Source organism: Catharus ustulatus, unplaced genomic scaffold, assembly GCF_009819885.2.
Source record: "Catharus ustulatus isolate bCatUst1 unplaced genomic scaffold, bCatUst1.pri.v2 scaffold_109_arrow_ctg1, whole genome shotgun sequence".
Taxonomy (NCBI): Eukaryota; Metazoa; Chordata; class Aves; order Passeriformes; family Turdidae; genus Catharus; species Catharus ustulatus.
The window spans coordinates 1-101,003 of record NW_024879456.1 but is presented as its reverse complement, the minus strand read 5'-3'; the positions used below and the strand labels follow the sequence as shown (position 1 = coordinate 101,003).

Genomic DNA, 101,003 nt, shown 5'->3' with positions numbered 1-101,003 from the left:
GACATTGAAGCCAGCAAAAACAATGACCAAATAGAAACAGATCCTCACCTGGTTCGATGCCCCCATCTCTGGCTCCTCCTCACGGGGGTTCCCTGCTCCAGGGAGGAATGTGCACACAGCTCCCGAGACCTGGGCTAAGACGCTGTCCCTACCAAGCAGAAGACAAGGGGTTAACAAAGCTTTGGACACATTCTGGCCTCAGAATAGTTAGACAAAACATCCATCAACGTGGATCTTTAATAAGGACAGCTTGCACCTAGGCTTGCAATAGACTTTTGTGTGCTATTTCCTCAAAGTCTCTGTTTCAATACGCTTTGATATTAGAAGTGCTTAAACAAGATTTACCGTGAGCTCTGCACCCTGCCACGCTCCAAGCCCTAAGGAAGAGCGAGATATCCTCACACTCATCCAGGCTGAGGCAGCTCTCGTGTAGGGAGGGAGATGCAGACAAACATTTCAAAATCACCCCTGCCCTGAGAGTGTCCAGACGCACATTTCAAATTTTTGCCCCAATTTCTCCTCTTTTAGTCCCAAATTTCCCATTTTCACGGCAAAATTCTCTTGTTTTGCTCCCAAACTGGGATTTTTGGACCCAAATTTCCCATCTGGGTGACAAAATTTCCATTTTCACTGCCAAATCCTCCCTTCCAGGCCTCAACTTTCTCCTTTTTAGCCCCAAATTTCCCACTTTTGGTCAGAATTCCCTTTTTTAACTCCTAATTTTCCCAATTTTAGTCCCAATTTTCTGGCTTTTAGGTCCAAATTCCGCATTTTCGGTGCCAAATTTCTCTGTTTAGACCCAAATTCTCCTTTTTGGGGCCAACATTCTCCTTTTTTAGCCCCAAATTCTCCCTTCCTGGACCCAAATTTCTACTATATTTTTGCCCAAATTTCCCATGTTTGCTCCAAAATTTTCCACTTTTGGACCCAAAATTCTCATATGGGTGCTAAAATTTCCCTTTTTTAATCCCAAATTCTCCTTTTTTCATCCCAAATTTCCCTTTCCCATCCCAAATGTCCCCCTTTGGGTCCCATTCAATGCCCTGCCTTATCCCGGACTCCATTTCCCGACAGCCACCTCGCCCACTTCCGCTACAAACCCCGCCCATTTCCCTTTTCTTCTCAGGCCACTTCCGCTCCTGTGTCCCGCTGCCATCGCTGTACTCCTGCAGTTCTCCTTTTAACCCCAAATTTCCCTTTTTCTGTCCCAAATTCTTCTTTTCAGCTCCTAAATTCCCAATTTTTACTCCCAAATTCTCCCCTTTTACACCCCAATTCCCCATTTTAGACCCAAATTCTGCTTTTTGCACCCAAAATCTCCTTTTTCACACCCAAATTTCTCTTAGGGGCTCCAAAGTCCCCCTTTTGAATCCCAAATTTTCTTTTATACACCCAAATTCTCCCTCTATGGACCCCAATTTCTCTTTTTTCTCCCCAAATTTCCCATTTTTTAGCTCAAAATTCCCCTTTTTAAGACATAAATTTCCTTTTCTGATCTCAAATTCTCCTTTTTTATTCCAAAATTTTCCCTTCCAGGACCAAAATTCCCATTTTTGGTCCATTTCATCCTTTTTCGGGTCAAAAAATTCTCCTTTTTTATCTTCAGATTCCCAGTTTTGGACTCAACTTTCCCATTTTTGTAACCAAATTTCCCATTTTTGGGCCAAATTTCTCATTTGTTCAGTCCTAAATTTTCCTTTTCAATCCCAAACTTCCCATGAAGGCGCCCAAATTTTGCATTTTAGTCCAAATTTCTCCTTTTTTAGTCCCGAATTTCCCATTTTCAGGTCAAAATTCTCCTTTTTTGCTCCCTAATTTGGCTTTTTGGACCCAAATTTCCCATCTGGGTGATAAAATTTCCATTTTCAGTCCCAAATCTTCCCTTCCAGGACCCAACTTTCTCCTTTTTAGCCCCAAATTTCCCATTTTAGATCAGAATTCCCTTTTTTATCTCCTAAATTTCCCATTTTAGTCCCAAATTTCTGGGTTTTAGGTCCAACTTCCCCATTCTTTGTGCCAAATTTCCCTTTTTTAGATTTAATTTCCTTTTTCACTGCAGAATTTCTCTTTTTTATCCACAGATTTCCCATTTTTTGGTCATAATTCTGCTTTTTTTTTTTCCCCCGATCTTCCATTTCGGATCTCGAATTCTCCTTCTTTATTCCTAAATTCTCCTTCCATAACCCAAATTTCCAGTTTTGGTCCAAATTCTCATTTTGGGGGCTAAAATTCTCCTTTTTTAGCCTCAAACTCTCCCTTTCTGGACCCAAATTTCAATTTATTATTCCCAAATACCCAATTGTAGGTCAAATTTCTCCTTGTTTACTCCCAAATTTGGCTTTTTGGACCCAAATTTCCCATCTGGGTGACAAAATTTCCATTTTCAGTCCCAAATTCTCCCTTCAGGGATGCAAATTATTCCTTTTTAGCCCCAAATTTCCCATTTTATGTAATAATTTTGGACCCAAATTTCCCTTTCTGATCCTAAATTCTCCTTTTTTATTCCCAAATTCTCCCTTCCAGCACCCAAATTCCTATTTTTGGTCCATTTTCTCCCCTTTGGGGATGAAATTCTCCATTTTTACTCCTAAATATCCCTTTTTGGACTAACATTTCCCAGTTGTTGCCCCAAATTGCCCATTTCTGTTCAAAATCCACCTTTTTAGCTCCTCAATTTCCATTTTCAGTCCCAAATTTCTGGGTTTTAGGTCCAAATTCCCTTCTTTGGTCCCAAATTTCATAATTTTGGCCCAAAAACCTCCTATTTGGAACCAAATTTCCTTTTTTTAGTCCAAATTCCTCCCTCCTTGCACCAAATTCCCCCTCTTGGACACAAATTTCCCTTTTTCAGTCCAAAAATTCCCCATTTTAGCTCAAAGTTCTCCTTTTTTGCTCCCAAATTTCCATTTTTGGATCCAAATCTTCCCATCTTGGCACTAAAATTTCCATTTTTTAATCCCAAATTCTCCCTTTTTAGGTCCAAATTCCCCTTTTACTCCCGAATTTCTCTTTTCCAGTCCCAAATATTCCTTTACTGAACTCAAATTCCCATTTTTTTCCCAAATTCTCGTTTTTCAGTCCCAAATTTGTCTTTTTTATTCTTTAATTCCCAACTCTAGGTCAAAATTCTTCTTTTTTGCTCCCAAATTTTGCTTTTTGGACCCAAATTTCCCATCTGGGTGACAAAATTTCCATTTTTCAGTCCCAAATCCTCCCTTACAGGACCAAACTTTCTGCTTATGTATTACTTGTGGATAGTCTCTCCGAACAGTGGTTGAGAGACAAAGGACACGGGGATAATATCAGGCTGGTTAAAGTATGAGCAAAGGTTGGGGCAAGGGCAGGGTGCCTTTGCGGGGATAGAAGAGGAACAATAATAAGGGAGTATAACAGCATGGTATGGGAAAAGTACATGAAGAGAAACAGCTGTAACTGCAAGGCTTTTGACATGCATCAAAGGGCTGATAAATATCTGTACCAATCATGAGCTATCGTTTTGCAATATGCATGAGCTTGATTATTTACCGTATAAAAGGACAACAGCATTATAATAAAGTTGAGACTTGTTGATCATGATAGCTTGAGACTCATCTCCCGCGTCGTCCTGCAACAATTGGTGACCCCTGACGTGCCTTGCCCTTTTCGGAACCGGGGGAGGACGCCGGCAGCCGTGAGGAATACAGGCGACGTGTGGGGTTCGGGTCCTGCACGCACAGGGACGGCAGAAGGGCAAGCGGGGCCCCGTGCCCGGACCCTACAGCGGTGGGTCTCGCCGATACGTGCCACCGAGACTTAGAGAGGCTGCAATAGCGCAAACGTAAGTATGGACAGGCAAGCGGCATATGAGTTATTAACAGCCACTTTGAAGCATAGGCAGGTCAAGGGGATAGACTTGAGTAAGGACCTTCCTGCTTTGCTACAGCACGCAGTATCCTATGGGTTTTTTGTGAACCCCCTACTCGGTGCAGACACTGGCTGAGTGGCGGAAGTATGGGGATAAGTTGTGGGAGTTAACCCTTGAGGACGATAAGCCGGCAAAAAGGTACGGGAAGCTGTGGAAGGTTGTGCATAATGAGCTACTTATGATGTAGGCTGAGAAAAGGGCTGCAGAAGGGGCATGTAGTGCACAGGAAAAGAACAAGGACTATGGTATAGACTGGGGTGCAACGAACCCCCCCATGTTTAGTTCCGTTACCCTGCCTTCTGCTATGCCTTCTGCGCCCTCTGAGGAGGAAATGGCGGAGCGGCTTGATCCGCCCGCCCAACCTCGGGGCGGGACGGAGCAGCTTAGTCCGCCCGCCCAGCCTCGGGGTGAGAACCCCTTCCTCAATCCACCTCCACCGCCGCCTCTGAGGCCGTTGGGTCCACCCCCGGATGACAAATCCGATTTGGGGGGGACTGCGGCCAGGGAACGGCAACAGATGTGGAACATGCTTGCCCGGGAGGCTATGGATAAGGGGGATGAGGACATGGTGGAGGCAGCTAGAGATATGTTGGCGTTCCCTGTGACTTTCACTCAGACCGTGGGCGGGCTGCAGGCTAACATTACACCATTGGATTGGAAGTTGCTTGCCCAGTTCCGCCCTACCATAGGGAATTACGGGGTGGCCAGTGAGACAGCAAGGCAGATGCTAGATTATATGTTCTCTGCATTTGTGCTATTGCCCACTGACATCAAAGGCATAGCTAGATTGATGTTTTCAGCGCACCAGAAATTATTGTTTGAAGCCCATTGGCAGCAGGAAGCTATAAAATCGGTGACCACTCCACGTGGCCCTGCTGACCCCCTTCGTGGCATAACCCTTGACGAACTATTGGGTTTAGGTGCATATGCTCGGGTAGAGGCTCAGGCTCTGATGGGGCCATAACGCTGTAGGGAGGCGATGGCTGTGGCCAGACGGGCTATGGATAAGGTTAAGGCCCCAGGGGGGTTGCCTATATATATGGGCATAAAACAAGGAAGAGAGGAGCCGTTAGGGTCGTTTGTGGATAAGGTGATGGAGGCCATAACAAGGGCAGGAGTACAGGAATTTATGCAAGAAGGGTCATTGAAGCAGTGCGTACTGCAGAATGGCAATGCCCACACACGCTCCCTCATTAGTACCATGTCTGGGGATTGGTCTATAGCTGATTTGCTAGAAAAAACATCCTCACTGCCTGTAGGGTCGCAAGCATTTCTACCTAGTGCGTTAGATAAATTAGGAGAAGGGATGAAAGCGCAAACCGCAGCTCTTCAAGAGCAGACCAAAGCAACTCAGAGTCAGGTGTTAGCTGCCCTTGCACCTCTCCAAGCGGCTACAGCAGGCCCCCGCTCCCGACCAACCAATGAAGGCCGTATGAAATGCTTCCGTGTGGGAACCCAGGGTATTCCCCTGGCTTCCCTGGAGCCTGTACAGGGGGCTCAAAAGCCTTGGCAAGGTGCCAGAAATCTCTGTGAGTTCGATCTAAGTCCCTGGGAGAAATTACCATCTTTATATACAGAATTACAGAGTCACAGAAATAAGTAGAGTGTAAATTGATGTGTTAGAAGGTAGAAAAATAAGGTTTTAAAGATTGTTTATATTAAGGGGTTTTTGGACACAAGATGGAGGATTTGTGGCGTAGTAAGAAATTCTTCTTCTTCTTCATGGCATCCATCTTCTGGGTCGGGATGCCAACTCGGGATTGGTGAAGGGAAAACTGCTCGGTGTAAAGTGGGTATAAAGTATTGGTGATTAATTGTAAATAAAGTAGACGTAAATTAGAGTATAAAAGATAAGTCCTGCCCCGGAGGGCAGGAGAACAGCCTTGGATGAGTTGCAGAGTGGACCGCTGTAAGGTAGACAGAAAATTCCTTAGATAAGGAAGAATAAACGACCTTGGAAACCTCAGAACAACAGCTCTCGAGTCTTCTTTCGTGCCCTGCTGCGCCCTGCCTGCAAAATAAGAACTCTTAGACCACCCTTTACTGTACAGGTAAGCGACCTCAGACCATAAAAGAGGTCGCCGCCTGCCACAGTTTGGCGTCCCTGGGTGGGCACACGAAGTGGGCTCACGAAGTGAGCGACAAGCAGGTGTGAAGAGGGCCAGCACGAAGAGGGCGAGAGCGCAGTGAGCTGGAGGTGGCTTCACAAAGGTGAGCACCGTCGACAGAAGATATCCCAGAGGCAGAGAAAGCTGCAGGGAAGAGATTTTGACCTTCGCTGAGAGGAAGACAGCTCCAAGCCAGAATCGGAAGGGAGGAAACCCGGGACTCCTCTCCTGTGATCTGCTGGCCAGAGACCAGGAAAAACCATCCGGTTCGACTTAGAGGACTTGCTTTTGGTAAGACAGGTCAAAATTCAGAACATGGGGGGTGGATTCAGCCAGGAACAAATCAATCTCCTAGCTACCTTAAAAGGAGAGATGTCAGCTCATCCCATGCCCATCCCAGATAAGGAACTTAAAAATCTGCTTTTATGGGTGAAGCTCAAGTTTCCAAGTGCCGAGGTGGATTTATTATTCGAGCCAAATTTTTGGGAACAGATCAATAGATCTTTGTACCACTTAGCGACTCAGAGAGATAAAGAGGCGTTAGAGCTCTTGTCTCCGGCACGGGTGATGCTGGAAGTTATTTCGCACAGAAGTGCAAATTTACAGAGTTGCCGGAGGGCGATTCTGGGTCCCTCGGGAGCAGAGGGAGGATCCCACTCTAGCCAGCAGCTGGGGGAGGGAGATCTTTTGCCGTCTGGCCATCAGCCAGCGGAGGAATCTTGCTATCAGCAAGGGGCTTCAGATATAGATGAAGGACCCGAAGAAGGTCAAGGTGTATCCCTAGAAACTCCAGGACCCCCAAGAATACCTAGAACACCCCATCCCAGGAAAGGAAAGCTTAAGCTAGAAATTTTTCCGAGTGAATTGGAGGATTTAGATTTCTGTTTTTACAGCCTCTCGGACACCTTGTCCCCAGAGCGCGGGGGGGCGGTACAAGCACCTCTAGGGGGAACGGGTGGGGCAGAGGCGGAGACGGGAAAGTCAAAAACTACCGCGGACACAGCGGGGAAAAGCGCGGATCCGGTGCGCGCAGTCGCGGGGATAGGCGGGACTCAGCCAATCGCGGCGGCGGCCGGGACGCGCGGGACGGGCGGGGCGGCCGGGGTACGCGGGCCAGCCTCAACCCCAGGAGCGGGGAGGGCTGCGCTGACCTCCAGCCCGGGAGTGGGCGGGGCGGCGAGCTCCATGCCGATCGCGGGAACGTCGGACGCGGCATGCGCGGTTAGCGCGGGCGCGGTGGCGGCGGCGGGTGGAGCAACAGTCCGAACCGTAGCGGACACAGAAAAAGCAAGTGCGGTGACCATAGTAACAGGGACAGCGTCGGGCGCGTGCGCGATGGCAGCGAAGCGCGGTGGGCGTGCGCGCGGAACGCGAAACACGGAAGTGTCAGTTATAGGGGCGGAGAGTCCGGAAGCGAAGAGGGGGCGGAGCAGAAAACAAAGTGACAGCTCAAATGAGAGCGAAGTAGGCGGGTCTAGCTCAGAGGGGGCTGAGACAAGCGACAGCGAGGGAGATCAGGATACGAGAGGAGGCGTGTCCAAGGGCAGGGCTACGTCGGTGCGAGCAGTGGGGAGGCGTGGTCAGGATAGAAGCGGCCACACCCCCGGGGCTCTGCAAGCGGAGACGGGGCGTGCCCAGGCAGGAGGCGTTTCCCTCCGCACAGACACAGTTAGTCTCAGCAGCGGGCCTCCGCTTCCATGGCAACCAAGTAGACAGTCTCTCATGAAGGTAATAGCTGAAAGTGTCTCACAGAACTTACACGAACTGTGTGAAACTTTGAAGAGATTCCCAGACTCATCAGAAAAAATAAGCAGCAAAAAGGTGAAACAAAAAGCACAGTCAACCCTAACGGGGCAAACAACTAGTGGTAAAACCTTAACAATGCAAGACTTTTTTCCAACTTCTTACAAAAAATCCTCTTCCAAGAAAAAGTTGCAGGAAAGTCCAAAAGAACAACAGGGTGATACATTGTGTATCACAGCGTCGGAGGGGATTCCGGCATGGGCAGCAGGTGCTAGTGCATCAGGCCAAGGACAATCAATTATGACTCCAAAAGAAATTATCAAAGCTTTTTTGCAGCACATGGGAGCAAGCTTGGAATCTTATCCAGAGATGAGGACAGAATTTCCGCAGATTTTCCGGACAACTCAAGAGTCGCAGATCGTTATTCCACAGCCAAGACCAGAAACAGCACAGAGAATACAGGTACCAGCCATTCCGGTGAGTGAAGCGGCATGGACCCAGACACAGCAAATAGCCCCTTTCTACAGGTCAGTGCCAATGGAAGCGCAACCATCTGCACCGCAGGCAATGATATATTGGGCAGACATAAGAAGAAACCTGGCAAGAGATAGATCATGTCCAGTGATTGGTACAGGGGACATTGCAATGCCAGTGGCTTATGACGCCCAAGGGCAAAATCCAAGATGGGAGAGATTAACTCATGATGTGATCAAGGATTTGATCAGAGCTATAAGAGACAATGGACTGGGATCTTCATATTTTAAACAACTTTTAAAGGGCACCCTCAATATGTATAATTTAACTCCATTTGATCTCAGGTCTCTTGTGTCATTGATTCTTACAGACACACAAGCACTCATCTGGGACGGCAGATGGAGAAGGGCACTGCAGGAGCTGAGAACAAAGTATCAAGGTGGGCCAAACGCAGCTCTCACCTTGGCGCAGCTAGCAGGTGATCCACCGGAGGATGACCCAGCTCAGCAAGCAGCGAGACTTCCACGTGACGTGTTGAGAGACATCAAAGAAGCTGCACGTAAGGCAATTTTACAAATTGCACCAGCAGGTATGCAGGACACAATTTTTACAGAGATCAAACAAGGTGCTTCAGAGAGTTACTCCTCATTCACAGATAGGCTCACTCAAGCAGTGGATAGGCAAGTAACTGAAGAAGCAGCCAAACCGCATTTGTTGAAAAGTCTTGCATTTGCAAATGCTAATCAGGAATGCAAAAGGGTCATCAGTGCAATTCCAGGTCAACCCTCTTTAGCAGAGATGGTTGAAGCCTGCAGCAAGGTAGGCACACCACAACATATAGTGTCAATCATGGAAGAAAGTATGGAAAAGATTCTCGCAAACTTCCAAAAACAAAGGAACCCCACAGAGGGACAATGTTATAAATGTGGAAATTCTGGACATTTTAAGAAAAACTGTCCTCAGCTTGCGAAAACAGATAAGTCGTCGGGGCTCTGTCCGAGATGTAGAAGAGGAAGGCATCATCCAAGTGAATGTTATTCACGAACAGATGTGGATGGAAAACAGTTGGCCGTTCCGGGAAACTACAAGAAGAGCGCGAATCGTCAACGCGCGACGACAGAAGTAATGACGATGACACAAGGAACACCAGTGTTCCAAACAGGACAATTATTGGGGAACGCCAATCAGACGCCCTCTGCAGGGCAGTCGCAGGCATCCCCTGCGACCCAGAATTATTGCCCCCCGGAGCACAATGTTACTTGGCAAATTCCAAAGTAATATGTCTCCTATGCGAAGAGCTCATAGCAATACCTACAGGAGTCAGAGGGACATCCTGGAAGAGGCAAGACTTCTTAATTTTAGGCGAAGATAGGAACAGTATCTTCGGATTAGTTATTATTCCTACGGTCCTCACAGCAAATTGTAATGAAGAATTAACAGTCTTAGCAAAAGCTCTTCGGCCACCACTAACAATTCCAAAAAATACACGGATAGCAAAAGCAATGGCTTTGCCACCTCATCCATTGGAACATAAGGTGATGGCGGTGATTGATTCAGATCATCCTTCATATAATGATCATGTAGAAGTTCATGCTACATGGGTGCAACACATAGGTCGTGACTGACCAATCATCGTTTGTCGATTGACATATGGTGAAAGATCACTAGAGATCAAAGGATTAGTTGATACAGGAGCAGATGTTACGCTCGTTTCATACATCTTTTGGCCGAGAGAGTGGAATTTAAGAACACCATTGGGTCAAATTACAGGTGTAGGAGGAAGTTCTGTTTGTCTGCAAAGTGAATATGCAATAGTAGTCTCAGGACCAGGAGGAAAGCCAGCAGTCACTCGACCTTTCGTAGTGCAAAGGCCAATCACAGTATGGGGAAGAGACCTGTTGTCACAATGGGGCATGAGACTGGAAATGGATTTTTAGTGGGGGTCACTGTGGCACTCACCACTCCGAAATTAACCTGGAAAACTGATAAGCCCATTTGGGTGGATCAGTGGCCCCTGGAGAGAAAGAAACTGAGTGCTTTAAAAGGTTTAGTGAAAGAACAGTTACAAAAAGGACATATTAAGCCGACAAATAGTCCCTGGAATTTTCCAGTGTTTGTCATTCGGAAGAAAACTTCTGGACAATGGAGATTGCTTCATGATCTCAGGAAGCTGAATGAAATAATGGAAGAGATGGGACCACTTCAACAAGGACTCCCTTCACTCACAATGATCCCAAGAGAATGGCCACTTGTGATCGTTGATCTCAAGGATTGCTTCTTCAGCATACCACTTCATCCAAGTGATGCTCACAGAATGGCATTTTCTGTTCCAAGTCTAAACAGGGAAGAGTCATTGGAAAGATATCATTGGGTGGTTTTACCACAAGGCCTCAAGAATTCGCCAACAATTTGTCAGTGGTATGTGGCGCGAGCTTTAGCTCCGGCGAGGAAGAAATATCCGGAGGCAAGGATCATTCATTACATGGATGATTTGCTCATTGCAGCATCGACACAACAAGAGCTACAGCAAGTTCGTGGTTGCGTGATTGAAGAAGTGCAGAAGGCTGGATTGGAGATCAGCACTTCCAAGATCCAAGAGATCGCACCCTGGAAATACCTCGGATGGAAAATCACAGAGCAAACAATAAAGCCTCAAAAACTAGAGATCAGCTCAAAGATCAACAATTTACAAGATCTACAGCAACTTCTTGGAGAGATAAACTGGATGAGGCCAATCTTAGGAATCACAAATGAAGATCTTTCATCGTTGTTCAATCTTCTGAGAGGAGATAGTAATATTAAATCTCCTAGGACTCTCACACCAGAAGCTCAAAAGGCTCTAGAAAGAGTTGCAGAAATTATACAGCAAAGACAGGCACATCGTTATGTAGATTCATTACCCTTTTGTTTAGCGGTGTTGGGGGAACAGACACAGCTATATGGCTTGATCTTTCAATGGGACGTGTCTCAAAGAGACCCACTTCTAATTATAGAGTGGATTTTTTTATCTTACAGGTCCCCAAAGACAATTCTTACAAGTCTAGAAATGATAGCTCAGATCATAATAAAAGCAAGAACTAGGTTGCTGACAATGACAGGCAAAGATTTTTCAGTAATATATCTACCATTAAAAAAGCAATATTTTGATTGGGCAAATCAGAAATCACAAGATTTAGTGATTGCATTGTTAGATTATACAGGTATTTGTACAATTCACTACCCAAGCCACAGGATGTTAAAGGCAAAACTAAGTTTTAGGGAGAAACCAAAAATAAGTGAAGAGCCATTGGAGGGAATCACGGTATTCACTGATGGTTCAGGGAAGACTCACAAATCAGTCATTACATGGCAAAATTCTGCTACAGGAGAATGGGAGTCAGATGTGAAAATAGTACAAGGTTCACCACAGATTGTAGAATTAGCAGCAGTAGTCAGAGTTTTTGAGTTGTTTCAACAACCTCTCAATTTGATCACAGATTCAGCATATGTAGCTAATGTAGTTAAAAGATTAGAAGGATCACTTTTGCGAGAAACAAGCAATGAAATTTTGTATTCATACTTATTATGTATAAAGACACTGCTGGAAAACAGGGCACATAAATACTTCATTACACACATCAGGGCACATTCATCACTCCCAGGTCTTTTAGCGGAAGGGAATGCTCAAGCAGATAGACTAACTATGTCAGTTTTGCAAACATTGCCGGACATCTTTGAGCAGGCAAAATTGAGCCATGCATTTTTTCATCAAAATGCAAGAGCATTGATAGAGTCTTTTCACATTTCAAAAAGTCAGGCAAAGGAAATTATTCAGTCATGTCCGGATTGTCAACTTGTGCAACCACCAGCCTCTACAGGAGCAGTCAACCCGAGAGGATTGCAAAGTCTTCAATTATGGCAAACAGATGTAACAAAGTATCCATCATTTGGAAAGTTAAAAAATATTCATGTGTCAGTAGATACATTTTCAGGAGCGATTTTTGCGGCATTACATACGGGCGAGACAGCACAACATGCATGTAGACATTTCTTACAGGCATTTGCATCATTAGGAGTTCCACAAGAAGTCAAGACAGATAATGGTCCAACATATATTGGAAAGGTACTGGACAAATTTCTGAAGAAGTGGGGTGTCAAGCACACATTTGGCATTCCACACTCTCCCACAGGTCAGGCAATCATAGAAAGGACCCATCACACTTTAAAAACACTGCTAGACAAACAAAAAAGGGGGGAGGCAGAGGCTACGCCTCACATGCGATTAAACAAGGCTTTATATGTATTGAATTTCTTAAATGGTTCGTTCTCGGAACCGACTCCACCGATCATAAGACATTTTACAAACGATACAAGGGCAAAGCTAAAGGAAAATCCTTTAGTGTTAATTAGAAATCCAGAAACAAGCCGGATTGAAGGACCTTTTAGACTAATTACTTGGGGGAAGGGTTTTGCTTGTGTCTCCACAGAGAGAGGGCCGAAGTGGGTGCCAGCAAGACACGTGAAACCGTATCGGGCTCAAACACAAGCAGATACCATCCCTGAACGTGAAGAGGAGAGCTCACGGACGGAACCAGAAGCAGAGACCGTGAACTCCTCTTCGGACAACACACAAAGAACTTAAGGACTGGGAATTGAAAATGTTCATTCCAATGGTTTTATGTCTAATGATGCTGTCTATTGCATTAAGCAATGGGGCGGATTTGCCAATAATGCAACCAAGGGAGAATGTTTGGGAGAATTTAGCTCATGCGGCGGGTTTAGACACCATATGTTTAACGCATTCCAAGCCAAAAAAGCCATTTACAACGTGCTTGGTGGGATTGCCGGTGAAAGAATGGCCAATTCCAAAAGGCATCCCTCCAAAGGTGTTGCAGGTTGTGTCGACACCTGTGGATGGATGGAATGTGTGGGTTCAATTTCTTCCAGTAGCTCCTTTCGAACCTCAGGAATTGGAAATTCTGGGGTCAACAATGATGGACTTTTGTATAGAGTTTAACATTTCGGGAATAGCAGATAATAAGACATTAGCTGTCACTCTGATTCGCGATGTATATAAGAACGCTTCTTTTTGGTGTAACTATACTACGGTGTCAAACAAACCATCCTTTCGAGTTCCAGCACAATTGCCAAGAGGAACATTTTTCATATGTGGGGACAGAATTTGGCCAGGTATCCCTGCAAACATAAAGGGAGGTCCATGCAGCATTGGGAGGCTTTCGCTTTTAACACCAGACTTGAAAATTTTGAAAAAGTTAAAAAATAGAAATAAGAGAGCAATTCAACAATATGGTCAGGATTGTGATGATAATGTCTACACATGGAACAAGGCACGGAGAATCGCAGCAGCGATTTTCTCACCCCAGATAGCTTCAGGGGCGGCCTTGTCACAATTGGATCATATAGGTTGTTGGCTCAGCAAACATTCTAAAGCAGTTTCACTTGCACTGAGTGACTTGTTAACAGATGTCGACAGTGTAAGGAGAGCCACTCTTCAAAACAGGGCGGCAATCGATTATTTATTGTTAACCCATGGACATGGATGTGAAGAATTTGAGGGAATGTGCTGCATGAATCTATCCGATCATTCAAAATCAATTCATGAAGATATAAAACAGTTACAAGAAGGTGTGACCAAACTTGGAGAAGTCACTGGACCGTTGTTGGATGGTGTGTTTGATTTCTTTAGCTTTTCACCGTTGTGGAGAGAACTTTTAAGGATAGGATTATATGTATTAGTAGGACTCGTAATTCTGTTGTTTGTTTTGCCATGCGTTATTCAATGCATACGGCGGGCTATAGACAGGGCAACAAAAGAGGTTCTTTTAGTGCAAACAGAGGGGGGAGATGTGGGAACCCAGGGTATTCCCCTGGCTTCCCTGGAGCCTGTACAGGGGGCTCAAAAGCCTTGGCAAGGTGCCAGAAATCTCTGTGAGTTCGATCTAAGTCCCTGGGAGAAATTACCATCTTTATATACAGAATTACAGAGTCACAGAAATAAGTAGAGTGTAAATTGATGTGTTAGAAGGTAGAAAAATAAGGTTTTAAATATTGTTTATATTAAGGGGTTTTTGGACACAAGATGGAGGATTTGTGGCGTAGTAAGAAATTCTTCTTCTTCTTCATGGCATCCATCTTCTGGGTCGGGATGCCAACTCGGGATTGGTGAAGGGAAAACTGCTCGGTGTAAAGTGGGTATAAAGTATTGGTGATTAATTGTAAATAAAGTAGACGTAAATTAGAGTATAAAAGATAAGTCCTGCCCCGGAGGGCAGGAGAACAGCCTTGGATGAGTTGCAGAGTGGACCGCTGTAAGGTAGACAGAAAATTCCTTAGATAAGGAAGAATAAACGACCTTGGAAACCTCAGAACAACAGCTCTCGAGTCTTCTTTCGTGCCCTGCTGCGCCCTGCCTGCAAAATAAGAACTCTTAGACCACCCTTTACTGTACAGGTAAGCGACCTCAGACCATAAAAGAGGTCGCCGCCTGCCACACTTCCGGTGTGGCAACTTTGGCCATATACATCGTAACTGCGAGGCAACTGGAGTATGGTGCGGAAAGTGTCAATTGAATACCCACAACACAAGCGCCTGCCGAAGGAAGTCGGGAAACGGCAAGAGCAGCGCGAACAGCGGCCGCGCGGGGACACAAGTTGCAGCTGTCACGTCAACATGCGATCACTGCAGCCAGCCACCGCAGGGAGCCTCGGCCTGGACCTGGCAACCGCAGTAGACGTCACCTTGTTGAACAACCACCCTGTTAAAATACCCACGGGACTTTATGGACCAATCATTGTTGGGGAACAGCCTGCTGGCGGACTGCTGCTTGGACGGTCATTGGCCAGCATGCAAGGTTTGTTCGTGTTGCCCGGGGTAATTGACTCTGATTATACAGGGGAACTTATGATAATGGCGTACACTCTCCACCATTTACAATAACCAAGGGCGAGCGCATTGCCCAGATTATCCCACTCCCTCAACTGACTAAGGGTATCGCTCCCCTCGATCAACGGCCACGCCAGGATAAAGGTTTTGGATCTACCGGGGGTCTGGCTCTCCTTACACTGGATCTTACATCACGGCCCCGAAAGACTTGCAAGATCACGCTCCAAGGAGAAAGTATCACTGTATCTGGACTTTTGGATACGGGAGCAGACACCTCTATCTTAGCGCCTGAACACTGGCCAACTGAGTGGCCTACGCTCCCTTCTACTACAACTGTCACTGGCATAGGCAGCATGACCTTAGCTCGCCGCACCCCCGTGGCGCAGCTGGAGGTAGAGGGTAAGACTGTTCCTGTCAAGTTCTCCATCGCACCCCTACCGCCAGCGGTACAGTGCCTCCTTGGGCGTGACATACTGTCCCAACTGGGTTTAGTCCTCACAAATGACCACCCTTTAACGTGAGTGCCATTGCTTGGGACTTCCCGCTACCACTCACGTGGAAATCTGAATCCCCCGTGATGGTTAAGCAATGGCCACTAAAGCGGGAAAACCTCCAACAAGCTCACCTGCTGGTGGAGGAACAGTTTCAGCAAGGACATTTAAAATTGTCAACCAGCCCATGGAACACACCCATCTTCGTCATCAAGAAAAAGTCAGGAAAGTTTCGACTTCTGCATGATCTTCGGGCCGTTAATGCACAAATGGAACCCATGGGGGCGTTGCAGCCAGGGTTACCGAACCCTGCCATGCTTCCTGAGCGATGGACTTTGCTGGTAATCGATTTAAAGGACTGTTTCTTTACAATAGCCTTACATCCCAGTGATACAAAGAGATTTGCATTCACCCTGCCTGCTTTGAATCGAGGTGAACCGGATAAACGATTCGAATGGACTGTGTTGCCCCAGGGTATGCGCAACTCACCCACACTCTGCCAGCTATATGTCGATGCGGCTCTACAACCATTACGCCTACAAATGCCAGGGACTATTATATACCATTACATGGATGACATCCTTCTCGCGCAGAAAGAGCAGTTCACACAAACGCAGATCGATTTCATCATCTGGATGTTGGCAGAATTTTCGCTAGTTGTGGCCCCTGAAAAGGTACAAAAATCGGCACCGTGGAAATACCTTGGGTGGACCATCACAGACCAGAGAATTACGCCTCAGAAATTGGACATTGCAACAGAGATTTCCACCCTACATGAAGCTCAGAAACTTCTCGGCGATCTCCAGTGGCTTAAACCAGTGGTAGGAATACCCAATGATCTGCTGAGTGACCTGCGCCCCCTACTCAAAGGGACTGACCCCTGTACGCCCGTAGCGCTCGACGACCACCAGCGGCAGAGCCTAGACAAGATATTGCACCGCATTGCTACTGGTTTTGTGGCTCGATGGGATCCGACAGTTCCCCTCGGCCTCATGCTTTGGGCATCACAACAGCATTTGCTTGGCGCCATAGTGCAAACAGTAGAGAAAACGGGGGAGATACGGGTACTAGAATGGCTAACCCCGCCTCTTCAACAGAGACGAACAATATCACCAAAACTTTTACAACTGGCGTCTTTGATCAAGAAGGGTCGCATACGGACAGTGGAAATCAGCGGTACCCTGTGGGTCCCTTCCTGGTGGCCTCGACCAGCTAGTGTTCCCGGCAAGCACTGCCAACCCTGAACTGAACCTCCTGCGGAATAAACTGTGTCTCCAGCATTGTGTGGAAGAGCTACAGAGTCTAACCAAGACACCATTGAACTGGGACTGGCAAAATCCTGAGTATAACATCGCTAGAGGCGTTTTGGACAGGTGTGAACATGAGCATTGGACACTAGACACATTTAAATGTTTATCATGCCGGGGCAAGCGTTGTGGGGGTAGGGCGCTGGTGTTAATGATTTGTGGAGGTTGCGGGAGAAAGGTAGTAAGGTCACAGTGGGGTTTTACGCTTCTGCTTTATCACACGTGCGCGTTCCGTAAGCAGACAGAATCGTGGCAGAGAGACGCCCAGCAATTGACAGAGACTCGTTCCCTTAGGGAAGCCCTGTTGCTTTTTGAGAACAGAGAGGACTGGAATAGGTTACGAGTCAAGTGGGCGGTCCAGCATACAGTGAAATACATAAAACAAAGTAGAACTAGTCAGATTCTTGCCTTCTGTTGTGAGGTACCCTCATACAGGCCAAACCCCCAGGAGCTAGAGACCCTCCCTGACAGGAATCCAGAACTAGTAAAAGCCCTGTTCAAATTATCAATATGAGCCCTGTAAGTGCCATGATACTCCTTATAATGGGAGGAGTAGTCACCCTAGCCCAGACAATCGACACTTGGGCCCCGGCACAACCGAGGGACAACGTTTGGGTGACATTAGCCAATCGAACAGGCCAAGAGGCTATTTGTCTGTCCTTGTCCTCACCTGGCAACCCCTTTTCCACCTGTTTGGTGGGGTTGCCCTCAGACAACCTACCTTGCCCTACCGAAGCAGCATTTTTCTGCCAGGCCAATGAGTCGCGGTCGTACGCCGACCGATGGGATCAGGTGGTCCCATATTTCCCACGGGCAGCCCTGGAACCACAAGAGCTAGGAATTCTGGGTACGGTAAGGGCCGATTTCTGTGTTCAATTCAATTGGACTAGTGTCTACCGAGGGCTCGGAAAGAACCAATCACTACCGATTAATGTCAATTCGAGTCTTAAAATGTACCAGAATGCGTCCATGTGGTGCAATTATACGAGTCCAAATGTCTCAAAATCCTCCAATACACCCATACAGTTACCTCAAGGAACATTTTTGATTTGTGGAGATCGAGCTTGGCCTGGGATACCCTCGAAGTTAGAAGGTGGCCCATGTACTCTAGGGAGACTAACCCTATTGTCACCAAATGCATCTATGATTATCCAACGATATAAGAAACATAAGCGAGCCAGAAGGATGGTGCATGCTTTCCAACCTGAGTGTGATGATCAGGCTCAATTCTGGTCACCAGGGGAGAGGGTCCTGGGATCCCTGGTACCAGGGATAGGCACTGCACGTGCCTTGAAAACCTTGAATAAATTGGGCTGCTGGTTGGCGAAACAGACTAACGCAACATCAACCGCTATATCTGGCCTCCTGACAGATGTAGACACAATCCGTCATGGCACATTACAGAACAGGGCCGCCACAGACTTTTACCTACTGGCTCAAGGCCACGGGTGTCAAGATTTTGAGGGGATGTGCTGTATGAACTTGTCAGATCACTCTGTGTCGATACATGCCCAGTTAGATAAGTTGGCTACTCTAACGTCACACTTACAAGAAAACACAGGGTTTGGGCTCAATGACTGGCTAAAGGGTCTAGGTCTCGGACCCTGGTTGACTTCCCTTCTTCAACACTTGATCACTATAGGGATAGTTCTTTTTGCACTTGTACTGCTTGTGCCTTGCTTTTGCGCGTGCCTTAGAAAGGCCCTAAATAGAATGATCCTGGACAGCACAGCCACTGCTCTGCTAGCGCATAAAGAAAACGGGGGAAGTGTGGATAGTCTCTCCGAGCAGTGGTTGAGAGACAAAGGACACAGGGATAATATCAGGCTGGTTAAAGTATGAGCAAAGGTTGGGGCAAGGGCAGGGTGCCTTTGCGGGGATAGAAGAGGAACAATAATAAGGGAGTATAACAGCATGGTATGGGAAAAGTACATGAAGAGAAACATCTGTAACTGCAAGGTTTTCGACATGCGTCAAAGGGCTGATAAATATCTGTACCAATCATGAGCTGTGGTTTTGCAATATGCATGAGCTTGATTATTTACTGTATAAAAGGACAACAGCATTATAATAAAGTTGAGACTTGTTGACCATGATAGTTTGAGACTCGTCTCCCACTTCGTCTTGCAACAATTACTAAGCAATAATTCTTGATTTTGGACCCAAATTTCCCTTTCTGATCTCAAAATCTCATTTTTTATTTCCAAATTCTCCCTTCCAGGACCAAATTCTTATTTTTTGTCCATTTTCTCCCTTTTGGGGCTGAAATTCTCCATTTTTAGCCTCAAATTCACACAGGCCCCCAACGTTTATGTGTTCAGAAAAGTGGGATTCTCACATGGGATTCTCACATTTCCCTGCGAGGGTACAGATTCTACACCTGCACCATTGGGATCAGCTGGATGAAGGGGGTATGAAATATGGGATCAGTAGATAGACTGGAACAGGATCGTTCCCTTCAGCGATGAGAACCATTCCACATCTGGGCCAGGATCGAGGTGCTGCTGGAGGAGCGGGAGCAGTACTGGTGCTGGGTACAGCATCACTACTGGGGCTTTCAGATAACCCAAAGGTGCTACAGGACAGGTTTGCATCCTGGAGGGAAGCTCAAAGCTCGGCAGGAAATCTCAGGGAGACTTCCAAGTGTCCCAATGATGGCATTTAAGCAAGAGAGATGGAGCTCCTTCCCAGCCTGCACTGAGTTGCCCAGCATTGCCCACAGCCAGGCACTGGGGACATGTGACACTGAGCCAGCTGTGCCCTCTCCCAGAGGCCCCAGTGCCAGGCAACTGCTCCCAGACCTGTGCTCTGCAGAGGGAACTGGGCCCACGGCTGCAGAGCTGCCCCAAGGCTCTGCTGCAGCTCTGCCTGCACAGGAGGGGCTTCAGGCCTTGGACCCCCTGCCCTGAGGGCAGAGGCTTGGCTGGGGGACAGGAGGGAGGGGGCTTGTTCAGAGGGAGGGGCTGCACTGCAGGGGATCCTATGGCGATCTCTAAACTCTCCCTGCTACAATATTTCTGGGTTTGTTTTCTCTCATTGTCATCTCTTCTCTCTGCATCCCAGAGATTTTCTTCCTGAGGGAGTTTCCCTGTGCCTAATGTCTCCCTGCCAGCACTCACAGCCCTGAAATCTCTGTGCACTCTCCTTGGCCCTACAGAACCCTGCCTGTTTGCAGGGCACTGGCTGGGGGCAGGTTCTGTTTGCAGGTGGGAGAAAGGACAGGTCAGACTGAGCGTGATGAGTCCAGCAAAGGGATGCTGGTGCTGTCCTTGGGCAGAGGAGCAGCTGAAAGCACTTTAGGAAACTCCTGCAGAGCACTCAGAGTTGCAGTTCAGTGCCTTTGGCATTTTAAAAATGAGGAATTTGTGTATCATTTCTCAGAATGTTTCCTCCTGAACTTGTCTCAAACCAAGACACCCCTCATTCATCAAGAGTAGGAAACGGAAAACAGAGACTCAGGAAATTTCATTTTTATAGAAATTATTGTCTTGGAAATATTCCTGGACTCAGCTAAATCTCTGAGCATGTCGTTGTGCTTCACACTTGAGATAGTAAAATAATGTATTTACAGAGTCTATAGACAATGGGATGTTCCAGCTTTAGGAGATCACTGCAGGAGCTGCAGCTGCCTTGTCCTGCAGCCAGAGGCTTCCTGTGTCAAGTGCTGGGAATGATTCTGCCCCAGCGACTGAAGCTCTCTGTGCCTCTGTGCTGTGCCCAGGGTGGCTGCAGGCAGTGCCCCAGCCCTGCTGGGTTGTGCACAGGAGCTGCTCCTAGGCAGAGCTGTCTCTCTGCAGCACTGCCCTTGCCAGGAGCCCAGCCCAGTTCAACAGCACAGACACAGTACAAAGACTTCTCTTGTGGGTTGAGTGCTGAGTCCCTGAACATCACTCCCTGAGAGAGAGTTGAAGAAATCTCTCAAGAATTCAAAGTCAGACTCAAACTCCAAAGTTTCTTCAAGTTTTAATGGGTCCCACTGTAGGACACGACTGAGAAAATGTCCCCAGGTTCCAGTTGGAGCAGAACACTGGAACAGTGATGACAGGTGGGGACAAACAAGGGAAAGGTGTCTCTGGTGCTGAGCAAACCTTGATGTGTTTCAGGAATGCAAAGGGCCAGGGCCTGAGCCCCAGCCCCTGGCATGGCAGATCCTGTCCCTCCCTCATTGCTCAGGGCTCTTCCTGGGCCACTGGACTCTGGGGATGTGCAATGCCAAGGGCAGCACCATGGGGCGGCCCCTGCCAGGCTGCTGAGCAGGGACAAGGAGGCAATGAGGCCCCAGCACAGCAAGGCTCACTTGTCCTTTCCTGCTGGCCTCAGGCCCAGGGCCAGCAGCCATGGCCAAAGTGCTGCAGGAGTTGGCTCTGGCAGGGCCTTTCAGCTGCTGCCCATCCCTGTGCCCTGTGCAGCCCAGGCTGTCCTACGGTGTCCCTGCCCTGTGCCTCTGTCCCTGCAGGCTGTCGTCATCCCCCGGCTGCCCCACCTCGCTGGCCCTTCCTTTGCTGACAGCTCTGTGTCCTGCCTGCCTCTGGCTGGCCACACAAAGCCTTGGGCTTTGTGGGCTTTGGGCTTCTGGGGAACGTATTACACCACAGTCCTGCCCTGGGACAGAAATTCCATTCTCCTTGTGTCCAGTCTGGACCTCCCCGATGATCTATGTGGCATTATTTCTTTCTCAGTCTGTTTCATACAATGAAGAAGAGCTCCACCATCTCTGAAACCACCCTTCAAGCCCTCTCAGGCCACTCCTCTTCAGTCCTCAGTCTTCACAGCACTGAGCCCAGGGCCCCCAGTCTCTATGGGTCGTGCTTGATGCCTCCAGGTCTCATCTTGGGAGATTTTTGTGTCCTTTTAAGGTCTTTTCAGATTAAAACATTGTGGTCATTCATAGGCAAGAAAATCATAAAAAGACTGGGCAGGACACTGCTGAAACTCACTGAGGCACAGCCCACAGATGTGGTGATGACTCTCCTGCGTGTGGCCCCATCGTGTGACAGGTATGGGGCCCACCTGCTCAGAGGGATCAGGGCTCACCAGCCCATAACCCTGTACTGCCTGTTCCAGGTGTCTGACCAACAGAGAGTCCCAGGGCCCTCTGGCTGCTCCCTTTCCCAGCCCTGCCATGTCAGCCCCCGAGCCTGCTGCCATGCTCCCTCCCTGCCCCTCAGGGCCTGTCCCCCACTGGGCTGGGCTGCCTGGTGAGGGGAAGGAAGCAGAGGGAGAGCTGGCAGCCAGCTCAGGTCCCCACTGCTGCCCAGGCCATGGTACTGTGTCTGACACTGCCCTGAGACAGAGCTCTGACCCCACAGAGCTGCAATGACCATGTGGAAGACGATCTTGTGCTCGCCCAGGACCGCGAAGCCGGCGTGGCTGAGACTCCTCGATGTGCTGGGGAACTGGCCAGAGCACAGCACATGCACCTCTGACGGGGACAGAACTGGTGTCTTTGCCCTGGCTGTGAGTTTCTGGAACTGGCCTTTGCTCACCCCAAGGCAGCCTCTCCACTAGCTCTCCACCCTCCTTCCCCCACTGCATCTCCCAGCCTCAGGTGCTGGGCTGAATCCTGGCCTAGGGGCAGCTTCAGGGGCACCAGGCCCGGTGCTCCCCCTGTGTCTCCCCTGGTCTCTCCCTGCCTCGCTCAGGCTCTGCTGCATGGACACCTCGGCACTGAGTGCTGTCTCGGGGTGCTTTGTCCTTTGCAGGCAACTGTGGTGATGTAGAAGATCCTCCAGGTTCCCTGTGTCCCACATACAGTGATGATGTTTTTCCCCTGCCTCTTTGTCCACCTGCTCTTGCAAGTGCTTGTCAGCACTCTAGATACACCAGAGGAGATCGATAAATTCTGGAAGGGATGCCAGGAAGAACACGGCTTTGCTGCCAGCCCAAACAGGTTCTCCATCCCAGTCCTTCTGTCCCTGACATGTCCCCAGGGCAGGAGTCAGTGCTCCCAGCATGACCTGAGCTTTGTTCTCCACACAGGTTTGCAGTGGAGATCCTGAAGTCCCTGCTCTGCCAAATGTGGTACGACAATGTGGTGATGGCAATGGAACGCAAGTGTGGCTGGGACGCGCTGCTGTCTCCTGACACCCAGCACCATGCCACGGCTCTGCTGGCCAGGTGAGACACCCCTGCTCTCCAGCGCCTCTGACATTTGTGCTCTGTGCCCAGGGTGCCCCACACAGTCCCTGTGGTCACAGGCTAGAGGGTCTTGTCACCGAGGGATGGCCGAGCAGACCGGAAAAGGCTGAAGAGGAGGGTGTCCACAAGGAGCTGCCTCCCAAATGGTCCAGGCTCCCTTCCAGGATGCTGGGCAAAGACCAGACCTCTTGGGGCCAGTCCTGGGAGAGGTTTGTCACCCTGGCTCACTGTCTTGGTTACTTTTACTCCTGCCAGGGAGATGTCCTGTGTCTCCCTACACTTGCATTCCTGGATCTTTCGCCACCTTCTCCGGCTTCTCAGTACACAGGAGCCACGTTGGGATCTGCCTGCCCTGGCATTCCTATTGGAGGTGAGCCTGATGACCAGCATGGCCTCACTAAGCTGCCTCCCAGCTCTCTGCCCTTTTGTAGCCACAGCTGCCTGGGATGGTGTCTGTGCCCTGCGCTGCTGTCTGGGCCCAGCTCTGTGTGGTTCTGGGCTCCTGCTGGCCAGGTCCCCTGTCATTGCCCTGTGCCTTTCAGGTCCTGAAGTACCAGGACTTGAGCAAACGCAGTGGTAAATGTGTCGTACAAATCTTGTCAGGGCACCTGCGGAGCGAGTGCAGGAAGAGGCGTTACCTGGCGCTCAGGGCTCTTCTTGAGCTCACTGATGATCCCTCGATGGTGAGAAGGGGGCAGTGGCTGAAGCTGCACTGGGGAAAGCTGTCCCTTGGGCTTGTCTGGGCTCCAGGTGCTGGGGCAGCTGCTCCCAGCTCTCCTGCCTCCCGGTTCAGCTGCCCAAGTGCTTCAGGACATGCCTTTGGCCTCTGGGGCCTGAGGCAGCAGGATAGCCTTTCACAGACTTGTGTTCTGCATAGACCAAAATCATGTGGAGCCTGACTGAAAGTCTTGTGGAGCTGCTGCGGGACACAGATGGGGAGATAGTCAGGATGACTATCATAGTACTCAGCTTTATAGTCTTGGAAAATGACACGCTGATACCCAGGCCCATCACTCTGCAGCTGGCTGAGGTGCTCCTGCCACTCTTTGACCACGTAAGGCTCTGTGCCCCAAACCACAGACACTGGGTGCAGCCCGCACACTTTGTGCCCTGTGCATTTGCAGGCCAGTACCCAGCTGAGCCCTGGGCAGCCGATGCTGAGATTTTTTTTTCTCTTTCATACAGCCCAATAGCCAGGTGCAGCAGGTGTCCATATTACTCTACCAAGCATTGGTTACTCTTCCACTGGAAAAAGTAAAAAAGGCCCTGAAGACACACATGCAGCAGAGCCTGCTCCCACTCTTCATCCACTGCCACAATGAGAATGCACATGTGGCACAGGTGAGGACTCGTGGGCTGCAGGTGTCCCCCCTGGCAGGGGGCTCAGCTGCCTCCTGCTCTGGTGCCTGGTGGGCTGCAGCCTCCTCCAGGCCTTGGCACAGGGACGCGGGTCCTGTGCCCTGGGCTGTGGGACCATCTCCGCATCTCTGCTGTTCTCCAGGCCTCTCAGGAAACGCTGATTTGTGTGGCCAAGTTCCTGAAGAGAAGGACTCTTAAGCAGCTGGTGAAGAAGGAGCAGCTGTCCAAGTTTGCCGAGTGCCTGGTAAGGATGGCCGGGAAGCGGCAGGCTCAGCCTGGAGAAAGCCCCCTGCCCGCGGTGCTCACTGTGTGCGGTTGGCAGCTGTGGCCCTGCCCAGTGCTGACCCAGGGGCCGCACGGGCTCTTCCCCAGGCTCCTGTGGGCCAGAACTGGGTGCCCATGGGGCCCCGGCCCCGGGCAGTGCCTCGCAAAGGGGCAGAGCCCGCCCCGACCCTTCCCTGCCGCCGCTCTCTGCAGCTGGCCGAGGACAGGAGCCGAGCGGCAGAGCACCTGCACCAGGCCCTGCCATACCTGCAGAGCCCACAGGAGCCCCTGCGAGAGGCGGCCATCAGGTTCATGGGTGAGCCCAGGCTCCCTCCCCGTCCCGCCGCAGCTCGGCCCCAGCCCCGCCTGCTGCCCCGGCAGCGCCATCCGGGCCCAGGCGTCAGCATGCGGCAAGGGCCCGGGCTGAGCCCTGCCGGGCCAGGAGGGTGAGTGGCCACAGGGCTGGCAGCGCTGCTGGCAGGGAGCTGTGCCACTGGGGCCGTGACAGGCTCTGTGTTTCCCAGGATGGCCGGGCGGTACCTGAGGGGGAAAAAGGAAAAGCTCCAGGTGCTCAATCAGGGTGAGTGAAGGCTGTCAGCGGGGCCTGGCAGGAGGAGCTACAGTCCCTGCCCCGGCTGCTGAGGGCTCTGTTCCTTCTCTGGATGGGGGGCAGCATGGGCAGAGCACACAGAGATTTCAGGGCTACGTGGGGGATTCGTGGACAGCAGCCTCGGGCTGATCCCGTTGGTCCCTGCTCCCTACTGGCCATGGCTAGAGTTGTCTGGTATGACCCTGGCACAGGGACCTCAATTGTGTCATCGAAATTGTGGGATCTGACCATATCTCTGTTCTTCTCTCTTCCAGCCCTTGAAGACATGGAAGGCACCAGCATTGTTGTTGGAAGCCTAAAAATTGAATCTTCGTTCATCCGGAGGGCAGTAGAGCAGCCTCCAATCTCCATATTCCAGAGACTGCAAGATCAGCTGCACCGGGCATGGAGGACACGGTCTCGTGTTTTGGGCCTCAGCTGGCTGTGCTGCCTGAGATCTGTGGAGGGCTGATCTGGGGGAGTGGTGTCTGCTGGGCCACCTGAGCCAGTGGGATTTTCTTTTTCCTCAAGATTGCTAATTTCTTCTTTTTGTTTTGCCTTAGTATTTAAATAAAGGATGTGTTAGAATAGACAGACTCCCAGGGTCTTTCTTTTACTGCCAGGGTCTGCAGGCCATCAGGAAAGAGGGGGAGAAGGGTGCTTGTGCTCAGCAAACTGCCCGTGTGTGCAGTGTTGCAGGGAAATTGGACAGAAGCCCCTTGGCCTTTGGTGGTTCTGCTGAAGCCTTTGTGCTGGCGACAGAACAGGTGGGCAGGGGTTGGAGCTGCAGGGATCCCTGTGAGACCGGTGCCTGGAGATGGCCACGACCCCTGTCCCAGCCAGGAAGTGCCATCGGTGTCCTCCTGCCCAGGTGTTAGTGGCTGGATTGCTGAGGGCTCGGTGGTGCTTCTTGCGCTCCTCTGGGATCTGGGATCATCCTGCTGCCGGGCAGGTTGGCCAGGCTGGGGGAGCCCGTGAAGAGATGAGGTGCTGGGAGGCCTTGAAGGGATGAGGCTGTGGAGGCCCTGAAGGGACAAGGCAGAAGGAAGGCATGAGGGGGATGTGTGAGGGAGTGGGTGCCAGGAGGCTACATGGGGACAGGAGGCACCTGAGGGGCCAGGGCAGTGGGAAGCCCTGAGGATCTGAGTGTCAGAGGCCATAGGCAACCCCTGGGCAGCTGCCTTGCTCCTGACACCCAGCTGCCTTGGCGCTTTCCCAGTGAAGGAGCAGGGGCTGTTTTGCAGCCATGCCCAAGAGAGACTAGAAGGGTGCCCTCCCTCTGGTCTCACTTGCTTGGCTTTCTGACTGGGTCTGAGGCAGGGGCTGCAATTCCTCACTTGTGGGGACCAGAACCGCATCCAGGATCCCGGCACTGCCTGACAGCACTCCGGACACTGCCATGGTCAGGCATCCAAGTCTCGGGCACTGTGCTGCTGCTTCATGTGCTCTTTGGCACACCCAAAGCTCTCTGTGAAGCCCTGCCCTCGTTCCAGTGTCTCTGCACAAAACACAGCATGGAAGAGAACAGCAGGAGGGGCCTGTGTGTCCCAGGGCTCCGGATTTGTGCCGCTTGAGCCCCAAAGAGATGCAGGCAAAGTGGAGAGGCCAAACTGTTTATTGATGGAAGGAAAAACAAAGGGATGAGCTGGAGGGCAAAAAAAAGGGATGGCCATAGTCTCTGGGCTGGAGGGAGGGAGGGGTCAAAAGAGACAGAGTAAGGTGGAAGAGAAAAAAGGGATAGGCACAATCTGGGGGATGGAAGGAGGGAGAAGTCAAAAAGGAGGAGTAGTGAAGAAAAAAGGATGGGCAGTGTCTGAAGGCTGGAGGAAGAGAACTGTCTACAAGCAGGGAGAGGGCTGAAGCCATGTGAGCTTCCACACGCTCAGCCGTGCCTGCAGCTCCAGCTGGTCTCTTCTGGTCTCATAACCTCATCTTCCACGGCACCTGGAGGTCTTAATGGGATGCTGGTTCTTCGGAGCCTGCAGATGAGCATGGCTCTGCAGCTCTTTCAGTGAATAGCTGTTGAACAACTGTGCTTGTCTGGGAAGGGCTGTCATCTCTCCTCAGAGCTTGAACGGCTGGGAGACAGAGAAACCGAGCCACGATCAGAGCCCAGATCTGTGGGAATCCAAGGAGATCTTCCTGCCAGGGCCATCCCAGCCAGCTCTTGCCATGGCCACAAGAGAGGAAGGGCCAACGGGATCAGCTACAAGGTGCTGGCCATGAATCGCCCACACATGAGTCCCTGAAATCTGTGTGTGCTCTGCCCACACTGCCCTTCGTCCACACAGGGAGTGAAGCCATCCACAGCCAGGGCAGGGATTGCAGGGGTGGGATGGGATGGGATGGGATGGGATGGGATGGGATGGGATGGGATGGGATGGGATGGGATGGGATGGGATGGGATGGGATGGGATGGGATGGGATGGGATGGGATGGGATGGGATGGGATGGGATGGGATGGGATGGGATGGGATGGGATGGGATGGGATGGGATGGGATGGGATGGGATGGGATGGGATGGGATGGGATGGGATGGGATGGGATGGGATGGGATGGGATGGGATGGGATGGGATGGGATGGGATGGGATGGGATGGGATGGGATGGGATGGGATGGGATGGGATGGGATGGGATGGGATGGGATGGGATGGGATGGGATGGGATGGGATGGGATGGGATGGGATGGGATGGGATGGGATGGGATGGGATGGGATGGGATGGGATGGGATGGGATGGGATGGGATGGGATGGGATGGGATGGGATGGGATGGGATGGGATGGGATGGGATGGGATGGGATGGGATGGGATGGGATGGGATGGGATGGGATGGGATGGGATGGGATGGGATGGGATGGGATGGGATGGGATGGGATGGGATGGGATGGGATGGGATGGGATGGGATGGGATGGGACCAAGCTGGCGGCAGCTATCAGCCCTGTGCCCAGCTCTGCCACTCACCATCCTCCATTGGCTGGAACTGGTCCAGCTCTTCAGGGTGTTGTGCTGGAGAAACTCCAGGGCCTTTCTTTTCTTTTCCCCTGAACACTTTGAGCAGGCTGAGAAATCTGCCCACCATGTCACAGTTTGGCCTCAAGGGCACCTTAAATAGAGATGCCTTAGAAAAGCTGTGGGGCAACAAGCCGTGCAGTTGTGCCTTGAAGACACCCATGACAGAGAAGCCTCAGGAAGGCTGCAGGACAGCAAGTCCAGCACTCTGGTCTTGAGGGCTCCTGCCACAGGGACAGGAGACTCCTCATAAATGATTCAGGCAGGCAAGTCCCATGGTCTGGCCATGAGTGCACATGCAAAAGAAAAGCCTTGGGAACGCCATGGGCCACCAAGTCCAAAGACCAAACCTGTTGGAGATCATGGACTAAAACTGAAATTCACTCATAAACCATTAAATTCATATTGCATTTCAGTGTCCTCTTCATTGATTGTACTGTCCCTGCCTTCGATGTTATCAGCCATGTAACACTAATAGGAACCACAACTAATTATATCAGAGTCAGGGATTGCTGGCTTAGCAGAGAGGTGCAACAGTGGAACCTTCCCTTAACAGGGGCACCATCAAGCAATTGGTCACATTTGAACCCCCAGAGCTTACACCACACTAGTGCTCAATGCAGACAGGCAGGATCTTCCTTGGGAAATCCCTTTTCCCATTACTACCTATCAACAAGTCACTCACATACACAGGGCTGAACAACTCTGGAGCAAATCTCAGCAACTTTTCTGGTAACACAACTGGGTGGGTCAGTGTCACTCAGCCTACATGGGCAAACTGTCTTCTTGATAGACATAGCAGGAGTGAGTCTGAGAGGATTAACACCAGCTGTGACCTTCCTGATGCATCTTGGTGCCTTTGTGGGAATGGAATAGGATGAAAACAATTACCAGGTTACTGGACTGGCCAATGTACTGTGGGATACCTTCTCCCTCAATTGTAGGTTACAAATCAAACTAATGAAATTGCAGGTGGTGTTCAAGAACTATGGAAGAACAGACTACAACAGCACCCAATAACCCACTGGTGTGATACAGCACCAGGTTTCACAGATTTGTTAGGGCATTCCTCCCAAATTTAGAAATTGCACAACTGGAAAAGGCCATTTCAAGCATCTCAGCCAAAATAGAACTGATTGCTAATTCAACAACAGATACCTTAAGACTACAAACTTAAATAAACTCACTAAAAGAAGTAGTCTTTCAAAACCTCATGGTTTTAGATATGGTAACAGCCAAATGGGAGGAGTTTGTATTCTAATTTATACCAGTTGTTGCACTTCTATAGATCAGTCAGTGCAAACAGCAGAGGATATCCATAGCATTTGGCAACATGCAAAAGTACTCCCTGAAATGACCAAAGACATTGCATCTTGGAGTAAACATTTGTGGGCATTTCTAACATCTTGGCTACCTAATCTGAAATTCTGTAGGAATTTTAGGAATTGGAATACCAATCTCAGGAACCTGCATGACAAGCAAATGTTCTGTATGGTATTGTAAACAAACTGCCATCACGTACCATGAATGGGAACAAAATAAAATGAGAGAAAGGATTGAAGCAGGTATTTTGAGACCACACTAAGACTGTAGTTGCAAAATAAATTGCAAAGGATAAAAGAAAGGGCAGAATTGGTGCCTAGGCAATGAGATAATGCTTGAGCTCCACAAAGCTGTACCTGTGCAGAAAGAAGGAGTTATGTTGTAATAAGGCATGTGAAAGAAGCAGTTTTTGAAAATCAGCAAATTGAGCAGAACAAGCTAACTGCAAAAGCTAACCACTGGCTATTTGAGCAGACAATCCTAGAGAGCCTGCCCAGGAAGCAGGGGTGGAAAGTTCAAGCCTGAGGAAGACTTCTGAGCCTTCATCCAAAATGACCAGCCCCTGAGCCTCATGAGGACCTGGTGCAGAAATCACGCATGTGTTACAAGGGCTCAGGTCCCCGCTGCTGCTCAGGCCACGGTGCTGTGTCTGAGACCGCCCTGAGACAGAGCTCTGACCCCACAGAGCTGCAATGACCATGTGGACAACCATCATGTCCTCGAGCAGGACTGTGGAGGCAGTGATGCAGATACTCCTGGATGTGCTGGTAGACTGGCCAGGGCCCAGCACATGCACCTCTGATGGGGACACAACGGGTGTTTTTCCCCTGGCTGTGAGTTTCTGGAACCCTCCTTTCCCCACTGCATCTCCCAGCCTCAGGTGCTGGGCTGAATCCTGGCCTAGGGGCAGCTTCAGGGGCAGCACCAGACCCAGTGCTCCCCCTGCCTTTCCCCTGGCCTCTCCCTGCCTCACTCAGGCCCTGCCGCACGGACACCTCTGCACTGAGTGCTGTCTCGGGGTGCTTTGTCCTTTGCAGGCAACTGTGGTGATGTGGAAGATCCTCCAGGTTCCCTGTGTCCCACATACGGTGATGATGTATTTCCCCTGCCTCTTTGTGCACCTGCTCTTCCAAGTGTTCTTCAGCACTCTGGATATGCCAGAGGAGGTCGAGATCTTGCAGAAGGGATGCCAAGAAGAACACGGCCTCGCCACCGCCCCAACAGGTTCTCCATCCCAGTCCTTCTGTCCCTGCCATGTCCCCAGGGCAGGAGCCAGTCCTCCCAGCGTGACCTGAGCTTTGCTCTGCACACAGGTTGGCAGTGCGGACCCTGCAGTCCCTGCTCAGCTTTCTCCAGTGTGAGGATGTGGTGATGGCCATGGAGCGCAAGCGTGGCTGGGACACGCTGCTCTGTGTTGACACCCACCACTATGCCATGGGTCTGCTGGCCAGGTGAGATCCCTGTTCTCCACTGCACCCAGCATTTGTGCTCTGTGCCCGGGGAGCCCCACACAGTGCCTGTGGTCATGAGCCAGAGGGCCTTGTCACCGAGGGATGGCCAAGCAGACTGGAAAATGCGGGGAGAGGAGGTGCCCACAAGAAGCTGCCTCCCAAATAGCCCACATTCCCTTGCAGGATGGTGGGGAAAGACCAGAACTGTGTGAGTCGATTGTGGGAGAGATTTTTTCTCCTGACTCAGGCTTTGGTTCCTTTTTCCTCCTTTCAGAGCAATGTGCTGTTCATCCATACCCTTGTGTTCTGGGATTGCATTGTACCTGCCCAGGCTGCTCAGCATGGAGATGCCATTCTGGGATTTCCCTGCCCTGGCATTCCTATTGGAGGTGAGCCTGATGGCCAGCGCTGTCTCGCTGAGCTGCCTCCCAGCTCTCTGCACGGTGCCCGTGCCCTGTGCTGCTGTCTGGGCCCAGCCCTGTGTGGTTCCAGGCTCCTGTGGGCTCGGTCTCCTGTCACTGCCCTGTGTCTTTCAGGTCCTGCAGTGCTCAAATGTGACTGAATATGGGCCAAGCCTCCTGGAAATCATGACAAAGACCCTGCAGAGCGAGTGCAGGGAGAGGCATCACCTGGCCCTCAGAGGCCTCATGGTGCTTGGCCCCACGAATCCCCCCATGGTGAGAAGGGAGCAGCTGCTGAAGCCCTGCCAGAAGCGTCAGGCTGGGGAATGCAGTCCCTTGGGCATGGCTGGGCTTCGGGTGCTGGGGCAGTTGCTCCCAGCTCTCCTGCCTCCCGGTTCAGCTGCCTGAGTTCTTTGGGACAGGCCTTTGGCCTCTAGGCCCTGCAGCAGCAGGGTAGCCTTCCACAGAACTGTGTTCCATACAGGCAAAAAAAAATGTGGAGCCTGACTGAAAATCTTGTGGAGCTCCTGCAGGAAAATAATAGCTTTGTGGTCAGGATGTACTCTTATGTTTCTTCCTGTATAATGGTGCCCCTAACACAACCCTATCGCCCTGCAGCTGGCTGACGCCCTCCTGCCACTCTTTGACAGCATGAGGCTCTGTGCCCCAGGCCACGGCACCGGGTGCAACACAGACACTTTGTGCCCTGGGAATTTCAATGGTGGTGCCCAGGTGGACCTGAAGGAACCAATGCTTAGGTCTTTCTTCCTTCCTTTCACACAGGATGATAGCTAGGGGCAGCTGTGTTCAAAGATTGCCTTTCAAGAGTTGATGGATTTATTAATGGAAAAGGAAAGAAAGCCTGAAGCCACATGTGCAGCACAGTCTGCTCCCACTCTTCATCCACTGCCACGATGAGAATCTACATGTGGCAGAGGTGAGGACTCGTGGGCTGCAGGTGTCCCCCTGCCTTAACTGACTAGCAAGTAATAGTGTGAATTTTGCCATCAAATTCTGCACAGCTTTGCTTAATATTCAATCTGTTTCTTCCTGATAAACTTGCCTGTGAATTTTTAAGCAATCTCAAACACTTTTTTTGTACATTGGAAAGCAGAAGAGTCATTCCAAAGTGACAAGTTTAATTGTCCATTTTATTACTCTTCTATTTATTTCACTCTAACAAGCCAAGCCAAGGATTTCTTGAAGGCAGAATGTGTGTGGGATGAACTAGGGTATTATCCCACAGCTCTGAGCTGAAGGCTACTGTTGTGGGCTGGGGAGGTTTAGAAATTTTTCCCATTATTATGTTAAGCTGGCCGGGCGGCTGCCCTTTTAGCCATTAAGTGCTCAAGACAAAGGGATGGCTGGGCTGGCCCTGATTTTTGGATTGCGGAAGGTGGAGTGCTGCTTTGTCCTTCGGCGGGTGGGGGGACACTCACAGCTCGCCGGCCAAACTCGGGGAGAGAGGTTGCTTTCTCCGTAGTGGGACCAGGCCCCTGGACTCCGACTGCTAAAGCTTCCTGCTTCTGAGAACAACGCTGAGAACCGGGACGCCCACGGTGAGCAGTTCTTCCCTCACCCTTCTCCCACCTGGGACGGCGCTGCCGCCTCGCTCTCCTACTCCTGCAGCAGCCACGACTGAGAAGCTGCCTGCCCTGCTCCATCGCGACTGTGCGGAAGAGGAAGGGCATCTGTGACTGGAAAAAGGGACTGAGACTGAGTTTCGTTCTGTTCTGTCACTGTTTTTTTTTTCATATAGCTGATGCTGTTTTTGTCTTGTAAATGTATCAGTAATGAACTGTTATTCCAAACCCATACCTTTTGCCTGAGAGTTCCTGAATTTCCAAATTATGGTAAACTGGGAGGGAGGGGATTTTCACTATCCATTGGTTTTTTTTTTGAAAAAAACCTCTTGCTTTTTCCTGGCAATACTGTCCCTTTAAACCAGGACAGCTACCCAGGAGTATAAATAGATTTGAGGAACCCTTGTCACTTGTTGGCCTCACAGTCCACTCATCCTTCTACAAACAAGTCACAAAAAACTCTGTGGGACTGCTGCCCTGGGTAAATATACATACAAATGTCTTTTCCAAAGCAGTGCATCTTTTCCCATGATCTGTCTTACTATAGACACATCTGTGAGCCAGATCTGTGTGAGATTGCAAAGGAGCAAAGCTTTGGGATTTGGGCACACTTCTCTTTGTTTCCTTGCTCAGGCCTTTTGTGAGCACAGAATACATCCAGGTTGAAAACTTATGACTTTACTGGATCTGTTGGATCCACTGTCCCCCAAACATATCACTGAGTGGTCCCATTAGATTGCCAAGTCACAAACAGCAGCATAAATGACACAAAGAAAACACGGCAAAAGAGGAAGAGGAGAGGCCCAGCGAGGAAAGGATATGGTGAGACACTGGCACACTGAGTGAGCTGCACTCCCATAACCACAGTACATCTCCTCTAGACTAGCAGGTCCTGGTCTCAGATTCTCTGCCTGTATTTTTAAATATTTAGTTTATTTAAAATTAAGAAAAAATGCAAAACATATCATCAAAATAAAATATATACAGTTAAAAATATCGAAATGTTAAAGATGTAGTGAAAACCAGTTTATTCAAACCTACAGCTAAATATCAGAACATATGTACATCTGTAACTATAAAGCCTAATGCATAAATCCTATTCTTCTATCACTCTTCAGCCAGGCGGCAGCTCCTTCCTGAGCTTGGAGGAAAGAGCTCTTCTGGACGGGAGGCAAGGACTTTGTGGGTAAGGGCAGATAGGAAGTGTCCAGAGAAAACTTCTTGGCAAGAGAGTAGCCAGTCAGGTCTGCAAAACGGAAACAGAAGTGTTAACAGTGGTTGCAATGCAAACCTAAAGCATCTCAAGCTCCATGTTTCATGGTTACATTTCCTGGAAACTTCTACATAGCTGCACAGGGAAACACGCTCTGCCAGCAGCCCCTTGAGGTAGCCCAGGGTCACACCCTGAGCCCCTTGCACAGAGCTCCCAGGGAACACCCTGGCCTCTGGGCTGCCCTGGGACAGCAGGGAGCCCAGAGCCCTGTGCTTTCAGCAATGGCTCAGCTGCACATGCAGCCTCCTGCTCCTCTCCCTACCCCACAGCTCAGCAGCCCTACAGCTCCACGGGGCACTGGCAGCAGCACAGCTCATGGCAGGGGGCACCTGCAGGGCGGAACTGTTCCCTGCCAATGTGCACAGGCTCTCCAGGCTGCCACAAGACCCTTCCTCCCACCAGAGAGCTCCCACCTTACCTCTGAGTGAGGTTGAGCCATGCTCACAAGGGAACAAGTGAGTTAGGTGAACTCCCTCCTTTATCCCACCATCAACACATCTAATGGTTGAGGCACTAGAGGGATTTTTGAATTTTTGAGAAAATTTCTTTGGTTTTATTTTTCATTGAATTAGCCTGTTCATAATTCCTCTGAACACCATTGAGTTAGGAAGTCTGAAGGGAAAGGTGGAAGGCTCCAATGATAAGAGGGGAGAAAGGATTTCTTCTTGACATTGGCCTTCTGTGCATACCCAGGAAAGACCCACACCGCTGTGACTGCATTTTCTGCAAACTACAAAGAGTTCTCAGCAAGCAGGCAGGCCTTGCTGGTGTTTTTATAGCACTGTGATATCATCCTCAGTGTTGGAATCAATCACCAAGCAGAGGAAGAACAGGAAATTTTTCTGTACTGAGACTCAACATTGATGGCAAAGAAAGAAACAGGACTTGCATCTCAAGACTATGTCCGATTTGTGGTCACCTGTGGTCACAGTCCCTGTCCTGGTTGACACTATGAGTGATTTGGCTACTGTCAAACAGGAGGAAGCAGAGTAAACTAATGACAGAACGTTGTGATGCCATGGGTGTCCTCGCCAGATCACCTGTAGCTGTCAGCCACCAACTCTGACACAGCCCGAGATGACCACCATGGACCAGTTTTCCCTGAAAGCTGGTGAGATTTTTTTCCATTTGGCTCAGGCCTTTCAGCTCCTTCCTATCCTCACCTTTTCCTTCTGTGCTCTTTCCTTTTCCGGTAAAATCCATGTTTGAACCCGTGCTTCTGTCTCACAGAAGTATCTGGGGTTGAATTTGGGAACTCTGTCTCTGCAGACAGCGATAGGAGCTTGGTGCCCAGCCCTAGAACAAGGTGGGTGACTCCAATCGCCAGCAGTCGGCACAGACAGGCAGAGCCAGACACATCTCCTGCTGCTGTGTCTGTGTCACCCACAACCTTCCCAGCCCCAGTGCGGGGCTGCCTCTTTGTGACGCGCTCGCCCGTGGTTCTCTCGTTCCCATGGCCACAGAACCCCCACCCCAACTCCATCCCTCTCCCTTCCCTTCCCTTCCCAAGGGTAGCCAGCCCTGGGCCTGGGCAGGCCAGGCCTGAGGGTTTGACACTGGCTAGGAAGTAGCTGCTTTCCAGAGCTACTTCTCAAGGCCTTTATTTCTGTAATTCCCACTCACTTCTGGACTGCAGCTTGTTCATTTGGGATTTTGTTTATTTCTCTTCACAACAAATAAAGGGGTGGGACACAAACAATACACCAGGCGTTGGAAATAAAAGAAGCTTTGCACTCCCCAGTTGATGACCCCTGATTTCTGTTGGCCAATATCTGTAGGGAGCAAACTGATCATCCAAAAGATCTACCTTATCTCTGCTTCATTGCTTCAGGGGTTTATTCCCTACTTTTTTATTGCAGAGATACTGAAACCCAAAAGCAAGAACAATTTGCCTCGAAACATTTCTGAACTTGGCAGTTCCTGACAATTCAGAATATTCTTAATGGAAATAGCACGGGGCAGGTCCTTCTGAAATACCCTCCAACAGAGCAGATAAAACTAATCATGCTTGATTTGGCAGAACTGAGCTTGAATTAGAGGCCAGTGGGTCTGATCCCTTTTCCTTCATCAGGAAAATTATATCTTCAAGTCTCATCTCTCCTATCTATTCAAAGAAGATTTGCACTCTGCATTAGAAGCCCCCTGTGTTCCCAGGGCCAATATGATCAGTGTATCTGTAGGGTGTAAATTGGCCATGCCAAGATTGTCCTTGGTTATGGCTTGGGTTTACTCCTGCTTTCTTTCCTGCAGACACACCCCAACCAAATACTGCAATACCTGCCTCAAAAGCATTCTCATTTTGACTGTCCCTGAAAATTCAGAACCATACTCAGAGTGTTTCCCTGCTCCCAGGGACAGGCTCCAAGGCTGAGCTCTCACTTGCATGGAATGAAGGAGAGCTGCTGCACTTGCCAGTGGCTCCAGGGTTTTGTGGTCAGTGCTTTGAGTGCAGCTTTTGTGCACACTCTGCCTCCCTGAGCTGAGCAGCATTCCTGGGCATGGACACCCCTGCTGCAGCCAGCATCATCCCAGCACAGATGCAGCAATGAGATTGCAGCAAGTCCTGGCTGAAGGAGTCTCCAGGCTGCTGCAGCCCTTCCCCTGCACTGGAATCATCTTGTGCTGCCATGGGGGAGCAGGGGGGGTGACGGGCTCTTTGCAGATGAGGGTCTCCTCAAGGTGCTGCTGCTGCTGGCTGGGCCTGATTCAGCTGCTGGTGCCTTCCCCCACAGCTGTATCAGGAGCCTGCCTGGAAAAATGACATTGCCAGTGCAAGTGACAGCCACTCATCCATGCCATGCCCCAGCCCACAGGGCATCCTGCCTACCAAACTGCTCCAGTCAGGTCATGTTAGACAACAGAAAAATACATGGAAACAATACATTTTCCACATTCTGCCAAAATCCTGGCCATACAGCCCACATGGTGGGGGCAGACTGCTGTCAGCAGAATGGGGGAAGCCCCAGCAGCTGCTCTCCCCGTGGCTGGATGGCCATGGCAGCAGAGACAAGTCTCTCACCGTGCCCACTGCTGTGGCACCTGGTGCTCTGGAGTTGTTCCCACTGAACTCAGGCTGCTGCTACAGCAGCAACATCACACATTTGATAACAAAGACTTGGAATGGCATAAAGGACTTCCCCCAAGAGGCGTTAAAAAAGAAGGGGAGGGGACTGTGGAGTTAGAATACTTCACTCCATTCTAATACAAGAGTACCTGGATTTAAGCAGCAACATTGGGCTAATCTTACTGGGGACTGACTTGAAATCCTTGTCTCTAGCAATTTCCACCAGTCGGCAAGATTTTTTCAGGAGAAAGGAGTAAATAAGATTTCACAACATATCCATGAACAAGTCTGAGCCAGAACTCAAAGGACAAGACAAATACTCCCAAATCTGCCACCCATGGGTAAAGGAAGCAGAAAACTGGATGAAAAAAGTGCCGTTGCTGCTAAGTTGTTTGCATTTATCCCATGGTCCAACCTTTCTGTACAAAAGCACCTCAATTCAAACACACACGTAAAGGACAAGGAATAAAAGTGTCTCAAGAGCATTAAAAGTCTGATTCCCTTTCTTTTCAAGGAAAGATTCTAGAAACACAATTCCTTAAAAACACAAATGTAGGTCTTTTTGGGACTGCATCCTTCAAAACAAGGAATGGAGGTTGAAAATTGCAGACCTGTTTCCATTGGAAAACACCTTTAACACCAGAGAATCCCCCCAATAACCTGAGACCGCTGACACTGCCAAGGCCACCACTAAAGCACATCCCAGGCTGGGATGTTATTGGCCTTCTTGGCCACCTGGGCACGCGCTGGCTCAGGTTCAGCCACTGCCAACCAGTACCCCCAGCTCCTTGTTTGCTGGGTGGCTTTCCAGCCACTCTGCCTCCAGCCTGTAACCTCCCATGGGGTTGTTGTGGCCCAAGTGCAGGACAGGGCACTTCACCTTCTTCAACCTCCTACAAGGGGCCTCAGCCCATGATCCAGCCTGTCCAGATCTCTCTGCAGAGACTTCCTACCTCCCAGCAGATCAACACTGCCTCCAGCTTGGCGTCCCCTGTAAACAGGCTGAGGTGCCCTTGATCCCCACCTCCACATCATTGATGAAGATATGGAACACGACTCGCCCCAGTGCTGAGCCCTGGGGAACACCACTTGTGACCAGTTGCCAGCTGGATTTAATTCCATTGAGTTCCACCACGCCCTGGGCTTGCCCAGCCTGACAGCTTTTCCCCAAGGAAGAGTGCATGAAGTACTTCAGTATTTTCCTCATCCTTTGTTCTGTGTTTATCCCCACCTCTGATAAAAGACAGAGATTCTCCTTAACCCTGCTTTTGTTGCTGATGTATTTATACAAATATTTTTACTCTCTTTTTCAAGTTTCTAGGAAGAAATTCCTTACTGTGAGGCTGCTGAGGCACTGGGAACAGGTTACCCAGAGAAGCTGTGGATGCCCCAAGCCTGGAAGTGTTCAAGGCCAGGTTGGACGGGGCCCTGAGCAACCTGCTCTAGTGGAAGGTGTCCCTGCCCACAGCCAGGGCTTTGGAAGGAGACAATCATTCAGGTCCTTTCCAGTCTAAATCATTCTGGGATTCTAGGATTTCACTGCAGTAGCCAGATTAAACTTGGGCTTTGTCCCTTCTCATTTGGTCCCTGCATAACCTCACAACAGCCTTAGAGTCCTCCTGCACTGCCTGCCCCTTTCCCCAAAGATGATAAACTCTCCTGTTCCTCTGGTTCCAGCCAGAGCTCTCTGTGGGACCCATTGGGAGTGGCACCAGTACAGAAAGCAGGGAGTCAGGTATATCTGCCTAGGCCTCATTTCATAGGAATAATAGCTAGGAAATATGTCACAGGAAATTCTTGGCTGGGTAAGATCACCCTCTAAATGAAGAGGACCATGCCCCACCATCTAAGGTATTAAAAATGGTCCAGTGAAAGTTAAATACCAGAAATTAATGGATAAAGACATCTGCCTCTGCAATTGGCTTTCCTGCAATGAACCCAATTAATTGTCCCCAAAAGTTTTTGAGCATCATGCAAAGTGCGAATGTTTGTGTGAATTTGCAAAGGCTGAGGAGAAATAGATTGGGTCCTAATGCGCCAGCCAAGGTATTTCCAATGAGGTAGTTGTTGTATTTTTTCTGAGGTAAGACTAAGTCCTGCCTGCGTTACAGCAGCAATGACAAGGGCTAGGGTTTCCTCCATCACCTCCTGCTTTTCTGCTGCAATTAGAATGTCATCCATGTAGTGATACAACAAAGCAGCAGGCATTTTTTGGCGAACAGGACTGAGGACTTTTGCAATGAACCACTGGCAAATAGTAGGGCTGGTTTTCATTCCTTGTGGAAGCACAACCCAGTGGTATCACTGCAAGGGAGCTTGCATGTTAGTGCTAGGTACAGAAAAAGCAAACTTAGGAGCATCATCAGTGTGCAGAGGAATATCAAAAAAGCAATCTTTTAAATCAATGACTGTTAAATGCCAATTTCGAGGGATCACGGTGGGGGAGGGAAGGCCGGGCTGTAAAGCCCCCATTTGCTCCATCACAGAATTTATTTTACGGAGGTCCTGGAGCAAACGCCACTTGCCAGATTGTTTTTTAATTACAAACACAGGGGAATTCCAGGGTCTGGTGGACGAGACTATATGTCCCTTTTGAAGTTGTTCTTAGACAAGGTCAGTGAGTGCGCACAATTTAACTAATGGCAGGGGTCATCGATCCACCCAGATGGGTGTTGTGGTTTTCCAGGTTAGTTTCAGGGTGTTGTGCACCTCAATGGCCCCAACTAAAAGTCAGACTGAATTTTGAAACCCCATTGAGAAAGTACATCATGTCCCCATAACACCATAGGTACAGACAAAACAAATGGCTTAACAGAAGCAATAAGACCTTCTGGTCCTGTGATTTGAATGAGATTTTGGCTTTGAAAGCTTTTGCTGACCCCCCCCTATTCCGGTGAAGGCATGGGGTACTTCAGTGAGGGGCCAATTAGAAGGCCATTTATCTTGAGAAATGACAGTTACATCAGCCCCGGTATCTATGACACCAGTGATTATTATTTTTTGTCCCTGTAGTGACAGGGTGCATTTGCAAGTGGGGCACTTATCAGAAATTGTCTGTACCCATAATATTTGTGAAGTTCCCGTAGGATCAGACTCTCCCTCCACCTCCCCTTTTTGTTCCCCAGCAGCAAGCACTGAATCATGTGAGAAAGGGATTAACTGTGCAATGCAGGTTCCCTTAGGGATACTACAGGGGGGAAAGGGTGTAAATGTCATGATTTTTATTTCTCCAGTATAGTTAGAGTCTATTACTTCAGGGAGAACAAAAGGTCTTGCAGGGTTTCTTGAAGCTTTCCCTATCAGCAAAACGCCTTCTCGCGGTCCAGGTGATACGAAGATTCCTGTAGGGAGTAAATTAATAGAAGAATCAAGTAACATTACTGTGACTGATGAGGCCAAGTCCATTCTGGCACTACTTGTGGTTGCTGGTCGAAGACTTGAGGAGACGCTACGTGGGACACCTGCAGTGGTGGCACTTGCGATGGCATCTGTGGAGGTGGCCGGAGTTTTTGTGTTGGAGTGCGGCAGCGCCGTCCCACGCTGTGGGACCAGTTTCCCTGGATCAGAAGACCTTCAGAATCATACTTAGAACGACATTTGTTAGCAAAGTGCCATCCCTTTCGACATCGTGGACACAAAGTTGCTGCTTTTTTCAGAGCCAAGCAGTCTTTCTTAAAGTGGCCAGGCTTGCCACACCCATAACAGACTTCTGCAGACTCAGAGGGACCTCTTATGGCAGCAAGAGCTTTGGCCATAGTTTCGTATTGGTGTTCTAAAGTCCCAATACGATTACATGCCTCAATCATTTCTGTTAAAGTTCGGTTTTGATTTGGCAAAGACTTAAGGAGTTTTTTGCAGTCTGTGTTAGCATTTTCAACAGCAAGTTTCAAAAGTAAGATTTCACGATCTTCTGCATTTTCAATTTGGCGTTCGAGTGCTTGCTTAAGGTGGTCCACAAAATGCATGTACGACTCTTGTGCCTCCTGAGTGATGGAGGTAAAAGCTTTTTGGGGTCTTTTAGTATCAGGGATCTTAAAGAACGCCTGCTGAGCTGCCTCCCGGGTTTCATCTAAGGCTTCCCTCAGGCAGTCTCAGGCTTGGGCAGCAGGATTGGTATGTGGCCCCATGCCCATGAGCTGTCTGATCTGATTGTGAGGTTTGCCAGAGCCATATTAGCATGACCCACATAAGTAACAAGCAAATTCTGCACACCTCTCTCCCACTCTTTCTCCCATAAAGCAAATTGGGCAGGTGTTAGCAGCAACCGAGCAAGCATCCTTAAATCATGTGGGGTCATTGTGTGGGCAGCAAGCACAGATTCCAGAATGCTCATAAAAAATGGAGAGCCAATGCCATGATCAGTAATTGCCCATCGGAGCTCTTTAATTCCTTGGAAAGAAAGTGGCTCTCATTGGGCTGTCCGTTTTTGCGTTCCCGAATAAACAACCAGAGCAACAATATTTTCAGCAGTGTCCAGATCCCCCTGTATTAATGCTTGTTGTTTCAAACGAACCCAGTTTTCATGAGGGCTGGGGGGAAATAAATGTGGCTCGTCATCAGGATCAGAGGGATCCTCCTCTCCTTCTTCTTTGCTGTCCTCTGGGCCGTAGCCAGCAGCAAAAGCCCCAATGGCTTGTGAAAAGCCTTTCACCCTTACGGCTGGGCCAGTGGGGGCTGCGAGAGGGGGTGCCGTGGGTTGTGCAGAGAGAGATGGAACAGTCTCTCCTGTCTCTTTGGATTGTGAAGAGCTCTGAGCATCTGCGGCAGAGGGGGTGGCAGCATCCCCCTTATTCTGAGGTGGTGATTTTTCTTGGGTTTTTAAAGTTTCAAAGATGACCCTCCAAGAGGGAATCATATTTGCAGCCGCTTTGTCTCCCTTAGTTACAGCATTCCAAAGTTTCACTCCCACTTCATCCCAAAGATTGTGGTTCGGGAAACTCCCGGCAGCTTTAATGATGTCTATTTTAATAAAGTTTTTAACTGATTTGAAGGCAGGTATCTGCCATGCTGCTGTAACAGTTTTAGCATAAGTTCAAAAACGTCCCTTTCATCTCTGGACATTGCCTGTCCCATGTTTCCCCATAGCAAATTAGAATTCAGGGGAACCAGCCCCTGTGGCTCACCTCTTCTCCAGAGGGGTTGAAGACTTGTCGCTGGCCAGCGTCTCCCGCTTCTCCCGAGCGTCTCTCGCTTCTCTGAGCGTCTCCCACTTCTCCGAGCGTATCCTCCCTCCTGCTCCTCCAAGCGGAGTCTCGTCCTACTGGGGACTCCGCCGTCCGGTAGTGGCAGTCCTCACACGGGGCACCATTTGACGGCAGTGTAAAAGTTCTCTTCTATCTTCACCTTCACCATTTGCATCCTCTTGGGAAAATCTGCAAATTCGTGAAACTCCTCCCATCTTTACAATCTTTCCAGAGCTGTGTTATGGATCATCTTAAACTCATGGGATATTACTTTTAAGGGCAAGCTGTTCAAAGGTAAAAGTTCTCTTCATCTCTTTTTCTCATCAAATGTCTCTGTTAGTCTTTTCACTTTCCAAACCAGAGACCCCCCCATTACCTCCAGGCAAAGGATCCTTTTCTCAAGCACTTCAACCCCCACATGTTTTCTCCACAATTTATAGGAATTTTCAGTGTAGTCCAGTCTATCCCATAGCTTACAAAAAGATTTTTTTCAGCCAACATTCACGGCATCTTCTCAATCTCCTGCCATTCTGGAAAATGGGCTCTTACTTCACTGAAATCTAGAAATCAAAACAGAGCTTTGCACTTGAACCGAGAGCATTCATGGAGGAGAAGGAACTTTTGAACTGGTTTGCCAGGCTGTCAATTGTTAAATCAGCATCCCGATTGGTCCCAGCAACTCGCAGAGGAAGTTCTCATCCAGAAAAACCCCGGGGTGTGTGCGTGTCTGTGTGTGCTCTCCTCTCAGGTAACTTCTGTGCAAAACCAGCACAAGTGCTGAGTGCAGAAAGGTGTTAAAAAATGACTTTGTGAAGAGGGAAAACCAGCACAGCTGCACCTGAACAGCTCCAGGCCCTGGTGATGTTTCAGCAGACAGAAACTGAACTCCTTGTCACCCTTCTGCTGCTTTCATCAAAATGAAATGAACCCTCTGCAATTCTCAGCTCCCTAGGATTATTGGCAGCCAGAAAATGAAACAGAGACCTCAGGCCTGTGCGTGAATCTCAATGCAGATCCTTGTGCTACTGATTCCATCTCTCCCCACTTTTCTAAGTTCTTGATGGCAAGTTCCCTTAGGTTAGACAGCTCTCAAGCAGTGCTCCTCTGTTTTTCTACACAATGAACACAAGTGAGATGACATATCCTAAATCTGTGTTCCCTTATTGTCAAACTTGCTTCCTCAAATATGACTGTATGAGGCAAGGAGCTCCAAGAGAAGATTTATTGTAAAAAGCAACTTTAGTTCTATCCCTGAGAAACATCTCAGCCACACAGCATGCTTTCAGGTGTCTGAACACACCATAAGCTTCAAAGTCCAAATCAACAACCCCAAGCAAGAGGTTCACAGAGTATGACAAAAGCTGAACAGCCTCCAGAGCTTCTTCTGAGCATACAACACTAACCCAGACCAAAAGTGCAAGGAGAGCTTGTGTAGGAAGGGACTTGTGCAGTCTCCCCATGCAGGCTGATTCCCTCCCCTGCCTGGCTGCACAGCTGATGTGCAGAAGCCCAGCCTGGGCAATGGAGCTCTGGGCTCCTGGCCAGCTCAGGGGCCTTGGCCCAGGAGCCCCGGCAGAGGCAGCTGAGCAGCGCTGCCCCCAGGGTCACTGCCAGGGAGGAGGACAAGGGGAGGCCCAGCAGGGCTCAGCCTCACTCAGAGGGAAGGTGGGAGCTGGGCCACTGTCTAGTGGGCACCCATTGGATGAGTTGATTGTCAAGGTGTGCTCTCACCTCAATCACTTTGTCCCTTTTACCTGATCTGTAACTTCTGATTCCCTTTACCCGGCTCAGAAGAAGGCAAGGAGTTCATCGAGTGTGGCATGCTCCCTGCACACTCTGCAGCTTCATCTGACTCTGCAACAACAACCCAGCACGGCCGGCAAGGACAGGGACACGCTGGAGCAGGAGCCCAGGATGGACACAGAGATGCTGCGAGGGCTGGAGCAGCTCTCCTGCAAGGAAAGCCTGAGACAGCTGGGCTTCTTCCGCCTGGAAAAGAGACTTAGGCTTAGGCTTTACCCAACTGTAGCCTTCCTGTACCTGACAGCAACCTAGAAGAAAGCTGGACAGCGACTTTGTACAAGGGCAGGCAGGGACAGCACAAGGGGGAATGGATCCAAACTGAAAGAGAGCAGGTTTACATGAGGGATTCAAAAAAAGCCTTTCCTGGAACAGGTTGCCCAGACAAGCTGTGCATGCCCCATCCCTGACAGCGGACGGGGCCAGGCTGGATGGAGCTCTGGACAAGCCACTGCAGTGCAAGGGGTCCCCAGCCACAGCACACGGGGCTTGCAACAATGGGATCTTTCAGGTCCCTTCCCAGCCAAAGCATGCCATGACTCCATGATTCTGGGATACCTCCCCTCCTCATCCTCTGGCACAAAAAGGAACTTGGCACCAAGTTCCACATTGCAGACGACGGCTTTTGGCAGCCTGCAAGTGTCTTGAAAGAGAATGAAAAGAGATGACAATACTGACACCATTTCTCTTTTCTACCTGAAATTTAAATGCTCCGCTCCTGTCCACACTGGCAAAACTGTCAGAAGAGGCAATTCTTCTCCACAAAATGCTTCATCTCACCCAAAGAAGAAAGCCACAAGACAGCAGTCTTCTTTATTCCTACATTGCTTTATTTGGTTATTTCGCTAAAGGAATTCACTTCGCTTTTCATTTCTTTCTTTGACCGTTTGGTTCCACGGGGCGCGTGGGGCTCCTCCGTTGGGTTCGCGGAGGCCACGGACGAACGTCCATACGCTGCGGCAACTCAGCAGCAGCAGCAGCAGCAGCAGCAGAAGCAGCAGCAGCGCCTTTGTCGATCAGTTTTCTGCTCGACTTTCTGCTCGTTCTCCGTCCCCTTCTCCCTTTCACATCCCTCAACTCCAGTCCTTACCGTGTTCGCCTCTCCCATCCGGGCCATGCCGCGTCCCGCAAGGCGCCCGTGGGGGAGCCGGCCCCCTGCCCGTCCCTGCCGGGCCCGCCGCTGTGCCGCCCCCGCGGGGCTCTCTCCCTCTCGGCTGTGGCACCTTCTGAAGAGTCTGTGGGAGAGCTCCTCCCTCTGGTGGTGGTGGTGGTGGAGCAGCACCAGCTCTTGGCTCCGCCTGACGAGGCCCCGGCCCCGGCCCCGAGCGAGGCCCCTCCCGTGGCTCCCCCCGCAGCAGCCCCGCAGCCGCCCGGCTCCTGCCCCATCGCCGGCAGCTTCCCCTGTCCGAGCCCCGCCGCCCGTCAGCTCGGCCGCCGGCCCCGAGCCGCCGGAGCCCGGGGCGGCTCAGGAAGCAGCAGCGCCCGGGGCGGGCGGGTGCCCCGGGCAGAATGGCGAGAGCGCGGTGCCGGCCGCACGGGCGGAGAAACCTCCCCTGGAGCAGCTCTACCGGCTGGGCCCGCTGCTGGGGAGCGGCGGCTGCGGCAGAGTTTACGCCGGGACCCGGCTCGCCGACGGCGCCCCGGTAAGAGACGGTGCCGGCTCGGAGAGGGGAGGGAGGCGCCGGGTGGCGAAATGAGAGCTGAGAGCTGAGCCCGCCACTCCCCTTGGCTTGCAGGTGGCCATCAAAGCAGTGCCCCGCGATCGCATCTGGGAGTGGGCGCGGCTGGTGAGTGAGCGGGGCCAGCGGGAGCAGCCGGCGGGGCAGGACGTGCCGGGCGGGGCTAAGGCCAGGCCTGGCAGGGTGGGAGCCGGGACGCTGCGAGGGGAGCGAGCGTGGAGGGAGCGGGGGCCGCGCAGCGTCCCGGGCCGGGCAGTGCCGAGCTGTGGCAGGGCCAGGCACGGGGGGCCGAAGGCGCGGCCCAGCATCGGCCCCGCTGACGGCATCGCGCTCCCCCCGCAGCACGACGGCGCCCTTGTGCCCCTGGAGCTGGTGCTGCTCTCCATGGTGTCGTGCCCTGGCTTCCGCGGCGTTGTACAACTCCTGGACTGGTTCGAGCTGCCCGACGGCTTTGCCCTCATCATGGAGCGTCCGGAGCGCTGCCGGGACCTCTGGCACCTGCTGCACGCAGGGGAGTTCCTGCCAGAGCCCGTGGCACGGGGGGTGTTCCGCCAGGTGCTGCAGGCCTTGCGGCACTGCACCAGCCGCGGCGTGCTGCACCGCGACATCAAGGCCGAGAACATCCTCGTTGACCTGGCCACCGGCGACGCAAAGCTCATTGACTTTGGGTGCGGCACCATCCTCCAGGACACCTTGTACACCCACATGGCAGGTGAGCCCAAAGCCGGGGCCCAGCCGGGCAGAGGAGCTTCTCCCCTTTGGTGGCACAGGGGGAAGATGGAGGGAGGGAGGGAGGGGGAATCCCTCTTCAGCCGGCTGCAGCCAAGTTGTTTTATGACGGGGGCAGGGGCTGGCTGTTGTGGAGCTGGCTGGGAGGGCGGGAGCAGCATCGGCCTGATGAGCTGTGGCCGTGTCCCATAGGAACGCGGGAGTACTTCCCACCAGAGTGGATCCTCTTCGGCCGCTACCACGGCCAGCCAGCCACCATCTGGACCCTGGGCATCCTGCTGTATCAGCTGGTGTGCAGGCACCTTCCCTTTAAAACCAGAGAGGACATCGTCCGGGGCCAGCTCTTCTTCCCTCCCCGGGTGTCTCAAGGTGGGCATGTGCCTTCAAGGCAAGGGAGCAAGAACAGGTTTGGGACTGGGCAGCTGGCACATAAGCATCCTGCTCTTGCAGCTAGGGAGGAGGTTGATCTCCTGGGCTTAGCTGGAGGACGCAGCACGTGCGCTTCTGTGCTGCCCTCCTCCAAAAGGGAGGATGGATGGGAAGCTTTGGGTGCAGCTCCGAGCACTCCTAGTGTGACGTGGGCACCGTGGAATCTGGGAGAGCATGGACAGGAGCTGACCAGCAGTTTCTGGTTTCTCCCTGCAGAGTGCCAGCACCTCATCAGGTGGTGTTTATGCATGGACCCTGCAGACAGGCCATGCCTGGAAGACCTTTTAGAGCATCCTTGGCTGCAGCAGCCCCACCTGGCCCATGAGACAGCAGAGATCCATCCCTCTGCACAGTAGGATCCAGGAGCAGCCCAGCACGTACCAGCTGCTGGCGTCTCATGGCGCTCCAAGAAATGCCCAGAGCGTTTCCCTGTGGCCGTGGCACAGAGCGGAGAGCACGGCCGAGGAGATGCTTCTGTGGGTCCCCGGCGAGTTGTGGAGGGAGCGGCTCAGGGCTCCCCGTCCTATTGGAGAAGTCATGGCACAGTGCGGTGAAGTTACCATGGACTGGAGAAGGGGAAACATCCCCCTGCAGCTCAATGGCATCGTGATGTCCCCACAAGCCGAGGCACAGCTGGCGTGTTCTTCTGCAGCACGACGTGGAGCCGGAGAACGTCCTGGAGCTGGTCGCTGGAGGGACAACGCCGATGGGCTTTGCTTCCAGTCCCTTCCTGGAGGACACGCTGTGCACCCCAATGAAATCAAGATGAGTCCCCAGCCGGTGCAGGGTGGGGGGAATGCTCATGCTTCCAGGTACAGCAGGGCTCGGCCTGGCCACGTGCTGGAGGTTCCTGGCTCTGCAGCAATGGGGAATAAGAATATCTCCGCCACCGCCCGCCCAGCTGCTTTTTGGCGGCACAGGGGACAGATGTGGAAGGGGAGCCAGCTCCTGGCCTCGCTGACAGCTTGTGCCAGCATGCCTGGTGCGGGCTGGGGTGGGGGCAGCCAGCCTGACAAAAGCATCCATCCATGTGGATGGGGAGCGGCAGAGGGGGACGGGTTCTGCAGCCCTGCCCCAGCTGCTCTGCTTTGCAGGCTCTTGAGGAATGGATGGGCTTACGGGCAGGAAAGGTGGGGCTTTTCCCCACCCGTGGACAGGTTTCATTCTCTCATGGAGTGGTCTGACCCTCCCCAGGCCTGTGAAACGCTGATAACCTTTGGCCCTTTTTCTTGTTTCCAGGTCTTGTTTTGAATTGACTTTCATGCAATTGTTCTTTGTTTTTTCCAGGAAGATTGCACCTGGTGCCCGGACCGGCTGGGGAAGTGCCAGCACCGTCTGTGGAGTCCGTCCAGTGCCGGCATTACCCTGGGAGGGCCACGGTGTGCGGGGACATCCCCTTCAAGAAGGACGAGGACCTCGTGTGGGATCGGCTCCTCTCCTGGCAGCAGGTCTCCAGAGGTGGGTACCCGGTTCCAGAGCACAGATGGCAGAAGGGCTTGGAGCAGACGGCAGTGGGCACATGGGAATCTCGCTCTTGCAGCTGCTGAGGAGGTTGCTGTGCCGTGCTTAAGCGGAAGAGGTGGAGCACGGCCTGCCATGCTGCTCTCCTCTAAAAATGAGAGCATGGGTCGGGAGGTTTGGGCTCTGAGCACAGCCAGCAGCCTGGCCCAGCACAGGCCATGGTGGCACATAGGGGACAGGAGCCTGCTGTGACTGACCGTGGCTTTCTGCTTTCTCTCCCCAGGCTACCAGCACCTCATGCCCTGGAAACAGCACCGCTCAGCCTGCCAGTCTGGGAGGGCTGGATGGCGGCAGCTGTTCATTTGCTGTCAAAAATAAATCTTTTTCTTGTTATTATCATCATCATCCGAGTGTTTCTTTCATCCTTTTCCAAGCTTTTGGCCTCCCTTCTTCCACGGAAGTCTTTTTCTGCCCTTCCTCAACCACTTGGTGGCATTTGGGATGGGGGCTTAAACAGCCTGAAAAATTCAACAACGGCTCCTCTTGCCAACTGCAGTATCCCCTTCAAGAACCCTGAGCTTCAAGCAAGGTCTGCATGTGCCTTGCTGTCCTAGTTTAGGGCAAATTTGGGGGAAACCTCCGGAAGGAGCCCCCAGAAAACAAAACCCCCACGACTCCTCCCCCCACCACCAGGTTTGGGAAGAATTTCCTCAGAGGAAAAGTGGAAAAAACCTGTTCATTTAACAAACAAAACACTCCCCAACACACGAAAAGAAAATGAACAGCCCCAGATGACAAAAAACTCTTTCACCGCTCTGAGAGGATGGCAAACTCAGAAAATCTCTCCTGTGCAGTGGTTGGCCAGTTATCGGTCTCCAGCGCTGGGGATGACTGCTGCAGATCACAAATTGCAGATTCCCGGTGTTCCTTGGTGTTTCCCAGGTCCTGGTCCAGAACAGGTTGAGATGGTATACAGAAAGAGAAGGAAAGGAAGGAAAGGAAGGAAAGGAAGGAAAGGAAGGAAAGGAAGGAAGGAAGGAAGGAAGGAAGGAAGGAAGGAAGGAAGGAAGGAAGGAAGGAAGGAAGGAAGGAAGGAAGGAAGGAAGTCCGGGTAAAGAAATTGGACTGCCTAACTAAACTAACTAATAAGCAAAAACAAAAGCAAAAGCCAGCAGAGCCAAAGCCAGCAAGCCAAGCAAAAGCAAAATCCAGCCCAAGCCAGCAAAGCCTGCAAACCTAGCCTCCCCTAAACACAGATGATGGGGGAGAGGAGCCAACTGATAAGTAGACAAAACAAACCTTCACTTAAACAGAACATATGATTGGGGATACAAGCACCATAACGTCACCCCAGGACATTCCACCCCTTATTTCCATATCGTGAGTATACTACTAAACACCATGTAAAAACTTCATCAAGTAAAAACTTCCATCTCACTTGCTCAAACCTTCGACACTAACACATTTCCTTCTATCTCACATGCTCAGACCTTCGACACTTACACATTTCCTTCTGTCTCATGTCTGTGTGATCTAATGTACAGACAATGGTGGTAACATTCAGCAAACAATCATATTTGTGTATGTGTCTCACCCCACAATCAGATCTCCCTGAGGTACACATCGTGTTGTTCCATCTCTCTGCATTACCCACCATGTACAACCTGGTCCTTGAGCAAAGACAATCCCACGAATAGGCTTGTCTGTTCTCGAGGCAGAATTAATCCATACTGTCTTCCCTAACAAACCTCTGACATGTGCCACTGGGACTTTATCTCCATCTACTATATTAAGGGACTCAGACTGGGCAGGGCCTGCTCAGTCAGTAGAGCACCATAACGCCACCCCAGGACACTTGCAAAAGGGAGTGGCTTGCAGGGATGGAGCTGTCAACCCACTGCAAAAGCTGGGAGGAAATCAGAAGCGGCAAAATGCCCTTTTGGCTCAAAGGCCACCCAGATTCTTTATGTTTTCCCTGTACTCCAAGCTAGGCAGGCAGGGCTGGACTCCAGCAAGGTTCAAGTTCTGGGTGCTCCCTGGCATCAAAGGGATCAAGTAAACTCTTGTATGCAGTGATTCCTACTGAAGGCAAAAAGCAGACGTCGCGAGATGGGACATCCTTCTTTTCTCCTTTGTCTCCCCAGGAGCCCCTCGGAAAGAGAAATGCCCTCATGGGCTTTATCTGACCCTTCCCAGGCAGCCCTTCCCTCATTCCCGGGTCTCATGTGCTCCGCAGGCTCCACTAGCTCACTAAACTCAGAGGAGCTCTTGTAATGGAATGTGCTTTGTTGTCAAATCCTGCTCAGTAAGTGCTTACAGACCCTGAGTGCAAAGGTTACTCGTTAGCACCTCTTCCTGTTGAGTAAACAAAGAGGAGCCCCCACAAGGCTACAGAGACAGAACAATACCAGAGGACGTGCTGGGAAAGACCACACCAGACCCTTATCAATTCCCACCAGGAGGTGGAAGCGACCCCCGAGCAACTCCTCGCCCCTGCTTGCTAAAATCGCAGAGTACACCAGCAAATCAGAACGAGCAACCGCAAGAACCGTAAAATAGACTGTATAAAAACGAACTAAAACTGCTTTTTGGTGCGAGCCATTGGCGGAGCAATGACTCCCTGGCCGCCCAGAGCTGTTTTGCTCAGTTATCGCTTGCTAAATTTGCTTACTAATAAATTTTCTGTGATTAATCCAAACTGGCTCCTCCGATTTGTCACGAGTATCTGTAACACTTCTGCTGTCACTTCCTTATGTACCCGTCCCTGGCCCTATGTGGGAGCAGATTCCAGCATCTGTTTGTACAGACCCTTTGCTGTTGTCCCTCCCATGGGGTTCCCCCGTTTCGGGGCCATCCCCCCTGGAGCAGGGTGTCCCCGCTTGGTGCAGCCCCGCCCCTGGGGCAGCGCTCAGCCAATGAGAGCGCGCGGCGCTGATGACTCAGCAGTGTCCAGGCAGACCCGCAGCTCCCAGCGTTCCCCACCTGGACCCCACCTGCGCCCCCCGGGCCCCAGCGCCCCCCGCCAGGGGAATTTGGGGAGGTGGGAGGGGGGCAGCGCCAAGGCCGGGCCCCCCCGCGCTGTGGTGGCGGGAGCGGCTGCAGTGGGGACCGAGTGCGGGCGGGAGCGGCCGAGAGCCCAGCGCTGCCCCAGGCCGAGCTGCCCCAGCTCCATCCCTGCCCCTCGGCTGGGATGCTGTGGGTTTGGGGGCAAGAGGGAGCCGGCACTGGGTGCTGGGCCTGGGGGCAGCAGGAGAAGGGAAGGAGAAGCAGGGTTGAAGAACAGAATGGTCAAACGATGCACGTGGGAGGAGTAGTTGGGAATGCGCAGGTGAAGGAGGAGTAGCAGGAAGAAGAGGAGTGTGAGGAAGAGCAGGGACACAGGAGGTGGAGGAGGGGGAGAAAGGAGAAGCAGAAACAGGAAGCAGCGCAAGGTTCCACCCCTGCCTGTAGCTGCTACCCGCCCCCAGCCCCAGGAGTGTTACTCCCCGCCACTTGCGGCAGGTGACTGTAGAGGGGGATCCCCCATTTTCAGAGGGCTGCATCTTGATGTTATTGAGCTTTACGGGGATAAACGTTCTTGTGTTGGTGTTCTGCTGGGCTGATTGTATTTTGGAGGGGGTTTTGGCTACGTCTTGCTGTCTGGGAGGTTTTTATCTGTGTCTTGATGTTTTGGGGATTTTTTGGCTCAATCTTAGTGTTTGGCGGTCCTTACAGACACATGATGCCCAATGATGAACTGAGGCAAGGAGGAACCCCCAGCTGAAGGCCCTCTCCTCTTGTTTTTTCCCCAATCCAGGATTTTCATTCCCAGTCTGTGGGTGGATGGAGGAGGAAAAGCCCTCGGAGATCCCTCATGAGGAAGGGCTGCAAATCCAGCCCAGGGAGCTGTGAGGAGGAAAGACCCTCCCTGAGCCAGGAAGGTGGCTGGAGATCCAGGCAGAGCTCAGAGCTGGTGGAGAAAGCCTCCTGGAGGGGAGAAGCCCCACAAGTGCTTGGAATGTGGGAAGGGATTTCAGCTACAGGCTCCAGCCTGATCCGGCACCAGAGGATCCACACTGGGGAGAAGCCCTATGAGTGTGGGAAATGTGGGAAGAGCTTCAGGACATTAACTCATCTGATGGTGCACCAGGTGACCCACACAGGAGAACGGCCCTACACCTGCTTGGAATGTGGGAAGAGCTTTGGCCAGAGTTCCACCCTGAGAAGACACCAGCTCATCCACACTGAGGAGAGGCCCTACGAGTGTCCTGAGTGTGAGAAGAGGTTTCACACCAGCTCCCATCGCCTCAGACATGAGCGAATTCACACAGAGGAGAGGCCCTTCCGCTGCCCCGACTGCAGGAAGGGATTCAAACGCAAGCTCCCATCTCATCAGGCACCGGCGCATCCACACCGGGGAGAGGCCCTACGAGTGTCCTGAGTGTGGGAAGAGCTTCTCCAGGAGCTCTCACTTGACCCGACACCAACAGAGCCTCCACTAAGGGAAGACCTGAGAGTGCCCCGAGTGTGGGAAGAGCTTCGTGCTCTGCTCCAGCTCCATCCCCCATGGGAGGATCGGTGTTGGATGATCCCCAGTGACCTCCGTTGGGCAGAGCCCTGGTGATCCGTGCTCCTGGTGGTCCCTGTTGAGTGGAGGGGAAGGGGTTTTAGAAATTTCTCTCCGTTCTCCGTGTCCTGCTGTGATTTGGTTGGTAATAAATTCCCTCCCCGTGCCCAGGCTGGGTCTGTTGTTCCCGTTCGGTGCTCGGGGCGGGATCTCTCCTGTTCCTGCTCTCAACTCCCGGGCCTCTCCTCAGCCAATCAGACAATGCGATGAAGAAGATTCAGCCAATCAGAGAGAGCAGCTCTGATGACTCACCGGTTGCCGGGCAGACCCGCAGCACCCAGTGTTCCCCACCTGGACCCCACCCTCCCGCCCAATCACGATCCCCCCGCGGGGTCCCCCCAGGTAATGGAACTGATCTGCCCAGTCCCTCTAGTAAATGGAACTGGGTCAGACTGGGAAGGTTTATTGGGAATACTGGGAGCAGCTGGGCTGGTGTAGAATTACAGCAGGACTGGCGGGACAGATGACCATCCCAAAATCAGCACGGGGGGAGTGTTGGGGGTCCTGGCTGGGCCTGAGGCCACGGGGAGGGGCTGAGGCCGCTGCGGGCTCGGGAGCTCTGTGGGTAGAGAAAAGGGGGTGACAGTGGGCTGGGGGTTCCAGGGGGAGCACACACGCTCTGAGGGAGGGGGTATATGACCCTTGGGACCCCCCTCCCTCACTTTCTGTTAAAAGCCGAGCCCCAGGGCCAGGAAGACAAAGTCCAACACGGAGTCCCGATCTCCATCAGCACCTTGCTGCAGGCGGCGTCCGGTGGCATCTCTGGGGGTCCGCAGGGTTCAGGATCCCCCAAAATCTCTCCCACACACCCCAAGCCCCTCCAAGCACCCTCCCAAACTGCCTCTGGCTCACTCAGGACCCCTTGATACCTCCTCCCAATCTCTTCCCAGCCTCCCCAGGACCCCCCAAAACCCCTCCTGTCCCTCTTAGGATCCCATAACACCCTCCCAGTTGCCTTCCACCACCCCAGGACCCCCAAACCCTCTCCCAGTCCCTTCCCAGTCCCAGTGGGACTCACTAAGACCCTCCCAGTCTCTTCCTAGCAATCAACCTCATTCTAGCCCCTGCTTTCCAATCCTCCATCTTTTTCCAGCCCCTCCAGGCTCACTCAAATTCCTCCCAGTTACACTCACAACACCCAAAGCTCCTCCCAGTGTCCACCAGGACCCCCGGAAGCTCATCCCACTCTCCTCAGCCTCCTGCAAACTCCTTCTCAGCCATTCTAGACTCCCAAACGTCTCCCAGTTTATTCCAGGCTATCTGAAACTCCCTCCCAGTTACTCCCGGCACACTTCAATTCCTCTCCAAGGTCTCCCAGACCTCCATCCTCTCTCCCATTGCCCCAATCCACTCCACTCTCCCCCAGTGTTTCTTCACTCTCTCCAAATTATTTCCTAGCTCCTCTCAGTGCCACACCAGTTCTCTCCCATCTCTTCCAGTTCCCCTCAGCTGATCCCAGTGCCCCACAGCGGCCCTTCTCCCACTCCTTCCCCATCCCTCCCCCATCCCTTCTTTGCCCCTTCCTCATCCCTCCTCTTCCATCTCTTCCTCTGCTCCTTACTCATCCCTCCTCCTCCTCGTCCATCCCTTCTCCCTGGGGCTGGCCGGGGTGGTCCCGGTGCCTTTAGGGGCTCGCTGGGTTCCGTGCTGGGGTTCAGGTGCCATCCCAGAGCAGAATGACACGGGGGGACACATGGTGTCCCCATTCCCGTTACATCCCGGGGCCTGTTCTGCCCCCACCCCGAGGAGTTCTCCCCAAGTCCTATCCCAGTGCCCCTTAAAAATCAGGACCGGGGTGAACTGGGAAGATTTATTGGGAACACTGGGAGCAGCCGGGTGGGGGCAGAATGACAGCAGGGCTGGGGGGCGACACGTGACCCCCAAAATCAGCATGGGAACGGAGCGAGGGGTCCCAGCCGGGCCCGAGGCCATGGGGAGGGGCTGTGGCCACCACCGGGAAGGGAGCGGGAGGGAATGTGAATGGCTGGGATGGACTGGGGCAGACTGGGACACCAGGATGCACTGAGACCTGGACTGGGACTGGGCAGGACCAGATTTGGGGCACCAGGGAGTACACTAGGATATACTGGAATACACGTGGACCACGTTGAGGGCTACTGGGAACACGCTGAAGGCAACTGGGTGCTGCTGGGATTTACTGGGCATGGTTGGGTTCAGACTGGGACTGACTGGAATCGTCCTGGGAGTGACTGGAACCATGGTAGTGGTGAAAAGACACAGTTGGAAAAATGCAGGATGCAGCTGAGATCATACTGAGAGCAGCTGGCCCATGCTGCAGTCACACTGGGATCATACTGGGACTGACAGGGTCATACTTGGAGTGACTGGCATAGTACTGGGAGTGTGTGGAAGTTACTGGGATCATACTGGGATCATGCTTGGAGAAACTGGCACCATGATGGGGGCACATGGTATCCTAGCAGGAATGACTGGGTTCATACTGGAAGTGACTGGGGCCACACTGAACTCCTTCTGGGAGGGACTGAGAGTAAATGGAGCCATACAGGGCATGACTGGGAGAAACTGGGACCATGTTGGAGGCAACTGGGACCTTATTGGGATTGCCTGGGAACATAAAAGCTTGAATGGAGTTTTTATCCCATGACATTCCCGGGGAGCAGTGGCAGCTCCGTGCCCCCAGCCCAGGGGTTGGATCAGTGGAATGGCTGCAGCACCTTTGGGGCACAGCCCAGGGCTGGGGGGCTCCTCCCCCCACTTCATTTTCTCTCCCCTATTCTAATCATCCCCTCCCATTCAAATCCCCTCCATTCACATTTTCTCCCCACAACTCAAGTTTCTTTACCTCAATTAAACTTTTCTCCCCAATTAGGCTCTGAGCCCCCTTCCCACCCCTGGCTCCTTCTGGCAGGACCTGGCCAGAACCTTCTAGGAAACAGGAACGGAAGGAGTTAAAAAATTCGTCATTATTTCCTTGGTTTCTGGAGGATTTTCCTGTGGCTTTCCTGCAGAAAGCCCTTCCATTGCAAGCGATGGCTGAGGGCTCCCCTCAGGCTCCACCCCCTTTCCAATCCCTTTTTCCAGCTCTTTTCCTCAGTGGACCCAAACCTGCGGATTTTGGGGGATGGGAGGGGTCGCTCTGCTCGGGGGTCTCAGAGGTGCCCCAGGGAGGCCCCGAGGCCCCAGCGTGGCTCCCTCCGGCCCCCTGGAGCATTTGGAATCTCCAACTCTCAGACAGCGCTGTCCATGGGATTCAATCCCTCCTGCAGGGTTTTCCCCCAGACCGGGTTTATTTCCAGAGGGGTTTGTGCTTTCCCTTCCAGCCGGGGCCTGACGGCACCGGAGCGGCCGCGGGTGCTGGGGCAGGAAGGGCTGTGGGACGGCACCTCCCAACAAACCTCCAGGAGGGGGACAAGGGATGGGGGGGTTGACAGAGTAGAAACACGGGATTATAGATTAAAAAAAAAAAAAGGCAGAGCTGCTTCTCCTGGGACTTTGGGTTTCTTGTCCAATTTCCGAGTTGGGTCTGAGCCAGAAACCAGTGAGTGGGACAGACATTGCTGCTGAAGGGCTTCATAGTGCCAAAACTAAAATATCGAGTATCTCAGAATATCAAGTAACACCCCGAGCTTATGGGAGTCCCAGCGACCACGTTGGATTCCCTCGTTTGAATCTGAAAGCAGAGCTCCACTTGTGACTCCGCTTTGTAACGATGGATGTAAAAATTCCACACAGCTCCCAGTTCCCTCCCTCCTCTGCCCAGCGGTGCAGGGAGAAGGGATGGGGGTTACGGCCAGTTCATGCCGCTGCTTCCCCCTCAGGGACAGGAATCCTTGCCCTGCTCCAGGGCGTGGGGTCCCTTCCATGGGGTCAGTCCGTGCCCTGTCCAGCGGGGGTCCCTCCCCACCCGTGTGGTCACTCAGGGCCCGGCCCTGAGGCGCGGGGCCCTGTCAGATTCACCCCAAGGGATTTGTGCCACCCCGGGTCCCTGAATAGAGTAAAATAGAATAAAAAGCTGTGCTGGGGACCCCCAGCGCCCGGTGTCACTGAAGAGCCACATCGCGGGATGGGCAAGTTCAGGGTGGGCGGGAGGTGTGAATAGAATTGAACAGACAATAGCATAAACTACAAGAAAAGAGCCGCACCGAGGGTTCCCCACTGCCCGTGTCTGGTGGAAGAGCTGCAGCGAGAAGCAGCGGTCGTAGAGAATAGAATAAAAAATAGCGAAAAAACCCGCACCAGCAGTGACCGTTCTCCGACACTCTAAGAGCCACCCAGAGGGTTTGTCCGGGCAGCACCGGGGTGTCTCGGGGCCCCCGTGTCACTGAAGGAGCCACAGCCAGGATGAGCTGGGGCGTCTGGAGCTGCCCCGAGGGCTCTCGCCCGCCCCGTGTCACTGAAGGAGCCGCAGCGAGGGACGGGCGGGGCGCGGCCTGGATCGAGCCCCTCGAGCTGCGCAACGAGCGGTGACTCCGCGGGACCGCGGCGGTGCCGAGCGGCGGCAGCCGGAGCCGGGGAAGCGGCTTTGAGTTGCAGGGACGTGCTGGTGTTCCAAACCAGCTCCGCTCAGCCCTTGGGCACCACGCTGGGGCGCAAAATTTTCAGCCCAGACCACCCCCACCGGCCGGGCCCTGCTGCCGCTACTTAGGTTCCTTGAAGCCCAGAAACGACAGAGGACACACAGCTAACACCAGAAATAATTCCAAGTAGCAGCACTTTATTATTCTCCAGTACAACCTTTTATACCCTTTTCCCGTATACATAACACCTGTGTGCCCTTTTACTCTTGTGATTGGTCAATATAAATCAGCATTCCGTGCTCCTTTTCCTTTAATGATGGTCACCTGCCTTACACAGCTGCACCCTATGAGGGATGAGGCTCGGCCACAGCCCCATTCCTAATTTCTCACAATCTACTCTCCTACACAGAAACCCCTGAAAATCGATCCCAGGCACAAAAAAAACCTTCTCGTGCACAGTGAAGGTTTCCTTATGAACTCCCCCTCCCATCAGTCCCTCCTGGGCAGTGCCAGGCATTAGCGCAGCTCCTGGGGCTGTCCTGGCACTGGCTGCTGCCACAGGGCATGGGCTTGTGACACTTGGGTATTAAACACGACAAATTTCAGAAGGGGCACAGCCCTAGAAACCAGAACTTTGCCCTCTGGAGCTTGGAGCTGCACAAGGGGAATAAAGGATCCCCTGCACACACCAATTTCCCCAGCAGCACCTCTGCCCCACCAAGAACGAGGCTGTGTTTGGGACAGGTAGGATGGCTGGGATGGTGTCTGTCATGAGACAGCCACACGTTGGGATGAAGAGCTTGGGGTGATTCAGGTACTCAGGGAGTTTTGGAGCATCAAGGGATGAGTTACTGGGAGGGGGAAGTCACCTGGCTCTTGTCAAGTTATTCATGGGTCTGGGTCTTCAAAGAGACAAGAGCAGTTGTTGGTTGCTGTAAAGTTGTTTATTGCAGAAGTACATCAGTCTCGATGGCAAAGAGGTCAGAATATTAAAGTCCAGGCTAAAGCCTTTTGGCACAGAGTCCTGAGTAGGAAAAGCAGCAGCAGCAGGAGCAGCCTGGCATTTCTTCTTCTTCTGGGTAGTGATGAAGATGGTGTTCTCTCACCACAGTACAGGGGTTTTTATTCATAAATCATTTGTAGTGAGCAAAAAACCCAAACCTAAAACATTCCTTCTAAACCTACTAGAATCTTAGTTCTAGAGTATGAAAGTAGTGTCATAATTTACACATATAGTTCTATCTATTCCTGTAAATTGTTTTATCTCTTCTATCTAGAAAATGTAAGCAATGTACAGTAATTTCATGACCATAAGGCGCACCGGACTATAAGGCACACCCCCCGGGAGCTGGCACATTTCGCAACTTTGTAGATCAGATAAGGCGCACCGGACTATAAAGCGCACTTTTTTTTTGCAGCGAGGAGCCGCGCGGCACGCAACAAGTAACGAATTGCTGGCAGGTGCTCAATTTGCAAACATTTTTCAATGATCGGTGTAGCCTTTAAATGCAGCCCCAGGTGCCCTCCCCGTGCAGCGGGCCCCGGCACTCCCACCCGCCCCCGGCGCCGGCTGGCACGGCTCACGGCATCTGGCTCCCACCACGCGACGGCGCTGCGTCCTGGCTTCCCGGCGGCTGCGGCGCTTCCCGTTGCTTCCCCGCGGCCACGCCACTTCTCTCTGCTTCCCCGGGGCTGCGCCACTTGTCGCCGCTTCTTGGCGGCTGCGGGGGCTTCCCCACCGCCGCTTCTTGGCGGCCGCAAGGGGCTCCGGCAGCGCCGCGAATTGGTGGCCACAGGAGCTCCGGCGGCGCCGCGATTCGGCAGCTGGGATGTTTGGCCGGCGCCGCTTCTCGGTAGCCACGGGGGCTCAGCCGGCGCCGCTTCTCGGTGCCCGCAGGGGCTTCGCCGCCACCACTTTTCGGCGGCCACAGGGGCTTCGCCGCCGCTGCGTCGATGCCGCCGCCGGGCGGGCTCTGCTCGGGGCTGTTGCGGGCTCGCACTTCTCGTTCCCTCTGCGCCCAGGTCAGGGCCGCCCGGGTTCTCGTTTCCCCCTCGCCTGGGCCAGGGCTGGCACCGCCCGGCTTCTTGTTCCGCCTGGGCCCGGGCTGGCGCTGGCTCCCTCCCTCCCCTCTTGGCTCCTGCCAGCTGTGGCCACCCGCTCCCGCCCCACCTCGTGACTCGGCGCTCCCACGGCACCGCCCCCCCATTGCGACTCGCACTTCCGGTTTGGCAAATTTCGCAACTGTGTCCATCAGATAAGGCGCACCAGACTATAAGGCGCACTTCCGGTTCCGGGGAAAAAATTTAGTCAAAAGGGTGCGCCTTATAGTCATGAAATTACTGTAGTTACTATGTTTTCATTATATCTGCGTAGTGGTTTGAAAGCAAAACCAGTGAGAGACACTCCAAGTCAGAAATATAATTGAAAAAGGAAAAAGAAAAAAAATTATAAAATACATGCAATAGTACAAAAGAAAACCACTGACAGAGTCAGAACACAACCCAATACCTCGTTAATTAGGGTGGTAGTATCAGTCCAGATGAAGTGGCCTTGTTGAAGCAGTGATCCTGTAGAAAGGTCTGGTAGCTCTTGTCCTCTGGAAGCCAGTGGCTAAGGGCTGTCTTGGTGTTCTGAACCTCAGTTTTTATCTACTTAGGAAAGGCTTGGCTCCCCCCTCCCCTGGGTGGAGCATCTCCCAATGGGATGATGTAATTTTATCAGTCATCACTGGGACTCAATGGCCCATTAGCAGATGACATCTTCCTGCAGGAAGGATGGGTTGTGGAAAAGATAAAGAACACTGCTCCACCTGGTTTTTAACAGATGGCCCATTAGCAGAGGATATCTCCCACTGAGATAAGGAACATTGCCCCACCTGGTTTCATAGTTCATGAAGAGGGTGATGGAATACATACTTTTGGGCTCATTTACATTGTAACCTAGTCTGGGGCTATGTTTCTGAACTTTTAACTGGATTTTAGGGGTTTTAACTCTCTTAAGGCACTTACAGTATATTCTTACTTAAAACTAAAATTTCTATTTCATATCTATGTGATTTCATAATATTCCTACTTACTTAAAACTAAAATTCACACTTCTACTTCATCTCTGTGTGGCTTAATGTATTTTAATTTCTCTAAAGACTTTATTCAATCCCTTCATTCTCTCTCTCTGAGGGACTCAAGAGAGGCTTCTATTTTACACGCTCCAACAGGTGCTGACATTGGAGTGGGGACCCACAGGGAAGGATGTGGGGATCCCATATTAGGGAAGATCATGCAGCTTTCCACCAGTATTAGGAGGTTATAAATGGCTTTGGGATATTTCCCGGTTGGTTTATGAGCGAAGGTGACCCCATTTTGGGACAATCCTGATGCTTTCTGCCTCTTTCAGGCATTCTAAATGGCTTGTGCTGGACTCACTTCTGTGGGTTCTGATGCTGCCCACTCACACTTCAAACTGGTCTGGACTGGTGCTCCCAGCACTGTGCACAGAGGTGACATGGGGACAACCCCCACAGCACAGTGTGGCTGCTTTGGGGCTGGGGGCACCGCCCGGCACCGGGGATGGGGCGTGTCGGGGCAGCTGGGGCTGCACTGGTGGTACTGGTGGTGCTGGGAGCTCACCTGTCTGGGAGCCAGCAGGACTTGGGTGAACGTGTGTGCTCCCCCCAGGGACCCCCAGCCCGGTGTCACTCTGTCCCCTACCGGCTGCTCCCAGTATTCCCAATAAAGCTTCCCAGTTTGCCCCAGTCTTGTTTATTGGGGGTCAGTGAGGAAGGACTTGGAGGGATCCTGTAGGGAGGGCCGTGATTGGAGGGGGGCAGAACGAGCCTTGGCATGGATCAGGAATGGGGTCCCCTAGGAAAGGTTGTGTCCTCCCCTTCTCACCCTGCTCTGGGGGGCCTTGGGAGGAACCTGAACCCAACACGGCACGGCGCAAACACCAGAAGTGCCGGGACTGCCCTAAGTCGCCAGCGGAATTTGGGGAGGGGGCGCATGGGGGTGTCCAGGCTGGGCCAAGAGCCCAGCACTGCCCCTGCCTGACCTGTCCCAGCTCCATCCCAGCTCCTCCTACGGGATACGATGGTGTTGGGAAAATGGGGAGGCCAAGGGTGGGCGCTGGGTCCAGGGAGAGCAGGAGGAAGGGATGGAGGAGGCGGGCAAAGGAAGGAGCAGAAGGGCCAAAAGAAGAGAAAGAGGAGGCAGGACTAGAAAGGAGGAGTGGGACCCCTTTTCCACTGCTCTTCCTCCCTATTTCCACTGGTCCCCAATCCACCACCTCTGTCCCACATGCTTGGCTTTGGGGATTCCAGGCCCCTCCTCCTTATTCTGGAGTTCCCATACTCGACATTTCACAATTCAGGCAGCTCCTTGCCGCTTTTTCCTGGGACGAGTAGCTGAGGTTTGGGATTTTTGGGCTGCAGTTTTGGAGGGGGACAGCTCTGTCTGGCCTTTCCCTCCCTGTTGTGGCCTCTCAGCTGCCCCCTGACACCCTGGGGGTGCTGGGATTTCCCTCCTGGGGACAAGGATGTTCATTCCCTTCCAGGAACCCAATGCCTGGCTGGGGATCCAGGGCAGGGGGTCCTTGAGCAGCTGCCCCAGAACCTCCGCCAGGGTCTCCCAGCGCAGCCGGAGCCGCTCGGCCTGGGGTCCCCAAAGCCCTCAGCAAGCCCCAAGTCCCTGCCAGGAACCCTCAACTCCCTCAAACCCAGCATCCCCCACAGCCCCTGCAAATTCCCCCCATGGCACTGACCATGGCCGTGTCCCCACATGTCACTGGCCATGTCCCACCATGTCCTCACCCATGGCTGTGTCCCCACCATCTTTCCATCCCTGTCATTGTCCCCCACATCCCTATCCCTGTCCATTTGTCCCCATGTCCCCACAAATGGCCACATTCCCATTCACGTCCATGTGTCCCCATGTCACTCTCCGTGTCTGTGTCCCCCCCATGTCCCCACCCATGTCTCAGTTCAGTGTCTTTATTTTTACCCCAGTGTTGGATTTTTTAAAGGGATGAAGAGAAATGAAAAGGCCAAAATCAAGGCCAACAGAAAAGCATTTCCATGTGCTCGGGAGGGAGGGAAGAACCTTTTTTGGAAGGGTTTCCACCCCACTGTCTCCAAAATCTTGGTCTTTGCCCCAGTTCATCAGTATTTGGCTATGGAAGACACCCTTGGGCAATAGGAAATCAAAATCCTGGAATCACTGAGGTTGGATGTAGTGGTTTTGGTTTATTAATTTGATTCTTTTTTGTTGTGAGGCAGGATTAGGAAGAAGAAAAAGAAAAGGTTTGACTTTAAACGGTATACAGAGAAATTTCATTACTTGAAACTAGAAGAAAAATAAAATTAAAATAAAACTTCAGACAACTTTTTTTCTTCCACACACTTTTTTCTTTTTAATACTGAAAGAGTACAAAAACAACTCAGTTACTTTACCATAATTAAAATAGTTTTTTGATAATTTACTTAAAAGAGATTTTTTTTTTCAATTATGGAAATTTCTTTACGAGAAACAGTTTTCTTGTGGTTTTGATGTTACAATGATTAGTCGCCCAGGAAAATGGAAAACTGATTATTATGTAAAAACTGTTTTTTCACACTAACAGCTTTTCTCATAACTTTTACTGAGGACTATATTAATTTATGAGGCACACTATAAGGATTATAACAGTTTAAACAAAAACAACTTATTTTTGAGAAAAGAGGGTTTGTTTCTTTTGTTGGAGGGGGAGACACCAGGGCTTTTTTTATTATTTAAATGTAGGGGATTACAGCAATTCTAACATTTGTTTACTTTAACACTAATTCTTTCTTAATATTTACAGTTAGAACAGACATATTCACTTCATAACACTTTATGTGTTATAGGGAAACAAGAGTTTTTTCTCCATAGTTTAGAAAAAAGAGAAATTTTAGTTCACGACTTCTCTCCTTTATTTAGGATTTCAAATTTTTTTCGTTCTATTTTGGTGTTGTTATATTCTTTCTGTGTGTATTAATATTTTGTTTTCTTTTTTATTTTAATTTCAGAGAGAGAATGAAGTATCTGTAAAGGTTTATTCTGGGCAGTGAAAGAGTTAATACCTTGCCCGGGCAGCAGAGGGTTCTGTGATTTTTTTCCAGGTGGGCGGTCGCAGTTATTTACCATAAAGAGTCTTTCAAGGCCCCGCTGGGGCTGGCTGAGGACTGCAGGGCTCAGTCCGAGAAGCGCTGATGAGTTTCTGCTTTCATGGCTGTTCTCCGGCGCCCGCTGCACTCAATTCCAGCCGCGGGCCGGGGGTTCTTCCTCCCCCCTGCCCAGCAGACAAGGCTGTGGGGGCCTTGCCAGAACTGGGCTCAGTTGTTTTTCCTCCAGGCCGCGGGGGCAGCGGGGCGGGCCCGGCCGTTCGGAGCCGCTCCGGGCCGGGGCAGGGCAGGGTTCTGCCGAGCCGCGGCCATGCCGGGGGGGCAGCGATGGCAGCAACGGGCCTGGCCTTTCCTTGCCCTGCACATCGGGGTCCCTGTCTGAAAACGGGGCCCGGCGGCTTCCTGAGCTGTGAGTCAGAGCCCGCCTGCCCCTGCCCGGCCCGGGCTGCTGTTACTTTAGGAGAGGCCGGCAGGGAAAGAGAACTTGCCCGGGGCTTTGTGTCTGTACACGTGTGTTTCACAAAGATGCATAAACTTGCTTATTGGTGTAACAATGTGTGAATATTAACAATCCAACACTGATTGTTTCTGGTCAGATACAAGGGAGAATGCCCAGGTTCCGGCAGGTAAAAAATTTCAGGAAATCTTTACAAAACACCGCACTGGAAAAGACCTCCAGGACCATTCAGTATTCCTAGATGTCATCAGAAGACAAGACTGAATACAGAAGATTTTTTCGGGGTTGAAAGTCAACAAATCCACTCTCCCCAAGGAATTCCCAATGTCAGTTTGTGTCTCAATGGATGTTCCTGCCCCTGCATTCATCCAGGTGTCCACAGGGAGTCAGATTAATGCAGAGCCCCCCCAGCCAGGTGTGTTCTAGACACGGATCACCAGGACCACGGATCACCACAGCTCTGCCCAACGGGGGTCACTGGGGATCATCCAACACCGATCCTCCCATGGGGGATGGAGCAGGAGTAGAGCACGAAGCCCTTCCCACAGTCGGGGCACTCACAGGGCTTCCCTTAGTGGTGCCTCCGTTGGTGTCGGGTCAAGTGAGAGCTGTGTGAGAAGCTCTTCCCACACTCAGGACACTCGTAGGGCCTCTCCCCGGTGTGGATGCGGTGGTGGGCAGTGAGGGTGGAGTTTAGCTTGAATCCCTTCCTGCACTCAGGACAGCAGAAGGGCCTCTCCTCTGTGTGAATCCGCTCATGCATGAGGCACTTGGAGCTGTCTGAAACCTCTTATCACACACAGGACGCTCGTAGGGCCTCTCCCCAGTGTGGATGCGCTGATGGCTTCTCAGGGTGGAGCTCCGCCCAAAGCTCTTCCCACATTCCAAGCAGGTGTAGGGCCATTCCCCTGTGTGGATCACCTGGTGCTGCAGCAGATCGGAGATGTCACGGAAACACTTCCCGCATTTCCCACACTCGTAGGGCTTTTCCCCAGTGTGGATCCTTTGGTGCTGGATCAGATGGGAGCTGCAGCTGAAACCCTTCCCACATTCCAAGCACTTGTGGGGCTTCTCCCCTCCACGAGTCTTCTCCACCAGCTCTGAGCTCTGCCTGGATCTCCGGCTGCCTTCCCGGCTCAGGGAGGGTCTTTCCTCCTCGCAGCTCCCTGGGCTGGGTTTGCAGCTCCTCCTCATGATTTGTCTCTGGGGCTTTTCATCCTCCTCCATCTTCCCACACCTTGCAAATGAAAAATCCTGGTTTTGGGGAAAAAAAGAAGAGCACTTTGGGCTGGGGCTTCCTCCTTCCCCACGTGCAACTCAGGGAGTTATTTGGCATCGTGTGTCTGTAAAAACCTCCAAAACACCAAGACTCAGCCCAAAAATCCTCCAAACCTCACGACACAGATCAAAAACCACTCAAATACCAAGATTTAGCAAAAACTCCTTCCAAAATATAAACAATCAATCCCTGCAAAACACCAAAGCCCCAACATTTAGCCCAGCTCAGAAAGACCATGATTCACCACGGTGAAAACCATGGATCCCCCTCCCCTGTCACCTGCTGCATGTGATGGGGACAGTGCTCCTGGGGCCAGGGGAGAGGCTGCGCATACAGTGAGGCGTGGAACCTTGTGCTGCTTCCTGTTTCTACTCCTCCTCGTCCTGCGTCCCTACTCTTCCTCACATTGCTCACACTCCTACCATTCCTCCTTCTCTTGCACAATCCCACCATCTCCTCCCACATGCATCATTTGATAATTTTGTTTTCCAACCCTGCTTCTCCTTCCCTTTTCCTGCTGTCCCCAGGCCCAGCACCCAGTGACAGCTCCCTCTTCCCCCCAAACCCACAGCATCCCAGCCGAGGGGCAGGGATGGAGCTGGGGCAGCTCGGCCTGCGGCAGCGCTGGGCTCTCGGCTGCTCTCGCCCGCACTCGGTCCCCACTGCAGCCGCTCCCGCCACCACAGCGCGGGGGGGCCCGGCCATGGCGCTCCTCCCCTTCAATTCATGAACTCTGAGAAGAAAAAAGACTTAACAGAGCCATGAATATCGTTGGCTAGACAAAAGTGGGGCGCATATTGAGGAGGGATGCAGTGGGTGCATTGGGAAGTCTGTACGTCTCAGGAACTTCAGCCAATGGAGAAAGGGAGAGGGAGAAATTAGGATTAAAACAATTGCCAAGACCCCCTGTGAAATGGCCATGGTCTCTCCTTTTTTTTAGTAATGAAATTAGTTTTACAGGACTCCTCTGCATTCTTTGTGCACAGAAACCTCTGGTGATGTGAATTACTCCACACACCTTGGGGCTTGGCAGGAATTCCTTCCCCTGTCCAGGGCGGGGGCAGTGAATGGAGCTGAAGGTGCCTCACCCAGTTTGGATGATCGGCTCCCTTGGGTGCCGGCGGCACCAGGCATGGATTGGGTACCCGAGAGTGACCAGGAGACAGACGAGTGACAGATCAGGGGGGTTGGGAAGAGTCGGCAGCCAGAGAGCTCTGAAAATCTCATCAGTGACTACAGTGGGATCTTCGGGGACTAAACATGGCACGGCACCCATGGAGGGTGTTACGAACAAGTTCATAAGTTTCAATTTTTCATGTACAATTATTACTGTTAAGCTTTGTTCTGTTCTGGTTGCTAATTGATGTTAGTTGTTAAATGTTAAATTGTTGGCCCCCATTCTGTTCCAGTCCCCAGTCGTCTCACCGGCGTACCTCTTTTTCCCTCCGTCGAGTGTGTTCTGCTGCTACTTCCCTGAAAATGGCGCCTGGAGGCGGGTGACATCATGGATTCACATGCAAATGAAAGGAGTGCAAGGGACACTGGGACATTTCTCGGAGTTAAAACTCCTTAGGACAATGAGCCGAAATAACATCCAGTACTGAGACCAGTGTTTTCAGGCTGGGAAAATGATGTGAACTACCCTGAGCTGCTTTAATTTCACCCCCATGATGTCGACAGCGCCCCACCAACCTGACACCCCTAGACCACAACCAAATAATGGTTTTCCCAAGGAATCCTTTCGAGGAAGGAAGTTCCAGTGTTGCTTGTGAAGGATGCAGCTGCTCTCCTCTTCCTCCTCGGAGTTGTCAGTAGGCAGCAGTGGCAGGGTGTGCAGCCCCCTGGATTCCCCACCCAAGCTGATCTCACGAATAAAGGTCTTTCAAGGCGGCAAGTCTCCTGGCGCTTTTATTTCAGAAGGGAGAAGGGGAAAGCCCAGAAGGGCTCGCAGCAAAAGGGATGATGATCCCGAAATATCTGTGAAGTGTCACTTGGGAGCATCTTGAGGGAGTTTGCACATTCTCCCAGAGATAATCAAGGACAGGGACACTCAGGGGGGCAGTAAGGGAAGTCCAGAAGGCATTTAGACAGCCGGGGATGGATGCTGTTGGTGGGCTGGGAAGGGATTGGGTGAAGGGGAGTGTGCAGGAATATGGTTCAGGCAAGAAGCAGCTGGAGGAATCTATGTGGGAAATAAAAGAATGATGGCAAAGAGCAGAAGAGATAAACACTGAGGATGGGGATGTTTTTCAGCAGGCTCTTACCCTCACAAGTTGCCAGCTGATGCAGAGTTGCCAGGCCAGGCAAACAAGGAGGTCAGGATTTCATGGGGTTTCTCTGTGCTGGGCAGCGGCAGGAGCGGGCGCAGAGCTGCGGCACCGGGAGCAGGGGCTGGGGGCCTGTGGGGAGCTGTGGTGCCGGGCCGGGGCTGTGGGGCAGCCGGGGCTCAGCGCCGGGCGCTGCCTGAGCCCAGCACCCCCCGGGCAGGGCCGGCAGTGGCCCCCGGCCCCCAGGAGGCTGCGGGACGCCCCGGCCGCTGCCCGGCCCCGTGGAGCTGCCGGCCCTGCCCGCCGGGTGGGGCGCGTTTGGACACTGCGGCAGGACAGGCACCGGCTCTGGGATACGGGCTGGCCAGGGCACGGGGAACACAAGGACAAGGAGCAAGGAACAGCTGGAAATGGGGATTGGACCTGGAAGGATCCAGATTGGCTTTTAAGCATTTTGTTTTGGTCACTGCGGAAAGGAATGATTTTGCAGCAAGCTCAGCAGCTGTCAGAGGATGAGCACCCCCAGGCACTGAGGGGGCTGCAGGAGGGGCAGAAGAAGCCCCTGGAGCAGTTGCTCAGAAAGGCACAGCAGGGGAATGCAAGAAGGGATGAGGAAAAGGCCAAGGTGAAGGCAAAGGCCATGGCAGAGTTTCTACAGCTCCTGAGGGATGAACCCCAGGGCCCAAGGGGGCCCCAGCACCCAGGGGCTCTCAGATCCTTTCACCATCCTGAACCAGGTTCCATCCTCACACGGCCACCACTCAGTGCTTGATGTCAAAGATACTTTCTGGAGATGGCCACTCACACAGGATGCTAAACTGTATTTTGCCTTTGTTATAGATAATAAATGAATCAAGCCAAATTAAAAAGATTTGATAAGCAATTTTTATTTTTGCGACTGAAATACAGTTCTCAATAGCTACAATCAAAAAGACAACACCAAGCCCAGGATCGGCGCTGAGTGAACACATACGCTGATCTGACCTCTATCGCATCGGATGCCCCTGTGTTCGCAAATGCCGTCCTGTTTTTATACAGGGTAGTACAAAAATGGGCAATCCATTTTTCTACAGTTTTTTTTGCCTGGGACAAAAGTTTTGGATTCCCATATGCGTGTAATCTCCTTTCTCCACAGTAGACTGGAGAAAACAGTTTCTGGGCAGTGATGAATTTTGATGTGTGCAGATTTTGGTTTATGGGAACTGGGTATTGAAATGTAGGTCTTCCTGAGGACCCTGATTATCTTGATTAATGGTGATTATCAAGTAGTCATGGCTGGGGAGTTTCCTGGACTGCCCCATAATGAGTTATCTCCATTGGGGCTGGTTTTATTAACTTGTTAATTCGGCTTTGTTAGCATCTGCACCCCTGGAATCATGTGAAGTACAGTAATTTCATGATTATAAGCCGCACCATTTTGACTAAAATTTTGCTCCCAAACCAGAAGTGCAGTTTACATTCAGGAGCGGCTTATATATGAACAAATTTTGGAAATTCCCCAACCCAGAAGTCCAAGCCAGCAGCACCCCTGAGCCGAGCCGGAGCCCACCCGGCCCTGGGTGGCAGGGCAGTGGCGGCACAGCGGCGGCGCTGCATGGCCCCGGGGGGCACGGCAGTGGCAGCAGCTGGGCACGCCCCTCTCCCTGTTCCTTGCAGCAGCAGCTGAGCATGCCCCTCTCTCTCTTCCCAGCAGCACCGACTGGGCACGCCGCTCCCCTGCCTCCCGGTGGCAGTGGCGAGCGGGGTCGGGGCCGCTCCCTGGCGGCTGCCCCGAGCAGGGCCAAGCCAGTAAACCCCATGATCCCACAATTCTGTTACTAATTGGCAACTTTGTGAAAGTTGCATGCGGATTCTTGCTGCAAACAAAAGTGTGGCTAATAATCCAGTGCGGTTTATATATGGACAAAGAACAAAATGTTGCCAACACCCGGACCTGCGGCTTATAATCAGATGTGGCTTGTAATTGTGAAATTACTGTAATCTTTTTTCCTTGCTGTGGTTCAGTGTTCCTAAAGTTACTTTATTAAACTCTTTACTTATACAAACACGATTGATCTTTCATAAAACATGAATTACTTTATAGCATATATTACACCTTGGAGTGGGAACAAAAGGTAGAAGGGAAAATGGTAAAGACATGGATGCTCCTGCAGGGATGCACAGAAGCACCAGCCTTATTTGTGCAGTCCAGGGAAGACAACAGCTAGGGAAGACAATGGCCAAATTCCACTCTGGCTCTCAATTACACTCACACACTGGGCTGCCTGTGATTTGATTGTTGGAAAATATATCAACTTTAATTGTTTTAAAATGCTATTTCTCCACTCAGGCTCAGCTTGCCTTTGCCTTGGGGAAAGGAATTTTAAAGGGGTTTTGTAAGGGTTGTTACACCACTCAACAGAGTGATTTAACATCTCAACAGACTGGGAATAGTCCAAAAGATACCCACAAACACAATGACTATCAACAAGAAATCAACCACCATCAGCAAACATCAAGGAACACCCGCTCCAGACAATGCCCTGGGCATAGCTGGAGACACCTGGTCTGGAAAGGCTGAGAAGGAAAATCAGGAGTGTAGACCAAATTAACATCAGAAGGACAGAATCAGAGGCAAAGAAATCTGGGTCCAATAGTAAACCAAATGCTAAGAACTACACAACTTGGAAGAAAATAACATTAAACCAATGGATTTCAATGAGTTCAGACTATATAAAGTTTAGGAAAAATCTAGTACAACTCATATGTCATAGAATGATTTTCTCTGCACACCTGGCCTATGCATAGATGAAATTATTTTTGTTGCACATCCTGGCCAGAATCAAGTAATGCCTTGACTCTCTTAACACTAAAGATATCAAGTTAAAAGCAGATTGTGGGAGTGGGCAACACATGTGAGTCATCCAATGGCTGCTCTTGGAAGAGAAGCATTGGTTTCTGGTAGCCAGGAGAGGAGCTTTAGAAATGCAGACTAACACTTCTGGGACAAAGTACCCATTTGTCATTGGAATTACAGAATTAGATTACAAGGTGTCCTTGAAAAAACTAATCAACCAGACATGTTCAGGTCCTGACCTTCCTGCTGACCAATCCACTGACATGAAGAATGAGACATTTCACCATGGGATGGGATCAAAATTATATATTAAGAAGGCAGAGTTTGTGGAAAACTAAATGATTTAAACTGCTGTTTGCAAATAGATCACAATGGGACAGTGGTAAAACAGAAAACAAATTAAATAAGAAAGCAGCTCATGTACCAGTCCAAATGGGGAAACAATGGCAATGGGACACATTTTTGTGGTTCCCTGGCAGACTATGGGTTAAACAAGTGCTGTTCCTCCTCTGATGTGCTGCAGCAACTCTCGTCTTTTTCCCATGCACGACACCTTGCTGAGTACAGCTCATTCAGCAGGTGAGCAGGGGGATGCAGTCAGGCCTCCTGATCCAGAAACAGGGATGGTAATTGAATTGAACACAATAAGGTGCATGTGCAGAGCCCAGTAACTTGAGTTCTTGGGGCTCCTTGTCAGTGAGTAATAAGGTTTTTTCCCATTGTCTCCACAGAATGAGGGTGTTCTTTGGGGGAGGGAATGACACTAAACATTCTCGTAGAACAAAGGTGCGTGGGCTTCTATGTAAGATTTTTAGACCTTCTGGGTATTCTGATGGTGAGAAGGGAATCACTACCAGGCAAGATGACAGTGGATTATCTATGGCTGCTGTTGACAAGCAAAAGTGATCTTAGGTAAGTGTCTTGGCCTGGGTTACTGATATGTTCTTTTGGGGTTGAGGAACAATCCATGCCTCCAAGGATTGGGTCAGGATGATCAGGAGCCGTAAGTGACTTGACAACATGTTGACAGATGGGAGGGTGCTCTTTCAAAGGAAAGTAAGACAGAATATTAGTGGGAGAAACTTAAAAGGCTGTTGGAGAAATTACACAAAAATTTCAGCGACTGAATCAGGAGGGAGGTCAGGTTCTCCACTTACTTTGGGGTGGATGCTTCGGAAGGGATGCTACCGTGACATCTTTGGGTTTGTCCTGTGCTTGGGGAGCCACATTTGATTGCATTTTCTTTTGATTTCCAGGAATTTAAGTGTTTATCCACTTTTACAGAACCCATTTCAGTTCTGAGGATGTGGAAACACGCGTATCCACGCCCCCAAGTTACTAACTCATGAGATCCCATGACCTTCTATGACTCCAGATCCTTTACAAGGACTGACAGCATTCCATCAGCTTTTGATGTTTATTTTGGCTAAAATGCCTCAACATCGTTGGGTTCAAGTTCTCAAATGAGCAAATTAAAAAGCTTATTGTGAACACAGCCTTACATAACCTTAGGTGCGGTGTATTGACCCAGACGTCTCCTCACTGCTGCTCTAGTGTTTACTTCAATGTCTGATGGGTTCTTTCTATTATTGCCTGGCCAGTGGAGGAATATGGGATGTCCTTCTGATGTTCCACTCCCCATTACTACAGGAAATCTTCAAAGGCCTTAGAGGTGTACGCTAGGCCATTATCAGTCTTAATGACCTTTGGGATTTCCAACACAGAGAAGGCCTGCAACAGATGTTTTTGTGCATCTATGGTCTTCTCTCCTGTGTGGGCAGAGGCATAAACAGCTCCAGAGAAAGTATAAACTGACACGTACATATTTGACTCTCCCTAACTGGGGCATACATGTAACATCTGTTTGCCACAACTCTCAATTGCCAAGTCCTTTTGGATTTACACCTGAGCCTAGCAATGGTACCGCTAGCTTTTGACAACTGGGGCATGTTGCTACAATCGCTTTTGCCTGATTTTGCCGCAGATGGAACTGGCATACAAGACCAGGGATGTTTTGATGGAACTGTTGATGACTTAACTTGGACTGCTGAAAAAAATATCAGGTAGGCCAGTCAACTGTACTGGAGTGGCCAGGGCATTTGCTCTTCTATTACCTTTGGTGATAAAGCTGGGAAGGTCAGTGTGTGATCTGACATGCATCATGTAATATGGTTGCTCATGGTGGGAGACTAGATGTATTAATTATGAGAGCAAGTCAAAGATAACTGGGTTTGAGACTTCTCTTCTGCACTGGATATTACTCCTGCTACATAAGCCAAATCCATCACCAAATTGAATGGCACTGAAAACTTCTCAAAGGCTCTGATAACAGTGGCCAACTCAGCAACTTGAGGGGAACCCTCAATTTTTTTAACATCAGTCTCCCACTGCTGAGTATGAAGAGCCTTCCAAATCATCACTGACTTGTGGGATGCTCTGGACGTGTCAGTAAAAATGGTCAGAGCTTTGAGTGGCTTTTGGCTTTTGTCTTTCTTTTGGACCAGATGAAAAGCAGAATTAAATACAGTAAATTCACGAATACAAGCCGCACTGAGTATAAGCCGCATCTCTGGGTGTTGGCAAATATTTTGGTTTTTGTCCATAGATAAGCCGCACCCAAATATAAGCCGCTCTGTCGTTCGCAGCGAGGACCCGCGTGCAATTAGTAACAGAACCGTGGGAGGGCGGGGTTTACTGGCTGAGCTAAGGCTGTGCAGGCTCGGCCCGCTAGGGGCCGCTGACGGGGCCAGGTGGCCCAGCCTGGTGCTGCCGCTCGGGGCCAGCCGCCGCTGCCACTGGGCTCGGTCACCCCGGGTCGGCACTGCCCTGCGGTGGCAGGCAGGGACGGAGCTTCCCCCGCTCCTACGGCAGTGGTGGCGGGCAGGGATGGAGCTTCCCCCGCTCCTACGGCAGTGGTGGCGGGCAGGGACGGAGCTTTCCCGCGCCCGTGGCGCCGGCGGCGGGCGCGGACAAAGCACCCCGCCTCCTCCCCGGGTCGCGGCAATGGCTGCGCGGGGCTCCCGTCGGCTCCCCGAGCCGCGGCAATGGCAGTGCGCGCTTCCCCCCCCCTCGCCGGGCCACGGAAATGGCTGCGCAGGGCTCCCGTCGGCTCCCGGAGCCGCGGCAACGGCGGCACACCCCCCCCGTCGGCTCCACGGGCCGCGGCAACGGCGGCGCCCCCCCTCCGTCAGCTCCCCGGGCCGCGGCAACGGCGGCGCCCCCCCCCGTCGGCTCCCCGGGCCACAGCAATGACGGCGTGGCCCCCCCCCTCCTTCCCGGGCCGCGGCAATGGCGGCGCCCCCCGCCCCCCTGTCCTCCCCGAATAGCGGCAATGGCAGCGCCCCCCCCCCCCTCCTCCCCTGGGCTGCGGCAGAGGAGGGAAGAAGAGAGCTCTCCCGCCTCTCTCCCCGCCCCCCCGTGCTGCCTGCAGGGAGCCAGGGCAACACGGTAACACTGTAACAATTGCGAAATGCCGGCTTTTACTGGCAGGTGCTTGGCTCGGCGCCCTGGTTGGCACTTCTGGGGTTGTAAATGCCAGAAAATTATTCACATATTAGCCGCCCCTGACTATTAGCCGCACTTCCGGGTTTCCACCAAAATTTTTGTCAAATTGCTGCGGCTTGTATTCGTGAAATTACTGTAATTTGTGAGTTGGATGATGAATTGAAATTTGTCCAGAGTAGTTATCCAGAGCAAATTGGAGGTTCTCATTTTCACTCAGCAAATGCTCTAGTGCTTTATTTGTAAGTCTCCTCATCGACAATTTAATTGGCAAGTAAATGTATGCAAAATCACATCCCACCAACACACACAACTGTGCCCTAGCCTTTCTTATCAGTTGTGCCATCAACTCTTGTGGCTTGGTAATGCTTTTAGACAATTGATGGCTGAGGAATACTCACTCTACAATCAAGAATGGGTCCCCCTGGCCGTTGTCGCATTGAAGGATGAACCCATAGAGGTGTGATAACTTCCCCAAATAACAAACTTAAAAGGGAGGTCTTGCCTGCAACAGTGGGTTTGCTTGATGGACAGTGCCGATTGAACCTTCTCTAGCACTTGTTCAACCTCTTTGGTCAGGGCCATGGAGGTGTTTAACTCCTCTGCCCCTGTCAGTATATTGAAAAGGGGAGCTAGGTCTTCAGTGGTGATACCCAGCCAAGGTGGGACCCAATTTAGAAACCCATACAGCTGATGAAAATCCCTCAAACTTTTTGGTCCTTTATTAATTTCTAGCTTCTGGGGTGTTACAGTTCTAGTGGTAATTTCAAGGCCCAAGTACTTCCAAGGTGGCATCCTTTGTACCTTTTCCTGCTGGAGTTCAAATTTTGCAGCAGCTAGGGCATTAATAGTCAAATCCAGAACGTATGTTAACTGTTGGTCATTGGGGGCACACACTAGCACATTGTCCATATAATGTAGGATGATGGCTTCCCCCACACCAGCATGCACTGGGGACAGAATTTTTGCAACATACAGATGGTTGGGTTGTTTTTCATGCCTTGCAGCAACACCTACCAATGGTAGCACTTCATGGGAGCTTTTCAGTTGATGGAGGGAACCGAGAAGGCAAACCTGGGGCATCGGCAAGATCTAGGGGAATTTGGAAGAAAAATCTTTGATGTCTATCATGGTCAAATTCCAATTTTTGGGAGAGCATTAATGGGGAAGGCATACCCGGTTGGAGAGATCCCATGTCCTCAATGATATAATTTATTTTTCGCAGGTCATGGAGGAGGTGCCACCTGTCCTTCCTCAGCTTCCTAATAACAAAACTGGAGAACTCCAGGGGCTACTAGTTGGCACAATATTACCTTTGGCTAGTTGCTCCTCCATGAGTGCATTGAGTGCCTTTAATTTGTCTTTCCGCAGCAGCCACTGATCCATCCAAACCAGAGAATCAGTCAGCCAATTCAATTTCTGGATAGGGCACTCCTCAATGGCTGCTATCAAAAATCCTGAGGGGTTTTCAGGATTTCCATTTTCATCCCCCATTGAGACAGGGTATCTCTCCGCCATAGGGGAACCTTGTAATTTAAAACCAATGGGTGCAAAGTGGCCAATTGCCCATCTGGCTCCTCAATTTGAACAATGCTCTTCAATTGTCTTGCAAATTGGGTGCCCTCTATACCCGCTACCTTATTGACCACAGGTTGCAACTCCCACTGTGATGTCCACTTGGTGGTGGGAATGACTGTCACATCTGCCCCCCGTGTCCAGCAGACCTTCAGGTGATATATAATCCCCACCCCAACAAAGCCCACAGTTGATCATGGGCTTGTCTTCTACCACCTCTGCCCAGTAAATGGTGGATGGTGGTTGGTCCTCTATGGGCAGATTCTCTGGCAGTGGTATGGCCTGGGCGATGATGTGGCCCTGTGGTAGGAAGAAGGGTGGATGGACACAGCGTGCTATGAGAATGAGTCCCTCCAGGTAATTTGATGTTACCTCTGGAGAGATCTCAGTCTCTGGGGGTGTGTGTTTTGTGTCCCCAATGACAAAGAACTTACAGTCAAATCCGGGTAATAAATCTCTGTTTCTAGGGTTAACTGACGCAACATGCCATTTCTTATTTCAAAGACCCAGTCCCTTGTGGTTATTAAATCGAGGGATCTTTGTGGCTCCCATACTTTGTTCAAATCTTTATGATGCTGTTCTGCCCCATTTATGTCCTCACGTGGGTCAGGCCTGTGCTTCCCACTTAGTTTTTTGTTGACCCCCCTCCCCAGATGTAAAAGGCCCCTTTTTACGGGGGTGTTGACAAAACTTCACAATATGTCCCTCCGCCGATAATTATAACATAAAACTGATCCCCTCAGTGGTTGAGGTACTGCTGGTGTTACTGTCCTTTCATCTCTTCCTCTTAGCCCTCCTTTTGCTCCACGAGATTCCGGATCTACAATGGCTCTCTTAGTGCAGGCCTCTATGATGAAGTTGAGAGTTGGCGGTGGATCAAAGGGCAGGCCCAAGTTGATTCGCTTGCAGGTATCATTTGCGCTCGCATGGGCCAGCTCCGTTAACACTTCCTGTTGTAACTGCCGACTCACTACCTGCCACTCAACTTCTGTCTGGAGCCTCTCAATGAAATCTACAAAAGGCTCAGAGGGATATTGCTTAATAGTGGTATAATTTATCTTAGATCTTTGGTGAAAATGATGGTAATGCTTTCTTAGCAGCTCCTCTGACACAGTTGAAAACAGGCCGTGGTATTTTCTTGGCCTGTTTCCGTGCCTGAGCCCATTCCCCTTTGCTGTATAAATGATCTATAATGATGGTATTATTTTCTGCGTCAACAGCACTTTTGGGACTTCGCAGGAGCTCAGGAAGGAGGTCTTGTAGCAACTTCTTCCATGTCCTCTCCCATAGGTGATACTCTGTTGGTATGAGAGACATAAAAACAAATCTTTGAGGTTGCCGGGGAGCAACACGTTGGATGAAAAAGTAGCCTTTAATAAGAGGCCTTTAAAATACTCACTTTTAAGCTCAAACTCTTTCTGAGCCCTGCAAAGCTCCTTTTTGTTTTGGCAGAGGAATGGTTCCCATGTTGGATTCCTTCCCATCTGGCTATAATCAACTGGAGTGGCAAAAGGTAGAGCCTCCTGTTCTGTGTTCTGGTTTCCAGACCCACCCCCTCTGGTTCTGGTAGCGTTGGAAGCATGGAGCATGGGAACCAGAAGTCAGAATAGGATGGGTGGAGCTACACAAGAAAGGGGAGGAGTCCTAGGCAGGGTTATGATAGGAAGGGGAAGGACTTAATTATGATGTAATGAGAGGAGGAGCCAGTGGGGGAAGAGCTGATGTGAAGGAAGAGGTGGAGTCTGATGGGTGGGAGGAGTCAGGGAAAGGGAAACAAAGGGGAGGAGACTGGAAAAAGTTGGAGGAGGAAGTTGGGAGAAAAGGGTTATGGGGAGAAGAAGCACAAGTGGGGCTCCATGCCATGTGGTCACTGCCATCTTGTGCTCTTTGGGGGCCATTTTGAGTCACAGGGAACAAACAGCCATTTTTTACAACTTGAGAATTACCAACTGGAATTGAGGGAACAGGCTGAGTGACTAGGCAAAGGTCCCTGACAGCAGGGCCCTCGCTGCCTAGACAAGGATGCCCAGAAGACTGCAGAGAGCCAGGGCTTGGATATAAATCTCCCTCTGCTGCATAGACAATCTCATACCACCCTGTCTTGTGCAGCAAAATCCTCATTCCCTTGTGGTAAAAAGCAAACTTAAAAGGGTCCAGAGACCAGTCTGGGGTGAAGCGGTGCCTTGCGCAGCCAACCCAGAGGCTTTTGTTTCGTGGCTCCCCTCAACTCCTGGGAGCACTGCACCCTCACCCCTCCACTCTTGTAAGATCTCACTCCTTAGGGACAATTCAACCACCACTGGCCTCTGGAACAAAAAGCCACAGACAAGGTCCTCCGCCAAGAATAGATCCTCCTGGGTGCTGGAAGGGTTGCCTCTTCACCCCTGGGAGCACCACCAACCAGAAGGTGGCATGCTCACACAGGGGCCACTGATGGCAGCGAGAGTCTGAGACCCTTAGGGATGGCCTCTCCACCGGGTCCCAAAAAATCAAAGTCAGGGCCCCACATGTGGCGCCAGCCTGACACGGTGCCGGACTCAACCTGCTAGCTCCTGACGCCGTATCAAGGAGCAGGCTGTTCACAGAAACAGAGATCTGAGATATAGCTTAGCTAGGTAGAGGCTCTATGGCACTATGGTCTAATCAGGCACAGGCACAGGCACAGGCACAGGCACAGGCACAGGCACAGGCACAGGCAAGGATGAGGGAGAGGTCTTCCGTATGGTTTCCAAGGAAGTTTATTACCAAGGAGGGTCCAGGGACTTTTATACAGGGGAGGTTCCAGGGCAGGGTACAACTTCTCAGCCAATGGGGGAAGGCTGGGGAGGAGCACACGGCAGGGATTACAATATATAACCCAGTAAGGAAACACTCGGGGAGGGAACAATTAAAAAAAGTCAATGGGGCTTCCAAGATTAGGGGATTTTCAAAGGGGATTTCTAAGCAGAGGGTTGCCATAGGGCACAGCCTAGGCTAAACCAACAACATAAGGGGGAACAGGAACAAATCATTAAAGAAGAAACACACCACATCATCTCCCCTAAACTCAAAGGAATAAGAACACATTACAACACTCCCAGTTTAAACCAGGCTATCTCAAACTCCCTCCCAGTTACTCCCAGCACACCTCAATCCCCCTCCCAGCTCCCCCAGTGCCTCTCCCACACCCCCCTCACTATGGGGTCTGGGATGTGCTCCAGTGCTGGCTCAGGGGGTGCTCCAGGCTGACGAGGCAGTTGGAGTTGACCCCTCGCTACAGGGGGTTTCCAGCAGCACCAGGAGCTGGTGGGTCCGGTCCCCATTAGGCACCAGGTCGGTGGCCCCCACATGCCCCAAGAGCTCCTGCTGGCCCTGGAACCCCCTCAGCTGGATCTTGGCAGGGTAGAAATCCATCATGGAGCAGAGCAGGTAGCCGGGGCCGGGCTGGGAGCTCAAAGGCCACAGTGAGATGGACAAACTGGGGGGCACTGGGGGAGAGTGGGGATACACTGGAATAAGCTGTAGGGAACTGGGAGAGATGGGAGAGGGCTGCTGTGGCACTTAGTGGGACTGGGAATGAAACTGAAGAGAGTGGGGAAACACTGGGAGTGGAGTGGATGGGGGTAAAGGGAGAGGGTGGCGGTGTGTGACTGGACTGAAAAAGGACTTGGAAAGGACTGGGAGCGATTGGGAAGGCATTGGGAAAGAGAGTAGAGGTCTGGGAGCGGACTGGGAATGGAATTGCTGTGGACTGAGAGTAATTGGGAGAAACTCTGGTGACACTGGGAGGGACTGTGAGGACACTTGGAGAGACTGGGATGGACAGGGAGAGAGTGGGATGGACTGGGAGAGCCACCGGAGTACTGTGGGGTGAGGGGGCAGGAGGCTCCAGGGATGGGCACAGGAAGGGCTGACGTGTCTCAGGTGATTCCCAGGGAGGTTTTGAGGGGCTCCAGGGTCATTCCCAGGGCAGGGTCTGAGGCGACACGCTCTGTCCCATGCTCACCTCTGCGCTCCACCAGGAACGGGCTGGACAACTCGCAGTTGTGCCGGCAGTGTCTGTCCACTGCAGCCTGTCTGTACTCTATCCTGTTGCTATAGGGCTAGGGAGCGGTGATGAAAACATAGCAACAAAACTTCCTTCTTCAGAGGCAGAAAAAAGCAAAAGCCAAAAGCCCTTTATTAAAGAAACCACACTTTATAGACTAGATTGTGGAACTGAGGATAGACTTGATTTCATTGATGCAAGGAATGTAACACCCTTGTCAAGTCTCTCACACAATCCAGCAGGTGTTAATCTCTGTTATTAATTCTTTTTCTTGTGTTTATCTTTAAGCAGCTTGAGAAAATCTAAGTTGTAACTTTCCTGGCTTTCATCAGTATCCCACACATACATTCCAGGTCGCTGTTCCAGTACCTGGCAACCTTGTCCCCAAAGGTGTCCCTCACATACAGCCCCACATGTGCAGGAACTGCTCCCAGCTGGAGATGCTCCTCTCCACAAACCTCCCGCGGTCGGTGCCGTTAATGAAGTGACACTGGGACTGAACCATCTCCTGGAACAGCCCTGTGTGTGCAGGACACAGGTTCGGGGGTGCCCCCCCAGCAGCCCTCCAGTAGCCAAGAGCTCCAGGGAAACCCCAACTCTGCACCCCCAGTGTCCCACGGCCACCATGGGATCCTTCTTCCTATGGTCCCAGTTCCTCTTTTCCACCCTTCTCTGCATTTTCCTCCCTCTTTCCCATAACTCCCCAGTTGCCAGCCCCACTCCAACACCTGTTTGGGGGTCCTATCTCCCTCTATCCCTTTCTTTCCCCACGGGTCCCACTGTTCCCACCATCTCCCTTCCTGCCCCTCACGCTCACCCGAGAGCACCGCGTCCTCACCCTGGGGGGCTCCAGTGCCACTTATATGGCCCCAGCAGGCGCCACACGCCCCATGGCCAGTGCCAGGCAGGTTTTGACACCTCCGCCCTCCCCAAATTCCCCTGGTGGAGGGCACAGGGAGCAAGGGTGGGGTGCGGGTGGAGTCCAGGTGAGGAGCACTGGGTGCTGTGGGACCGCCGGGCAACTGAGCAGTCATCAGTGTCACGCGCTCTGATTGGCTCAATTACAGTAATTTCATGACTATAAGGCACACCGGATTGTAAAGTGCACCTCTGGGAGTCAGCAAATGTTGCAACATTGTACATTATATAACGCGCACTGGACAATAAGGCGCACCTTTTTTTTTTTTGCAGCGAGGAGCTGTGCTGCGCACAACAAAATAACGAATTAGTAATGGAATCCCGCAATTGTGGTGTTTAATGGCAGGTGCTCAATTTGGAAACATTTTTCACAGATTGACGTAAGCTTTAAACGCAGCCCCAGGCGCCCTTCCCATGCCGCAGGCCCTGGCACTCCCGCCTTCCCCCGGTGCTGACTGGTGCGGCTCGGCACAGCCGCGGGGCCGCCTCCCTCTTGCGGCTCCGTGCTGCCGCAGTGCTGTTCCCCCTCGCGGCTCCGCGGAGCCGCCATGCCGCCTGTCCCCCACGGCTCAGTGTTGCCGCCGTGCCGCCTGTCCCCCATGGCTCAGCGTTGCCGCCATGCTGTTCCCCCTTGTAGCTCCGTGGTGCCACCATGCTGTTCCCCCTCACAGCTCCGCAGAGACACCATGCCGTTCCCTCGTGCGGCTCGGCACTGCTGCCGTGCCATTCCCCCTTGCGGCTCCGCAGTGCCATCTATCCCTCGCAGCTCTGCGGTGCCATGGTGCCGTGTCCCCCTTGAGGCACGGTGCTCCTGTGGCACAGGGCTCCCATGGCTTGGGGGGGCATGGGGCTCCAGCGGCGCCGGGGCTGCCGCAGCTTGTGGGGGGGGGGGTGGTTTCTGTGGCTCGGGGCAGTTGCGGCTCACACTTCCAGGTTGGCAAATTTCTGAACTTTGTCCATATATAAGGTGCATCCAGATTATAAGGTGCACTTCCAGGTTCAGACAAAAATATTAGTCAAAACGGTGCACCTTATAGTCATGAAATTACTGTATTTTAGTGCCTTCTCTCATTGGCTGAGGAGAGGTCTGGGAGTTGAGAGAAGGAACAAGAGAGATCCTGCCCCAAATCCCAGCAGGGGACCAACAGACCCAGCCTAGGCACAGGGAGGGAATTTATTATCAACCAAATCACAGCAGCATAAGGAGAATGGGAGAGAAATCTCTCCAACCTCTTCCCCTCAACCAACAGGGATCACCAGGACCATGGATCACCAGGGCTCTGCCCAACGGGGTCACTGGGGATCATCCAAAAACGATCCTCCCACGGGAGATGGAGATGGAGCAGTGCACAAAACTCTTCCCACATTTGCAGTGCTTCCCTTAGTGGTGCCTCCCTTGGTGTCAGGTCAAGTTTGAGCTCTGTGAGAAGCTCTTCCCACACTCAGGACACTCGTAGGGCCTTCTCCCCGGTGTGGATGCGCCGGTGGGCAGTAAGGTTGTCATTACATTTGAATCCCTTCCCGCAGTTGAGGTAGCGGAAGGGCCTCTCCTCTCTGTGAATCCGCTTATGTTTGAGGAGATCGGAGCTGGTCTGAAACCTCTTCCCACACTCAGGACACTTGTAGGGCCTCTCCCCGGTGTGGATGCGCTGGTGGTTTCTCAGGGCAGAGCTCCAGCCAAAGCTCTTCCCACATTCCAAGCAGGTGTAGGGCTGTTCCCCTGTGTGGGTCACCTGGTGCTGCATCAGACAGGAGATGTCACAGAAGCTCTTCCCACATTCCCCACACTCGTAGGGTTTTTCCCCAGTGTGGATCACCTGGTGCCGGATCAGATGGAATCTGTCTCTGAATCCCATCCCGCATTCCCCACACTCATAGGGCTTTTCCCCAGTGTAGATCCTCTGGTGCTGGATCAGCCAGAAGGGCTTTTCTCTAGTGTGGATCCTCTGGTGCTGGATCAGATGGGACCTGTAGCTGAAACCCTTCCCACATTCCAAGCACTCATGGGGCTTCTCCCCTCCATTAGGCTTCTCCACCAGCTCTGAGCTCTGCCTGGAACTCCGGCTGCCTTCCTGGCACAGGGAGAGTGCTTCCTCCTCGCAGCTCCCTGGGCTGGGTTTGCAGTTCCTCCTTGAGAGGGATATCTGGGGCTTTTCTTCCTCCTCCATCCACCACAAATTAGGAATGAAAAATCCTGGTTTGGGGAAAAAACAAAGACGAGAGGGCCTTGGACTAGGGGTTACTCCTTCCCTAAGTGCAACTCAGGAAATCACTGGGCATCTTGTGTCTTTAAGAACCTCCCACACCCCAAGATTCACCCTGAAAATCCTCCAAACATCACAACACAGATCAAAAATTTCCCAAAGAGCAAGATTCAGTCAAAACCTCTTGCATAATATAAATATTCAGGCCCCGCAAAAAAACAAAGCACCAACATTTAGCCCAATAAAGTTCAGAAACACCAAAACTGACCCCTATGAAAATCGTGGATCCTCCCTCTCTCCAGTCACCTGTTACTTGTAGGGGGGGGACAAGGCTCCTGGGGCTGGGGGAGAGGCTGAAGACACAAGGAGGGGCTGAACCTTGTGCTGCTTCCTGTTTCTGCTCCACCTTCTCCACCTCCTCCTTGTGTGTCCCTATTCTTCCTCACACTCCTCTACCTCCTACTATTCCTCATTCTCCTGCACAATCCCACCTTCTCCTCCCACGTGCATCATGTGCCTATTTTGTTCTTCAACCCTGCGGCTCCTTCCCTTCTCCTGCTGCCCCCAGGCCCAGCACCCACTGCTGGCTCCCTCTTCCCCCCAAACCCACAGCATCCCAGCCGAGGGGCAGGGATGGAGCTGGGGCAGCTCGGCCTGGGGCAGCGCTGGGCTCTCGGCCGCTCCCGCCCGCACTCGGTCCCCACTGCAGCCGCTCCCGCCACCACAGCGCGGGGGGGCCCGGCCTTGGCGCTGCCCCCCTCCCACCTCCCCAAATTCCCCTCGCGGGGGGCGCTGGGGCCCAGGTGGGGTCCAAGTGGGGAATGCTGGGAGCTGCGGGTCTGCCTGGACACAGGAGAAGCCATCAGGTTCAGAAAATATTACTAACTGACAACACAGACTGCTGCCCAGCCAAGTTCCTGCTAAATTCATGAACTACTGGAAGAAAAGCAAAGACTTAACAGAGCCATGAATATCGTTAGCTATACAAAAGTGGGGTGCATATTAAGGGGGACTCAAAACCCAGGGGCTCTCAGATCCTTTCACCATCTTGAACCAGGTTCCCTCCTCACACTGACACCATTCACTACTTCATGTCAAAGATGCTTTCTGGGGATGCCCACTCACACAGGATGCTAAACTGCATTTTGCCTTGGAGTGGGAACAAGTGGTAGAAGGGAAAATGGTAAAGACATGGACAATCCTTCTGCAGGATGCACGGAAGCACCAGCCTTACTGGGGCAAGCCTTGCAGAAAATATCACAAGAATTTTCCCCAACCCCATGGGATTGGGTTAATGCAGGATGTGGATGACTTGCTCCAATCAGGAGGAAAAGAAGTGGTAGAAGCCACCTCTGTGAAATGCCTGAATGTTCTAAAGGCTAAAAAGTAACTATGAGTATTTGGAAAAAAAAAAGTACAAACGGTGGATAAAAAGGTTAAATATTTGGGACATATTCTGACTGGAGGTTTGTGCTGTATTGACCCAGAGAGGGACCAGGGAATATCAGAAGTAATCCAGGACTAAAAAGGACTTGCAAGAAATCTGAGGATTAAGAAGAAATTGCAGGACCTGGATTGAGGATCCTCTGTTCTAGGCACAACATTACGTTACTTTTTAAACCCAGATACCCTCAATGTTGTGGTACAGACATGAAAAATCAAATAAAACTTAAGAAATTGAAAAAAAAAGAAATTATTCATGCTGCAGTCATGGCTCCACCAGACACAGAAAAGAAATTTGAATTGTATGTCTATGCTAAACAGTGCCATGCCAAAGGAATTCTCGTGGTTAGGTGTTTAACCCAGTGGCCAGAGTGGCCTCATTGCCTGCAGAATTGTGCAGCCACAGCTTTAATGGGACCTCAAGTCCAAAAACTGATAGCAGTTGTTCAAGTGTGGCACCAAGGTAAAGCTTTGATAACCAAAAGAGCTTCTACATGGATGAGCAGTGATCAGTGATTACAGAATGGAACTTGTTCAGTGGCACAGGAGGATTTAGAATTGAGGACAGGGGAAGGGTTTAACCCAGCCTCCTGTTTGAACAGCCTGCACAGGGGCTGGCAACAAACCCATGGCTGCATTCAAGTGACAGAGCTCCAGAGCCAGCACAGGAGACATTGAGGAGACATTCCCTGGCCTGAGGGACAAAATGTGTTTATGGATGGGTCTGCAAGGGCAGGAAAAGGGAAAAGAGTTCCAAGACACACTGTAATTAAGGAAAGGGAATCAGACCAAGCGCAGGTCACCGCCCGCATGCTCAGCTCAACCGGCGGAGCTGGGTGTGCTTGGAAGAGCCTGGCACTGAAATGCCCTGAGCAGGAAGGCTCAAATATCTGCTGGTGACAGCATGGCAGCTAACAGGGTGCCAAAAGCAATTCTGACTTCTTCAGCAACCACTGGATCGACTTATTAAGGTATTTCTAAAACAAATAATACCAAGATAAGGGATTGTGGAAGCAACAGACTCAGATGGGGAACTCATTTGACAGCAAAGATCCCTCAGGGGGCTCTGGCTGCTTTAGGAATACAATGGGACCAACACAAGCCCTGGCACCCCCAGAGCTCAGGTCAGGGAGAAAGAATGAATGGGGAAATAAAGAAACTCCTTTGAAGCTGGTGATAGAAACCAAGATGCCACAGGTACGGCTTTTGCCATTGGCTTTGGAAAGGATAAGAGCCAGACCCAGGGCAGATATTCAATGATCTCCCTTGGAACTGGTGTTTGGAATTCCTTACCCTGGTAATTCTCCACCTAGTAAAGAATTATCCTGCTTTTGTATTGTCAGTTAGGTTTGGGTTGGGAATGTGATAATCAATTATTATTCCTAGAAGAAGTAGAAAAAAATGGATTGCATTGGAAATTTTTAGTGTATATTTATGGGTGGCTCTTAGTGATGGCAAAATTTCCGTATGGGTTTTTCGATGTTCAGCTTTAGGATGGATTTTGCAAAACCAGAAGGGCTTTAAAGGTGATGCTTTAATGCATAACCAATTAATAGAATACTGTTAAAAAGGAAAAAAAAAAAGGAGATTGATGGGGTGCCACATGTGAGTCATCCAATGGCTGCTATTGAACACATGCATCATTCTAGGAAGCCAGGAGAGGAGCTTTAGAAATGCAAATTAACACTGCTGGAGCAAAGTGTGGACAATGTACCAGGGTCTCCTTGCCTGGGGGAGCAATTGGGCTGATTCCCTCTGTCCCTCACCCCAAGCTCTGCCTGCTTGCACAGAGGGAATTTGCACAGCTAAAGGCAGAGCCCACAGTGAGGATATCTGACTGCAACAGAAACTGGTTAAGCTGCAAAGGGAAACAGCAAATGGAGAATGTTGTGAAAACTTCACTAAAAAAGTGGGAGGGAATCATCCCTCTCCCCACTCCAACATGTGCTGTCACTGTCTAGGTCATACAGGGTGTATTAGAGCACTGGGGTGTTTTGCCTAGTCCAGAGAAATCACTTGGGAATCCAAGCATTTGATGATTTAATTAGAGAAAAGTGGTCAACTGATGCAGCCCTGGATGGAGGGGGCACCCAAAAATGTGGAAAAAATGGGGAAAAGATGAACAGGCACCAGAACATATCCTACAACTCCATGGACCAGCAGCCCCTTAGAATGCTAACAAATTCATATCAGGAGACAGAGAATCCATCCATAATTTGAGTGGCATAATTAGGTTAAAAACAAAATATTGTTACCATTATTATTATTACCATTATGTTTAATATTCACACTATTATGATTACTGTTATTGCTGTTACTACTCTTGTTATCACTGGTGTTATTATTATTATGTACTGAAGAATATATTATCAGTCTTTGAAATAATAACCAACCTGACAGCTCCAGCTCCTGACCTTCTTGCTGAACAACCCACTGAAATGAGGAAGGAGACATTTCACCATGCAATGGGATCAAGATTATCTATTTACACAAGAAAGAAGAGTTTGTGGAAAATTAAATGACTCAAACTGCTGTTTGCACAGAGATGATAAGCGAAAAGCGGTGAAACAGATAACAAAGGAAATGAGAAACTGGCTCATGTACCAGTCCAAATATAGAAAGGATGGGAATAGGACACATTTTTTTGGCTCCCTGGCACACCATGGGTTAAACGAATGGTGTTCCTGATCTGATAAGAGTGCTGTAGCAACTCCTATGTTTTTACCATGCATAACTCTCTTAGGTTGCAATAAACTGTATTCTATCACCATCTGTTGAAACCAAGTGGGGCAGTGATTCTTATCTCCATGGGAGATTTTCTCTGCTAATGGGCCATCTGTTAAAAACCAGGCAGGGCAGTGTTCTTTATCTTTTCCAAAACCCATCCTACCTCCAGGAAGATGTCATCTGCTAATGGGCCCTTGAGTCCTACTGATGACTGATAAAATTATATCATCCCATTGGGAGATGCTCCAGCCAGGACAGGAGCCAAGTCTTTCCTACCTAGATAGAAACTGAGATTTGAAACATCAGGGTAGTCTTTTTTCCACTGGATTCCAAAGGAAAAGTGAGCCTTTCCACATCATCGATGGACCTTCAGAGGAAAACTGCACCCTTCTACAGGAGCACTGCTTCAACTGAACCACATCTGTCACTCCAGGAGGACTGCAGCCACCATTGAATGAGACTGCTGCCAACACCCTGACTGATGGGTGTCAGGTTCTATTCTGACTCTGTCAGTGTTCTGGGTTTGTTCTTTGTAATACCATATTTCTTTTTAAATTCTCTAAGTAAAGAACTGTTAGTTCTAATTTCCATATCTTTGCCTAAGAGCCCCTTAATTTCAACATTATAATTTGCAACGGGGCAGGGAGATTACATTCTCTATTTCAAAGAGAGGCTAGGCTCCTAACTTTCTTAGCAGATACCTGTCCTCCAAACCAAGACAATGACACCTTGCTGAGTGCAGCAGGTGAGCAAGGGGATGCAGGTGGCAGCCAGGCCTCCTGATCCAGAAACGGCTACAGAAGGACAGGGAGTGAGGTCACTGAGAATAATCCCAAAATCAAAGAGGAGCCAGGAAAAGAGATTGAACCAATGGTAATTAAAGTTAGTAAAGATAATTATTGAGAAAATGAGAAGAGGGTTTGAACACAGTAAGAAGAATGTGCATTGAGATAAGGCGGGGGACTTGAACAAGAAGAAGTAACAAGGCAAATGAGCAGTTTCGGAAAATGTTACTAATTGCCACGGACTGCTGCTCAGCCAAGAACCTGATCAATTCCTGAACTTCGAGGAGAAACACATAACAGAGGCGATAATATCACACGTTAAACAACAAGAGGAGGGGTGCATATAAAAAAGGGACATGCAGCAGGCAGATGGGAATTCTGAACCTTCCAAGTACCTCAGCCAGTGGGGAAAGGGAGAGGGAGATGCAGCCGGGAAAATGAGGATAAAAAGGAGGCTGCGTTTTAGAGACCACATGGCAAATGCCGCATGGCCTCTCCCTTTGTTCAGGAATAAAGTCACTTTCCCAGGACTCCTCGGTCTCCTCTGGGCACACAAACCTCTGGCGACGGGAATTTTGCCGCCCAGCCCCGGGCCCAGGGCAGCCACCTCTGTGCTACCGCCAGGAACCGGGACGAGCCAGCGCTGCTCCGGCAGCGGCTCCTGCCGAGGCCCCAGCGGGAAGGAGAGCGCGGGCAGCCGCTCCCGCAGCGCCCTCAGCCCAGGGGGAACACGGGCCGGCCACGGCACAACGAAGCCGCCAGAGCCCCCTGCCGCCCCCTGGGCCCGCCCGCAGCGAGCCCCGAGCCCCCGCAGAACCAAGCACAGCCCTCACCTGCGCTGGGGCCGCCTCCGAGCTCCGCCGCCGCCTCACCGGGCTCCGGCCGCTGCCGCCGCTGCCGGGCCCGCCCAGAGGGTGCCCCAAGGGCACCTTTGCCGCTCTGCCCAATCAGCGCGCGAGATCGAGGAGTGACGGCAGAATCAGCCAATGGCAGCGAGGGGCGGGCTGGCCCAGCCCCGGCAGCAGCCCCGGGGCTCTCTCAGCCCGTTCGCGCTCCCAGACTGGGGCAGGGCCCGGCCCGGGCTGAGGCCGGAGCGCCCGCCGAGGCCGGGATGGAGTAAGGACCCACCTGCAGTTCCAGCCGGAGCAGGGGATGCCTGAGAGATGCCCCGAGCCCGTAGGAAGGCCCTGCAGGGCCATGGAAGTGGCTCCTGGCAGGACTTGTGAGCCTGTAGGGGATCCCCGCTGGAGCAGCCTGTTCCTGAGGGACTGTGTCCCGTGGGGGGGACCTCGGGCTGGAGCAGAACAAGGATTTCTGTCCCTGAAGGGGAGCCTGTGACATGACCTGACTGTGCCCGCCATCCCCTGTGCCTCTGGGAGGCGAGGGAATATGGGATAAAGTTAAGCCTGGGAAGGAGGGAGAGGTGGGGGGAAGATCTTTCTTTAGCATTTGGTTAACTTGTCATTATCGTGCTCTGATTTGTCTGATGATAAATTCAATTAATCTCCTCAAGTCAAGTGTGTAGTGACTGTAAGCAGTGATTGAACTGTCCCTCCCCTTATCCAGACCCTCGAGTCTTTGCTCATGTGTTCTGTTCCCTGCCCAGGGTAAGGAGGGAAGTGACGGAGAGGTTTTGGCCTCTCTCAGGCATCCCCTGCTCCAACCCGCGCTCCTGCCGAGCCTGTAGGTAGGTCCCGGCTCCATCCCGGACTCAATCCCAGCTCCCAGCACCCTCAGCCCCTGCTTACCCCGAGCTCCCGGTGGTTCAGGACACCAGCGGTTCTTTGCCCTGATAGACGGGCCGGGACCAGCGCCAGGAACCGCTCCTCAGGCGAGGTTTGCGAGAAATGGCGGAGCTCGGGAAAAGGGAGGGGAGTCCGTGCCGTGTGCAGAGCCCGCCCCTCGCTGCCATTGGCTGATTCTGCCGTCACTCCTCGTTCTCGCGCGCTGATTGGACAGAGCGGGCATAAGCCCGGCCCTGGGGCCGTAGCCAGGGCACCGCAGTTCTAATACTCAGCCAGGAGCTGCTGTGTAGAAAATGCTACCTGATGTACATTGTCTGCAGTGTCTGTCTTTTAGAGAAAGAGCAGCTTTTAACCCCTCAGTGGGGAGGTCCCTTTCAGGTACTGCTCACCACTGAATGGGCACTGGGAACTGCAGAGTGGGAGTGGAGTCATGGCAACAGAATGAAAGGCCCAGGAAAAGAACCCAAAGCATAAACTATAACATCCAGACCAGGTGAGATAGAATTGACTCTCAAGCAGAGACCGAGAGATAACCAAAGAAGTACGAGGACATCTGAAAAGAGGGTCAAGCTTCCACCAGCTGGCTTAAAGATTGTTTTAACAACACTTTTGGGGAAAGTTTGAACCACATCTGTTATTAATGTAATTATCCTGTTTTATTGGATGGAAATTACAAGCGTATCTGTTGAGGGGAAGTTCACAGGGAACTCGTAAGAGGTGCTGCAGCTGTTTCCTTAGGAGCCAACAAGGGGAGTCAGACAAGAAATAGAGGGAAAGACCAGGTGGCCCCTGTGTTCACCACCGAGAAGATTGTACAGCCCTGCTGTGGGCAGCAACCCCATAGCCATGGTAAGGTGGGGGCAAAAAGGCCACACCAGACCTCTGTCATTCCTCAATTGGTGTTTAACAGGTGAGATACACCTGCTATGGGCAGTAACCCCATCAGCATGGTAGATGGTCATACCAGGCCTCTGGGATTCCCTTTTCTCCATTATGAATAAGTGGGACCTAAGGAAAAGCTGAGATTTTTCTGTTCCCACTATCGTCACCCACTTCAAAGGATGCTAGTATGAAAAATCTCAATTTTGAGAAGAGTGAATCATTGGAATCGAAAATAAGAGTCAATTGTTTGAGCCAAATGACTTAGGAGAAGGAAAAAGGAGGTTTGTTATAGATGACTAATGCCATGGTTTGCTCTCACAATTAATGGATGAATACTGCGTTTATGTTACGTTTTATGGATGTATAATGGTGTTATTGTACTATATCCTCCAATAGTCCTTTATCCCCTCCCCCTTGTGTTGTTGTCACAACATGGCTTAGGTAGTCGGGGCATTTGGGCAGGGCCAGTGTCTTGGTTTGAAAAGAGAGGTGTGCTAGGGAAAGCAGGGCTTTCACTTAAAATGGAGAAAGTAAATCCCTCCTGTGAATTAGTATCTTTTGAAATTAAGGGGCTCTCTGGCAAAGACATGGGGATAGGAATAACAGTTCTTTTCTAGTATGTGTGTATATATATATGTATGTATATAAAGGAAAACGAAACAACAACAACTAACTTTGAAATTAACAACAAACAGAACAGGAAGCCAGTGACAGCTCTTTTGGTTGTGGGCGCTTTTTCCCTGTGGTGCAGGCACTTCCCGGTGGGCAGGGGCAGATGCGGATCCTGCTTGGCTGTGGGAGTGCTGGGGGTGATAGAGGCTGTGTCCTGGGTCCTCAGAGTGTCGCTCCCGGTGCTCCAAACAGGACGCTTGGAGATGGCAGGCTGAGGCAGGAGAGCGTCCTAGCAGGGACCCAACACCAGAAGAGGCAGCTCCCGGCGCTGGGATGGCGGGGCGAGGTTTTCCAGCGGCTTCTGCTCCGAGAGCCAAAAGCGAGCGAGTGCCAGCACTGCCCCCAACTCTCCTTTACCTGCCTCGAACCTCGAGCACTTCCAACCCTTCCCCCCACAGCCCTCGCCCACCGCCCTCCTCTGAGAGAAACTCCCAAAAAACCCAGGGAAGCTCTCCCTGCCCCATCTCAAGGTCTCAAGGACCGAGCCATCAGTGCTCCTTAGCATGTCAATGGGAAAAAATTCCACAGGCAGAGAGGGAAGGAAAAATCAACCCCCAAGAGCCGGCTTGTTCCTACACCTGAGCTCCAGTCCAAGCTGTAAGAAAGTGTCCAGCAATGGACGGCAGAGAAGGAGTTCACCGACAAGACTTTGGGAGGGCCCGGGGGCATAAAAGGCAGAACATCCATTCTGTAGGTGAGCACGGGGGGTTTAGTCCTGTGCTCCCAGCGCTGATATGAAGGGTCTTCATTTACTTCTCATGATCCTGCTATAGGGTTTTTGCAGTTTTCTGACAGAAATCTCTCCCCTCCTCCACTCATCCAAAGGGGCAGTTTCCCCAGTTTGGAAGAAAATCAAAGCCATGCACTGATGCTCCTGTTTTGGGGGGTAGGAGAAGTGAGGACTCCAGGGCTTCCCGCTGAGGCGGAGCCAGCGAACACGCAGGGCTGGAAAGGCGTGCCGGGAGCTGCGGAGAACTTTGTTTGTGTTGTGAGGCCAATCCCGGCTCGGGCCGGGCCCGTTCCAGGGCTGTTCCTCATCTCCGGCTTTGGCCTCGCCCAGCCCGGGGGGCCCTGAGAGCGCGGGCCGAGGCTGGGCCGTGTGCAGAGCCCGCCCCTCGCTGCCATTGGCTGATTCTGCCGTCACTCCTCGTTCTCGCGCGCTGATTGGGCAGAGCGGGGACAAGCCCAGCCCCGGGGCCGCCCCCAGGGCGCTCGTGAGGCAGCACAGGCGCCATGGTGAGGGGTTCTGTGCGGGCTCGGTGAGGCGGCGGCGGAGCTCGGAGGCGGCCCCAGCGCAGGTGAGGGCTGTGCTTGGTTCTGCGGAGGCTCGGGGCTCGCTGCGGGCGGGCCCAGGGGGCGGCAGGGGGCTCTGGCACGTTCGTTATGCCGTGGTCGGCCCGTGTTCCTCCTGAGCTGAGGGCGCGGCGAGAGCGGCTGCCCGCGCTCTCCTTCCCGCTGGGGCCTCGGCAGGAGCCGCTGCCGGAGCAGCGCTGGCTCGTCCCGGTTCCTGGCGGTAGCACAGAGGTGTCTGACCCGTTTCCGGGACGCGGCGCCGCGCTGCCTCCGAGCTCCGCCGCCGCCTCACCGGGCTCCGGCCGCTGCCGCCGCTCCCAGGCCCGCACAGTCGCTCCGTCACCGGCGGCTTTGCTGTGCCTGCGGTGCCCTGGCTATGGCCCCAGGGCCGGGCTTATGCCCGCTCTGTCCAATCAGCGCGGGGGAACGAGGAGTGACGGCAGAATCAGCCAATCGCAGCGAGGGGCGGGCTCTGCACACGGCACGGACTTCCCCTCCCTTTTCCCGAGCTCCGCCATTTCTCGCAAACCTCGCCTGAGGAGCGGTTCTGGCGCTGGGCCCGGCCCGTCTATCAGGGCAAAGAACCGCTGCTGCCCTGAACCACCGGGAGCTCGGGGTGAGCGGGAGCTGAGGGCGCTGGGAGCTGGGATTGAGTCCGGGATGGAGCTGGGACTCACCTGCAGGCTCGGCAGGAGCGCGGGTTGGAGCAGGGGATGCCTGAGAGCGGCCAAAACCTCTCCGTCACTTCCCTCCTTACCCTGGGCAGGGAACGGAACACATGAGCAAAGACTCGAGGGTCTGGATAAGGGGAGGGACAGTTCAATCACTGCTTAGAGTCACTACACACTTGACTTGAGGAGATTAATTGAATTTATCATCAGACAAATCAGAGCACGATAATGACAAGTTAGCCAAATGCTAAAGAAAGATCTTCCCCCCACCTCTCCCTCCTTCCCAGGCTTAACTTTATCCCATATTCCCTCGCCATCCCAGAGGCACAGGGGATGGCGGTCACAGTCAGGTCATGTCACAGCCTCCCCTTCAGGGACAGGAATCCTTGTTCTGCTCCAGCCCGGGCTCCCCCCCACGGGACACAGTCCCTCAGGAACAGGCTGCTCCAGCGGGGATCCCCTACAGGCTCACAAGTCCCGCCAGGAGCCACTTCCATGGCCCTGCAGGGCCTTCCTACGGGCTCGGGGCATCTCTCAGGCATCCCCTGCTCCGGCTGGAACTGCAGGTGAGTCCTTACTCCATCCCGGCCTCGACGGGCGCTCCGAGCGCCTTCAGCTCCAGCTCAGGCCGAGCTCCCGGCGGTTCAGGGCAGCAGCGGCTCCTCGGGCTCAGCCCGGGCCGGGCCCTGCCCCAGTCTGGGAGCGCGAACGGGCTGAGAGAGCCCCGGGGCTGCTGCGGGGATGGGCCAGCCCGCCCCTCGCTGCCATTGGCTGATTCTGCCGTCACTCCTCGTTCTCGCGCGCTGATTGGGCAGAGCGGGACAAGCCCAGCCCCGGGGGCCGCCCCCAGGGCACGGGCCCGGGAGCGGCGGCAGCGGCCGGAGCCGGGTGAGGCGGCGGCGGAGCTCGGAGGCGGCCCCAGCGCAGGTGAGGGCTGTGCTTGGTTCTGCGGGGGCTCGGGGCTCGCTGCGGGCGGGCCCAGGGGGCGGCAGGGGGCTCTGGCGGCTTCGTTGTGCCGTGGCCGGCCCGTGTTCCCCCTGGGCTGAGGGCGCTGCGGGAGCGGCTGCCCGCGCTCTCCTTCCCGCTGGGGCCTCGGCAGGAGCCGCTGCCGGAGCAGCGCTGGCTCGTCCCGGTTCCTGGCGGTAGCACAGAGGTGGCTGCCCTGGGCCCGGGGCTGGGCGGCAAAATTCCCGTCGCCAGAGGTTTGTGTGCCCAAAGGAGACAGAGGAGTCCTGGAAAAGTGACTTTATTCCTGAACAAAGGGAGAGGCCATGCGGCATTTGCCATGCGGTCTCTAAAACGCAGCCTCCTTTTTATCCTCATTTTCCCGGCTGCATCTCCCTCTCCCTTTCCCCACTGGCTGAGGTACTTGGAAGGTTCAGACTCCCCGATCCGCCTACTGCGTGTCCTTGTTAATATGCACCCCTCCTTTTGTATAACATTCGAAATTCACGGCTCTATCAAGTGTTTCTCCTTCTGGAAGTTGAGGAATTAATCAGGTTCTTGGCTGAGCTAGCAGTCCCTGTCAATTAGTAACATTTTCTGAAACTGGTGCTCTGTCCTTTTACTTCCTTTTATACAAGTCCCTGGCCCTATCTTCCTTGCACATTTATCTAACTCCTTTCAATCTCTCCTCTTCTCAGTTTCTCAGTAATTGTCTTTACGAACCTTACCATTGGTTCAATCTCTTTTCCTGGATCCTCTTTGATTTTGGGATTATTCTCAGTGACCTCACTCCCTGTCCTTTTGTAGCCGTTTCTGGATCAGGAGGCCTGGCTGCCACCTGCATCCCCCTGCTCACCTGCTGCACTCAGCAAGGTGTCATTGTCTTGGTTTGGAAGAGAGGATGTCTGCTGAGAAAGGCAGAAGCCTCTCTTTGAAATGGAGAATGTAAACTCCCTCCCTCCTTCCAAATTATTATAATTTTGAAATTTGCTCTCAGGCAAAGATGTGGGAATTCGGAATAACAGTCCTTTAATAGAAAAATAAAATAGAAATGCAATATTACAAAGAACAAACCCAGAACACTGACAGAGTCAGAATAGAACCTGACACCCATCAGTCAGGGTGTTGGCAGCAGTCCCATTCACTGGTGGCTGCAGTCCTCCTGGAGTGACAGATGTGGTTCTGTTGTAAGCAGTGCTCCTGTAGAAGGTGCAGTTTTCCTCCTGAAGGTCCAGTGATGATGTGGAAAGGTTCAGTTTTCCTCTGCAATCCAGTGGAAAAAAGACTGCCCTGATGTCCAAATCTCAGTTTCTATCTAGGTAGGAAAGACTTGGCTCCTGCCCCTGGCTGGAGCATCTCCCAATGGGATGATGTAATTTTATCAGTCATCAGTGGGACTCAATGGCCCATTAGCAGACAAATGTTCCTGGAGGAAGGATTGGTTGTGGAAAAGATAAAGATGACTAACCCACCTGGTTTTTAACAGATGGCCAATTAGCAGAGAAAATCTCCCACGGAGATAAGGATCACTGCCCCACCTTACATACTCTTCCTCACATCCTGTATTACAACCTGAGACCGTCATGCATGGTAAAAAGCTGAGAGTTGCTGCAGCACATCAGAGGAGGAACAGCATTCGTTTAATCCATGGTCTGCCAGGGTACCACAAAAACGTGTCCCATTCCCATCTTTTCCCCGTTTGGACTGGTACATGAGCTACTTTCTTGTTTCCTTTGTTACCTGTTTCACCACTTTTCGGTTATCATCTATTTGCAAAAGCAGTTTGCGGCATTTAATTTTCCACAAACTCCTCCTCTTTCTGTTAATAGATAATCTGATCCCATCCCGTGCTGAAATGTTTCTTTTGTCATTTCCGTGGATTGTTCGGAAGGAAGGTCAGGAGCTGGAGCTGTCTAGTTGGTTATTATTATAAGGACTGATAATATATTCTTCATTACATAATAATAATAATAACAGTAGTAATCACAATAGTAGTAATAGCAATAACAGTAATAATAGTAGTATGAATATTAAACATACTAGTAATAATATTGATAATAATACTTCATTTTTAACCTAATTATGGCACTGAAATTATGGATGGATTCTCTGTCTCCTGATATGTGTTTGTTAGGATTCCAAGGAGCTGGTCCTTGGAGTTGTAGGATTTGTTCTGGTGTCTGTTCATCTTTTTCCACATTTTTGGTCACTCCCTCCTGCCAGGTCTGCATCAAGTGATCACTTTTCTCTAATTAAATCATCAAATGCTTGGATTCCCAAGTGATATCTCTGGACTAGGACAAACACCCCAGTGCTCTAATACACCCTGTATGACCTAGACAGTGACAGCACATGTTGGAGTGGGGAGAGGGATGATTCTACCACCCACTTTTTTTAGTAAAGTTTTCATGACATTCTCCATTTACTGTTTCCCTTTGCAGCTTAACCAGTTTCTGTTGCAGTCAGATATCCTCACTGTGGGCTCTGCCTTTAGCTGTGCAAATTCCCTCTGTGCAAGCAGGCAGAGCTTGGGGTGAGGGACAGAGGGAATCAGCCCAATTGCTCCCCCAGGCAAGAAGACCCTGGTACATTGTCCACACTTTTCCCCAGCAATGTTAATTTGCATTTCTAAAGCTCCTCTCCTGGCTGTCTGGAATGAAGGTTCTGTTCAAGAGCAGCCATTGAATGACTCACATGTCCCCCCACCACAATCTGCTTTTTTTCCCCTCTTTTTTTTCTTTTTAACAATATTGTATTAACTGTTTATGTGTTAAAGCATCGTCCTTTAAAGCCCTTCTGGTATTGCAAAATCCATCCTAAAGGTGAACATGGAAAAACCCATAGGGAAATATTGCCATCATTAATAGCCACGCACAAACATGCACAACAAATTTCCAATGCAATCAAATTTTTTCTATTTCTCCTAGGAGTAAAAATTGATTGGCACATCCCCAGCCAAAACCTAATTGACAATTCAAAAGTAGGAATATTCTCCACTAGGATGGAGAATTACCAGGGTAAGAATTCCAACACCAATTCCAAGGGAGATCATTGAATATCTGCCCTGGGTCTGGCTCTTATCCTTGCCAAAGCCAATGGCAAAAGCCGTACCTGTGGCATCTTGGTTTCTATCACCAGCTTCCAAAGGAGTTTCTTTATTTCCCCATTCATTCCTTTCTAGCTGATCTGAGCTCTGGGGGTGCCAGGGCTTGTGTTGGTCCCATTGTATTCCTAAAGCAGCCAGAGCCCCCTGAGGGATCTTTGCTGTCAAATGAGTTCCTCATCTGAGTCTGTTGCTTCCACAGCCCCTTATCTTGATAATTTCACGATTATAAGCCGCACCATTTTGACTAAAATTTTGCTCCCACCCCAGAAATGCAGCTTACACTCAGGAACGGCTAATATATGAAAAAAGTTCAGAAATTTCCAACCCTGGAAGTGCCAGCCAGGGATCTGAGCCAAGCGCCTGCCAGTAAAACCCAGGATTGTGCGATTGTTACAAATTGGTTACTCTGTTGCACGGCGGGTGGAGGCAGCTCCATGCTGGCAGTGTGAGGTGGGGAGGCGGGGGCTCCCTCCTTCAGGCAGCGCAGCCCGGGGGAGAGGCGGGGAGCTTCCGCCCCCGCCTCCTGCCGCAGGAGCAGGCAGGCTCCATCCCTGCCTCCCGCCACCGCCGCGGCTGCCAGCGAGCTCTGTCCCCGCCTGCCACCGCGGGGCAGCGCCGGGCCGGGGCGAGTGAAGCCCTGTGGCGGCAGCAGCGGCGGCCGGCCCCGAGCAGCCCCGCTGAGCGGCAGCGCGAGCTGGGCCACCCAGCCCTGTCAGCAGCCCCGAGCGGGCTGAGCCTGCACGGCCCAAGCCGAGCCAGTAAACCCCGCAATCCTGCGATTCTCTTACTAATTGGCAACTTTGTTGCATGCTGGTCCTCGCTGCGAACGACAGAGCGGCTTATAATCAGGTGCGGCTGATGTATGGACAAAGAACGAAATGTTGCCGACACCCGAAGATGCGGCTTATAGTCAGTGCGGCTTGTAATTGTGAAATTACTGTATTTATTTTAGAAATACCTTAATAGGAAATACAGTGATTGCTCATGTGTACATTGCTCATGAATACAGTGAAGAGCTCAGAATTGCTTTTGGCACCCTGTTAGCTGCCATGCTGTCACCAGCAGATATTTGAGCCTTCCTGCTCAGGGACATTTCAGTCCCAGGCTGTTCCAAGCACACCCAAGCTCCGCCGATTGAGCTGAGCATGCGGGTGGTGACCTGCACTTGGTCTGATTCCCTTTCTTTAATCACAGCGTGTCTTGGAACTCTTTTCCCTTCTCCTGCCCTTGCAGACCCATCCATAAACACATTTTGTCCCTCAGCCAGGGAATGTCTCCTCAATCTCTCCTGTGCTGGCTCTGGAGCTCTGTCACTTGAATGCAGCCATGGGGGGCAGCGCCAAGGCCGGGCCCCCCCGCGCTGTGGTGGCGGGAGCGGCTGCAGTGGGGACCGAGTGCGGGCGGGAGCGGCCGAGAGCCCAGCGCTGCCCCAGGCCGAGCTGCCCCAGCTCCATCCCTGCCCCTCGGCTGGGATGCTGTGGGTTTGGGGGGAAGAGGGAGCCGGCACTGGGTGCTGGGCCTGGGGGCAGCAGGAGAAGGGAAGGAGAAGAGGCGATGCAGAGTTGAAGAATGAGGCAGGTTGGAGGAGAGGGTGGGATTGGTCAGGAGAAGAAGGAATAGTAGGAGGAAGAGGAATGTGAGGAAGAGTGGGAACACAGGAGCAGGAGCAGCAACAGGAAGCAGCACAAGGTTCCACCCCTCCCTGTATCTCCAGCCTCCCCCCCAGCCCCAGGAATCTTGCCCCCCACACAGGCAGCAGGTGACCAGTGAGGGGGATCCATGGTTTTCTGATGGGTGAATCTTGGTGTTTTTGAGCTTCATTGGGCTAAATGTTGGTGCTTTGGTTTTTTTGCAGGGCCTGAATATATGTTATATGGGGTTTGGCTGAATCTTGCTATTTGGCGAGTTTTTGACCTGTGACTTGATATTTGGAGGATTTTTCCTCTGTATCTTGTTGTTTTGGTGGTTCTTACAGACACAAGATGCCAAATGACTTCCTTTGATGAACTTGGGCAGGAAGAACCCCCAGCCCAATGCCCTCTCCTCTTGTTTTTTCCCCCAATGCAGGAGTTTCATTTCCCAAGGCATGGAGGGATGGAAGAGGAGGAAAAGCTCCAGAGATCTCTCACAAGGAGGAGCTGCAAATCCATCCCAGGGAGCTGTGAGGAGGAAAGACCCTCCCTGTGCCTGGAAGGCGGCTGCAGATCCAGGCAGAGCTCAGAGCTGGTGGAGAAGCCTCCTGGAGGGGAGAAGCCCCACAAGTGCTTGGAATGTGGGAAGGTTTCAGCTGCAGCTGCAGCCTGGCCCGGCACCAGATAATCCACACTGGGGAGAAGCCCTACGAGTGTTGGGAATGTGGGAAGAGATTCACGTGGAGCTCCGGCCTGGCCCAGCACCTGAAGATCCACACTGGGGAGAAGCCCCACAAATGCTTGGAATGTGGGAAGGGTTTCAACCGCAGTGCTGACCTCATCCGGCACCAGAGGATCCACACTGGGGAACAGCCCTTCGAGTGTGGGCAATGTGGGAAAAGGTTCGGAGACCGCTCCCACCTGAGCCGGCATCAGAGGATCCACACTGTCTCTGTCACTCAAGGGAAAGCAATGGCAACACAGGACGTCTTTGAGAGAAGAGAGCCGTTTACTGAGCCAAACACAGGTATTTTATAGTGTGGTTTGCAAAGCTCAGGCAGAACAGAAAGTTATTGGACAGAAAGGGAAAACAACTTCTGTCACGTATTCACAGTACACTTGTGTGACAAACAACAGGTGTCTAATCTGTGTTTTTTCCTGCTCTGTTGCCTTACAGAGCTGTCTGGCTGGGAACTTGAGCTAGGTTCCTGCAGCCCCAAAACTGTGTATGGAAAACAGCCTGGGAAGGCTTTAGCTCCCAAGTGAAACTAAAGCTTTGTACTTTTCACCGCCTGAGAAAATCACTGGCTGGAGATTTTCCTTGGCCACTGGCAGTGTCCATAATTTCCCTGTTCCCACGAACGCTGAATGTTATGGAGCTGTAATGGAGTATGGAGTTGTAATTAAACTAGGGACTTGAAAATCTCCTCCCTCTACCCTTACAAACTTACAGTTTTCGGTTGGAGGTGTAGATAGGCTTGGAGGTGTGGTCAAAGGCTTGGCTTTGGAGATCGCAGCAGGATTGGAGGTGTTGCTTGAAACAGGAGTTGAGATTGGAGCTTTGGTGTTTTTACATCCTGGTTCTGATGGGCTTCTGGGTGTGTCCAGGGTGCTGCTAGTGTCACCTCATCGGGGATTCCCCTCTCCAGGCAGTTGTTGGCAGGGGTTTCCATGGTGACTTCCAAGTGGAGGCATCTTTCTTGCTGGGCGGAAGACAGCCCTCCAAAGAGGCAGGACTGCTTGGGGCAGAGACAGGCCCCGTGGGGCTGGCCCAGGGTCCAGACCGTGCCTGCCTGAGGCTGGACCATGACCGGGGGTACCACCCACCAAGGCTGGATGGAATCAGGGGGTACCTCCCACCAGGGCAGGGTCAGAGTAGGAGGAACGCCCCACCAGGGATGGGCTTGGGGCGAAGCCGTGCCCCACCAGGGCTGGAGCGGGGTGGAGCCACGCCCCACAAGGGAGGCTGAGTTTCTTTTTTCTCGCAAGTGGCCATGAGGTCGCCGGCATCTTTTGGGCTTTGTTTCCTTTTCTTCCCCCCCCTTCTCTTTGGGATGGCGTGGGGCGCTCTGCTGGCTCTTTATTTCCACCTGCTGAGGGTTTACTGGTTTGTGGAGTCGCTCCAACGGGGGCAGGCTGTTTACCAGTCTCCGG

The 101,003-nt window shown here is 51.7% G+C and overlaps 3 protein-coding genes and 1 pseudogene across 4 annotated transcripts; 3 read left to right on the top strand and 1 right to left on the bottom strand.

The window, feature by feature from the left end:
- The first annotated feature begins 21,812 nt into the window (after nt 1-21,812).
- On the top strand, nt 21,813-25,762 carry LOC117011328. Of its 2 annotated transcripts, XM_033086678.2 has the most exons (9): nt 21,813-22,366; nt 22,612-22,799; nt 22,889-23,026; nt 23,303-23,417; nt 24,233-24,388; nt 24,549-24,650; nt 24,884-24,986; nt 25,195-25,250; nt 25,535-25,609. In XM_033086678.2, the coding sequence occupies exons 2-8, from the start codon at nt 22,666-22,668 to the stop codon at nt 25,212-25,214; spliced, it is 768 nt and encodes a 255-aa protein (XP_032942569.1). In that variant the 5' UTR covers nt 21,813-22,366; nt 22,612-22,665; the 3' UTR covers nt 25,215-25,250; nt 25,535-25,609. The 2 variants fall into 2 exon arrangements, with proteins under 2 accessions (XP_032942569.1, XP_032942570.1); XM_033086679.1 differs by lacking the exons at nt 24,884-24,986; nt 25,195-25,250 and having other exon boundaries at nt 25,535-25,762.
- Nucleotides 25,763-45,463: 19,701 nt separating this feature from the next.
- On the top strand, nt 45,464-47,872 carry LOC117011327 (serine/threonine-protein kinase pim-1-like). The gene is made up of 5 exons (XM_033086677.1): nt 45,464-45,991; nt 46,085-46,135; nt 46,370-46,739; nt 46,949-47,125; nt 47,402-47,872. Exons 1-5 carry the CDS (start codon nt 45,464-45,466, stop codon nt 47,539-47,541), a joined length of 1,266 nt encoding a protein of 421 aa, XP_032942568.1. The 3' UTR covers nt 47,542-47,872.
- Nucleotides 47,873-51,941: 4,069 nt separating this feature from the next.
- Nucleotides 51,942-53,358, top strand: LOC117011326 (zinc finger protein 3-like). The gene is given in 4 exon segments (XM_033086675.1): nt 51,942-51,974; nt 52,609-52,659; nt 52,662-52,997; nt 52,999-53,358. Coding segments are annotated over 4 exon segments (549 nt in total). The 3' UTR covers nt 53,128-53,358.
- Nucleotides 53,359-63,799: 10,441 nt separating this feature from the next.
- Nucleotides 63,800-91,924, bottom strand: LOC117011325 (annotated as a pseudogene).
- Between the last annotated feature and the right edge of the window lie 9,079 nt (nt 91,925-101,003).

Excerpts from the sequence above, each read along its gene's own strand:
- LOC117011328 (XM_033086678.2), top strand. The coding sequence starts at position 22,666 with ATGATGTTTTTCCCCTGCCTCTTTGTCCACCTGCTCTTGCAAGTGCTT. Across the intron at positions 24,389-24,548 it reads AGAATGCACATGTGGCACAG|GCCTCTCAGGAAACGCTGAT; the intron begins GTGAGGACTCGT and ends GCTGTTCTCCAG. Across the intron at positions 24,987-25,194 it reads GGCGGCCATCAGGTTCATGG|GATGGCCGGGCGGTACCTGA; the intron begins GTGAGCCCAGGC and ends TGTGTTTCCCAG.
- LOC117011327 (XM_033086677.1), top strand. The coding sequence starts at position 45,464 with ATGCCGCGTCCCGCAAGGCGCCCGTGGGGGAGCCGGCCCCCTGCCCGT. Across the intron at positions 45,992-46,084 it reads GGCTCGCCGACGGCGCCCCG|GTGGCCATCAAAGCAGTGCC; the intron begins GTAAGAGACGGT and ends CTTGGCTTGCAG. Across the intron at positions 47,126-47,401 it reads CCCTCCCCGGGTGTCTCAAG|AGTGCCAGCACCTCATCAGG; the intron begins GTGGGCATGTGC and ends TTCTCCCTGCAG.